The sequence below is a fragment of the Muscardinus avellanarius genome (assembly GCF_963383645.1).
Source record: "Muscardinus avellanarius genome assembly, chromosome: 1".
Classification (NCBI taxonomy): Eukaryota; Metazoa; Chordata; class Mammalia; order Rodentia; family Gliridae; genus Muscardinus; species Muscardinus avellanarius.
The window spans coordinates 184,778,406-184,911,201 of NC_137786.1; the positions used below are offsets into that span (position 1 = coordinate 184,778,406).

General features: G+C 42.9%; 1 protein-coding gene across 2 annotated transcripts; it reads right to left on the reverse strand.

The window, feature by feature from the left end:
- Positions 1 to 17,489: 17,489 nt before the first annotated feature.
- On the reverse strand, positions 17,490 to 119,793 carry DENND5A (DENN domain containing 5A; the record flags this gene model as incomplete). Of its 2 annotated transcripts, XM_080703115.1 has the most annotated exons (23): positions 17,490 to 17,673; positions 20,096 to 20,264; positions 21,287 to 21,410; positions 21,941 to 22,023; positions 22,561 to 22,742; positions 23,129 to 23,247; positions 24,010 to 24,155; positions 25,287 to 25,408; positions 32,931 to 33,059; positions 33,512 to 33,596; positions 36,051 to 36,135; positions 38,303 to 38,455; positions 39,205 to 39,336; positions 42,131 to 42,224; positions 43,215 to 43,365; positions 48,499 to 48,733; positions 50,531 to 50,746; positions 53,391 to 53,708; positions 61,603 to 61,790; positions 68,575 to 69,232; positions 75,162 to 75,271; positions 76,265 to 76,336; positions 119,676 to 119,793. In XM_080703115.1, 23 exons carry the CDS (start codon positions 119,791 to 119,793, stop codon positions 17,490 to 17,492), a joined length of 3,873 nt encoding a protein of 1,290 aa, XP_080559241.1. The 2 variants fall into 2 exon arrangements, with proteins under 2 accessions (XP_080559241.1, XP_080559242.1); XM_080703116.1 differs by lacking the exon at positions 76,265 to 76,336.
- Positions 119,794 to 132,796: the final 13,003 nt, after the last annotated feature.

Sequence of the window (132,796 nt, forward strand, 5' to 3'; positions counted from 1 at the left end):
ATTTTTATATTCTCTCTCTCTCTCTCTCTCTCTCTCTCTCTCTCTCTCTCTCTCTCTCTCTCTCTCTCTTTCAGGCCTGGGAATGGAACCCAGGGGCATTCAACCTCCGAGCCACACCACCCCCTGCCCTATTTTTTATTCTTCTCTCTTTTTTTTTTTTTTTTTTTTTTGGTGGTACTGGGGATGGAACCCTTCTAACTCTGGGCTACACTCCCAAACCCATTTTATATATTTTTTAAATTTGGAAACAGGGTCTCTTAAGCCAGCAAGGCTGACTTCGTGCAATCCTCCTGTCTCTGCCTCCCAAGCGCAGGGATTACAAACGTGCGCCACCACGCCCAGCATTATTCTTTATTTTGAAACAGGGTCTCACTAAGTAGCTGAGGCTGTCTGCAAACCACAATCCTCCAGTCTCAGCCTCCCGAATGCTGGGATTACAAGCGTGTGCCACCACGCCTGACTTATATTTTCTTGGAATATCAAGTGGATGGAGAAATTTAGCCTCAACAAATACTACACATTTAAAAACAGGTAGTGGTAAGGGCTAATTGGGTGATGTGTGCATGTATGCCTCCAACATCTTGTACCCCATTGAGATGTATGACTGCAATGCACCAATAAAAAATTAAAAAAAATAAAAATAAAAACAGGTAGTGCCTCAGACACTGTGGTATTCAGAAATTCTACATTTTCACTCATTTGAACAATGAAGATGAAAACTTTGCATAAGACAGAGGGGTTTTCTTTTATTTCTGGCATACTTTTAGCCCAAATATTGTATAATATATGTATGAAATTATATTGAATAGTTACTTGATGTATATATGAAATAGAGTCACTTTCAAAACAAACACTAGGTATCATTGGAGCAAAAACAGCCCTGCTCTTCTTAGCAGATCAAGGGGTTATTTACCTGAAGCATCTTGTTTTTAAATGTGTATGTGAAATGTTAGTCCAAACCTCTGTACAGGAAGCTTTTGCAGATGTAGCTATACATTAGTATACATGCTACACACACGAAGAATTGTGGTTTTCTCTAGAGGCCTGCATGCAGGCTTCCAAAATGCTGGTTTAAAGGAGCAGAGAAGAGTAGGGAAAACAAACAAATATCCTGTATATGAAATAATTGGGTTTCCTGGAGACTCCTTAATCAAGCCAACCTTCAGATCATCACCAGATCACTTGTGGACATTTTGAAAGCCTCTCACTGAGATAGACAGAACAGTTCAGTGGTAAAACTCCCAGGAAGTCACCTTACATGCAGAACGGTCACAAACCCTCAAGAGTAGAGGATTCCTAAATTAATCTGATTTAACTGCTAACTAATGACTTACTGTTTCTGTGCCATCAACTATTAACCAAAAATAAGGCAAGAAAACAGAAAAAATTAAATACAAAGAAAAAACTCATAAAAATCACTAGTGCCACCTTTGTGAAACAAAATAGAAGTAAAATGGGTGGTCTTGAGATTCTGAAACTGTTGGCTACCCAACAACACAAATGCGCAAGAGAAGAGAGGCCGAGGGAGTCCTGCCGCCACTGATGGCTGGAAGGCAGACTGTGAAGGCGTCAGGACAGGTGGGCCGCCCTGGGGAAATGAGGCTCCACTCTGCCTGGTAAGTGTAAATCTAACATCAAAACTCCCAAATCCCAGCCAGGCGTGGTGGCCCACGCATAATTCCTGCGCCTGGGAGGCAGAGACAGGAGGATCATGCAGGTTTGAAGCCAGCCTTGCTGGCTTAAGAGACCCTGTTTCCAAATAAAATATAAAATAGGTCTGGGATTGTAGCCCGGAAGTAGAAGGGTTCCATCCCCAGTACCACCAAAAAAAAAAAAAAAAAAAAAAAAGCCTGGCGTGGTGGCGCACGCTTGTAATCCCCGCGCTTGGGAGGCTGAGACGAGGAGCGCACGGGTTCGAAGCCAGCCTCAGCTACTCAGTGAGGCTTCCAGCAACTTAGTGAGACCCTGTTTCCAAATAAAATATAAAAAAGTTCTGGGAGTATAGCCCGGAGGTAGAAAGCCTCTGGGTTCCACCCCCAGTACCACCAAAAAAAAAAAAAAACCTCCCAAATCCCGGGGTTAGTTTAATGTCACTGACATTAACTAGCCTTAGCTAATGTCACTTTATTCAAATGGATGCCACTTGATTAGGAAAGTACTGTGCATTATTTTGAAATGCTGGGTTTCGACTTGTCAGGTTCTGCAGTGCAGAGAGCCATACCAGAAGGGCTTGGAAGCCAGTGCTGAGTGTCAACCAAACACCCCACAGAACGTCCACGGCAACCTCAGCCAGTGTCTGTCTGTGCACATACAGCTCCAAGTACACTTGCGGCGGTGAGCTCCTTGTGCTCAATTTGAAGACGTAGTAGACATTTTTTGGTCGCCTTGCAAGCACATCCCTTCTTCCTAACAATTTATAGATTTTCATTTCTTCATTTCACACAGGTATCTCCTCTAAGCAACACATGTGCTTTGGAAAACTGGCCCCGATTCCAAGCTCCAGAAGTGGGCCCTAATCAGATAAATGAGCACATTCCGCCTTCCTGGCCACAGACACTGGTCCAAGGCGGTGTGTTAACAAAGCCAGGAGAGTCACGATAAATCAAAACTCATGCTTGGACTGCAGATGCAGGACCTTGCTCTCTTCTTGATGTGACTGAGGGAAGGAAGGGTCCTGCTTCCAACCTGCTCCCACAGTGGAAGCAGATCTGAGGCCAAAGGCAATGCAGAGGAGGGAGGGGGACCCGCGGAATCGCAGAGGACCAGACCCTCAGCCACCCACATCTGAACTCTAACACACCGAAAATGCGCTGGAAAGAAACCCATCAGTAGGTTCAACAGCACTGACGTGAACTGGAAAACAGGTCACAATGGAGAGGCAGACACATGGAGAGACTAAAAGACTGAAAACACAGACATAAACATAAAGGACATCAACAGCACAGAGATCTAACATCTATAGACGGAATACTAATGGAATGGATTCTAATGGAATTCTAGAAAAGGAGAAAAATGTGAAAAAGCAATATCTGAAGAGAAAAATGGAAGAAAAAATTTCAAAACAGACCAAAGACAAAGCCCCAGATTTTTCTTTTTTTTTTCTTTTTTCTTTTTTTTTTTTTTGCGGGTCTAGGGATGGAACCCAGGGGCATTCGACCTCCAAGCTATACCCTTTGCCCTATTTTTTTTATTCTTTATTTTGAAACAGGGTCTCACTGAGTTGCAGAGGGACTCCCTAAGTCGCTGAAGCTGTCCGCGAACCGTGATCCTCCGGTCTCAGCCTCTCAAATGTTGGGATTACAAATGTGCGCCACCACGCTCGGCTAAAGCCCCAGATTTAAGACACATTATGACACCCAAGCATAATAAATATCACATATAGAAAGAGCAGACGGGCAAGGTGGTACATGATTATAATCCCAGTACTTGGGAGGCTGATACAGGAGGATCACGGATTCACTGCCAGCCTTAGCTACTTAGTGAGGCCCACCACAACTTAGTGAGACCCTATTTCAAAATAAAGAATAAAAATAGGGCTGGGGGAGTAGCTTGGAGGTAAAATGCCCCTCCAGTACTGAAACAAAAAAGCATAGTAAATTGTGAAATACAAGAAGAAGGAAACAACCTTAAAAGGCATCAGAGAATAAAATCAAATTACCTCGAGGAACAACAATAAAGCTACCAGATAATTTCTCAATGGAAAAAGAAGCTAGAGGCAATGGCATATCTAATAGCTCTAAAAGAAAGTAAATAGTATGTACATGGCACATGCCTATAGTCTCAGTACTTGGGGGGCTGAAATAGGAAGATCACAGGTTCAAGGTCAGCCTTAGCAACTTAGACCCTGTTTCAAAATGTCAAAATAAAAAGGGCTGGGGATGTAGCTGGGCAGTAGAATGCCCCTGGGTTCAATTCCCAATTAAAAAAAAAAAAAAAAAAAAGAACATGAGCCTGCATCTAGGCAGTAATGAAGGACACCAGAAACAGCTGTCTTGGGCCATTTTTTTAAATCACTAATGACACGATACTACAGACTGGGTTTTTTTTTAAAAAAAAAAAGGCTTATTTTTGGCTCATGGTTCTAATCTAAAGTGCATCTGATGATGGCTTCAGGCTGTTAGAATCCCAAAGCAGCATAGGACATCTCAGGGTAAGAAATAGGGAGTGACCTATCAAGCTGGCTTTTACAGTAAAACTTCCTCTCAATCCATTAGCATATTAATCCAGAAATCCATTAATGTATTCATGAGAGTAGAGCCCTAATAATTTTTTATTTGTTTTTTGGTACTGGGGATTAAACGAAGGGCCTCTACCTCCAAGTCACACAGCTTTTTTTTTTTTTTTTTTGAAATGGGGCCTTGCTAGGTTGCTGAGAGGCTCACTAAATTGCCAAGGCTGGCCTGAAACCTGCAATCCTCTCATTTCAGTTTCCCAAGTACTAGGATTATAGAGATGTGTGCTTCAACAACTGGTGCTTTGTTTTGCTTTTGGTTTTTATTTTTATTTTTTGTGGTACTGGGGACTGAATCCAGGGGCATGGGGGTATTAACTCTCTCATCTATACCCCAGCCTTATTTATTTTTTTGGTGGTACTGGGGGTGGAACCCAGAGGCCTTCTACCTCTGGGCTATACTCCCAGACCTATTTTATATTTTTATTTGGAAACAGGGTCTCACTAAGTTGCTGAGAGCCTAAGTAGCTGAGGCTGGCTTCGAACCTGTACCATCCTCCTATCTCAGCCTCCCAAGCGCGGGGATTACAAGCGTGCGCCACCACGCCCGGCTACCCCGGCCTTATTTTATTTCTATTTTGAAACAGAGTTTCCCTAGGCTGATGAGAATCTCACTATTTGCTGAGGCTTTCCTCAAACCCAAGATCCTCCTGTCTCAGCCTCCTACCATTCCAGGCTTATTTTTTTATTTAAAATTATTTTTGCTTCTCATTTTTTCTCATCAGTTATGGTGTCTCTACAAAGAAGGCTACACGGTCCTGAGAAATGGCAAATAATGAAATGGAAGAACACTCAGACTATCATGTAAAGTGGAAGAAACAAACTACAAAGTGCTGTGCACATTAAGTCCCACCTTATTGTTTGTTTTTGTGGTGCCGGGGTGAAAGCCAGGGCCTCACTCGGGTTAAGTGAGTGCTTTACCAATGAGCTGCACCACCAGTCCTAAATTCCACTTTAGACACTGAAGTGTGTGTGTGGAGAAGTCTGAATGATAGACCCCCAAATGATAAACTCCAGATGACTGGAGTTTCTCTATGGTGGGCATGGGGGGATTTTGACTTTCTTCCATTTGTGTATGCCTGTAGCTCATTTATCTGCCATCCCTGAAAGTCCTCAAATCTTCCAGCCTCAAAGGATCAGCCTTTCTCTAACATTTAAATAAAAGCAGCTGGGTCTTCATCCCATACGGTGTGCAAATACCAGTGTCTCTCCAACACTGCAGGTGAGCGCTGTGTTCACTCCCGTTTCCTCTTCCTGCTGTTCTCCATTTCCCTGGCATCTGCCTCTCTGCAGTGGTTCCTGTCTTTCTTTCCCTAATTAACCCCAATACAGAACTTTCTCTCTTCAATTTCCCCTAACGAATATCTTAAACGGGGGGGCCACTGAGTGGGCCAGCTCTCACAGGGTGCACCCACAATAGACAGCTTAAAATCCAAAGCCCGTGTGGTGGCGCATGCCTGTAATCCCAGTACCTGGGAGTCTGAGACAGGAGGGTATCAGGTTCAAGGACAGCCTCAGCAAGTAGTGAGACTCTCAGCAACCTAGTGGGACCTTCTTTCAAAATCAAAATAAAATATGGCTGGGGTGTAATGTGGAGATAAAAGCCTGAGGCTGGGCCGGGCGTGGTGGCGCACACTTGTAATCACTGGGTTTGGGAGGCAGAGACAGTAGAATTGCGCTGGTTCAGAGCCAGCCTCGCTGGCTTAAGAGGCCCTGTTTCCAAATAAAAAAATATAAAAAAATAGGTCTGGGAGTGTAGCCCGGAGGTAGAAGGGCTTCCAGGAACCCCAGTACCACCAAAAAAAAAAAAAAAAAAAGCCTGAGGCTGGGCGTGATGGTGCTCACTTGTAATCCCAGCACTGGGGAGGCTGAGGAAGGAGGATTGTGGTTCGTGGACAGCCTCAGTTACTTAGTGAAGCCCTCTGCAACTCAGTGAGACCCTGTTTCAAAATAAAGAATAAAAAACAGGGCTGGGGATATACCTCAGAGGTATGGCTGCTTACCAAGGATGAAGCAGGAGATCAGGAACCAAGAGCTGAAGCCTGGATGCCGAGCCCAGAGTGTGGTCTGGGAATGCCTTGGCCCAACGGCATGGTCAGGGGCAGCCTCAGAATCTGGCCAAGAAACCCAAATAATCAAAAACCAGGTTCTCAGGAATTAATCCTGCAGTTCTGAGGTTACTGCAACTGTCCAGCCTATGCAGCTCGAATTAAAGGTCAGACTCTATAATAAACCATTTGGAAGTTGAGATCATTGCGATCCCAGCCTGAGGGCCAGGGGAGAAGTCAGAATCTGATCCACCCGGAAGGACACTGCAGGTTTTATTTCCAGGGTCAGCAAAAGGCAGGAAGGAACCTTGAGTTCTGAAGCTCCTCATAAACGTGCCAGCTCTTCCCCACCCCTCCTAATAGCATGAGAAAAGGAAGTTCAAACAGCTCAAGGACACGTGTACCCACAGGTGGTAGGACTATGCTATGGACATTACACCACCGCACATATTTAGCTTGGCTAAAAGTACGATTCTGTGAACTGAAGTGTAGATTGTGTACCCCTGCACAGCTTTGAGAGGGCCCTACAGTAGCAAAGAGCAAACAGCCTGGCCTGGGCTCATCTGAGCCAGCAGACCCGAAGGTGCTGGAAGTGTTGCGATGGGTAAAGAACCAGTGAAAGAGTCACAAAGCAGGCCTCTGGGGTTCTGGAGCAAAGCCATGAGGCAGAGAACGACACACATTTTGAGAAATAGCTCCTGGCCCATGACTAGGCCCTTGTTTAGATGAAATGCTTGATCATCATGTGATAATGTGTCCAGAATTATCCATTATGCACTGCGATCTGTCAGACCTACCAAGATGGAAATAATGACACAGCCTAGTTTATTGATGGGTCAGCTTGGTTTTCTGGTGGAAGCCAAACATGGACAGTGACTGGATGACAGCCACATTCAGGGCTGTCTTGAAAGACAGTGACACAGGGAAATCTTCCCAATAAGCAGAGCTGCTGGTGGTGCACCTGCTCACAGAAGAAGAATGATACACAGGAGACTACGCACATCCTTGGGCAGTAGCCACTGATCTACTTGGCAGATAGGGCCTGCAAGGAAGAGGTCTAAAGATGCAAGGAGATCTAGACAGAGGCAAGTGTGTGGGCACTCAAGAGCAGGCACAGGGTGGGAAGATGATTTGCCTCAGACATTAACACCTCTAGAAACATCCAGGACAGAAGAGAACTAAACTACTGAGTAGATTAAATGGCTCAGCCGCTCACCGCCAACCCTTCTGGGACTGGCACAATAGGCACACGTGTGAATTGATCCCAGTGGCAGCGATGGAGGCCAACAGCACGGACTCCCACATACAAAAGCCAGCCCAGCCACAGTGACCTCTGAAGGTCTAGTCTTCCAGGAAAAGAAACCAACAATGGGTGTATCTGCCTCTTGAAAAGCCCACGCTGACAGAAACAGTATGTGACCTGTCAAAGAAAGAAGACAACTTAAACAAACAAAAAAAAAGGCATGGAGATAGCATACCAAAAAAATATTTGACTGTTTCCCATGATCCTAATTGGTGGAGGAAGTATTAATATTGTTATTCTGAGATTGCTATGTTTACAATGTGGGATAAAGCTGTTACTTAGAGGAAATTCTGATTCTACTAATCTGCCCTAGAAAACCATGTACTCATTATGGAAAAAATAAACAAAGACACAATATATAAAAAGTTGAATAAAAACACTACAATAAGTACTCACTTCGGCAGCACATATACTAAAATTGGACTGATACTGAGATCATGCAAAAGGATGACGTGGAAATTCATGAAGCATTCCAAATTAAAAAAGCACTACAATCCTGAATTCGAATTGAAAATCACTATACAATCATATGGTTTAAAAGTTCCTTGAAGATGGCATAGGTCCAACACTGCAACACATAGGCACAGATAAACCTTTCTCAACAAGACCCCAAAGGCACAACAAATTAAAAGGTGAATCAATACGTGGGATTTCATGAAACTGAAGAGCTTCTGTTCAGCAAAGGAAACTGTCAAGAACCTCAATCGAGAGCCAACAGAATGGGAGAAGATTTTTGCCACCTACACCTCCGATAGAGGACTAATATCTAGAATATACAGAGAACTCAAGAAACTCAACACTAAGAAAACAAAGCATCCAATAACAAAATGGGCAAGTGAACTAAATAGACACTTCATGAAAGAAGACATTCAAATGGCCAATAAATGCATGAAAAAAGGCTCAACATCACTGGCAATCAGAGAGATGCAAATCAAAACTACCCCGAGATTTCACCTAATTCCAACTAGAACGGCCATCATTCAAAACACAAACAACAACAGATGCTGGCAAGGATGTGGAGAAGTGGGAACTCTAAAACATTGTTGGTGGGATTGCAAATTAGTGCAACCACTTTGGAAAACAGTATGGAGAATCCTCAGAAGAATGGGAACAAATCTACATTTTGATCCAGCAATATCACTTCTGGGCATCTACCCAAAAGAAAGGAAACCAAACTACCAAACTAATGCATGTGTATCTATGTTCATAGCTGCACAATTCACCATAGCCAAACTATGGAACCAGCCAAGATGTCCATCAACAGATGAATGGATTACAAAACTGTGGGATATGTACACAGTGGAATTTTACTCATCCATTTAAAAAAACTCAGTTACATCATTTTAAGGGAAATCGATGGATCTGGAGGACATTATGCTAAGTGAGATTAGTCAGTCACAAAAAATAAGAAATCAGATGCTTTCCCCAATATGTGAAAACTAAGGAGAAATGGGTCATAGGGGGAACTCTAGATGAAAAAGGAAATCCTATAGAGGAGCAAACAAGACAACCTAAAGGAGGAGAAAGGAGGGGGGGGGAAGGAAATTCTCTAAAACACACAATGTACTTAAACATATCGAAGTCAACCACTAAGCCAAGCAAGGGAAGGAGGGACGGGGATGGAATGGGGTGGGAATTGGGTAGGGGTTAAATCGGTGATGTGTATATGTATGTACACACACGTTTTTTACCCCAATATGATGTGTGAATATAATAAAAAAAATACTCAAAACTGTAAAAAAAAATCATACGGTTTATATATATGTACATATATATACATACACACACCACACACATTTACATATGTATTTAATATATATTTTCTAGATTTTAATATTATACATATTTATATCTGTTCTAAATATTTGTATAACTGTATACAAATGTTTTGTTTATTTATTTATTTGCAGTACAGGGAATTGAACCCAGGGGCATTCTACTTCCAAGCTACACCCCCAGCCCTATTTTTTATTTTTTTTATTTTTTATTTTTTGGTGGTACTGGGGTTCCTGGAAGCCCTTCTACCTCTGGGCTATACTCCCACGGGCTACACTCCCAGACCTATTTTTTAACTTTTTTATATGGAAACAGGGTCTCTTAAGCCTGCGAGGCTGGCTCCGAACCAGCGCGATCCTCCTGTCTCCGCCTCCCAAGCGCGGGGATTACAAGCCTGTGCCACCACGCCCGGCTTATTCTTTATTTTGAAAGAGGGTCTAAGTTGCAGAGGGCCTCACAAGTAGCTGAGGCTGGCCACGAACCTGCGGTCCTCCTGTCTCAGCCTCCCAAATACTGGGATTACAAGGGTGAGCCACCACACCAGGCTCAAATGTACTATTTAAAAATAACGCAAGCTCAGCCCAGCATGGTGGTACTTGGGAGGCTGAGACAAGAGGACTGCAAGTTTGAGGTCAGCAGCAACAATTTAGCAAGACCCTGTTTCAAAATAAAATATAAGGCAGGCATGGTGGTGCACTCTTGTAATTCCAGTCCTTGGGAGGCTGTGATAGGAGAATCAAAGGTTCACAACCAGCCTAACCAATTTAAGTGAGGCCCTTTATAACTTAGACTCTGATTCTAAACAAAAAATAAAATAATGTGGGGTATAGCTCAGGGATAGAATACCCCTGGGTTCAATCCTCAGTAACACACGCACACACAAGCATAAAATAGGGCTAGGGATGTAGTCTGCTAGTAGAATGCCCCTAGGTTCAATCCCTAGTACCAAGATAAGCTGGGCATGGCAGCACATGCCTGTAACCTCAGTACTTGGGAAGCTCAGACAGAAAGATTCCAGGTTTTGGGACAACACAGCAACATAGTGAGACTCTCAGCAACTTAAAAAGATCCTGTTTCAAAACAAAAAATAGCTGTGCATAGTAGCGCATGCCTGTAATCCCAGTACTTGGGAAGCTGAGACAGAAAAATGACACGTTTGAGGACAGCCTCAAGCAAGTAGCGAGACTCTTATCAAACTGGCGACTGGGAGTGTAGATGAGGGTTAGAGTAGAATGCCTCTGGGTTCAATCTGCATACCAAAATTAAATAAATAAATAAAATAAGTAGGGCTGGGGTACAGCTCAGAGGTAGAACGCCCCCCTCTCCAAAATCCAAGTTCTGTATACTGAACACACCTTGGCACGCTGACCTGCTTCAGTAGGAGTGAGTATCCTTGCTGCCTGACTATGGTCTTAAATATCATTTCCTCTTTAAGGAAACTAGGGCTTTTTGAAGAAATAACTGATTCCAAGTTGAGAACAGAAAATGCATAAGATGTACCTAGAAAATCTTGAAATACAAAAAGGCAAAGAAGATCTCAAAGACCACCAGGGTCAAGTCATAACAACTAAGGAGCCGACGGTCAAAGATGAGGCAATAAAGATAATAACTGCAATGGAGTAAAACACATTAAATACACTTAAACCCATGAGTTCATAGTACTTATTTACTTTTGGTAATGAGGATTGAACCCAGGGGCATTCTACCTCTGAGCTATAACCCTAGCTCATTTTAAAATAGGGTCTAAGTTGTCGAGGGCCCCACCATGACACTGAGGCTGGCCTCAAACCTGTGATTCTTCTGTCTCAGCCTCCCAAGTAGTGGGATTGATTATAAGTGTGTACCACTGCACCCTGCTAAGCATAGTTGTTATTTGTGCTATTGGGGATTAAACCCAGAAGCATTCAATCTCCATGCTATACCCCCAGCCCTATTTTTTATTCTTTATTTTGAGACAGGGTCTCACTAAATTATGGTCTCATTAAGTAGTTAAGGCTGGCTGTAAACCCCTGAACCTCTCTAGGCCTCCCAAGTACTGAGATTACAAGCATGTACCACCATGACCGGCTTTTTTTTTTTTTAATAGTCACCTTCTGAGAATGACAAGAAACCACTTTATTCTCTGAAAAGTTGGGTAAATAGTCATGTACAGTAGTACATACCTGTAATCTCAGTCCTGGGGGCTGAGACAGGAGGAATACAGGTTTGAAGGCCAGCCTCAGCAATTTAGCAAGACTGTTTCAAGCCAGGCGTGGTGGTACATGTTTATAATTTCAGCATTCAGGAGGCTGGGACTGAAGAATCACAGTTAGCGGACAGCCTCAGCTACTTAGTGAATACCTCTGTAACTTAGTGAGATCCTGTTTCAAAATAAAGGATAAAAAGCCAGGCGTGGTGGCGCACGCTTATAATCCCCGCGCTTGGGAGGCGGAGACAGGAGGATCGCGCAGGTTTGAAGCCAGCCGCGCGCGCTGGCTTAGGAGACCCTGTTTTCAAACAAAAAGTATAAAAATAGGTCTGGGAGTGTAGCCTGGAGGTAGAAGGGCTTCCAGGAACCCCAGTACCACACACACACACAAAAAAAGATAAAAAACAGGGCAGGCGGTGTAGCTCGGAGGTCAAATGCCCCTGGGTTTGATCCCCAGACCCACCAAAAAAAAAAAAAAAAAGGCCGAGCATGTGGCTCAGAGGTAGAATACCCCTGGGTTCAATCCCCAGTACTAAACAAAGGAAGAAAAGCAGGGAGGTTGGGTGGAATAAATAAAAAGAAAGAATTAAGAATTTATTTGCCTTTGCTACACAGACTCTACTGGGAAATCAAATGGTAAGTGAAGGGAAGTGTCTCTATAAAACCATTCCAGCTAATAAATGAAAACAAAATGATAGAATATTCCCATATGGCAACCTGCAGTGAATTACGCTGGGTGAAGACACTGAACATCAATGGCTGCTAACATAAAAAAATAAAAAACGGAGACCAGATATGATGAGCCTCCTGGTAACTGAACACACCCTCTAGGGCCCTCATGGGACCAAACTGGGACAGATTCACTTTCTGGATTCAGCTGCTGACTTGAAAGTAATTCAGAGGATACAGGAGCACACTGAGCTGTACCAGCTGCATGAAATTAACAAAACCCAGGCTTTAGGAAAGTAACACATCAAACGGCCTAGGCGCTTCAACAAACTGAGAAAAAGGAAGGTGTGGCGGGGACACTTTGCATTAAGTAAGAATTAAAAATGTTTAAAAACAGTAAGATTATTGTGTACAGGGATACACACTTAAAACAATAAAGAAACCCAAGAAAATTATTACTATTAAAGACATTGGAAGGATGGAGGCAGCTGGGGCTGGGATGGGAAGCAGGGAACATGGAGGACTGGGGAGGCAGCAAAGTTCTGTTACATTTATTTGGTACGAGCATTCTCTGAACTGTACCCCAGCACTTTTCATTTTTTATTAATTTGGAACAGGTTCTTGCTAAATTGTAGAGTCTGGCCTTGAATCTGTAATCCTCCTGTTTTATCCTTTCAATTATTGGGATTACAGGCCTGTGCCGAAACACTCAGTGGCAAAGTTCTATTCTTTTTGTGTGGTACTAAAGATTGAACCCAGGGGCATTCTACCTCTGAGCTATACTCCCAGCTTGCTTCCTTTCTTTCTTCATCTATCTATCTATCTATCTATCTATCATTTATTTACTTATTTTTGCAGTACTGGGGATTGATCCCAGGGGGTATTCTACCTCTGAGTTACACTCTCAGTCCTATTTTTTTATTCTTTTTTTTTTTTTTTTTTTTTTTGGTGGTACTGGGGTTCCTGGAAGTCCTTCTACCACTGGGCTACACTCCCAGACCTATTTTTTATATTTTTTTGAGGCAGGGTCTCTTTAACCAGCACGGCTGGCTTCGAACTTGTGCGATCCTCCTGTCTCCGTCTCCCAAATGCAGGGATTACAAGCATGCGCCACCATGCCCGGCTTATTCTTACTTTTGAAACAGAGTCTCGCTAAAGTTGCAGAGGGCCTCACTAAGTAGCTGAGGCTGACCGCAAACCTGTGATCCTCCTATCTCAGCCTCCCAAGTATTGGGATTACAAACGTGTGCCATCACACCCAGCCTTATTTCTTGTTTTTCAAAACAGGGTCTTACTACATTGCTGAGGCGATTCTTGTGCCTGCTATCCTCCTATCTCAGTCTCCCAAGTACTGAGACTATAGGCATGCACCCTCATATCTAAAGTCTATTCTTGATCTGGGTGACTATAAGAGAGCTCACTTTGTAATCATTCACTGAATTTGTTTGCTTGCTTACCAATTCTTCTGACATCTCAGCATCTAGGAAGCACAGAATTAGAGTAGGTGCAGAAGCCTAGGGAGGCAGGGCTGCTTGCTGAGTAAATACACTTGATTTACCCAGAGCTACTGGAGAGGACTGGCTAGGCCCACACCAGGGATACAGCTGATTTAGATGTCCTTCAAATACTGTGCTACTAAATGTGTCTGTTCTCACATCACGTATCATTCCAGAAAGGATTTACAGCATATTACAAACACAATAGAAAGACAGACATGCACAGCAGAAATAGCTATTAGAATTAGAGAAAAATAGATGGTCCCAGGAAAGCCCAAATTTATAAGACACGTTCACACCCACCTCTCAGCAACATCTACTGGAAAGGGTAAAGCTCCTCCCTTGCTTCGGCTGACCCAGCCCCCAACACCTCACTGAAGCACAGAACTGCATGCTGGGTGCTGTGTATCCATCACACATACCCATGTCCCACTGATTATCTGTACAAGTTACACTCTTTGTCAACTGTGGGGAGGGTCACTTAACAAATAATTACTGTGGCCGGGCATGGTAGTGCACGCTTGTAATCCCAGCATTCGAGAGGCTGAGATCAGAGGATTGCGGTTCACAGACAGCCTCAGCTACTTAGTGAGACCCTTCACAACTCAGTGAGATCCTGTTTGAAAAATAAAAAGAGCCAGGCGTGGTGGCGCACGCTTGTAATCCCCGCGCTTGGGAGGTGGAGACAGGAGGATCGCGCAGGTTCGAAGCCATTTGCGCTGGCTTAGGAGACCGTTTCAAAATATAAAATAGGTCTGGGAGTGTAGCCCAGAGGTAGAAGGGCTTCCAGGAACCCCAGTACCACAAAATAAATAAATAAATAAATAAAAAGAAAAAATAAAAAGCCGGGCGTGGTGGCGCATGCTTGTAATCCCCGTGCTTGGGAGGCAGAGACAGGAGGATCGGGCAGGTTCGAAGCCAGCCACGCTGGCTTGAGAGACTGTTTCCAAATAAAAAAAGTATAAAAATGGGTCTGGGAGTATAGCCCGGAGGTAGAAGGGTTTCTAGGAACCCTAGTACCACCAAAAAATAAATTAATTTAAAAAATAAAAAGATTCAAATGTAGGACTGGGGGTGTAGCTTGGAGATATAATGCCCCTGGGTTCTACTCCCAATACTGCAAAAAAGTAAAATAAAAATACTGTGATGTGTGTTGGTATTAGGAAGGAAAATACCAGAATAAGGGAATAAAAGGAGACTGGTTGGGGTAGGGGTGTAGCTCAGTGGTGGAGTACTTATTTAACATACACAAGGCCCTGGAATCAATGCAGGGCACCTGCCGGGCATGGTGGCACACTTGTAATCCCAGGGCTTGGGAGGCTTAGACAGGAGAACCTCCCAAGTTTGAAGCCAGTCTCAGCTACTTAGTGAGGCTCTCAGCAACTTAGTGAGACCCTGTTTCCAAATAAAGTATAAAATAGGTCTTAGAGTATAGCCCGGACATAGAAAAGCCCCTGGATTCCACCCCCAGTACACACACACACACACACACACACACACACACACACACACACACACACACCAATACAGGGCACCTTAAAAAAAAAGTGACTAATGGGATCACTTGGTCTTTTTTTTTTTTTTTCCCAGTACTAGAGATGGAACCCAGGGGCATTCTACCTCCCAGCCCTATTTTTTATTCTGGATTTGGAAACAGGGTCTCACTAAGTCGCAAAGGCCTCACTAAGTAGCTGAGGTTGGCTGAAAACCCACGATCCTCCTCTCTAAGCCTCCCAAGTATTGGGATTACAAGCATGCGCCACCTTGCTCTGCTCTGAGCCTCAATTTCTTTACCTACAAACTTGGGATCATCTATACTTGTTTTATAGAATTGTAAGAAAAGAGAGAAGTGTGTTTTAAAACTCCTGGCTTAAGGTAAGCCCAGGCCTAGGCCCACAACATACACACATACAGCTGAGTTCCTCACTGCCCTCCCTGTCCAGCTAGGAATCCTCTCCTGCTCCAGAGACAAGCCCAACCACCCTTTCTTTCCTCTCCAAAGAACAGAAGACTCTGTAGCTGGCTTGCGCCCCCTGCCTGCAGGACATCACATTGCAGCTCTCCTTCAGCCTCCCTTTTCTCATCTCTTTCAAAAGCCTTCACTGGGCACTTACCACCTGCCAGACATTGGGATGGAAATGGACAAGAGGTCCTCTCTGTCCTGTATGAGCTCAGAGTCTAGGGGGTGGACCCCACATGAATCAGGTAATGACACCCCAAAGAAGAGGTGCTAGCATTTAAGAAACAAGACTATACAATGAAATGACTTACTGCCCATCCACAGGGGCTGCGAATAATTCATTGTAGGGAACTCCTGCTACCAACCTTGAATAACAAACAGAAGTGGGTGAGGGGAAGGCATCCCAGTAGAAAGAACAGTACATGAAAACCAGGGAAGCCTAAAAAAAGGACAGAACTGGTTTTATTAAAGGGATCCAGCTGGTCATGATACATTTCTGAGCCCCCTGCCAAAGCCCTATGGTTGAAGAATATAAATGAAAAGAAGCTGGTTCCTAGGACCCTACCTGCTCTCCCACCTGCCAAACCTAGAAAAGAAAGAAAGGGAGTTTTCTCTCAAGAAAGGGAGTTTTTTTTACCAAGAGGGCAGACACCTTCATCTTATGTTCTACATACAGTTTCCCTTCCTCTCTCAAGAAACGGCACATCTTATCCCAGTGACACTGGACCCTGGCTGGGTCATTTTCTCTCTGTGAGGAAGGAAAATAACTCTTATCCATATCTGTCTCAATTAGCCATGAGTTAACAGCTATGAAGCTCCTGGCACTGCAGGGAGAAGGACCCAGGAAGTGCCAGGCCCTTGGGGGTGTCCTGAGCAGTCCACACCCCAGGCAGCTGGTGGAGAGAGGCGCGTGCAGCCCAGTCTCTCAGGTAGACCAACCTGCACCCTGTCACCCACTGCTCACAAACCACATAAAAGTTAATGACCCAGGAGGTTTTGTTTCAGGTGTTTTATTAAATGGGCCATACTGTAGCTGGTTTCTAAGTTGCAAAACAACATAAATTTAACAGTAATAACATAGCCAGTTAGTGACAAGCGTTTCCTTTCCTTAAGAAAAAAGAAAACAAAATACTTAAAACACAATGGAGGGTTAAATAAATAAAACAAGAATAAAGAACAGAAAAACCTGTTAAAACATGCTCTTGTTTACTTCTGTGCAGCTGTGTGCCAACAGGAAATGTGACTTTCACACTATGACAGCATGAGGACAAGTCCCGGCGTGTCTCCTTCAAATAATACTGACAAAAAAGAGGGGGGGAAAAAAGCTGTGGAGCAGACTTCTCAGTGCCCGCTTACAGGCACCACTGAAAATCCCTTTGATTGGAGTGTGGGGCTTCCCGCTCAGCACACCTACGTGTGGCCCATGAAAGCCAAGTATCTATAGTAATGTTAATATAGAAAACATTAGTTTAAAAACAACGTGGAATGGCCTCAGTAGCGCAACGGGGCAAGGAAGTAGAGCAGCCCCGCATGCGGCGCAGGCTCCCAGCGCATGGCCACGCGAGGGAGGGTGCCAGCTTCAAAATAAGCGGCACCAACCTCGCTCCCTCTCCCTATCACTCTTTCACATGAAAGTGTGTAAAAAGCAAATCAGCAAATAAACTCTAAAATAGATTATTTTTTCCAAAAATCCTCTAGTTTTCTTTTTACAGTGATGTACATCTCTTGTCCCCTCACAGCTCGCTTAGGTCCCTTTGGGAAGAAGGGCAGAGCCACAGGGAGAGTCTGCCCCGTCCTGCTGCTGCTGGCGCTGAGAGGTCAGATGTCGATGCCCTTGACGAGGGATGTCTCCAGCGTGATGTTAAACTCCTGCAGTGTCTGCAGCACACGGATCAAGGAATTGACCAGCGTGTGGTCTTTGATGAGCGCCATGTCCTCGTACATGTGTGCAGTGATGGGGCAGTCGGCCAGCAGGGCAATCCAGTGGTGCAAGAGGTGATCTCTGGGACACGGGAGGACCAGGTCCAGGTGGGACAGAGAGGCAAGGAAAAAGGAGAGACCGTTCAAAGCCGAGGAGACTAGGAGCTGAATCCGAAGCTTGCGGCCCCCACTCCCCCCCTAACAAGGCTTGCCTTCCACTGGGAGCTGCCTAGCCTTGGCTGGGGCCAGAAACACAACCTGACTCAAATTAGCCCTGTCACTTCCCCTCCTCCCAGGCTCCTGCCCGCCCTAGACACCCCCACCACAACCAGAGACCAGGCAGTACTTCTTCCATGTGACAGCCTCTCCCTAAGCTCTCCCACCCGCCACGGCTACCACCACCAGGAATAATAAGCACTAATACAGAGACTACACCTGTACTGTTAGACTACACCTGTGTGCTGTCATGAGCTCTAACCTCATGACAACCCCAGGAGATGAGGTAGGTACTATCACTGTCCCCACTTCAAAGATGAAGAAACTGAGGTACATAGAGGTTAGTTTGTCCAGTGTCACATCGCTAGTAAGTATCTTACTGGAGATGTGAACCTGGTAACTCTGGTACCAGATCTGGCTTTCTTTTGTGTGTTTCTTTGGGTCTTTTGTTCATTTGTTTGTTTTGAGACAAAGTCTTACTGTCAAGGCTGGCCTCAAATTCCTGGGCTCAAGCAGTCAGTCCTCCTGCCTCAGCCTCCCATGTACCTGAGATTACAAATGTGTACCACTACAAATGGCTTAAAATTTTTTTTAATTTTTTTTTTTTTTTTTTTTTTTTTTTTGGTGGTACTGGGGTTCCCGGAAGCCCTTCTACCTTCGGGCTACACTCCCAGACCTATTTTTACATTTTTTTTATTTGGAAACAGGGTCTCCTAAGCCAGCGCGCGCGGCTGGCTTCGAACCTGCGCGATCCTCCTGTCTCTGCCTCCCAAGCGCCGGGATTACAAGCGTGCGCCACCACGCCCGGCCAAAATTTTTTTAAATTTTTTGAGGCCAGGCGTGGTGGCACATGCTTGTAATCCCTGTGCTGGGAGGTGGAGACATTAGGATTGCACATGTTTGAAGCCAGCTGCGCTGGCTTAAGAGACCCTGTTTCCAAATTTTAAAAAAAGTATAAAAATAGGTCTGGGAGTGTAGCCTGGAAGTAGAAGGGCTTCCAGGAACCCCAGTACCACAAAAAAAAAAAAAAAAAAAAAAAAAAAAAATTTGGTGGCCCTGAGGATTGAATCCAGGGTCATTTTATCTCTGAGATATACCCACAGTCCTATTTTATTTCTTATTTGGAAACAGAGTCTCACTAAGTTGTGGAGGGCCTAAGTTGCCACAGCTGGCTTCAAACCTACAATCTTCCTGTCTCAGCCTCCCAAGTAATGGGATTACAGGCATGTGCTATCACACCCAGCTAAAATCTGCTTCTAATTACTATGACAACTTCCTCCTTTATGTGGCCTGAATAAAACCAATGCCTGTGGTTTATTTGGCCTTTGTGCTCTTTACCGAGTGGAACGCCCTTCACAGTCCTGTCCATTCCAATGCATACCACCCATGATGTCGATTCACAGGATTTCAGTCCCCAGATATTCAATACTGCTGTCCTAATACAGGAGGAATCTTTTTGCCACAGGTCCTTGAGGTCATTTGTCTCTTTTCCACTGTGTTTCCTATAACTGCCCTTCCCACATACTACCTTACTATTTCCTTCCACTAAAGGCTCACCTCAAATACCACTCTTCTCTTCTCTGATCTTTCTCCTTCTATATTTTCAACATATCCTACAAACAAGTGGGTACATCTTGGATTCACACAAACTCTGCTTTTTTAGAAAAAATAAACTTCTAAATGGAAAGGGCCTTATTTTATTCAGCTCTCGTCTACCATTTGCCCTAAGGCCTCCAACACTCAAATCTTTACTGAAGGAATAATTATATTTAGCTTCAAATGTCCAAGTGGCCAGGGGCAGTGGGACCTGCCTATAATCACAGAACTTGAGAGGCTAAGAGGAGGATCATAGGTTTGAGGCCAGCCTCAGCAGTTTAGCAAGACCCTGTTTCAAAATAAAAATGGCTGGGTATGCAGCTCAGAGGTAGAATGCCCCTGAGTTTAATTCCCAGTACCAAAAATACATAAATAAATAAGAAAATAAATAGGGTGTAGCTCAGAGGAAGGATGCTCCTGGGTTCAATCTCCAGCATCTCTGTCTGTCTGCCTGTCTCTCTCTCTCTCATATACACTGTCCCCTCTGTCCCCACTTCCCCCAGTTATACACATTCTCTCTTCCACAGACTTCTACACATACACAGAATAGTTTCATAAAAGAAACGAATGGACTCTCAGATGTCCTCCAAGGCCTTCCCTGCCCAAGGGCACCTGGCACCAGGCATCACCCACCCTGCACTGACTCCAAGGCTAGCTGCCGTGCACTCTAGGCCCAGGGCTGCATGCAGTACCTGGCTCCCAAGCACACCAGCATCTGAAACTTGCCGTCCTTGCCGATGTTCCGGGGAGTATTGTTGATTGCAGTGACAAATCGGCAGAAATTCCGGGCCCTTGTGTGCCAGTTTTCCTCAGGGACTACTTCATTCTGCTCTAATGTCTCATAATAGGTTTGTGCTTTTTCTGTGGAGAACAGAAAATCTTGCCAGTGACAAAGGTTCTTAAAACCATCTGTCTTTGACTGTCTTGCAGGCCATCTGCTCTGACCACATTTTAAAATGATCTCTATTTTTAGATGGGTGTGGTGGCACACACTTGTAATCCCAGCATTTGGGAGGCTGAGACAGGAGGATCGCGGTTCAAGGACAACTTCAGCTACTGCTTAGGGAGGCCTTTTGCAACTCAGCGAGAGGCCTTTTAAAACTCAGTGTTTCAAAAAATAAAGAATAAAAAATAGGGTTGGGGGTGTAGCTCAGAGGTAGAATGCCCCTAGGTTTAGCCAGGCGTAGCGGCACACGCTTGTAATCCCCGCGCTTCGGAGGTAGAGACAGGAGGACCACGCAAGTTTGAAGCCAGCCTTGCTGGCTTAAGAGACCCTGTTTCCAAATTTAAAAATATATATAAAATAGATCTGGGAGTGTAGCCCGGAGGTAGAAGGGTTTCCAGGAACCCCAGTACCACCAAAAAAAAAAAAAAAAAAAAAAAAAAAAAAAAAAAAAAAAAGCCCCTAGGTTCCATCCCCAGTACCACAAAAATAAATAAATAAATAAATAAATAAATAAATAAATAAAATTTGTTTATATGGACCCTAGTATTTCCCCTAAAGATACAAAAAAGCTCTGAGAATGGTTTCTTGCATAAAAATTCTCCAAGTGAGCACCACACAGGGCTTGGGCTCTATACTCTCAGCTGGCCTGTTGGAACTATAGGGAGGGCAGTGTGAGGGCTGGGGACCAAGGCCATATTAGATAACAGATGCAGCAAGGTCTTCTCTGCCCAGCTCCCAGGAGGCAAAGGTTCATGAAGAGGAAAACACGGCTCCTGGCATTTCCATCAAGAAAAACCATGGCAAACAAACAACAGATCTGAGAGCTACCTGATTTGGGTTCTGCACCCAGACCACCCCAGTGTTCAGACCCAGGCTGGGCTTGTGAGCCTCCTGTCTCTTCATGCTTCCTCCACCCTCACACCCTAGTCTCACTCACCCAGGAAATCCCAAATGAAGACATTTTTGAAGAGCCGGGGTGATTTAAATCCATGCTGGAAAGCTTGTTCCAGGGCTGAAACAAGGCCACACTCTCCACAAAGCAAGAGTGTCAGACTGCCTCTCTAGGAAAGAAGCAGAAATGAATGGCAGGCTGGTCTCAGCTGAACTTCCCTCTCACCACCACATCACCAAACCCACATCCCAGAAGCCCACAGGATAGTGTCTGTCCCACAGGGCCCAGCATAGTGCCCGGTCAGAGCAGTCCTCAGTGAACAGAGCTGCTCAGGGAAGAGACGAAAGAGCAGATGCGTATGGATCATATACAAGGAGACTCCCACCAGGAAGACAAACCCAGGGTAGCCATTGTCTGGAGAGAAGCAGGCAAATCCAAAAGTGGGCAGAAATAGGAGCTGCTTACTGAGGGACCCCAGAGATTCCACTGGGCCATCAGTGTGAGGGAAAAGAGCAACCAGAGGCAAAGGCCCTAAAGGAAGGGGTCTGTGCCATCCCAAGCTAGCTGAGACACATACTCTACAAGACTCTGGGCCGTCCACAGCAAAGGGGCCTATCAGAGCACCAAGATAATTGCAGTCAGGGTGATACCCTACTCAGCACAAGGTCCTGCATGGGGTTGGGGGGGCAGGAGGCTCACCTCTTTCTCAGGCTTATGGAAGTGCTTCACAATGCCATTGACCGCCTCCCCAATGGACTCCTGGATCTGTCCAGTGTTCAGCTCTGGTAAAAATCAAGCAGACACCATAAGCAATCTCAGAGGCTAACAGTGCTTAGTTGATGGAGCAAGAGACTTGAAGATATAGCAAGGAGGGCCCTTGGGAGAGGGAGGGCAACTGGATTCTTTCTCTAGGAGCAGAGACTCTTGCCCATCCAAATGTTGAGGAAATTGCCAAAGCTAATATTTTGAAACTCTGTCTCTAGTAGATGCTGGTCAAGTTTATTTCTATTTTACCCTGGAATTTTGTCAGCTAAAAAAAGGCCAAAATATGGCTGTAAAACCTAGGAACCATGAAGGAGAAGGCTGGAAAGTAGATCTCACTCCTCACTCCTACTCTAGTACAGAGTACCCAGAGAGGGCTGCATGAGCTCTCCCCTCTCAAGACTTCCAGGCTGCTAAGGAGACCGCAACACACTCGCATAGAGGGTGCTAAGCTCTGAGGGGGGCTGGGGTTGTCAGGAGAACTAGTTCCCGAGGCTCCCAGAGACCTCCCATTCCCAGGCTGGGTGACAAGAGGACCCAGTACCCCTCCCACTTACTGGGCTTATTGTTGGGTGAGATGGTAACAAGCCTCCGGATGACACTAGGGGACTGCTGCAGTGGGGGTGTCCGGCAGGGCCTGTCATCCACCTCAGGTAAGGATGTGAGCAGCTCCCCAACTAGGACCCGTTCCAGGCTTCCATCGTCCATGCCCTTCCCCAGCCACCGGCCGCATGGGAACCTGAAGGTCAACAAGGGCCTGTCAGAGCTGCCAGCTCCTCCACCGTCCTTTCCTTCACAGCTCGGAAGAGCCATCAACAAGGCTGATCCCTAAGGGCAGGCTATGAAAGCAAGCTGGGGCTCCCCAAGGCCCTGTTAGTCCCACCCTGTGTCCTCAGAGACATCTGAGTGACCTGGGTGGCCTATGACCTGTGCATAGCATATAGCATCTTCACTTGGAAACCCTCCTTCTGTTTCAAGTACATGCGGCAGAGCCAACAGGGACTTGCCTCAGCCTACTACAGCCTCATGAGGCTTCCTGAGAATGCACCTGCCCAAGCATCAAAGATAGACCCTGGTGGTGCAACATGCTCCTCCACCTCAGGGCACAGCTGAGGGGACACTCACTTGTAGGTATGTCCTGTGATCTCATTCCTGACCATCACATACTCCACCAGCCATTTGGCATACAGCCCAGAGTTATCATGGCCAATCTGGACAGTAGTGAGCTTCCCCAAATTCTGGTACTGTGAGAGAAGAAGATGATGAGGCAGGTTAGGAAAAGAGGAAAAAGTGGCAATCTCCAGAGGCACAGATACGAGTGGCTGCCCGCCACTTGGCCCGTCAGCCTCTGCAGAGCAGAACTCATGGCTCCACCTACTGCCTGACCTGGCAGTACAGTGCTAGCTTCCCCCGACACTGCAGCACTGGGAAGTGAATCTAGAGATATTCTGCCTCTGGGCTACACCTCAGCCCTGTTTTACTCTTTATTTAGAAACAGGGTCTAAGTTGCAGTGGGCCTTGCTAAGTTGTTGAGGACTGTCACAAACTGGTGATACTCCTGCCTCAGCCTCCCAAATACAGGGATTACAAGTATGTGCCACCATTCCTGGATGTACTATCTCAAGGGGGGCCCACAAATGAGAAAGAAGGTGCTGCTGCTTAGAGGACAGGAAGGGCCTTCAGATAGGAGGCTCTGGACGTTGCTAGGAACACTTGGGCTCAACAGCTAAAAGAACTCTTGGGATTCTCAACACACTAGGCACAGGGAAGTATCCAAGGCCAGACAAGTAAATGTGCTCTAGCTAGAGATGGGGTGGGCGGGACACACTTTCCAACCTCAGGATTGACCCTTGACTCAGATCATCTCAGGACAAGTCAGCTGTGTTGACACATAACACTGTGCAGAGCAGGGCCTCCACAGAACCTTGCAGAAAACTCCCCAACGTAGCTGCTGAAAACTCAAGTCCCTGCAGAGCCTGGTGTTGTGGACCACAGATAACACATACCTCAAAGGTCATCTCTAGCACGTTCCTGGGAATCTGCAGGATCTGTGTCTCACCCAGTTCTCCTGATATACAGATCCATGGGTTGGCGGTGAACATGGAGCCCCCCAGCTTCTTGCTCGGTACGATCAGAATGTGGTACGGGATCACTGTTTAGACAAAGCCACAAAAGCATAGAGGGGGGCCAGGAATCCCTACCATACCTGAGGGAGCCCTGACCTGCCCAGGCTTACTAATGTGATTATAGTCCTGTTAAACCAGCTCTGGTGAGTCCTGGAGCAGCAGGGCCCCAGGATCTGGTGCTTGGTTAGCTTAGAATATTAGCCACACACACCCAATCTCATTCCTCCCAGTTTACCACACAAACATCAAAATTCCAAGCCCATCTACAGGTCAGAGCTAAGTGAATCAATTTTTAAAACAATATCACCAACTCTTGACATTGTACTTAGTTATGTTTCAGAGCACCTCTCAATCTCTCATTGCATCACATGAACCCTAATAACAATCTTAGAAGAAGCCACACACACATATCCCCTTTTTAAGACACAGAGAGGCAAACAGCCTCAAGTGTTCTAAATTCCAACCTAGAGCTACTTCCAAGCCTACAGCCCTGTCTTTTAGAGGAAAGACAGAAACAAGAGTGTGTGCTGCTGAAGCAGTAGAGCAGCTGTCCAAAGAACTAGCCAGGAAGCAAATTCAGAGACTACCCCCACCCAGTAGAGAATCCTAGCACCACATAAAGAGGCTCAAAAGGGCTTAGACCATGTTGAAATCTCTTCCTCACTCTGCAAATAGGGAAACCAAGGCCCAGAGCAAGGGTGGACTCAGCACACAGACACATGAGATAGGGGCAGAGCCAAATCTACCACAGCCATTTGGAATTCTTTCTAATAACTCAGAAAGAGCTCTTTTTTCCATGGGCCTGTTCCAAAATCCCTAATGCTGAGTGACCTCTCAGGCCAAAACAAAGGGAAACTCTGTACAGGTATTCAGGGCCATAGGTGAGCCACCCTCACCACCTACTCGGCCTTCAATGCCTAGATTCCCAGAGCAGTACCTAGAACAACACTAACAACATGATGGCCAAATCACTGTGCTCCTTAATTCAGAACAGGAACAAGCAGCTGCAGAGAAACCCAAGGAAGGAGCTGCTCCTCCTTGCAAAGTCAAGTAGAGAGTACAAGGGAAGTGTCTTAAAAAGGGGACAGCGAGCAAGCCCAGGGCAGGTGTGCCAGCACTGCCTGGAGAAGGCTAGCGGGGAGCAGGGGGCTACTCACAGATTGTTGTGAAGACGTTGGTGAAGCAGAAGTAGTCGACGGCGTTGAAAGAGAGCAGGTGATAGAGGAACTGCTCCTTCTCATCGTCACAGCGCAGGAAGGCATAGCGCTTGTACAGCTTTCTGCGGAGAGGAGGGGGAAGAAACTAGATGACTCAGCTCTAGAAGCAAGCAGTTCAGGAACATATGCGTTGTGAAAAGCCTCAAGTGAGCCTCACTCTATAAAGGTGCAAAGCGAACCACTTTGTGTGGCTGAGGGCTACAGGCAAAGAGGCTTAAGCCACAGCAGGAGGGACAAAACTCTGCCTGTGCCCGAGGCCTGGGGTTACTACCTGTCAAGAATGACAGGTCATACAATCTCCTTTCCTTAACTGAGGGCAGGGATGAAATTCCATCAGGGATGACACAGGTCCTCTCAGACTTCTAGTTAGACTGTTGCCCCGGGGCATGGCACGTGAACAGCAGTATCAAGAGGTCTGTGATCACCACGTTGCCAGGTCTGTCCTCAGTCAACCTGAGAGCCAGCAATCAGAGCACTGCTCTGGGAGCATGAAAGGCCTGGGCAGCTGCAGAGGCGATGGAGGGCACAGTCATGATGAGGAAGAGCTGTGCAGGTCGTGTCCTTCCTGCTTCCCACTGTCATCCCCACTGCCTATTCATCAAAGGCCATCCCCTCTGCCGACATTCTGGGCCCTCACAGCTGCAGAGCAGTATTTCTCCACATAAAGGACACACTGAGAGCCAAACGTGCAGGCCCTCATCAAAGAGCACACACAGAGAGGAGAAGCAGACAACTGTCCTCATTGCCCAGACTGAAATCACCAGAGAGGTATGGAAGGTATGAGATTCAGGAGATCTGTGATGGTCTACCTTGACAGGTTTATAGGTACCTTTAACAGGTAACTCACCAACCAAGGTCTATTATATACACATGCTAGAGAGGGAAGCACCTGCACTCAAATATAAAGTGACAGCCGGGCGTGGTGGCGCACGCTTGTAATCCCCGCGCTTGGGAGGCAGAGACAGGAGGATCGCGCAAGTTCGAAGCCAGCCACGCGCGCTGGCTTAGGAGACCCTGTTTCCAAATATAAAATGTAAAAATAGGTCTGGGAGTGTAGCCCGGAGGTAGAAGGGCTTCCAGGAACCCAGTATCACCAAAAAAAAAAAAAAAGTGACAGACACCATGATATAAAACTACTTGTAATGAATTAGAGTACAGAGGTGTGTGCCTTTAATTCCAGTACCTGGGACACTGGGAGGATTGCAGATTTGAGGATAGCTTCAGCAACTTAGCAAGACCCTTTCCAAATAAGAAATAAAGAAGGCTTAGGAGTATAGCTTGGAGGTAGAAAGCCCCTGAGTTCAATCCTAGTACCACAAAAAGGGGGGAGGGGCTAGGGGTGTGGCTTAGTGGTAGAGCATCACCATGTTCAATTCCCATTGCTTAAAAAAAAGTCAATAGCTGGGTGTGGTGGCGCACGCTTGTAATCCCAGCATTCGGGAGGCTGAGACCTGGAGGATCAAGGTTGGCAGACAGCCTCAGCTACTTAGTGAGGCCCTCTGCAACTCAGTGAGACCCAGTTTCAAAATAAAAAATAGGGCAGGGGGTGTAGCTCGGAGGTCAAATGCCCCTGGATTCCATCCCCAGACCTGCAAAAAAAAAAAAAAAAAAAAAAAAAAAAAAGTCAAGCCTGGCATGGTTGCACACACTTGTAACTCCCAGTACTTGGGAGGCTGAGATAGGAGGATCATAGGTTAGTGGCCAGCTTCAGCTACTTAGTGAGGTGCTCCACAACATAGTGAAACCCTGTCTCAAAGAATAAAAAATAGGGCTGGGGGTGTAGCTCAGAGATAGATTGCCCCTGGGTTCCATCCCTAGTACCACACACACACACACACAAAAAAAAAAAAGTCAAGTGAAAGGTATTTTATTAAAGGATCATGAAGATCAATAGTCCTGGAAAGAATTTCTAGAATAAGAGTGGCCTGAAGGACAGGAACAATTTAGACAGGTGTAATACAGAATGAAGGATAGGTATGGAAACCACTTTGGCTACAGTCAAAAGTCCAGGGATATGATCGGCTAGCAAAAAGACTGAAAAGTTAGGCTATAGTCAAATGAAGAAGGGCCCTAAATTTTTGAGCTAAAGACTCTTTAAATTTTCCCTGTTCAGTAACAGGTTTCTGCAGTTTGCCCTAGGTAATAAGGGAAGAGCCATGACCATCTTCCAGAAGGTTTAATAAAGTTCAAGTGAGCACTGAAAGGCACATGAGGATTAAAGTAAGAGTGTGGTGAGGATGTGAGGAGCCAGGTGGCAGAGGCTAAGGACGCCCACATACAAGGATGAAAACAAACAAACAAAAAATAAGGAGTCAACACTGATCCCAAATGTGGAGTGCAGGTAGAGAAGAGTGAAAGTTCAGAGAGAACAGTGATGACATTAACAAAACTGGAGAGAAAGATAAGTTATGGTGAACATGCCATTAAACTTGCTCTTGTTCTCCCTGAACTCAAGTAAGATATCTGAATGGAGATAAAAGAGGACTGGAGCTCAGAAGATTCATCAGAGCGGAAAGCATCCGATTTTGGAGTCACCTGCTCGGAGGTCATGAGAATGGGTAAGGCCACCGAGTGAGAGGGAGCAAGTGAGACGGTGACAAGGCATGCATGTGGAGGCCGCAGGACCACAGAAGAAGCAGCGACAGGCGGAGACAGGCCATGGCAGTCACACAATGCCAGTTTCAAGGTAAAGGAGCACCACACCGTATTAGTCACTCAAGAGAGGTCAAAAGAAAACAGTGGGCTCCTTACATAGAAGCTAACTAATTGGTTCCTTTAGAATTTTAGTTTAAGTGAAATGAATGGAACTGGAGGACATTATGCTAAGTGAGATTAGTCAGTCACAAAAAATAAGAAATTGGATGCGTTCCCTAATATGTGAAAGCTAAGGAGAAATGGGTCATAGGAGGAACTCTAGATGAAAACGAAAATCCTATAGAGGAACAAACAAGACAACCTAAATGAGGGGATGTGAGAGGGGAAGAAGGAAATTCTCTAAAACACACAATGTGCTTAAACATATCAAAGTCAACCACTAAGCCAAGCAAGGGAAGGAGGGATGGGGAGGGGATGGGATGGGAATTAGGTAGGGGTTAAATCGGTGATGTATACATGTATGTACACACAAGTTTTTTACTCCAATAGGATGTATAAATATAATGCATCAATAAAAAAATAAATTAAAAAAGAATTTTAGTTTATTAAGTCCCACAAATGTATAGCCCCTTTATCCTGCCTCCAACCTGCAAAAAGCAGGCTGCAAAGGGTTAAAAGCTAGCTTGAAATCCTAGAGATTTAGGAACCTTCTATCAGGATATAGGCTGCTCTCCTCCTCCTGTCTGTGCAGCTATGTATTCATTTTATGTGCATTCACTGAATAGCTGGTAGGTGCTAGGAAACATGCTCAGCACTGGGAAAGGTACGTGATCTATGCCCTCAATTAAAATTTAAAAAGCAGCAAGCAAATACATAATGGCAAATACATACAGGATATCAGTGGTAAAGCAGGGATGAATGGTATAACTATAATAAATTTTAACCATGCCTGGAGGAGGAATGGGCCACATCTCTGGGGACACCAGGAAAACTTTGACAAAAAAAACTTCTGGCTAATCTCTGAAGGAATTGACCAGGTAGAGAGAGGTTTATACACATAGAAAAGGAGGGAAGACATTCAGAAAAGAGTGAATGATACGATATAGCTGAAGCTTTAAGCTAACTGAGGAAAAAGATGAAAGAATACAGGACGGAGGATGTTTTGATGTGAATATAGTTTGACAGTGTCCCCTAAAGGATGATTCACATGCTGAAACATGGTCAGGCTGAAGTGGTCGAATCTTTTAAGAGGCAGGGCTTAGAGCCAGGCATGGTGGCGTACATTTGTAATCCCAGCATTTGGAAGGCTGAGACTGGAGGATCGCGGTTTGTGGACAGCCTCAGCTACTTAGGCCCTCCACAACTTAGTGAGACCCTGTTTCAAAGTAAAGAATAAAAAATAGGGCAGGGGGTGTAGCTCAGAGGTCGAATGGCCCTGGGTTACATCCCGACCCCCCCCCCAACACACACACAAAATTATCCAGTGGCATAATCCCAATACTTGGGAGGCTGAGACAGAAGGATCAAGAATAGTCTCAGCTCCAGGCATGGTGGCGCACACTTGTAATTCCAGTACTTGGGAGGCTAAGACAGGAGGATCTGGGTTCGTGGCCAGCCTCAGCTACTTAATGAGGCCTTATGCAGCTTAGTGAGAGCCTGTTTCAAAATAAAGAATAAAATTGGGCTGGTAATATGCCCCTGGGTTCAATCTTCAGTACGAAAAAAAAGTCTCAGCAAGTAGTGTGACTCATCAACCTAGTAAGACCCTGTTTCAAAACAAAAAATAAAATCAGGCTAGGGGTGTAGTTCAGAAGTAGAATGCCCCTCAGTTCAATCCCCAGAACCACACTAGGAAGGAAGGAAGGAAGGAAGGAAGGAAGGAAGGAAGGAAGGAAGGAAGGAAGGGAGGGAGGGGAGGGGAAGAAGAAAAAACGAGGAGACAGGGCTTAGCCAGGAGTGGTAGCATTTGCTTGCAAACCCAGTATTCAGGAGGCTAAGACAGGAATATCACAGGTTTGAAGCCAGCCTCAACAACTTAGTGAAGTTCTCTACAACTTAGTGAGATCCTGTTTCCAAATAAAAAATAAAATTGGTCTGGGGGTGTAGTCCAGAGATAGAGATAGAAGTCCCCTGGGTTCTACTACCAGTAACGCTAACACATACACACACACACACACACACACACACACACACACACACACACACACACACACACCAGAGCTTAATGGAATGCAACCAGGTCACAGAGGGATCACCTTCAGAAAAGGAAAACACTGGCCTCATGAACTGAATTCTCATGAGAGCAGGCTGTCATAAAGTAAGGCACCTCGTGTGCTGTGTCCCTTCTGCATGCAGCCATTTCCTTTCTTGATTCTCTACCATTTGTAATACAGCCAAGGAAGCCTTCAACAAAAGCCAAAGAGATGGACTTTCTGCTTACAAAACTGAACTAAAAAATGTCTTTTTATAAACAGACTAATACAGAGGGACTAGCACTTGATGAAGTGGCGCTTTCTTTCTTCCTGTACCCCATTCAAAATGTAATTTGTGGAAGAAAACAATCCTCATTTTCCACTCACTACAGTAGGAAAGGGGTCAGAATATCAGGTGAGAAAGTACTATGTACTAAGTTCTCAGCTTATCTTCTCTAACAGGGCTACAGTTAAAAAAAAAAAAAAAAAGAAAAAGATAAGATTAACTTCCTCAACAAAGTTTATGCCTTATTTGCTATTGCTAAGGCCCTTAAACTCATATGCCCCAGACTATCCATATTCTGGCCTTCATAAAGTTCTTGTGTGTGACACCCCCACTCACTGCCTCTCTGCTACATCCTCCTGCTGAAAGCAGTCTCCCTAGTATGTGACCCTACTAGGCCCACAGGAATGGCTCCTGCCCCATAGGACCCCAATGCCACACAGCTACAATGACAGATTTTCCCAGGATATAGACTGTCCTCTAGAATCTCATGTAGGTTTCCCTTCTAAACTCTGGGCTTACATGTTCATTTGCTCTCTTTTAGTTGTCCTCCCAATCTTTAAATTTTATTCTTACACCATTTCTGTCCTTTTCAAGAGTCAAAGTTAAGCACAACAGGGCATGGTGGCACATACTTGTAATCCCAGTACTTAGCATGTGGGGATAGGAGGATACAGTTTCAAGGCCAGCCTCAGCAACCTAGTGAGATCCTGTTTCAAAATAAAAAGGGCTTAGGTAAATTGGGCATGGTGGTGCACGCTTGTAATCCTTGCTCTTGGGACGTTGAGACAGGAGGATCGCACAGGTTCGAAGCCAGGCTCAGCTACTTAGTGAGGCTCTCAGCAACTTAGTGAGACCCTGTTTCCAAATAAAATATAAAATAGGTCTGGGAGTATAGCCCGGAGGTAGAAAGCCTCAGGGGTTGAATACCTGGGTTCAATCAATAGAATTCCTCCTACCCCCACACACACAGAATTGGCATTTCCTAACTTCTCAGGTAATTCTTTAACCCATCAAAGTTTTAAACCTGGTTTCTTGCTATGGTTCACATACATATTAAACAGTCTGAAAAATATATTTTGCTTTGCATAAAATCAAATTTTCAGATTTAAACAATTGAGAGCCTTGGTCTACCTCCCTCTTTCTGGAAGCCCTTCTAAGTTCTAGGGGGACTCAGCCTGGGAACAGTGACAAAGAACAAAGAATCAGCTAGGTGTGGTGGCACATACCTGTAATCTCAGTACGTGGGAGGCTGAGACAGGAAGATCACAGGTTTATGGTCAACCTCAGCAACTTAGCGAGATCCTGTTTCAAATTAAAAAATAATAAGGTTGGGAGTGTAGCTAAGAGGTATTCTCCCTGAGTTCAAGCCCCAGTACCTCCCCCACAAAAAAGAATCAATTGCTTTGGGTTGGCCTTGGGCTCAGGAGAGAACAAAAGAGATAAGGAGACAGTCTCAGGAGTTTCTTTTAATTCTCCAATCCTTTGCTAATCAGGATAGGAAAGAGACAGGAAAGCCTTATTCCTAAGAGATATAAATATCACTTGAATGAAGGATGGAAAGAAGGGCTGCATCTTTTTTCATTGTGTGTGTGTGTGTGTGTGTGTGTGTGTGTGTGTGTGTGTGTGTGTGTGTTTTGTGTCACTAGAAATTGAATCCAGGGATGTTCTACCTACGAGCTACACTCCCAACTCCTTTGTTAGTATTTTTTCTTTATTGTGGTAATGGGGGTGGAACCCAGGGGCTTTTCTACCTCCAGGCTATACCCCCTGACCTATTTTTATGCTTTATTTGGAAACAGGGTCTCACTAAGTTCCTGAGAGCCTCACTAAGTAGCTGAGGCTGGCTTCGAACCCGTGCAATCCTCCTGTCTCAGCCTCCCAAGTGCTGGGATTATAAGCATGCACCACCACCTCCAGCTTCTTTGTTAAATTTTTTACTTTTAGTTTATATGCTGCTGAAGCGAATACAAAATTTTTTTATTTTTGATACAGGGGCACACTAGATTGCTGAGAGTCTTGTTACGTTGCTAATGTGGACTTGAACCTACAATCCTCCTGTCTCAGCCTCCCCAATACTGGGATGATAGATATGTGCTATGCCTCTGGGTTCAATTCCCCAGGACCAAAAAAGAAGAAGAAAGAAGAAAGGGAAGGACGAGGAGGAGGAGGAGGAGGAGGAGGAGGAGGAGGAGGAGGAGGAGGAGGAGGAGGAGGACGACAACGACGAGGAGGAGGAGGAGGAGGACGAGGACGAGAGGGAGGAGGAGGAGGAAAGAAAGAAATTTGGTTGCAGGCATGCAGATTGAAAAGAAAGAAAAAACAGATAAAGTATAAGTATTCTTCTACAGATAGGTAGAGAAGATGAAATACTACAAAATTTCATGCATTCTTTTGAGCTCAGCTGAATCAGCAGATATGACATACTGAATACTTCCCTTTCCCACACAGGGGTTTCCAACCTCCCCCACCATTCCTGGGAGCCCAGTTCTACTCCAGGGGGAGTGGCCTTACTTGGTGAGCTCATGGTCTGAGAGAAGCTGCTTCAAGTGTCTGGAAAGTAACTTTTTTTCCATGGACAGACGCACCCAGGCCCTGGCCTTTCCAACATCGGTCTTAATTTCTCCAATGTTCTGGATGTGCCTGAAGGGAAAATAAAAATGGGAAATGGGAGATGGTGTAGGAGACGAACTCACTGCCAATACCTCACCTGCAAAGCCAAGGGACCTAGTAAGGAAGCCCTGTCCCATCCTGGGCAAGCCCATCTCTCATATTTTCCAAAATCTGGGTTTCTATGTAGCTTCACCAGACAGATTCACCATAACTTTTTGGGTCAAAAAAACAGGACAGCCTTCAAAAAGCAAGGCTAGTCCCAAACCTGACATCCTGAGATACTCTCCTATGTTCTTTCACCTGGTATAGTTCTCTAAGATGCCAGGAAATTAAATTGTTTGTACAGCTTTAAAGGCATCATGAAGCACAAGACTTATAATAAGGGCTTCCTGGTTAACTGAGATGCTATAACCACCACTGAGATTTTATTGTCTAAGGTGCACACCTAAGCAATAATTAAAAATATGTGAACTGGGACTGACCTCATATCCTGGATCAGGGAGATCTTCAGGGGAGACATGACTGAGCTGGCATCAGACTTCCTCCGTTCCGAATCGAGAAGTATTCCTAGAACAACAAAGCTGGTCTGTCCAAAGACCTGAATATCCGAATAGCTAACTACACTCTTCCATCTCAAACATAAATTTCGAAAGGGAAATAGTTGATTGTTAACACCTTAAAAATCATTACATAAATATTTATTGAGTTCCCACTAGAGGTAGATTTTATGTATTTATGTATATTATTTTTTTGTTGTGGTGGTACTGGGGGTGGAACTCAGGGGCTTTTCTACCTCTGGTCTATACTCCCAGACCTATTTTATACCTTATTTGGAAACAGGGTCTCACTAAGTTGTTGAGAGCCTCACTAAGTAGCTGAGGCTGGCTTCGAACCTGTATGATCCTTCTGTCTCAGCCTCCCAAGCACAGGGAGTACAAGCATGCGCCTCTATGCCCAGCAACTATGCATATTATTTGATTCATTTACAATGTTTAAGATAGCCAATGGAGGCATCACAATTCCCCATTTAACGGAGGAGGAAAATGAAGTTCAGAGAAGTTAGCTGCTTTGCCTAGGTCACCAAGTGGCCAAATCAGGACTGGAACACAGACTTCCTGGCTTCTGAACCATGATAAGACACAGGAGCAGTGCTTCCATAGGGAGCTACTACTCATGGCTATTCTGGCTTCAAAACAGGTTACAACAAGCTGGGGGTGGTGGCGCATTTGGGAGGCTAAGACAGGACGATCACGGTTCAAGGACAGCCTCAGATACTTAGTAAGGCCCTTTGCAACTCAGTGAGGCCCTGTCTCAAAATAAAGAATAAAAAATAGGGCTGGAGATGTAGCTCAGAAGTAGAATGCCTCTGGGTTCCATCCCTAGTAAAAACAAAAACAAACAAACAAACAAACAAAAAAAAAACAGGTTACAGCAGAGCTAAGAGAATGTGTAAGGAACCTGTTCCAGAATGCTTAGCCCTCTGCAGAAGCAACAACACCTTTATATCTTCATATGTGACTTAGTGTTTTTAGCCAGGCATGATGGCGCACGCCTATAATTCTCATACTTGGGAGGCTCAAACAAGAGGATCACAAGTTTAAAGCTAGCCTCAGCAACTTAGTGAGACTGTTTCAAAATAAAATAAAATATTATACAATAAAATAAAATAGGACTGGGGTATAGCTGGGAAGTAGAATGTTCTTGGATTCAATCCTTAGTACAAAAGAAAACCATATATATATATATTTTTTTTTCCTTTTACTTATGTATTTACTTTTTGGTACTGAAGACCAAGGGCATTCTACCTCTGAACTACATCCCAAGCCCTTTTAATTTTTTACTTTGAAATGGGGTCTTAGTAAGTTCCAGAGGGTCTTCCTAAGCTGCTGAGGCTGGCCTTGAACTTGTGATCCTCCTGCCTCAGCTTCTCAAGTAGCTAAAATTACATATATGTGCCACTGTACCCAACAAAACTTGGTAACCGGTTTCATCACCAAACTTTTCAGAAGTTTTGGCCACTGTTTATCCCTTAACAATAATTTCTATAGCCTTCCTGAGAAGACTTTTCTTTCACATCCAGAGAATGAATGAAAAAATGTCTTATAATGCTACCTAGGGAACTTTTGTCTCCAGTTTTCTGTCAATTATCTGTCCACATTCAGTGCTACTTGAAGTCAACTAGTTCAATGAAAAAAGAATTTATGCTCATCTTTTCACCCCATTTAACTTATCTTCATCATTAGGACAATGCCCAAGAAAAGAAAACTTGGGGAAAACAAAGCATGGGAGATGCAGCCAAAAAGTAAAGAAAGGAGACTGTCCTGGAAGGAACACTGTGGAATGGTATGATGAACACAGGACCGAGAGACAAACCGGGCGTGGTGGAGCATGCCTATAATCCCAGTCCTTGGGACGCTGAGATAGGAGGATCTAAGGTAAGGCCAGTGTCTCAGCAACTTAGTGGGACCCTGTTTCAAGTATAAAAAACAAAATTAAACAGGGGTTAGTGTGGAGGAAGAATGCTCTGGGGTTTAATCCCCAGTACCACACACAAAAATGGCCACTTCCATTAATTTATTGCATAATTTTAAGTAAACTCAATAACCTTCTGGACTCCAAGTTCTTCTCATACAAGGGCTAGACAATGCCTAGAGTCCCTACAAATGACATTTTTATTAAATTAGAAGCAGAAAGGAAAGACAGTGACTTGACTAACAGGATAACCTTAATACCCATGTCTAAAAACAGTTTCCTCCAAGCACAGAACCCCAAGCACCAAAATAAAACCCAAATTCATTCTAAACCTGGCACCTTGCTGTGTAATTTTTCAATCTCACTGATCAAAATGGAATAGAAATATATAAGGAAAGCAAACCCCATGGCTTCGAAATGCTCTGTGGATTAGAGAGCCTAATGGCTCCATATTTAAAAGATAAAACATTCCAGAGCAAAGGCAGTTTACTCCACTGAGGATGGCAAAGTGGATGAAGATATTTCTCTGAAGTACAGAAACCACCTTACCTGAAGTACTGAGGCTTCCTGATGTAAGTTTTCTCTGACGGTTTTCCTGATAATGTAACAGGTGAGACCACAAGGCTGATTTCCCCTAGAACCAAAACAAGGGAGAAATACCTATCATTTTAGATTCAGAAGTCAAGATTTCCAACACACAAATATAGGCTTTTACAAAAAAGTATCTGTATTGTTTCTTGTTTCAACACTGTTTACATTCATGTCAGCAATGTAAGATTGTTCCAATTTCTCCACATCCTTTATAACACTTACTACTGTTTTTTTTTTTATTTTAGGTATTATAGTGGGTTTTAAATTATGATCCATTGGGAAAATATACAACTATATATGGGTGAGCATACATACAAAGAAAACTGTTCCGAAGGACAGACAGGGCAGACTGTTGCCAAACCACTAGGATGGAAACTCTAGGGGGCAGAACTCTTGATCTGTTTTTTTTTCACTGAGGTATCTCATGGGCCTTACCACAGTACCTGGCTTAAATACTTGCTGAATACTAATATGTGTTTTCCAACTTTTCTTTCTTTCTTTCTTTTTTTTTTTTTTTTTGGTGGTACTGGGGTTCCTAGAAGCCCTTCTACCTCCGGGATACACTCCCACAGGCTACACTCCCAGACCCAATTTTTTTACTTTTTATGTGGAAACAGGGTCTCTTAGGCCAGCAAGGCTGGCTTCGAACCAGCGCAATCCTCCTGTCTCCGCCTCCCAAGCACAGGGATTACAAGCATGTGCCACCACGCCCGGCATTTTCCAACTCTTCAATCATAAAAGTGCCCTTCAAAAAATTTGAGCTGGGCATGGTGGCTCACGCTTGTATTCCCAGAATTCGGGAGGCTGAGACTGGAGGATCGCAGTTCGCGAACAGCCTTATCTACTTAGTGAGGCCCTCTGCAACTCAGTGAGAGCCGGTTTCAAAATAAAGAATAAAAAATAGGGCAGGGGGTGTAGCTCGGAGGTAGAAGGCCCCTGGGTTCCATCCCCAGACCTGTAAAAAAAAAAAAAAAAAAAAAAAATAGTTTCTTTCAAATTTAAAAATACATGAAAACAAAAGATGTCTATTGTAACTACCAGTTCAAAGTATAATATTTTGAAATAAGGAGTCTCCAGGTATTAAGTGATAAAAATCAAACACTCACTCCTGGGGTTCCTGGAAACCCTTCTACCTCTGGGCTACACTCCCAGACCTATTTTATAGTTTTTATTTGGAAACAGGGTCTCTTAAGCCAGCAAGGCTGGCTTCGAACCTGCACAATCATCCTGTCTCTACCTCCCAAGCACGGGAATTACAAGCATGCATCACCACACCCGGCTAAACACTCACTTCTTAAAAGGACTTCTCCTAAATCTTTAGATGGCTTAGCCATATGCTTATTTAAAAAAAAAAAAAAATTAAGCCGAGTATGGTGGTGCATGTTTGTAATCTTAGCATTTGGGAGGTTGAGACAAGAGAATTGTGGGTTTGTGGCCAGCCTCAGCTACTTAGTGAAGCCCTCTGCAACTTAGTGAGACCCTGTTTCAAAATAAAGAATAAAAAATAGGACTGGGATATAGCTCCAAGGTAGAATCCCCCTGGGTTCAATCCCCAGTACTGCAAAAAAAAAAAAAAAAAAAAAAAAAAAAAAAAAAAAAATTCATGACACGCTTTCTTTTCTACTGAAAATGTACAATTACTGAAGGGTTTTAAGTATATTTAGTACTTTCTGAACTCCAAGTTCTCTTTCTCTGTTCTATATCCAGACAAGGGGCCAGCTGCCAAACAGGATCTATTAGGTTGGTCTTCAACTTTACTTCTAGGAAGGTAGATGCCATTTTAAACATCTGACAAGCAAACAGATTTATGAAGTTTTTGTTTGTTTGCTTGTTTGTTTGTTGTATGTGAAGGTGATGGTAGTGGTGGTTTTTCAGGCTTTTTGAGGGGATATTGGGGGCTGAACCCACGGACATTCTACCTCCAAGCCACACCCCTAGCCCTTTTCATTTTTTATTTTGAAACAGGGTCTTGCTAAATTGCTCAGCCTCCCAAGTACTGGAATTACAGTTATGCACCACTACACCTAGTTTATGAAGTTTATCTTTTAAATAGTTTGGATCAAATTTATTTGTTTAGCTATTTCATGTCATATTCCACTAGCACTGTGCACCTGTCTTCCGTGCCAGCCAGCTGGAGAAAAAGAGTGTGGGGATGCTATAAGTGAAACCAGGAAGAGCTTGTTCAACAGGAAGAGGCACACATCTACTACCTGTTTCACTTGTAGCCCATGACTCCAGATCCTCTCCAGAAGGTCACAGAGGCTGGCAATCAAGGTGTTCTCTTCCACCCCAGTAATGTTCACTTCCCCGTGTCCGAGCTCCACAGCCTCGCGGCCCATCTTCTCCACCAGCATCCTCTTGGTCTAGGAATCAGTCACAAGGATAGAGAACCACAGTGAGCAGGATCACAAGCAACAGGAGAGGGCTGTGGCAGCCTACATAACACCTCTGCTGCACTGGAAGGGTCAAGATGAGTAAGCCCCAGGGACACAGTCTATTTATATCCATATAGGTCAGCTTATGGGGAGTGCATGCTTCAAAGTCTAGTTTAGGAGACAAGAACACAGCAATAACCATATGAACCTCAGCAAGTGATTTCATCACTCTGGATTCAGCCTTCATATTTATAAGATGAAAAGAGTCAAACAAAACCCCTAGGTCATGCTCCCCACTGACGTCCTCTAATTCTCACTGTTTAAATAGCCTTACTAAACAAAACTTAAAGCATACATAGAACCTAAAAATATATATGAAATAACTGGCAAGGAGATAAAAATTGAGGAAGATAGTTTACTTTCAGGTAAAAGCTTCAAATGCTTACTGTACACTGTAACCAAAACAAAACAAAAAACAAAAAAAAGCCAAGCCGTATAATGTTAATCACAGTTTTCATTAAATTAACACTCTCCCATTATATTAACAGTATTTTTATTCTTTATTTTGAAACAGAGCCTCACTAAGTAGCTGAGGCTGTCTGTGAACCCTCAATCCTCCTGTCTCAGCCTCCCAAATGCTGGGATTATAAGCGTGCACCACCACTCCCAGCTCCAAGAGTATTTTTTAAATCAAGGAGTGATCAGAAACAGCACATATGCAGAGGCCCACAGCTCACCTTGTTGCGGCACTCCTTCAGCAGGCCCTCTACAAACTTCCAGTTGGTTTGGGCAATGACTGATGGAGAAAGGTTGGATAGTTTGGGCTGGCGGATGGTGCTGCCCATATTCCTGGCTTCCTGGATATACTTCTACATCAAACAGAAAAATCAAAACCGCTTTGAATCCATGCATACAAATTATGGACAACTACTACTGATGGATGCCTGAAGAGGGCACTATCAACTCATACTCTCTTTCCTCTTCCTTGACACAGATAAAGTTGAGAGCAGAAACTAAAATGAATTCTTGTACCAAAGGAAAAACTGGAGATATAATTTGTTTTTGCTGACATAGCACACCATGAGTACTGTAATTACCTTTGATTTAAAGATATCAGAGTCAAAAAATAAATAAAACACAGTTACAGCATGCATAGCTCAGTGTACAAACCCAAAGTACCGTTGAGAAAATCGCTTTCTCCAACAAGTTGAGAGGAATTTAACTCTTCTACCCAAATCAAACATATCTACGCTAATTAGAGCCTGAGAAATAAGACCACATATTTAGCTAACAACTACATTTCCTGCTTTTCTACAATATGCTGGTGATTTTTCCATATGTTGTTTTAACATACAAGCCACATCAGTGCACTAAACTGCACACTGAAATCTCTCAGTCACTTCCCAAGTTCATGGCCAACATTTTTACCCCACACTTCTCCCTGCCTCTGTATTTTTCTAGCAGCACAACTCTCCATTCTGTGCTCTGGCCTCTTAATCTTCTCCTAATACAACCACCAAGGTTAGAGTTAAATTACCATTACTTAGACTAGTGCTATTTATCTCCTAACTTGCCAGCCATCTCTTTACCTCTCTCCTCCAAAATATTCTGCCCACAGCCTGCTTTATACAACACACCAAGCTTTCCATCCTGCCATTTGCTCTATTCTTCTTTCTCTCCAACAGTCCTATCAACCTCCAAGACTTAAAGGTTGATTTGTTTACTAGAAATAGATGCTGGCTCTTCCTCCAAGCAATTTTCTGTACTGATTACCCCAAGTAGAGATTATCTCTACTTTCTTTCATCAGTAATAATATGAAGGTTTTGCCTCTCATATGGACACTTCAAAAGATTCTTTACTGAAGTTTTTTGTATACCTAATTTTACTCCCTTAATAACCTGCTAATCCCTGAGGACAAGGCCACCTCTCTGCCACCTTTATATTCCAAAGTGTTTTTATATTTCAAACTCTCTCAACTCATGAGTTTTAAAATAACACCAACACAGCCAGGCATGGTGGCACACACCTGTAATTTCAGTACTTGGGAGACTGAGAAACAAGGGTTGCAGGCTTGAGACCAGCCTTAGAAACTCAGTAAGGCCCTAAGCAAAAGCAAGACCCTGCTTTCAAATTAAAAAATAATATAGTTCAGAGGTAGAATGTCCCCAGGTTCAACCCCAGTATCTATGTCTGTCTGTCTGTCTGTCTGTCTGTCTGTCTGTCTGTCTGTCTCTCTCTCTCTCTCTCTCTCTCTCTCTCTCTCTCTCTCTCTCTCACACACACACACACACACACACACACACACACACACAAAACCACCAAAACCAACACCCCTTTTGCCATACTCAGAAAAAGTCTAACTGTATCTTGTAAATCTGCAGTTAAAAGTTCACAACTCTTACCGTTTTTCTTCCTTTAAAAATGTCAAAGGCAGCCGGGCGTGGTGGCGCATGCTTGTAATCCCCGCGCTTGGGAGGCGGAGACAGGAGGATCGCGCAGGTTCGAAGCCAGCCGCGCTGGCATAAGAGACCCTGTTTCAAAAATATAAAATAGGTCTGGGAGCATAGCCCGGAGGTAGAAGGGCTTCCAGGAACCCCAGTACCACCAAAAAAAAAAAAAAAAAAAAAAATGTCAAAGGCAAAACATCTATGTTCCTACTCACTGAGAAGCCAGACTTTATGAAAACAGTATGGTTTATTGGGTTCTATCAGTATATGATGAAATAAGGTCTTTATAGGGTCTTTTCTCAAAAAGAAGTTCTTTAAAATGGGCTTCTGAAGGTAAAGTCCCATTTTCACAACTTCTATGCAACCTGTAGGCAGGCTCTACAATCTGAAGTTTAGAAATAGAAACTTTATGCAAAACAAATTGCAGTCAGAGGAACTCAGCTTGTAAGCAATGAGGATTCAGGAGGTAAATTCAAGAATCTTCAGTCCCTAAGTTCCTGACAGTATCATTCTTTTCCTTTAGTTGCCTAAGAAAAAAGTCAAGATTCACTGTTCTAAATTAAGACTGAGAAAGACAGGGGGAAAGCCCTCCTGTCTGGTCCTTAGATTCAGAGATTAACCCAAGTAGTTCATTCCCCCCCCCCTTTCAATCTACCAAAGCTCCTTTCCTACCACACCACAAAAACAAAAGGCTCAACAATATTTTAAAATTTTCTCCCCAGGTTTCAGACTCTAATCTTAGGAGTTTTTTATTGTGCCTATCAGGGACTGTGTATCCTGCCAGAATGAGTACCAAGAGAATCTACATGGCTAGTGGTTAGCTGCCACTTTTTTTTTTTTTTTTTTTTGGTGGTACTGGGGTTTCTGGAAGCCCTTCTACCTCCGGGCTATACTCCCAGACCTATTTTATATTTTTATTTGGAAACAGGGTCTCTTAAGCCAGCACGGCTGGCTTTGAACCTGCACGACCCTCCTGTCTCCGCCTCCCAAGCACAGGGATTACAAGCGTGCGCCACCACGCCTGGCGAGCTGCCACTTTTGAAATATCCTATGTCCTGAACTTTCATAACTGAGGACCACATATCAATTATTCACCCTTCTTTATGGAGAGAGGTTCTTACTGCAACATAAGAATCAGACCAGAGATCAAGGAAGTGATGAAAAAACATATATAGCCTAACAGGACAATTCCTTGTCATTCTTAAGGTACCTCACCTCTCTCTGGTCGTTATCCAAACGCAGGTGCTCCGTGTGCTGCTTCTGCCGATCCTTCCGCCTCCACTGGGCGGGTGCATTCCTTTTTGTCCACCTGAAAGAATTAAATCAGGCAATTGACAACATTCTGCTATGCCTGGGAATGTAGCTCAGTGGTAGAGCCCTTGTCTAGCAAGCCCAAAATCCAGGGTTCAATCTCCAGCCCCATAAAACAAAACTATATTAAAAAAAAAAAAAACTCAAAGGTCAACTGGTAGGAGAAAAAATATCTAAGGGGCCAATGTTGGGCACAGGAAACTACCAAAAATTTACCAGGGATATTCAGAGACAAAAACAGTAACTGATACATGGAAATATCACAGTACAACCCACTGATTTATACAATTAATACATGTTAAAAAAATCCAAAAGTTAAAGATATTCTCTCAGACAGGAATGTTGCTGGTTGATGAGTAAACTTGTTACTGAATATCTCTTTAAAGGGAGATATCTTTAGAAACTGACATTTTTGGCTTTCTATAATAGTAATGTGCAGTATTAACTGCACGTGTGACTATTAAAATGAAAGCAACCTTTATTTTTCTGACAATTAAAAAAAGTGACTGAACAATAGATAATTCCCAAAGACACATAGACAAATCCATTTTGAAACATCTACAAAAACTTCACATAACTACAATCTTTCAACTCTGGGCTTTGATAAATTCATCTCCAAAAGTATAGCAATTCCAGTTATCTATTTTCAGTTCAGGCTCCAACTATTTCAACCACCTCTTATCGAAGACAAAGTGACACTTGGCTTCTGTACAGGATCCGAACACGAGGATAATTTTAACCCATCTATGTCCTGGCCTCTTGGGTGTCCTGAGGATGTACAATCATCTCAACTTACACAGTGCTGACAGAGCATCTGTCACTTATTTTCATATTCAAACAGGTGAAAAACCTACATAGTCTGGGTCTTCTCTATATTTGCTTTATAAAACTCTAAGGTCTTCTGGGAATACTGGCTCCAGCTCATTCTGAAGAAACCTAACTGCTGCGGCTTGGAAGCTGGGTCAGAGAATCTCTGAGGTTGACTCACTTGTTGCTGGCTGGCCCGGTGGAAAGTACATCAGACTGCAGCTTAGGGAAAAAGCCTGGTTCATATTTCCCTTGTCCAATCTTCATGTCAAGTAAATGTGGGTGAATCGCAGTATGGTCAATTTTTGCCAAACGCAGTTCAATTGCTTTCTCTAGATGAAAAATTTTTTAAAGAATCAAGTCAAACATTTTTTTCTAGAAGGCTAGTCTTCCACTTTGGTCAAGATGGAGTAAAAGAGACTGATTTTTACCCTCCTGCCTGAAATAACAGGGAAAAACAAAAACAGGCAAAAACACATGCAACAATGAATTTCAAACCCTGGATATCAGGCAACTCTGGATGCTGGGCAAGGCAATGAAGGACAGTGGTCCTTGAGAACAGGAAAGAGATGAAGTATCTCCTAAAAAAGCCTCATCAAACTACATCAAGTGTTTCTAGGCTGTGGCACAGGGAAGGGAAACCTAGGCAGAATCTAATGGACTCTCTGAGTTTAAGACTTAAGTAAAAGATCAGAAAGACCAAGGTGGCTAGAGTTAACAAGAATGGTACCAGAGAAAAGAGAGATTCTAGGAGACTGCAGAGGGTCTCCTTGGAGCATTCAGCAAGGTAACCAATCAGCTCATAGAAGTAAAGCAACTACTCAAGGCTGGAGAAAGAATCACCTGAAAGATTTAAAAGGAAAAATGCACAATTCTCACCCACGGCTGAGAACTGCCAGAATAGAAAACCTCATCATTCACAGGGCTTTGGGTAGAATACTCAAAACAGTCTTGCCTCAGCAGTGGGAAATAATTAGCCAAAGACTAAAGAATTCTGTGGTCTTGCCAAACAAATTTTAAAAGCCCAAAAGAATCCAACTACTTCCAAGTAACTTAATTACATCCCAAACCAAAGATCATGAATATTTATAGGAAAATAAAAGTAATCAGGATTCAAAAATGGTAAAATTCATATAATCAAACACTATCAGGTTTGCAAAGAAGCCAGAAAACATTAACACATGACCAAAAAAAAAAAAAAAAAAAAAAATCACGATTTAAACCAACCAGAACGGACACAATTGTTAGAATTAGAAGATAGGAGCCCTGCCGGGTGTGGTGGAGCACGCTTGTAATCCCCGCGCTTGGGAGGCGGAGACAGGAGGATCGCGCTGGTTCGAAGGCAGCCCCACTGGCTTAAGAGACCCTGTTTCCAAATAAAAAGTATAAAATAGGTCTGGGAGTATAGCCCAGAGGTAGAAGGGCTTCCAGGAACCCCAGTACCATAAGAAAAAGAAGGAGGAGGAGGAGGAGGAGGAGGAGGAGGAGGAGGAGGAGGAGGAGGAGGAGGAGGAGGAGGAGAGAAGGAGGAGGAGGAGGAGGAGAAGAAGAAGAAAGGAGCCTCTGGGTTCAATCCCCAGTACCACACATATATCAGTTTAAAAAAAAAAAAAAAGAGAAGAGCCAGGTATGGTGGCTCACAACTGTAATCCCAATACTTGGGAGGCTGCGACTCGAATAATAGGTTCAAAGTCAGACTCAACAACTTGGTAAAGCTTTCAGCAATTTAGTGAGACCCTGTTCCAAATAAAATAGGGCCAGAGTGTAACTGGGAAGCAGAATGTCCCTGGGTTCAATCCCCAGCACCACAAAAAAAGAAAAGAAGATAAAGAAGTACAGGGCATGGTGGTGCATGCTATGATACCAATACGTGGTAGGGTGAAACAGAGGATCATGCAAGGTCAGCCTCAGCAACCTGGGGAGATCTGTTTTCAAAATAAACAATTAAAAAGGCTGGGGGTATAGTATGGAGGTAGAACATGCCTGAAATCATTTAAAAAAAAAAATGCCAGACATGGTGGCAGTGCTTGCCTGCAATCCCAGTTTTTGTAAGGCTGAGATAGGAGATTGGCAGGTTCAAGGCCAACTTCAGCAACTTAACAAGACCCTCAGCAACCTAGTGAGACACTGTTTCAAAAACAAAAAATAAAAAGGGCTGTGGGTGTATCTTGGAGGTAGAGGATCCCAGGCTCAATCCACAGTACCAGAGGATAAAAAAAAGATAGGAATATTAGGAGTTACTATAACTGTATTTACTATATGTAACATTTATTTAAAAACTAACCATCACAAAGTGACATAAGAAAACTTTTGAGGGTGGGTATATTCACCAGGTCTTGATGGGCATGTAAGCACATGCCAACATTTATAATACATGTAGCTTATTGTATGCCAATTATACTCCGAAATTTTTAGGATATAAATAAAAGGGCTGGTAACTCTCTTGGTTATTTTCTAGTTGTGTAAGAACAACTCAACCTTTGGACCTACTAGGTCAAGTCACCTCCTCCGAGGGCTTCCTCATTTCCCTCTCACCCTTATTTTCATTCAGTTTTACTGAATAAGTGAAACTTATTAGTTGTCCAAAATATGCCTTACTCTAATTTGAGGCCCTGTGAATATAATGATGAACCCAAAGAACATCTTTCTGTGTAAAATTATTTTGTGGGTGAAGCTGATTGCTATCAAGAGCCCTTCAATTTGTAATAAGATGCCATTAGTTATTACCATTTCCCAATCACACTGATTTAGTCCCCTATATCACATAATAAACAAACAAACAAACAAACAAACAAACAGAGCTGGTGCTGGGTGTGATAGCATATGCCTGTAATCCTAGTACTTGGGAGACTGAGACAGGAAGATCACAGGTTTGTGGCCAGCCTCAGCAATTTAGTGAGGCTTTTCCCAATTTAGTGAGACTCTGTTTCAAAAGGAAAAATAAAATAGGGCTTGGGGTGTAGATCAGTGGTAAAATGCCCCTGGGTTCAATCCTCAGTGCCACACACACACACACAAAAAAAAAAAAAACAGGCTGGGCCGGGCATGGTGGTGCATGCCAGTAATCCCAGAGTAATCTCAAGAGTCTGAGACAGGAGGTTCAAGGACAGCCTCAGCAAGTAGTGAGATGCTCATCAACCTAGCAAGAACCTGTTTCAAAATAAAACTAAAGCTGGATGTGGTGGCCCATACTTGTAATTCCAGCATTTGGGAAGCTGAAATAGGAGGATCATGGTTCGCGGACAGCCTCAGTTATTTAGTGAGGCCCTTTGCAACTCAGTGAGACCCTGTTTAAAAATAAAGAATAAAAAGCTGAGAGGTAGAATGCTCCTGGCATTCTAGCCCCAGTACCCCCCCAAAAAAAAGCTAAAAAAAAAAAAATAGGACTGAGAGTATAGTTAAGAGGTAAACAAATACACAGGCTGAGGATATAGCTCATTGATAGAATGATCCAGGAATCAATCCTCAGTGCTGGCAAAAAAAAAAAAAAAAAAAAAAGAAGAAGAAGAAGAAAAGAAAACTGTTCTGAGTTGTATCTTTAACCGCCCCCCCCCCAAAAGCCTTACATATTCATTCACTTGGCAATTTGGTATTTGCTGAGCACGTACCATATGTTGGGGTCACATAGTAGGTAGTTGTAAGCTAAATGAATGAACAAAATTTACAAAAATACTAAATAAGACACTGGATATCCCACAAAGAAGTTAACACAATACTTAATTCAATGTGTCAAGCTGAATCTATCCTCTAGCTGAGCTGATCAGATACAACCTCTGTGAATAGAAAGACATGTTCAACCATTTGTGAAGCCCGTTAACATTTCCTAATCATAGGTGCCTGGCACAATGCTAGAAGATTAGGGCCAAGAAAACAAGAGTAAATACAGTCTCTGCACTTAAGCTGTTCCACTGAGAGCGAGAGAGTGAGAAAGTGAGAGACAGACTGATTGATTGATTGATTGATTGATTGACTGATTATAGAGTGGAAGCAAGAACAAAGTAAACCAGGAGCACAGGGGAAGAATCAACTGACCCACCTGGGGTGTTACAGAAGACTTCATAAAAGGAAGGGATACATGGACTATGTTTGTTTTGTTTTGTTTCTGCAGCACTGGGAATGGAACCTAGGGGCATTTTACATCCAAGTGACACCCCCAACCCTATTTTTTTATTATTTATTTTGAAACAGGGTCTCACTGAGTTGCAAAGGGCCTAAGTAGCTGAGGCTGTCCATGAACTGAGATCCTCCTGTCTCAGCCTCCCAAATGCTGGGATTATAAGCATGTACCACCATACAGGCTTTGGACTATATCTTTTGAAAAATAACATTTCACTCATGCCTCATTCACCCCTTCTTTCTTGATCACAGAACTCCGATACTGATTAGGATAGCACTGGACCCAGTCCAGTGTTCAACTTTCACAGCCTTCCTTGCTCTTAAAGGCAATCATGTAACATGATTCTTGCCTATGAGGCAATAGAAATTAAGGAGAATTCTGCCAGGCATGGTGGCGCACACTTGTAATCCCCGCGCTTGGGAGACGGAGACAGGAGGATCATGTAGGTTCAAAGCCAGCCTTGCTGGCTTAAAATACCCTGTTTCCAAATAAAATATATATATATATATAAATAGGTCTGGTCTGGGAGTGTAGCCCAGAGGGAGAAGGGTTACCAGGAACCCTAGTACCACCAAAAAAAATAATGATAATAATAATTAAGGAGAATTTCTGGGGAAACTTGTGCTTTCTTATAAAAAGAGGGGAATAAATACAGCTGGCATCAACTGTCCCTGTTCTTGTCTTGATTGCAGATATAAAAAGCCTCTTCTAACCATGAAACAACAATATGAACATAAAAGTCAGCATGCTCAGGATATATGAATAAAAAGAATCTCAGTTTCTGATTACACTGTTAAGCAGCTGAGCAATACCAGCATCCATCATTCTGCACTTCTTGCTAATTTGAGAAAATAGCCCCCTCCTTGTTTAATTCACTGTTGATTAGGCTCTCTCTTACTATGACAGGACCTATTCCTGACAGCACCAACGGATGAAGAAAAAACTGGGTAAGGTGACACATACATATAATCCCAGTACTTGAGAGACTGAGACAGGAAGGTTACAGGTTTAAAGGCCAACCTTGGCAATTTAGTGAGGCCCTCAGCAACTTAGACTCTGATTCAAAATAAAATAAAATAAAATAAAATAAATAAAAAAATAGGAAGGGCTGGAGTTGTAACAGATATAGAAGGCCTCTGGGTTCGATCTTTAGTACCACAAAAAAAAAAAAAAAAAAAAAAAAAAGGATGAGAAAGAGATTGTCAAGCAAAAAAGAAGGAAGAGACTTTCAGGCAATGGTAACAACATATGCAAAGGCAGAACAGGGAAAGAGGCCAATATGCTTAGGAATAGAAACATGTGACATAGTCCAAGAGGCTAAAAGTGCACAGCTCCAAAGAGGCCTTACCTGCCTCATCCACAGTGGTACACTTCTGGTACATGGATGTGCGGAGAGTAGGAGTCCGAACATTCAACAGTCTGATCTTGTCTACTCGGGAATCAAATACCCGGAGTATGGGGTCTTTATCATCATCATCATGACACATGATTTTGTTGTCAATGAAAGATGCAAACATCTGGGTCTCCAGGAATCTTGAGAGGAAAGGCAAGTAGGGCTCGGGCTGATCTGACAGAAAAGATGCCTGGTGGAACCAAAAGGAAATGGTTACTGGGTTTGGATGTAGCTCAGTGGTAGAGCACTTGCTTAGCATGCAGTTTGATTCAGAGTGCTGCAAAAAAGGAGAGTTTTTGACAAAGAAAAGAGTATGAAGTATGTCAGCCTTGATGGGCAAATGCAATGTGCCCAAGAAATACAGTAAGTTATTCTTCCTAGTAGGTCTCTATAGAAAGTAATCTGGGCATGGTGGCACACACTTGTAATCCCAGTACTTGGGAGGCTAAGACAGGAGGATCATTAAGTTCGAGTACAGCTTCAACAAATAGTGAGACTATCATGAACCTAGTGAGACCGTTTCAAAATAAAAATAAAATAGGGCTGAGGGTGTAGCTCAGAGGTAGAATACCCCTGGGTTCAATACCACCACCAAAAAAGAAAAAAAGCAAACTTCAAAATACCTTTTTTTCTAATTTTTCCTTTAACACTCATGTAAATTCAGATATCTGGAAACTTTGACAGTGGTGTCAACTTACATAACCTACAGTGGCAACCAATGCATTCAACACACACACCTTTGACTTAAGAGAGTCCTTTCCAGACAGCTGTGGTGGCACACACTTGTAATCCCCACACTTGGGAGGCTGAGACAGGATGATCGTGCAGGTTCGAAGCCAGCCTCAGCAACTTAGTGAGACCCTGTTTCCAAAAAAAATAATAATAAGTCTGGGAGTATAGCCTGGAGATAGAAAGCCCCTGGGTTCTACCCCCAGTACCACCAAAAAAATTTTAAAAAAAGAGTCCTTTCCCCCAGCACTTCACAAAAAAAGAAAAGGAGGAAGAGAAAAAAAGGAGGAAGAAGGGGGGGGGGGGGGAGAGAGAGAGAGAGAGAGAGAGAGAGAGAGAGAGAGAGAGAGAGAGAGAGAGAGAGAGAGAGAAACAGAAACTGTGTGTGAGAGAGAGACAGAGACACCTTTTGGCTGGATATAAATCACCTGATAGAGCCGGGCATGGTGGCGTACGCTTGTAATCCCAGCACTTGGGAGGCTGAGACAGGAGAATCACACAGGTTCGAAGCCAGCCTCAGCAACTTAGTGAGGCTCTCAGCAACTTAGTGAGACCCTGTTTCTAAATAAAAATATAAAATAGGTCTGGGAGTATAGCCCGGAGGTAGAAAGCCTCTGGGTTCCACCCCCAGTACCACCAAAAAAAATAATAATAATAATTTTTTAAAAAATCACCTGATAGTAATAATCAGTACATCTGTTGTGTTTAGCAAGGCGCAGGGGAGGGGGATACTGGGGCTTGAATCCTAGGACACTCTAATTAGCTCTTTTTGTTTTTTATTTTGGAACAAGATCTCACTAAATCACAGTGTGCTGGCCACAAAGTTGCGGATCCTGATATCTCAGCCTCCCAAGCACTGGGATTACTGGTATGTGCCACCATTCCTTGACAGTATAACTATTTTTCTTTTTTTGCAGTACTGGGGGTGGAACCAGGGGCATTCTGCCTCTTGAGCTATAACCCCAGCCCATTTTTTTATTCTTTATTTTGAAACAGGGTCTCACTGAGTTGCAAAGGACCTCACTATGTAGCTGAGGCTGTCCGTGAACCACAATTCTTCTGTCTCAGCCTCCCAAATGCTGGGATTAACATGTGTGTACCATCATACCTGGCTAGTTTATCTGTCTTAAGCAAAAAGATTTTCTATTTTCCCAACATCAGAAGACCATGAAACCTATTCCAGGAAAATTATGAAAGAAAAACCATTTTCAATTACTTCTTCAATTCCTCACCACCACCCCATCAGGATTACACTCACTTTATCAAAGTTTTGCATCTGTTCTCTGTTGGTAAACCAGGATTCCTTATCCTGGCTGGGCTGAATGACAAACACTTCGTAATCTGCAAACATCTGAGTAAAACGATTTGCAAAAACTTCCCGGATCTGAATGTTTAGCTGGTAAATCCTGAGTTCTTCTTCGTCACACTGAACTTTGAGATCCTTGTTGCTGCTGGGGTCTTCACGCACTTCCAGCTATAGGAAAGAAATAAGAGCTGAGTACATAGACATATTTTATTCATAAGAAATCTAATTCATCTGATTTTTTCCAGTAGTTTTTATTTTATTTATTTTATTTATTTTATTTATTTTTTAATTTTTTTATTAGTCATTGAATGATAGAAATGTTTTTGGGGTTTTTTTTGTTTTTTTTTTTTTTTTGTGTGTGTGTGTGTGTGTGTGTGTGTGTGTGTGTGGTACTGGGGGTGGAACCCAGGGGCTTTCTACCTCTGGGCTACACTCCCAGACCTATTTTACATTTTATTTTGAAACAGGGTCTCACTAAGTTGCTGAAAGCCTCACTAAGTAGCTGAGGCTGGCTTTGAACCTGTGTGATCCTCCTGTTTCAGCCTCCCAAGCATGGGGATTACAAGCGTGCACCACCACGCCCAGCATTCCAGTACTTTTTATTAGCATCAAAGATAAGAAGGTAAGAATAAAAGGGGGGAAAAAAAAGAAAAAAGGATTCTGATGTGGAGTTAATATAAAGAGTACCATTTGAAGATATTTAGTGATTCAATGAAAGTGGAGATAAGATGATTATGAGACCAGAGAAGTTCAGTCATGAGAAAAAGGTGCTAATTACCAAGGGTCAAAAAGAAGAAAATCTTGCCAGGCATGGTGATCCTTGGCTAGAATCCCAGTATTGGGAGGCTGAGAAAAGAGGATGGCGGGTTCATGGTCAGCCTCAGTAACTTGGTGAAGACCAACTTAGTAAGACCCTGTTTCAAAATAAAAAATAGAGCACAGAGGTAGAATGCCCCTGGGTTCAATCCCTAATAACACAAAGTAAATAAATAAATAATAAATAAATAAATAAATTTTTTAAAATGGGCTGGGTGTGTAGTTCTGAGGTAGGTGTCCAGGGTTCAGTTCCCAGTATTTAAAAATAAAGGGAGAGGGGAATCTAGAAACCAGTGAGAAATCAATAATGCAGAGAAACAAGGTCAGACTCTGGCTCTCTCTTTGGTTTTGTCCCACATAACACTTCCCTTCTCTTTCTTCCCAGAGATTTCTCTTTAAAACACACACAGCCAGGCATGGAGGTGCACTTGAAATCCCAGTACTTGGAAGGTTGAGACAGGATGATCACAGGTTCAGGGCCAACCTTGGCTACTTAGGCTCTCCTCAATTTAGTAAGACTGTTTTAAAATAAAGAATAAAAATTGGACTGGGAGCCTGGCATGGTGGTGCATGTTTGTAATCCCAGCATTCTGGAGGCTAAGACAGGAAGGATTGTGGTTCACGGACAGCCTCAGCTACTACTTAGTGAGGCCCTTTTTTTATTTTATTTTATTTTTTTGCAGGTCTGGGGATCGAACCCAGGGGCATTCGACCTCCAAGCTATACCCCCTGCCCTATTTTTTATTCTTTATTTTGAAACCGGATCTCACTGAGTTGCAGATGGCCTAAGTAGCTTAGGCTATCTGCGAACTGCGATCCTCTGGTCTCAGCCTCCCGAATGCTGGGATTACAAGCGTGTGCCACCACACCCAGCAATAGTGAGGCCCTTTGCAACTCAGTAAGACCATTTCAAAATAAAGAACAACAAAAAAAATAGGGCTGGGGGGTGTCACTTGGAGGTAGAATGCGCCCAGGTTCCATCCCTAGTACCTAAAAAAAAAGTAAATAAATAGGGCTGGGGGTGTAGCTTGGAGGTAGAATGGCTCTGGGTTCAATCCCCAGCACCAAAAGAATAAAAATAAAAATCACACACACACACACACACACACACACACAGAGTTTTTAATCTCCCTAAATATTTCTCTACTCTTTAGCCATGACATATATCCGCCCTACTAACTAAATAAAGCAGAAAACAATCTAACAAAATTACTATTTATATGTAACTTACAAAAGTAATTTAACAGTGAGAATGGAGAGAATAAAGAGATGGGGCCAGGTGTGGTGGCACATGCTTGTAATCCCAGCGCTTGGGAGGCAAAGACATGAGGATCACACAGGTTCAAAGCCAGCCTCAGCTACTTAGTGAGACCCTGTTTCCAAATAAAGTATAAAATAGGTCTGGGAGTTTAGCCCGGAGGTAGAAAAGGCCCTGGGTTCCACCCTCAGTACCACAAAAGAAAGAGAGAGAGAGAAGGGAGGAGGGGGTAAACATGTACAGAAAGCTTAATTTCATCGAAGTCAGGAAATGAAAAGCTAAATACATCCCCGGAAAGGGCACAGGGCTAGAATTCAAGAGGACCAGTTCTCCATTCACGCTCTCTAAGCTTTGCTTTCTTCAGCTCTGACACAATTAACAATACCTGCCTATGTCCCTTAGGTCACTGTGAAATTCAGAGGGCAATGGATCTGAAAGAGGTCTGAACACAGGGATTACCGCCACCATCTCTCCAAGTCACTATGCTGCAGCATTCACAGAATGGCAGCAGGCCCTCCCTGATATGCACATGAGAAGCTACGCAGATTTAGATTCAAGTAGCATGTGCTAGGATAATATCTGCTAGAGCTGAATCAGAGTCTCCCATACAGAGCATTCTTTCATTGCTCACAAATATGCCTTGTGCTGAGCTGGGTGCTTTATCATTCAATACCTTACTTCACCAGGACAGCATTCTGGCACAGAGCAAGTGTCCCAGGCTCGTATACAGCATCTTACCTTTTCCAAGCTCACCCCAGTCCTCTTGACCAAGGCTTGCAGCCGGGCGATAGTTTCATTCTCCTTGAGGAGCTCATAGGAATGCAGAGGGGAGCCAGCAATGTTCCCATTCCTCTTGTCCGAGACAAACTCAGAGGCCCGAAGCCTCTTCAACTTGGAAGCACTCTCGCTGCAATGAAGGTTTCCTTCAGGGGGAATGCCAAATGCCATAAGAATCTCAGAGACTTCCTGGACAAACTCCAACTTGTTGGGAAACTGAGGCAAGTCCTCTGGCAGCTCAATGAAGTGGTTGTCAACATCCACAAAGCAGAGATTAGCCTGGAAATCAAAAAACAATGAGGAGTGTGATCAACTGCAGAATATTAAATAAGAAGGTTTTAAAAGGATAATAAAAAGCTGGGTGTGGTAGCTCAAACTTGTAATCTCAGTACTTGCCAGGCAGGAGGATCACAGGTTTGCACCCAGCCTCAGCTACTTAGTGAGGCCCTCAACTACTTAGGGAGATCCTGTTTCAAAATAAAGAATAGCAAATAGGGCTGGGAGTGTAGCTCAGAGGTAGAATACCCCTGGATTCAATCCCTAGTACTGCCAAAAAAAAAAAAAAAAAGCAAAAGTAAGGGAAAACCCCTAAAATAGACATATGTGAGACACAATGTAAAAAAGATGGGGCTGAGAAATGAGACACAGCTGAGTTTCAATCTTCCTTGGCACTTTTAAGTTATGCCACCATAGGAAAGTTACTTAACCTCTTTGACTCCTTTTCCTCAACTAATATAGAGAAAAAGAAATAGAAGAGGATATTATAATTCATAGTATCAAACATCTAACACAGAAATCTCAGACATAGCATATGCTTATTAAATGTTTGACAGCTTGATGAATTCTACAATCCGTGAAAAGAACAATTAAGAGTGAGTTAGAAAGCCTAGGTTCGCTGGGCATGGTGATGCATGCTTGTAATCACAGTACTTGGGAGGCTGATAGAGGAGGATCACAGGTTCGTGGCCAGCTTCAGCTACTTACTGAGGGCTTCCACAGCTTAGTGAGACCCTGTTTCAAAATAAAGGATAAGCCCCATGTGGTGGCTCATACTTGTAATCTCAGCACTTGGGAGGCTGAGACAGGAAGATGGCACAGGTTCAAAGCCAGCCTCAGCTACTTAGTGAGGCTCTCAGCAACTTAGGGAGACCCTGTTTCCAAATAAAGTATAAAATAGGTCTGGGAGTATAGCCCAGAGGTAGAAGAGCCTCTGGGTTCCACCCCCAGTACCACAAAAAGTAAATAAATAAGTAAATAAATAAATAAATAAATAAGAGGTAGAATGCCCCTGGGGGGCCATCCCTGGTACCCCACACACACAATAAATAAATAAATAAATAAATAAATAAATAAATAAATAAATAAATAGCCTAGGTTCCAGCCCCGGCTCTGCTACTATCTTCCTGCATGATCCTGAGTGTACTGAGTATAGTAGTATCTCTTTCAGAGCCTCAGTCTTGATCTATAAGATTTGGTGGCAGCTGGCATGGTGGCACAGCACACTTGTAATCCCAGCACTCAGGAGGCAGAGATCGGAGGATTCCGATTTGTGAATAGCAACTTAGCAAGGCCCTTCGCAACTCAGCGAGACCTTGTTTCAAACAAAAGACTAAAAAATAGGGGTGGGGGTGTAGCTCAGAAGTACAATGCCCCTGGGTTCTATCCCCAGTACCGCAAAAAAAAAAAAAAAAAAAAAAAAAAAAAAAGAAAAGAAAAGAAAAGAAAAAGAAAAGAACGAACAAAGATTTGGTGGCTGATACTTTTTTTTTTTTCAGTCGTGGGAATTCTACCTCTGAGCTACACCCCCAGCCCTATTTTTTTCTTTATTTTGAAACAGGATTTCACTAAATTGTGAAAGCTTCACAGGTTGCTAAGGCTGGCCACAAACCTGCCATCTTCCTGTTTCAGCCTTCTAAGTACTGGGATTAGTGCACACCACCAGGCACGGCAACTGATTTTGACAATTTCTTTGCTTCCTTTAGACTTTAAAGCTGCTTCTGAAAGGATTCAGTCAGTATACTCTTAGAGTGCTGATGGGGTGTATAATCTGGATTAACAAAGGATTTAGCAACATCTAGCTATCCCTATTTTTAAAAAAAAAGACAGGTAAGTAACATGTCCAAAGTCACAGCTAGTAAGTAACAGGGCTGGGATCTGAAATTAGGTAGCCTGACTTCAGTCACACCTTTATGCTCATCATCTTTTCTACTGTTTCTCAGAGGTCTTGTATATTTTTTGTTCAATTTAATTACATACTTTATAGTTCTTTTCCCTGTTGAATTGTCTTGCACCTACAAATTAGAAAAGCCAATTATTTTTGTATGTTTATCTTACTGTGAATCTATTCTAGCCAAGATAACTTTCATTTCCTTCATTGCAGGGCATTATTAAATAATTAAGGGTTTTGTTTTGCATTTTATAAGAGGAATTATTAATCTTACCTATGTCATAGACTTGTTCTGAAGATTATAATAAATGTTAAGGATTCTTCAAATTAAAATATATTAATAACCAGCCATGGTGGCTCATGCTTGTAATCCCTGTACTTGGGAGGCTGAGACAAGAGGATCTCCAGTTCAAGGACAGCCTCAGAAAGCACTGAGATTCTCAACAACCTAGTAAGACCTTGTTTCAAAATAAAAATTAAAATAGGGCTAGATTGTAGCTCAAAGGTTGAATGCTCCTGGGCTCAATCCCCAGTGCCACAAAAAAAGATATTAATAAACTCCATATTTATTTGTAAATTTAATGTAAATATTTTCAAAATCCCAATAAGATTTTTGAAGGGTATTACTAATGACATTATTCTGAGTTTTAACATTTGTATATGAATTATAATTTGTCTCAAAAACATATATTGAATAGTTTATCTGCAGTACACAAATCTATTCAAGACTGCTATTTTCTAGTGTATTGTTGTTTTATATATGTTTTAGAATCCAATAAATTTCTAGTATTTTTCTTTTTTTATTAATTAATTAATTAATTAATTAATTATTTTTGGTGGTACTGGGGTTCCTGGAAGCCCTTCTACCTCTAGGCTACACTCCCAGACCTATTTTATACTTTTTTATTTTGGGGAACAGGGTCTCTTAAACCAGCGCGGCTGGCTTCAAACCTGCGCGATTCTCCTGTCTCTGCCTCCCAAGCGCGGGGATTACAAGCGTGTGCCATGACACCCAACTCTAGTATTTTTCTTGATTAATATTTCTAATATTTTCTTGACTAATTTTTCTTGACTATTGCCTAGTATCTCTTAACTAAATTTCTGTGGCTGTTTTTCCTTGTTAATATAAGACTGTACTAAAAAAATAAGTGTGAGATAGACAAAACTTAAATATAAAAAATTAAAGCCATTTTATGCTTCACAAAGAGTCCTTATCTGTTGAGCACAGAGGCACATCCCTGTAATCCCAGCTACTTAGAAGGCTGAGGCAGAAAGTTTGCAAGTTCAAGGCTAACCTGAGCAACTCCCTGCCTTAAAAAATAAATAAATAAAAGCTGGACAGAGTGTTGCATCACTGTAATCCTAATACTTTGGAAGATGAGACAGGAAGATCCCAGGGTCAAGAATAGCTCCCAAAATTATCAACACTCTGTTTCATGATCACAGGCCATGAACCTGCGATCCTCTTGTCTCAGTCTCCCAAATACTGGAATTACAAGTGTGTGCCACTATGCCAGCTTGGTAAAATAAATTTAATTTTCCAGAGTTCCTCCACTGAATAACAACTTCGAGCTGTCCCCAGTTAATGGGAAAACAAATGCTTAACCTAATAGCAGGCTACTTTTTTTTTTTTTTTTTGTGGTGCTAGGCATGCTTTCTACCTCTGAGCTATACTCCTAGACCTATTTTCTATTTTATTTAGAAACAGGGTCTCACTAAATTGCCAAGAGACTCACTAAGCAGCTGAGGCTGGATTCAAACCTATGCAATTCTCCTGTCTCAGCCTCCCAAGTACTGGGGATTACACACGTGCACCACCACGCCTGGCCTTTGTTTATTCTTTTAAGATTTAAAATTATAAATGCTATCAAGCCAAGTCATCACAAAAACATACTAAAAAAAATTAAGACATCTAGTTATGAAGATCACCTGCCTCACAGGCCCTAACAGAACAAGGCACTATAGCCAGCCAGAGGCACACAATGCAATCATTTACTCCCTTGGTCCCTTCTCTTTAGATGAAAACAAGAAGTTTCGCCAATATGAAACAGAGGCAGCTAAAACTTCATCCATTCAGCAATGCTTGGTTGACTTTCTTCCATTGCTGTGAGCCAAATACAGAGTGTCTCTAAAGACTTATAAACTCAAATGCTGTGTCCACATTTGTGGTTAGAGGTGGCTAAAGAGAGAAAGCAGCTCAGACACATTTCAGAAATGAGCAAGATTAAGATGAGATATGAGCCGCCAGTTGACACCAATGTCATTCTTTGTAAAACTGAGCTGAAGGAGAGAGTATAAGGTAAGAAAGCAAAATGAAAATGACTATTCAATTTCTAGGCTCATACAATAATCCTCATATTGTTTCCTCCAGACAGAAGGATATAGCAAACAAGTAACGTATACACCGCTGGGCGTGATGGTGCATGCTTGTAATACCTGCGCTTGGGAGGCTGAGACAGAAGGATTGCACAGGTTCGAAGCCAGCCTCAGCTACTTAGTGAGGCTCTCAGCAACTTAGTGAGACCCTGTTTACAAATAAAGTATAAAATAGGTCTGGGAGTATAGCCCGAAGGTTTAAAAAAAAAAAAAGCCCCTGGGGGGTTCCACCCTCACCCTCAGAACCACAAAAAATAATAATAATAATAATAATTGGGCTGGAGGTATGATTCAGAGGTAGAATACCCCTCGGTTCAATCCCCAGCATCACACACACACAAAAAGTGTCCTAGGAGCCAGGTGTGATGGCACAGTACTTGAAAGGCTGAAACAGGAGGATCTCAGGTTCAAGGCCAGCCTCAGCAATGAAGTGAAACCCTGTTCCAAAATAAAAAATAAGCCAGGCATGGTGGCTCATGTTTATAATACCAGCATTTGAAAGACTGAGACAGGAGGATCGTGGTTCACAGACAGCCTCAGTTATTTAGTGAGGCCCTTTGCAAATCAGTGAGACTCTGTTTCAACATAAAGAATAAAAAATAGGGCTGGGGGTATAGCTCAGAAGTAGGATGTCCATGAGTTCCATCCCCAGTACAACAAAAAAATAATAAATAAAAAATAAAATAGAACTGGGGCTGTAGTTCAGAGATAGAATGCCCTAGGTTCCATCCCCAGTACCACAAAAAACAAACAAGACTATCCTAAGAAAGTAGGCATGGGCACAGTGGCACACACCTATAATCCCAGTACTTGGGAAGCTGAGACAGGAGGATTGTAGGTTTGAGCCCATCCTCAGTAATTTAGCACCACCCTATTTTAATAAGAAATAAAAAAGACTGGAAATATAGCGTGTAGGTAGAATGCCTCTGGGTTTAATCCCCCATAATACACACACACACACACACACACACACACACACACACACACACACTCATTCTCTCTCTCTCTCTCTCTCTCTCTCTCTCTCTCTCTCTGTCCCCCCCTCCCAAGAAAGGGCAGGAAAGATGAAAAAGTGACAACTCTTTCTTACTATCCTCTGCTTTCTCTGACATAGCTGTATTGGAAAGGCCTCCTTCCTGGGTGGACACAATGAAGGCTCAACGAGAAGTAAAGGACAAAGGATGCCTCACAAAAGTGGTTCAGCACTTTCACTAGCTCAAGGCCAGCTGAGCTCATGTGTTGGCAGAAAAACACAAAACAAAGAGCTTTTTACAGACTTCTGATGCCCAAAGATGGGCAACAACTGATGAATTCTGATTTGGGGGGCTAGTTCTCTGTTCTGGAGGAATTCCCTTGTATAAACCAAGCTTGCCCCACCTCACTACCCTGATGATTGCCTCGTGCATAATCCCAGGTGAATAAATGTCCCTAGCTATTCCTCAAAGCAGAGTTTAAAGATATCACATAGTTTAATGATGTCCACCAAAATGCTGAAATTAGTTATTACCACGTAATAAAATCTGAGGTAATTTTTATTAATTTGTGAGTTTTTTTTACTATAAACACCTATATTTCTGAGAAATACCAAACTAGTGTTTTGAAGTTATCATTCTCCATTCATACATGTACTTTCTTTGTGCTTTACTCCTTAAAAAGCCAGCTCTTGCCCAGTGTGGTGGCACACACTTGTAATCCCCACACTTGGGAGGCTGAGACAGGAGGATCGCGCAGGTTCGAAGCCAGACCCTGTTTGCAAATAAAATATAAAATAGGTCTGGGAGTGTAGCCTGGAGGTAGAAGGGTTCCATCCCCAGTACCACAACCAAAAAAAGAAGAAAAAGAAAAAAAAAGAAAGCCAGCTCTTTTGTCCCAACTCTAGGGCTTTCCACAGGAAGTACAAATCCAAGAATCTCAGTGGCTGGTTATCTGCTAAAAATCAAGGCAGGAAGTATCCAACTATTTAACTGCCCTCACAAATATGTCCATCCGAGGAAGACCTTCAGCCTGGGCAAAATGGGCCTTTAAGTCCCTAGAACTGCTTATGAAGCACATACTGGTGTTCTACAGTCCCTTTAAGAAAACTGTTGGTCTCTCAACTGCTTCTTCATCCACTCACATACATGAAGCAAACAGACAATGAAACAGAAAGATCCTAGAGGGAACAGAACTTGCCCAAGTATACAAGTAGATGCCAAATGTAAACAAAACTGAGAAAGTTGCCTTCTTGTTTAGTGACTTATCAGATTATTTATGTAGCATGCCTCTTTGGACTTGTACTTTCAATCATTTCTATTTATTTATTTCTATTTATTTATTTATTTATTTATGTATTTTGGTGAGACTGGGGATGGAACCCTTCCACCTCAGGCTACACTCCCAGACCTATTTTATATTTTATTTGGAAACAGGGTCTCTTAAGCCAGCGAGGCTGGTTTTGAACCTGCTCGATCCTCCTGTCTTTGCCTCCCAAGCGCAGGGATTACAACTGTGTGCCACCACACCCAGCTCCTTTTTATTTTTATCTACAAAATTTAGATACCCAACAGAAATTTGTTTAAATCAAAAAACAAAAAGTCTAAGCCAAGCTTGGTGGCGCACACTTGTAATCCCAGTATTTGGGAGGCTGAGACAGAAGGATCCAGGTTCGCCGACAGCCTCAGCCACTTAGTAAGGCTCTTTGCAACTCAGTGAGACCCTGTTTTAAAATAAAGAATAAAAAATAGGGCTGGGGGTGTAAGGTAGAATGCCCCTGGGTTCCATCCCCAGTACCACACACACACAAAAAAAGTTTCACAAAATAATTTTTTTTCTAATAAATGTCTTTAAAGTATGTAAAATATGCTGGGTATTGTGGCGCACACCTGTAATCCCAGCTACTTGGGAGGCTAATCCAGGAGAGATTTCAAGTTCCAGGTTAGCCTGGGTGAGATCTTGTCTCAAAATAAAAAAAAAAAAAAGGACTACTTTTTTGTTTTTTATTGGTGCATTATATTCATACATCATATTGGGGTAAAAAATTTGTGTGTATATATACATGTACACATCACTGATTTAACCCCTATAAAAAAATTTTTTTAATGGGCTGGGAGATGAGCTCAGTGGTAGAGTGCCCCTCAGTTCCATCCCCAGTACCACAAAAGTATGTAAAATATCATGTTTGAAAAATGTATGAAAAAGGCAACTCATTTAAAAAAAAAAAAAAAAAAGCAGCCAGGCATGATGACACATGCCTGTCATCCCAGCATTTGGAAGGCTGAGACAGGAGGATTGTGGTTTGCTCCAGCCTCAGCTACTTAGTGAGGCCCTTTGCAACTCAGTGAGACCTTATTTCAAAATGAAGAATAAAAAATAGGACTGAGGGTATTACTTGGAGGTAGAATGTCCCTGGGTTCCATCCCCAGTACTGAAAAAAAAAAAAAAAAACCCACAGATATTAAAATGTATGTATGTCAGGAGAAAAAGATAACAAGTGTCTCTTAAATGATACAAATTGAGCTAAATATCAATTGTTTGTACTTTTTCCTGAAAAAGTTATTCATGCTCCCCAAAACAAAACAGGCTTGGTGACACCATACTGAGCTCATCCCAAAGATGAACTGGAGCTAGAGGCACCAACATGCAGGTTCTCACCTCTTGAGGCAGCTCCAGCTGTGACCTGTCATCCAGGCCATTGGAATGCAAGCCCATCAGGTATGGAACAGGAGCATCTAAGAAATGCAGGAGAGAAGCCGGGAGAATAGGGACATAGACATGCTGCCACTGGAATGGAAACATGAGAGCTGTAATCGTCTCTGCCACAGTCATCAGTCTCTGGTAATCTAGGTCAAAGAAAAAAAAGCACATACACACATTAAGTTAAAAATGAAGCACTTGCTTCTCAAATAGTAAATTAAAACTTTTAGTATAATTTCACATTTAGAAAGGACCAGGATAAACTTCAGCAAGGATATGTTCAATGTGACTCCCTTGTAAGTATATATAAGAAAGACAATTCAAAAACTCTGGTGGAGTCCAAGTTGAAAAATAACGCCCCTCGCCATACACAAAGGTCTAGCTAGTAATAAAATTTAATATGGAAATAATAAATAGTACCCCACTCCAAATAATATCCTAGAACATGTTCGGTAGATTCTCTTAAGTAGAAATGGGAGAGGGAAATAGAACAAAAAGAAAAGAATCAGTGGTCTGAGTCTTCAGCATGGAATCCAAAACAAGTTATATTTTCACTCAGATACTTCTGCACGGGAATAAAGCTTTCACAACTATCACCTTGTTCTTGGCTAATCAAAGAACATGTCCTATTATTAACTTTTTAGTTAATGTGATAAATGTATATTTGGTCTTCATCCCCAGTTCCTAACACAGCCCTAGAATCTTTTGTATGCTAATAAGATGTCTGATGGGGGTGGAGGGGCCTGGATAGCTTCAAAATAGGTGCTGGTCACTAGAAAGGCCAAGGCCTTTAGATTAGAGTTGGGACTTTCAGCCTCAAATCCAACCTCATGGGAGAGAGAAGGGGTTAGAAATTTAATAATCACCTGTGAGCAAAGACTCCCATCATTCAGGCCTACGTAGTAATGAATCCTCCATGAAAAATCTCTAAGAAACAGAGTTTCAAAAGCATCTGGGCTGAGGTGCTGGAGGGTGGTACCAGAAAGGGTATGGACGCTTCACACTCCTCCCTCTATACGATGTCACATGCATCTTTGCTATTTGGCTGTTTGTGAGTTGCATCCTTTATAATAAATGGGTAATAGTACTTAAAGCACTTTCCTGGGTTCTGTGAGCCATTCTAGTAAATTATCAAATTCAAAGAGGGGATTGTTGGAATCTTCCAAATGTATAGCCTACAGAAATATAGACAGCCCTGACCTGCCACTGGCATCTGAAGAGGAGTCAGTCTCACAAGACTGGGCCTTTACCAATAGGGTCTGTGGTGACTCCTGATAGCTAGTGTTGGAACTGAATTAAATTGTAAGTCACTCAGTTGGTATCTGGAAAGTTGAAGAATGGATTGGTATGAGGGGGAAAAAAAACTTCACATATTTGGTGTCAGTAGTGTGAGTAGAAACATACCAAATAATCCAAATAAATAGATATTAATGAATTAAAATCCAATGTTTAAAACAATTGGAGTGTGAAGGCATATGTCTGTAATCTCAGATATTTGGGGAGTGCTGAAGCAGAAAAATACCAAAATGCATGCCAACCTAGCCAATTTAGTAAGGCCCTGTCTCAAAATAAAATACAAATGAACTGGGTATAAGCTCAGTTTATTTGTATATACTAGTACAAGTGATAAAACTACACAAGAAGATGGAAAGATCTGGAGAACATTATTTTAAGTGAGATTAGCCAAGCACAGAAAGAGAATGGGCATATGTTTTCTCTAAAATGCTCAAGATAGGGAATATTAGGAATACCAGAGGGACTCCAGATAATGTAGGGGAAACCTCAGCAAAGCTAGAAAGGAGGGTCAGGGGAGGAAGAAGGCTGAGGTTAATCAATGAAAAAGCTGCATCCGAATATGTGCATACATGTGTATACATTGTTAACCTGGACACTCAGTATTGGGAGGGATGGAAAAGAAGAAGTGGGGGGGCACCAAGTACTGTGTGAATATATGCACTGTCAACATGATCCACATTATGATGTGAGACTATAGTGCACCAATAAAATAAAATTTAAAAAATAAAAGCTAAACAAAACAAAAAAAAGTGATAAAAACCAATAGGTCCTTTGCCCCTGCCAGATCCTATGTTCACCAGTCCAGGAAGGTAAAACCAATAAAAAGGAAACAGTTGAAGGTCAGCTGCATCAAGGGTTTCAGCCAATCAAAATCAATAATAGAAGCCGGGCGAGGTGGCGCACACTTGTAATCCCAGCATTTGGGAGGCTGAGACAGAAGGATCCAGGTTCACGGACAGCCTCAGCTACTTAGTGAGGCCCTTTGCAACTCAGGGAGACCTTGTTTCAAAATAAAGAATAAAAAGTTGGGCTGGGAGTGTAGCTTGGAGGTAGAATGCCCCTGGGTTCCATCTTCAGTACCACCAAAAAACAACAACAACAACAAAACAAAAAAAAAAAAAACCCAGTAGATTCGTGAGCTCCAAGCAACCCTATGGGTTCTCTCACAGCTCCCATTAAGTTGTAATGAGAAACTACATTTGGCAAAAGAAGATACTGCAAAGTATACTGGATTACAACCAACACTAAGTGGTAAGCAAGAAGGAAGCAGCACATTTTTGTGAGGTGTGTGTGCTCATACATGTGCATGAACAAAAAGAATGACGTTAGAATCATTCTACTGATAAGCCTCCTAAACAAACTTGAAGGCAGCTCCTGAACATCACAGATGAATTATAAACTGTCCCTGCAGAGCTGGGCATGGTGGCGCACACTTGTAATCCCCGCACTCTGGAGGCAGAGATAGGAGGATTGCAGTTCACGACCAGCCTCATGATATTTTTATCAAACTGCAGCCAAGAAACAGCCAGGAAAGCAAAAGGACTGTACAAGTCAGAGCTTGACTCACTGACGGGCATCCACAACCTCATACCGTACCGGTGTGTGACGTTAATGACAAGGACATGCTCTGAAAGCTGCAGTTGGGCAATTTCCTCCTTGTGAAAAAATGATAGCATGTACTTACACAAACTAGACGGCTCTGGGTAATTTACATAATCTATGGGATGGCCATCATTTCTGCAGTCTGGCACTGACTGAAGTCACCAGGCAGTTTAAGAGTGTACTTTAAGCCAGAGTGGCAAAGTGAAGCCTCAGGGAGCAGTCACTCAGCAGATGCTTTCTGTTTGGCCTGCAGTGTTTAGCAAGAACACTGCTGCCAACATTTAAAAATCACAGATTTCATGTAAAAACAGTCTGGGTTTTCATGACAAACAGAAAGATTTGGTAACATTAGGCTAGTATCCCCACAAGGAATTAACTGAAGTTAATCAGTGGCTATCTACCTGATGGATGTGCGCTCTTTGATTCAACATTGTCTTCACTACTTCCCCTTCAAAGTACATCCAAAACCCCAACCACTTCATACCAATTCAGTTACCCCCTCAGTCACGGCTGGCATCTTCTCTCACCAGGATTATTATGATGCCCTCCTAACTAGATGCTTTACTTTCCCCCATGCATACTTTAAGGATTTACTCATATGATAGTGGCTAGAGATCCTTTCAAAGGTCAAAGTCATTCATTTATTTAACAAATATTTATTGAGCATCCTTATATTCCAGTCACAAAGGCAAAAGCCTTGCCATGGTCCAGGTTAAATGTCATCCCATTGGCCATGGGCCATATCTGGAACAAACTAAGCATCAAAATAAATACTATAGCTGGGCATGGTGATGCACGCTTGTAATCCCCGCACTTGGGAAGCGGAGACAGGAGAATGGCACAGGTTCGAAGCCAGCCTCGCTGGCTTAAGAGACCCTGTTTCCAAATAAAAATATTAAAAAAAAAAATAGGTCTGGGAGTATAGCCCAGAAGGGCTTCCATGAACCCCAGTACCACAATAAATAAATAAATAAATAAATAAATAAATAAATAAATAAATAAATAAATAAAATTGTAGGCCAGGTGTGGTGGCACATAATCCCAGCGCTTGGGAGGCTGAGACAGGAGTATCGCACTGGTTCGAGGCCAGCCTCAGCTACTTAGTGAGGCTCTCAGCAACTTAGTGAGACCCTGTTTCCAAATAAAGTATAACATAGGGCTGGGAGTATAGCCTGGAGGTAGAAAAGCCCTCAGGTTCTACCCCCACTACCACCAAAAAATAAAAAATAAATAAATATTACAGGAACAAATTATAACCTACTAAACAAAATAAAAATCTATATTTTCAAGCTGGGCGTGGTGGCACACACTTGTAATCCCAGTATTTGGGAGGCTGAGAGAGGAGGATAGCAGTTCGAAGACAGCCTCAGCTACTTAGTGAGGCCCTTTGCAATTCAGTGAGATCCTATTTCAAAATAAAGGATAAAAAATAGGGCTGGGGGGTGTAGAATGCCCCTGGGTTCCATCCCCAGTACCACCAAAAAAAATCTATATTTCCATACAATGATAAATAACAAGCAAAAAAGGAAAAATGAAATATTCTTCCTCATAGTAGAATGCCAATTAGTAAATATAAATTGAGTTTGAAAAACACCATTTTTCCATCAACGTATTCAGACCAGAATCATTAATAAATGTTAAAACAAGTCAGGAGTGGTACCAAACGCTTGTAATCCTAGTACTTGGGAGGCTGAGCGAGGATCACAGGTTCGCGCCCAGCCTCAACTACTTATGAGGCCCTCTGCAACTTAATGAAATCTTGTTTCAAAATAAAGAATTTTAAAAAATCAGGCTGGGGGTGTAGCTCAGAAGGTAGCATGCCCCTGGGTTCAATCCTCAGTTCTGCAATAAATAAATAAACAAACAAACAAACAAACAAATAAATAAATGTTAAAACTCCTGGGCAAAATTTTGAGAAGATAGCCAGGTGTGGTAGTAGACACTTGTAATCCCAGTACTTGGGAGGCTGAGGCCAGGAGGATCTCAGTTTGTGGATAGCCTCAACTCCTTAATGAGGCCCTTCAAAACTTAGTGAAGAAATGTAGATAAACCCCAATTCAGGACATTCTACAAAATAACTTACCTTCATTCTTCAAAATGTTAATGTCATGAAAGACAAAAAAAAAAAAAGGCTGAGAGGTGGGCATGGTAACACACACCTGTAATTTCAATACTTGGGAGTCTGAGACAGGAGGCTCGCAGATTCAAGGCCAGCCTCAGCAACTTAGTGAGACTCTATTGCAAAATAAAAAGGACTGGGGGTATAGCTCAGAGGTAATATGCCCCTGGGTTCAATCCCCAATACTAGGGAAGAAAAAAAAGATTTAAAAGCAAAAAAATGTGAAGCCTTTGATTGTCTATCTCTCAGGATAATAGCCAAAGTCTTTATAGTAGCCTACAAGACTCTACATTTAAGTCTCTTACACCACCCCTTCTGTGTCCTTCTCCCACTTTTAGAGATCCCTAACCTACTCATCCTGTTAATAATTGGAACTTCTCTTTCCCTGCTTTTTTTCTTCACATACCTTATTAACTATCTTCCATACTTTATCTTATCACCCCTCTCTTCCCACTAAAAATGAGTTGCACTACAGAAAGAATTTTTATCTGTTTTTTTCCACAATTACCTTTACTCCTTAAAACAATGCCTGGCACACAGTATACTCTCAATGTCAATCCTGAATAAATGAATTTTGTCACTTGTCCAGCATAATTAATAAGGACTTATTTCCTTCTGATCTACTCATTATTTTGTCCAAATAACAATGCTCACATTCAATTTCTCATTTATAAAAACAATTCAGTTAAACAAAAGAAAGAAGCAACACCTGATTTCCTCAAATATGTTTTTCTCAATATATAAAGGACTGCCGGGCGTGGTGGCGCATGTTTGTAATCCCAGCATTCGGGAGGCTGAGACTGGAGAATCGCGGTTCGAGGACAGCCTCAGCTACTTAGTGAGGCCCTCTGCAACTCAGTGAGACCCAGTTTCAAAATAAAGAATAAAAATAAAAATAAAAATAAATAAAAAGACTAAAAAATTAGGGCTGGGGGCGTAGCTCAGAGGTACAATGCCCCTGAGTTCCATCCCTGGTACCACAATAAATAAATAAATGTGTGTATATATATATATATATATATATATATATATATATATATATATATATATATATATATCAATCATCCTTTGTGAATCCTAGGTTCAAGACCAGTCTCTGCAACTTAGCAAAACTCTGCTTCAAAATAAAAAATAAAGCTGGGCATGGTGGCACACACTTGTAATCCCAGCATGTGGGAGTCTGAGACAGGAGGATCTGGGTTCACAGCCAGCCTCAGCTACTTAGTGAGGCCCTTTGCAACTCATTGAGACCCTGTTTCAAAAAAAAATAGGGCTGGGGAGTAGCTCAGAGACAGAATGCTCCTGAGTTCCATCCCAGCACCAAAATAAATAAATAAATAAGAATGAATGAATGAATGAATAAACAAACAAACAAACAAAACACAAAATAAATGCCGGCACGGTGGCAGATGCTTATAATCCCAGGGTTTGAGAGGCTGAGACAGCCGGCCGTGCTCCTTGCAGTTGCTGTGCTGGATGTATATCTACCTGCTCTAAAGCTCTCCCAGTCTAATGCAAGACATACAAATAAATAGCGGTTCGCGAACAGCCTCAGATACTTAGTGAGGCCCTTTGAAACTGAGTGAGACCCTGTCTCAAAATAAAGAATAAAAAATAGGGCTGGGGGTGTAGCTTAGAGGTAGAATGCCACTGGGTTCCAGCCCCAGTACCGCAAAAATAATAAAAATAAATTAGGGCTGGGGGTATGGCCCCTATGTTGAATGCCCCATACCAAAACATAAAACCAACCCACTCATGTACCATCAATTTTTCATTCCTCACCCACCTGCAAAAGATTTGGGTTTTGCTCAAACTGTGAGAGCCCCTGACATTAACAGTCAGACCCACTGTATCTGACTGTGGAAAGCAGGGAGGCCTGGTGCAAGAAGAGAGTTCTATGAGCAGTGACTTACGCTGTGAGTAGAGCAGGATCTGAAACTCCAAAAGGGCACAGGTAAAAAGTTGGAACACATTCTCCACCCCAAGCAGTTCAAAGACCTCTCTGACAGGAAAGTCAAATAAGGGAAGTTCATTGGTGCTTGGTCTCTGGCATATTATTGGCCCATAGACTCCAGAAAACTTCAAGGAGCGGCCAGGAGGTGGGAGTGGCACCTCGTAGAGGACATTGTAGATGTAGCTCTCAAGGGGCAGAGGAGGGGGCTGAGGCGAGGTGACTGCCTGGTGGAGCTGCTCCAGCACACTCCGACAGGCCTTCATGAAGGACATGGGCGTGATGAGGCAGATGCACTTAGAGACGTATAGAGTGTCCCGGCTAATGTCATAGGAGTTGAAGCGCTGCAGCTTGGTCCCAGGAGTGCCTTCACCATCTTCCATGTCACTCTGGTCTCGGCCATCAGGAAAAGGAGCATGTAGGACATCATACTCAGCGTTGTGCATGTGGTAGAGGGTCTGCATTGCACTGCAGATCTGTTTGCTCGTCACCTCTTCATAAAATGTGAGAGCAAACCCAAATGTCCGAGAGCCATCCTCCCTTGTGATGATAAAAGCATGGAACTGGGGTTCCCTGGGATCAGCCTGGGTCTTGAATGCCAGCCCTTTGGGCATGCATAGCTGCAAAAGACAACAGGCAACAAGCAGTGAGAACACTGACTGCTAAACCTCTTCAAACATTATCTATCTATCCAGCCGGCCATGCTCCTTGCAGTTGCTGTGCTGGATGTATATCTACCTGCCCTAAAGCTCCCCCAGTCTAATGCAAGACATACAAATAAATAACTTAGAGTCATCAGGCCTAGGTACTAGGAAAGCCGAGTATGGTGGCACATGCCTGTAATCCCAATACTTGGGAGACTGAGACAGGAGGATCACAGGTTTGAGGAAAGCCTCCACAACTAGTGAGATCCTCAACAACCTAGTGAGACCCTGCTTCAAAATAAAAATTAAAGCCGGGCATGGTGGCGCACGCTTGTAATCCCCGTGCTTGGGAGGCAGAGACAGGAGGATCGCGCAGGTTCGAAGCCAGCCGCGCTGGCTTAAGAAACCCTGTTTCTAAATAAAAAAGTAGAAAATAGGTTTGGGAGTGTAGCATGGAGGTAAAAGGGCTTCCAGGAACCCCAGTACCACCATAAATTAATTAATTAATTAATTAATTAATTAATTTTTAAAAATAGAGCTGGGGATGTAGCTTGGGGAAGGAATATCGCTAGGTTCAATCCCCAGTATAAAAAAAAAAAAAAAAAAAAGACCAGGGGAACACAAAACAATTCATCCTGGAAATATTAGAAAAAGCTTCAGAACAGGCATGGTGGTGTGTGCTTGTAATTCCAGTACTTGGAAGGCTGAAACAGGAGGATTGCAGATTCAAGGACAACCTTAGCAAATCGACTTAGTGAGACTTGTTTCAAAAAAAATAAAATAAAATAGGGCTGGAAGTATAGCTCAGAGGTAGAATGCCAGTGCCACCAAAAGTTATACTGCAATTTACCAGGTAGATAAAGGAGAAAAAGGCATTTCATGGACAGGAAGAAAATACAGAAAGATATGGAAGTAAAAGAAAGCTCAGAGCCAAACGTGGCAGTGCACACTTATAATCCTAGTACTTGGGAGGCTGAGACAGGTGGATCACAGGTTTGCAGTCAGCCTCAGCTACTTAGTGAGACTCTCTGCAACCTGTGAGACCCTGTTTCAAAATAAAGAATAAAAAATAGACTTGGAGATGTAGCTCTGAGGTAGAATGCCCCTGGATTCAATTCCAGTACTGCAAAAAAAAAAAAGAAAAGAAAAGAAAAAAAGAGCTCAGCTGGGCACAGTGGCACAAGCCTCTGATTCCAGCTACTCAGGAGGTTGAGGCAGAAAATCACAAATCCAAGCCAATGTGGGCAACTTAGTAAGACCTGTCTCAAAATAAAAAAGGAGCTTGAAATATAACTCAATGGTAGAATACCCCTGGGTTCAATCCCTAGTGCCAAAAGAAAAAAGCTGGACTTGTGACACATACTTCTAATCCCAGTACTTGAAAGGCTGAGACAGGAGGATTGCAGGTTGGAGACCACCTCAGCAATACAGTGAGATTTGCAACAACATAGCAAGACCCTGTTTCAAAAATAAGAAATAAAAAGGGCTGGGATTAGAGCTTGGAGGTAGAATGCTGCTGGATTCAATAAGAAGGAAGGAAGAAAGGAAGGAGGGAGGGAGGGAGGGAGGGAGGGAGGGAGGGAGGGAGGGAGGGAGGAAGGAAGGAAGGAAGGAAGGAAGGAAGGAAGGAGGGAGGGAGGGAGGGAGGGAGGGAAGGAAGGAAGGAGAAAAAAGAGAAAAGAAGAGAAAGAGGAAGGGAGGGAGGGAGGAAATTCTCTAGCTTAGAGAATTCAGGAAATGGCAGGTGGTCATGCATGACAATGTGATAGTAAGATATGTATTAGGAAATAATGCTACAAATATATCTAAAAACCAGACAGATGCAACTTCGTACCTAAAAATAAAATAAACTAATAAATAGTTTTAGAAACTATCAGGTCACAAAATTCTGTAATTAATAAAACTTTCTCTTTTTACATCAAAAAACCTCTTTTTACATCATTTCATATAAACCAAGGAGATGACATAATCAGGATAAATATGTACTTTTTTTCTCTTTAACTCAAATGAGTTATATTAAAAAAAAAAAAAAAAAAAAAACTTGAATTCTTAATCAAACTGACCTGAATCAATTCCTCATTTTCCAGGGTTTTTCTTGGGGGGGAGGTGGGTTCAGGGATGAAACCCAGGGGCATTCAACCTCCAAGCTACACCCTCTGCTCTATTTTTTATTCTTTATTTTGAAACAGGGTCTCACTAAGTTGTGGAGGGGGCCTCCCTAAGTAGCTGAGGCTGGCCAAGAACCACGATCCTCCTATCTCACCCTCCCGAATGCTGGAATTACAAGCGTGTACCACCAGGCCTTGCTTCTCATTTTCCAGTTCTGCACAAACCTAACGACACAAATGAAATACTGCCAACACAGGTTAACAAATACAAGAAAATACATTAAGTTATATACATTAGTCTTAAACTTAGTTTCCAGAAGCCTTTGTATTTCTAGAATAAAGCATGTAAAAATGAAATAAGCAATGGTCAAAAAACTTGAAGCTAGCTGTGGTAGCATATGCCTGTAATCCCAGTACTTGGAAGGCTGAGACAGGAGGACTGCAGGTTCGAGGACAGTCTCAGAAATGCAGCAAGGCTTTCAGCAACCTACTGAGACTCTGTTTTAAGACAAAAAAAAAAAAAAAAACAGGCTAGAAATATAGCCCAAAGGTTGAATGTCCCTGGGTTCAATCCTCAGTACCACAAACCCAAAAAACCCTTGAGGATCTCTAAGACTCAGTTTTCTTATCTGTAAAATGACAATAAAACAGTTTATCTGTACCTCAGAGGATTACTGTATGCATCAAACAAGATCATCCTCTAAAAACTATAAAATGCTATGAAAAATATAATAAAAAGGCAGTATAAAGATGTGGTTAAACTGGGCATGGTGGCACACGATTGTAATCTCAGCATTTGGGAGGTTGAGACAAGAGGATCACAGTTTGCAGCCAGCCTCCTCAATGTAGTAAGACCCTGTTTCAAAATAAAAGAATAAAAGAGGGCTAGGGGAGCTGGGTGTTACGGCACATGCTTGTAATCCCAGAATTTGGGAGGCTGAGAAAGGAGGATCGTGGTTCAGCTACCAGGTCCTTTGCAACTTAGTGAGACCATTTCAAAATAAAGAATAAAGCCGGGCATGGTGGCGCACGCTTGTAATCCCCGCACTTGGGAGGCTGAGACAGGAGGATGGCACAGGTTCGAAGCCAGCCTTAGCTACTTAGTGAGACCTGTTTCCAAATAAAATATTTAAAAAAAGGTCTGGGAGTATAGCCAGAGGTAGAAAGCCTCTGGATTCCACCCCCAGTACCACCAAAAATAATAAGAAGAAAGAAAGAAAGAAAGAAAGAAAGAAAGAAAGAAAGAAAGAAAGAAAGAAAGAAAGAAAGAAAGAAAGAAAGAAAAGGGCTGGGGTGTTGCTCAAAGGTAAAATGCCCCTGGGTTCCATCTCTAGTACCACAGAAAAAAAAAAAAAGAAGCCGGGCGTAGTGGCTCACACTTGTAATCCCAGCATTCGGGAGGTTGAGACTGGAGAAGTATGGTTCGCAGCCAGCCTCAGCTTAGTGAGGCCCTTTGCAACTCGGTGAGACCCTGATTCAAAATAAAGAATAAAAATAGGGCTGGGGGTATAGCTCAGAGGTAGAATGCCCCCGGGAGCCCCTGGGTTCCATCCCCAGTACCACAAAAATAAATAAAAATAAAATAAAATAGAACAGAGCTGGGGGTATAACTCAGAGGTAGAATTCCATGGGTTCCATCCCCAGTACCACAAAAAATAAAAATAAACAAATGGTTAAAAACGGGGATCTTAAACCAGACTACAGTGTTACAACTCCTGATTGATTATATACTGGCCATTTGACCTTGACACATTACTTAACCTTGCTAGATCTTAGTTTCCTCATCTCTAAAGTGTGTGTGTGTGTGTGTGTGTGTGTGTGTGTGTGTGTGTGTGTGTGTGTGTAGGAGGGGTACTTGAAAGCCAGGAGCATTCTACCTCTGAGCTACACCCTCAGCCCTATTTTATTATTTTATTTTGAAGCAGGGTCTAAGTTGCAGAGGGCTTAAGTTCCTGAGGCTAGCCAAAAAACCTGTGCTCCCCTGTCTCAGCCTCCCAAGTACTGCAATCACAAGCATGCATCTCTATATCCAGCTTGTGTGTATATTACTTAATATTACCTATGTAAGGGGTATTGTGAGGATGAGTTAATGTAAAAATATTTATTAGGGCCAGGTATGGTGGGCACACTTGTAATTCCAGTACTTGGGAGACTGAGATAGGAGGATTGTAGATTTGAAGCCAGCCTCAGCAACTTAGTGAGACTCTGCTTCAAAATAAAGAATAAAATAGGGCTGAAGATATAGCTCAGAGGTAGAATGTCTCTGGGTTCAATTCTTAGTACCACAAAAAATATATATATTAGAGTGCTAGAGTGCCTAGAACAAGATAAACATTCAATAATGGTTAGTTTATTCAGAGTAGTATTCTTCTACATGCAATTTTAAATGCTGTACTAGTTAAAATCACAATGAAACAAAAGGACCCATTTCTGCCATATTATTCTGAAGCATACACTACAGGAGAGACAACTACTTTTTTTTTTTTTTTTTGGTGGTACTGGGGTTCAGGAAGCCCTTCTAACTCCGGGTTACACTCCCAGACCTATTTTTATATTTTTATTTGGAAACAGGGTCTCTTTTTTTGTGTGTGTGTGGTACTGGGGTTCCTGGAAGCCCTTCTACCTCTGGGCTACACTCCCAGACCTATTTTATATTTTTGAAACAGGGTCTCTTACGCCAACGCGGCTGGCTTCAAACCTGCACGATCCTCCTGTCTCTGCCTCCCAAGCGCGGGGATTACAAGCGTGCGCCACCACACTCAGCGAAACAGGGTCTCTTAAGCCAGAGAGGCTGGCTTCGAACCTGTGTGATCTTCCTGTCTCAGCCTCCCAAGCACAGGGATTACAAGCGTGAGACACCATGCCTGGTAAGAGACAACTACTTTAAACTTCACTCATGTAATCTCAACACAATAAACAATCAATAGCTTATTTGTCCTACACAAAGTAAACATACTGTGACTTTTAGTATACATACACTGAATATTTAATATTTCATTTATAAATATATTTTTTTTGGGTGGTACTGGGGTTCCTGGAAGCCCTTTTACCTCCGGGCTACACTCCCAGACCTATTTTTACATTTTTATTTGGAAACAAGGTCTCCTAAGCCAGCGCGCGTAGCTGGCTTCAAACCTGCGCGATCCTCCTGTCTCTGCCTCCCAAGCATGGGGATTACAAGCGTGCGCCACCACGCCCGGCTCATTTGTAAATATTCTGAATACTCGATATGCTGACCAAAACACAGAATCATGAACCATATGCATGATAATCCCTACTTCAAAAGGTACTGGTACTTGGTGAGAGCATTTCTACCACAGCCTGCACACTTGTAATCCCATCATTTGGGAGGCTAAGACCTGAGGATCATGGTTCACAGAGAGCCTCAGCTACTTAGTGAGGGCCTCTGTAACTTAGACCGTGTTTTAAAATAAAGAATAAAAAAATTAAAAAAATAGGGCAGAGGGGGTACCTCGGAGGTCTAATGCCCCGGGTTCCATCCCCAGACACGCAAAAAAATAAAAAATAAATAATTCTGCCGGACATGGTGGCGCACGCTTGTAATCACCACGCTTGGGAGGCAGAAACAGGAGGATTGTGCAGGTTTGAAGCCAGCCGCGCTGGCTTAAGAGACCCTGTTTCCAATAAAAATATAAAAAATAGGTCTGGGAGTGTAGCCCAGAAGTAGAAGGGCTTCCAGGAACCCCAGCACCGCCAATAAATAAATAAATAAATAAATAATTCTACTATAAATTGCTCTGTAAATTATCTCATACTTGAAGCTATCAAATACTAACCATTCCCACTGCATCTTGATCAAAGGGATTCCATTCCACGTTCTCAGGATAACGGGCAAGGACCTTAGACTTGAATGTTCGTCTCAATGGTGTCTGTTCAAAATTTTCTCCTATAAAAAAAAGAACGAAACAGAACGAAACAAGTCATCTCCATGTAGTTCCCTTAAATCACAGGGTATGACTGTCTGATTTTGGTAGTCCAGCATGGTATAGAAATGAAAGCAAGGGAGTTAGTATGCCAACCATCTAAGAATAGGAAAGGTATTAAAGTTACTAGGTCAGTGAGAAGCTGAAAAAGTGTAGCAAGGTTAAGAGTGGAAACCACTAGCTGTCTTGGATTTTCTTTGAAATGAAATTATTATTACAAACCCAACGGTCAATTTTCTTAGAAGAGATGAGAAAAAAACACAAGAAATGATAAAGGAGCTATATTTAATTTGTGTAAAACAAACTGAAAACATCACAGAAGCAGAACATTTTAAATTCAGAATAAAAACCAGGCACCCTGGTGCACGCTTGTAATCCCAGCATTTGAGAGGCTGAGACAGGAGGATCTGAGTTTGTGACCAGTCTCAACTTCTTAGTGAGATCCTTTGCAACTCAGTGAGACCCTCTTTCAAAATAAAGAATAAAATATAGGGCTGGGGGTGTATGTAGCTCAGAGGTAGAATGCCCCTGGGTTCCATACCCAGTACTGCAAAAAAAAAAAAAAAAATTTTTTTTTTCAGAATAAACTATACATTTCTGAAATCACTTTAAAAAAAAAAACAGACTAAAAGACACAAGAACATTAAGAAATCAGATTTCAGGATAAATAAAATTAGTTATTTTATCAGTTCATAATCACATGAAATACCCAAACTTTTCCTTTGTTTCTCTTTTCCCCTCCAAAAAAAACTAGAATATATAAAATAAAAACATTAAAGTAGAAAGGTCAGAGGATGAAAGAACCCACCACCTAGAGGAATATAAATCTGAAATTTTTACTGGTTAAAAAAGGCACAAGAAGGTTAGAAGATCACAGGATACAAAATGCCCCTGGAGAAACATATGTAAGAACCACCGGAGAGCTGTGGATGTTCTCAATCTTGTTTTGTTTTTACCTTCAGTCGTACTTGAAATGAAAGGGCTGGCACCATCCCTGGCTTTAGAAGCCTGTATGTACTGGCATAATGCTATATGATAAATGAAATAACAGAGTATTATAATAAAGCAGTGTTATTCAAACTTCCCTGACCATGACTCCAATACACAATACATTATACATCATGAACCAATAAATACATACCTGAATGCACACATATAAATTTGCCTAAAACAAAAATTTCACAAAACAACTTACCCATATTATGTATGTGATGTCTTCCTATTTTCTACTCTATGTCATTAAAACAAAAAATACTGATTGTATACCTACTAATGGCCACAACTCAAATAATAGTTTGAAAAACATTACAATAGGGTATATAATAAAGAGTTCAACTGATGACAAATTACTATAAAATCATTGTTTTGGTCTAAGTATTGTTTTAAACCAAATATTTACTAAATATTTAGACCAAATACTGTTTTTCCTAAAGGGACAAATTAAATGTGCCTAAATAGCTCCAACAAATACATTTAGTAGATGTCATGAAAAGAATATGTGGGAAATATGATCAAGGTCAATTCAATCGAATTCTATACCTATTTACTGAGTAATCATGTTTTGCAAGATACTGCAAGTGAACCAGACACACCACCTACCCTCAAAGACTTTACTGTGAATGCACAGGAGAACACATCATGGGCTGGTATATAACTCAGTGGAAGAGCACTTGCTTACCATGTATGAAACTCTAGTACCACAACACACACACACACACACACACACACACACACACACACAACCATTTAACAAGGAGGTTTTTATTTGGAAGAATACAAATCTTCTGTCATGTGGTCTAACCATTTAGAGCACCCTTGTATAGGATACTATTTGTGTAATCTAGCCAATAGAAGAAATTCTGTTCCAACTATAGATATTCCTTTTTCTTTTCCTTGTTTCTTTTGTGTGTATGTGTTTGGTACTGAGGATTGAACCTACCTCCAAGCTATATCACTAGCCCTATTTTATTTTTATTTGTAAACAGTGTCACTAGATTGATGAGAGTCTTACTTCTTGCTGAGACTATCCTTGAACCTGCAATCCTCCTGTCTCAGCCTACCAAGTGCTGAGATTACAAGCATAAGCCACCATAACCTGCTCAACTATAGTTTTTCTAAATTGATTTGGAACTCAAAGGAGCTAGTGACTATTAAGAAAGATGCAAGCCAGGCCTTGTGGTGCTTGCTTATAATCCCAGTACTTGGGAGGCTGAGACAAGAGGATTGCTAGGTAGGATTTTCATCTACCTAGCAAGACCTTGTTTCAAAATTAAAATAAAATAGAGCAGGCCAGGTGTGGTGGCGCACGCTTGTAATCCCCATGCTTGGGAGGCGGAGATAGGAGGATCGCACAGGTTCAAAGCCAGCCTCCCTGGCTTAGGAGACTTTGTTTCCAAATAAAAAATATATATATTTTTAAAAAAAATAGGTCTGGGAGAGTGTAGCTGGGGGGGTAGAAGAGTTTCCAGGAACTCCAGAACCACCAAAAAAATAAAAAATAAAATAGGGCTGTTGGTGTAGCTGGGGGGTAGAATGCCCCTGGGTTTCATCTCCACTGCAGAAATAAAGACAAAGAATGGAGGGGGAGAGGGAGAGGTACTTTTTACCAGCACAGGATAAGATGGTTCTAAAGTTAGAAAGCCTCTAACACTAAATCATCCCAGAAGTACCAAACAGGTTGCTTAAAAAGAAGAATTGAAGCCGGGCGTGGTGGCACACGTTTGTAATCCCAACATTTGGGAGGCTGAGATGGGAGGATTACAATTTGAGGACAGCCTCAGCTACTATTTAGTGAAGCCCTTTGCAATTCAGTCAGACCCTGTTTCAAAATAAAGAATAAAAAATAGGGCTAGGGGTGGAGTTTAGAGGTAGAATGCCCCTGGGTTCCATCTCCAGTACCGCAAAAACAAAAAAGAAGAGTTCATAGTAATTCTAAGGCATCTGTTTCAAAAACTAATAACTTCTGAGTTTTTTGTTTTTGTTTTTAGGTACTAGGGATAGGACCCAGGGGCATTTTACCTCTGAGCTACACCCCCAGCCCTATTTTTTTATTCTTTATTTTGAAATAGGGTCTTACTAAGTTGTGGAGGGCCTCACTAAGTAGGGAAAGCTGGCTGAGAACCTGATATCCTCCTGTGTCAGGCTCCCAAATATTAGGATTACAAGCGTGCACCACCATGCCCAGCTAGAATTACTTGAAAAACAAAATCTTCTTTTTTTTTTTCATTTACTCTGAGGCTTTCTCCAACCTGAGAAAGAAGCTGATCTTGTCAGCTTCTGACAAGATCTAACCATCTTTCTGCTAGTAAAGCAAATACAATTTCAGTTCTTCTCATTTCCCAATCCCTTATTCCAAACTGATTCTTCTCAAACTGTCTTTCTGAGCATATTTCATCCCTTAAAATACATCTGGTAATCTTCACTCAGGAAGACTGGCAAAAAATCAGCAGGCAGCTGGCAATAGCTACATCAACAAAGGCCTATGGCTTATGTAGAGTTGGTCTTTGCTTTCAATAACACCTGCTCTAAGCCCACCCATGGCAAGCCCACACTTACTGCATAAAGTAATTAAGCAACAAGCAGCTGACATAATGATCATGTCTACAGTCTGAAATTCTCAGAATGTATTTTTAAACTGACTTCAGTTCTTAGAGAAGATAACAATTTCTTCCTCTTAAGCTTTTTTACTTTTGTCAGTTTGCTCATTTCTTCCTAAGTAGGCAAGAAAATTCCCTCAAGAAAAAAACAAAATATCTGAACATGCACAGGAATCAGGGCAAGCTACCACTGTTCCCCATGAAAGCTTCTGGAGAAAGACAGTTTCCTAAGATGGCTTATGAGGTGAGACAAGAGGATAATTCAAGGATAAGAGGAGAACATAAACAGCCAGTGAGATGAAGTGTGGAGTGTGACTGAAGAGGAGGGAGAGGCTATGAATCACCAGAGAGGATGCCCTTAGGGCCTCTGTTTCCCTTCTACTACTACTACCACCACCACCACCACCACCACCACCACCACCACCACCACCACCACCACCACCACCACCACTCCACCTCCTGCTCCTTCTTTAAACAACCTGAGAGAAGAAAGTCTCATGAAGAAATCAGGGTCTGAGCAAAGGCACCACACAGGGTGCCAATCTTGACAAAAAATCCTCTGGCTTAGACTGCCCCTGCAGCAGTAGCACATAACTATCACTGCATGAACATAAAGGTATGAGGACCCTGAGAACAAATCCCATTCATTTCAGCAGTAATGCAAAAAGGTAAGAGAAGGGGATTCACAAATCTAATGTCTTTTTATTGAAACAGTTCAATTTTTCATCATTTACTGAGAGTTGAGTTTGTTTGTAGTACTAGAGATTGAACCCATTCTATCTCCAAGCTATACCCTCAGCCCTATTTTTATTCTTCCTTTTGACACAGGGTCTGACTAAGTTGAGGAGGGCCTCACTAAGTAGCTGAGGCTGGCCACAAACCTGCAATCCTCCTGTCTCAGCCCAAGTACTGGGATTACAAGCATATACCACCACACCCGGCTGAGGGCTGAATTTTAAAGAAAGAGAAGCAATAAGAAAACAAAGTCTCAAAAACATCTACATAGACCCACTTCCTGAAATCCTGATATCAGAGGTATCTCAAATTTTCAATTTAGACCTCTGAAAATTCAAACAATAATAGGAATATGATATCACAAGTGTCCCATTGTTTTAGAAACAAGTAATTCTTTGCCCAACACATATAACACAAACATCAGAAGGTCTGGATGTAAGAACTAAAGCAAATTAAAAATTAGTTAACTAGAACTGAGTATGGTGGCACATACATATAATCCCAATATTTGAGAGGCTGAGATGAATCACTGGTTCAAGACCACCCTCAAAAACTCAGCAAGGCCCTTTTCCAAAATAAAATAGGGCTAGGGGTATATCTCAAAGGTTGAATGCTCCTGAGTACCATCCCCAGTACCAACTTTTTTTTTAAGCTGGGTGTGGTGGTGCATACCTGTAATCCAAATATTTGGGAGACTGAGACAGAAGGACCACATGTTTGAGGCGAGCCTGAGAAACTTAGTGAGATCCTCAACAACTCAGTGAGACCCTGTTTCAAAACAAAATAAATAAAATAGGGCTGGGGGTATATCTTAGAGGTGGAATGCCCCTGAGTTCAATCCCCAGTACCACACACACAAAAAATAGTTAACTTGCTATTGGTCTTTGTAAATATGCCTCTGGGGAAGTACAGTTTATATCAGTCATAACAGTTTTTTTTTTTAAGCCTACATTATTTACAAGGACTCCTAATGGAGTTTTGGTTTATTGTTCTACTTTGGCCATGGCAGAAACAAACTGATATTTATACTGCTATTTAATCTGTTGGTACTAACTTGATTTGAATAACCCTAAATGAGGGTTGCTTATGTGGGAAATTTCAAAGAAACCCCTGAATTTTCTAAAATTATTTTACATACAGATATGTGCATTTTTCTCAGAAGAAAACCAAAATTTTCATCAGATTCTCATAAAGTTCCATATCTCTCAAAAAGTTAGAAAACACAGCTCCAAATGTTTCTTCTAATTTGGGCAGAAAACATTTAACCATTTACAGACTAACTTAAATGAGCAGGCTAATATATATATATGCATAGCCAATCTATAAAGCAACATTATATTTCTTTCTTTCTCTCTTTCATTTGTACTGATGATTGAATTCAAGGGCATTCTACCTTCAAGCTACACCTCCAGCCCAATTTTATTTATTATTTGGAAGCAGGGTCTCGCATATTGATTCACACTACTACACTACTACAGCCTCAGCAGAGGCTGTCCTAGAACCTGTGATACTTCTATCTCAGCCTCTCAAATTCTGGGATTATAGGTGTGTGCCACTGTGCCTGGGTTAGTTTCTCCCTTCTGATCATGAGACACCTTGTTGGTTGGCTGCACAATTCTTCTTTAAGGCCAGGCATGGTGGTGCATGCTTGTAATCCCTGCGTTCGGGAAGCGGAGACCAGAGGACCACAGTTGGCGGACAACCTCAGCTACTTACTGAGGCCCTCCCAACTTAGTGAGACTCTGTTTCAAAGCAAAAGAATAAAAATAGGGCAGGGGGTGTAGCTCAGAGGTCGAATGCCCCTGGATTCCATCCCCACACCCTTAAAAAAAAAAAAAATTCTTCTTGTAAAACATACAGCCAGGCATGGTGGCACATGCTTGTAATCCCCACGCTTGGGAGGCTGAGACAGGAGGATCGCCAAAGTTCGAAGTCAGCCTCAGCTACTTAGTGAGGCTCTCAACAACGTAGTGAGACCCTGTTTCCAAATAAAGTATAAAATAGGTCTGGGAGTATAGCCCGAAGGTAAATAAAGCCCCTGGGTTCCACCCCCAGTACCACAAAAAAATAAATAAAAAATAAAATAAAGAATAAAAATTAGGGTAGAGGGTGTAGCTCAGAGGTAGAATGCCCCTGGGTTCAATCCCTAGTATCACAAGAAAAGAAGAAGAAAAAAAAAAAAAAAAGCCAGGCATAGTGGGCACAAGCCTATAATCCCTGGTCCTTAGGAGGATGAGACAAAGGGATCACAGGTTTGAGGACAGCCTCAGCAAGTAGTAAGACTCAAATTAACATAGCAAGACACTGTTTCCAAATAAATAAATTGCACAGGGGGAATAGCTTAAAGATAGAATGCCTCTGGGTTCAACCCCAACAACACAAACATACACATACACATACATGCATACATAGATACACAAGTCCTCTTTTTTTTTTTTTTTTTTTTTTTTTTTTTTTTGCGGGTCTGAGGATGGAACCCAGGGGCATTCAACCTCTGAGCTACACCCCCTGCCCTATTTTTTATTCTTTATTTTGAAACTGAGTCTCACTGAGTTGCAGAGGGCCTCACTAAGTAGCTGAGGCTGTCCACGAACCACGATCCTCAGGTCTCAGCCCCCCGAATGCTGGGATTACAAATGTGCGCCACCACGTCCAGCTACAAATCCTCTTTTCTTTATAAATTATCCAGTCTTGGGTATTCTTTTATAGCAACAGAAAACAGACCAAGATACTTAAATTTAAGTAAAATAACCATCATTTCCTAAGAAACTGTTTGTTGGATATATCTGTTATATCTACATCTTAGATTATAATAAAATGGGTGTTTCAATTCCTAAACCTATCAGTAAATGGAATTAAGAGACACTAAGCATTATATAAAATTTAGAATATTGTTTTTTTAAAGGGAGCAAAATGCCTGGTATGGTGGTACATGCTTATAATCCCAGTACTTGGGAGTTTGAGACAGGAGGATCACAGGTTCTCAGCCAGCCTCAGCTATTTAGAGAGGCCCTCTGCAACTTGGACCCTGTTTCAGGGGTGTATGTGTGTTACTGGGGATGAAACTCAGGGGCATTCTACCTCCAAGCTACACCCTCAGGCCCTATATTTTATTCTTTATTTTAAAACAGGGTCTTACGGGGTTGCAAAGGGGCTCACTAAGTAACTGAGGCTGTCTGTGATCTGTGATTCTCCTGTCTCAGCTTCCCAAATGCTGAGATTATAAGCATGTGTCACCCACCATGCCAGATAGACCCTATTTCAAAATAAAAACAAAATAAGGCTGGGAGTGCAGCTCAGAGGTAGAATGTCCCTGGGTTCAATCCCCAGTACCAAAAATAAATAAAAGGGGAGTTAAAGTCTTTTTTATATCTAGAACACCTAAGGGGAAATAGAGAAGAAAACACAAATACCTGTGAAACTACAACTAAAAAAAAAGAAGAAGAAAGAAATTTGACTTTCTCAACAAAATAACTTATATCAACTTGATAAATAGGTTCTGTTTTCAGTCACAGTAGGATTATTCTAACAGATCAACTTTCCTGCAAACAACTCTGAACTTCTGGACAAAATATAAAAAGCTACATAGGGCTGGAAGTGAAGCTCAAGAGCACTTGCTTAACATGTGTGAGGTCCTGGGTTCAGTTCTCAGCACTACAACAAAGGTAAAATAAAAATTACTTGAAGGTACTGGAGAGATTTTGACAGGAGAAGCGTCAACACTTCAAAGATAATGACACAGGGCCATTTTCTCCTTTTTATGCCTTCTAGCCAGACAAGTCCTAGTCTGTGTCGTAAGAGTCTAAACTAAACTAAAACTCTGATAAAAAACCCCATCTTCCCCAGCGTGATGGCTAACACCTGTAGTCCCATTACTAGGGAGGCTGAGACAGGAGGATCACAGTTTTGCGGCTAGCCTCCTCTTGAACATAGTGAGACCCTGGGGTTGTAGCTTGGCAGTAGAATGGCCCTGAATTCCATCCTCAGTAACTCAGTAACACACACACACACACACCACCACCACCACCACCACCACCACACACACAGCCTTAAACCAGGCTTGATTGCACACACTTATAATCCCAATACTTAACCAGGCTCTGAAATTTAGAGATGTAGCTCAGAGGCAGAATGCCCACAGGGTTCAATCCCTAGTACCACTTTAAAAAAAAAAAGAAGAAGAAGAAGAAGAAGCCTAGTCTTACTAAATTGAAAAAACTACAGGAAAAACTTTAAGACAATCATAGCAACTAAGAAGTGGAGGGAATTTTTTGTGGGTGTGGATCTGTGGATGGAACCCAGGGGTATTCGACCTCCGAGCTACACCCCCTGCCCTATTTTTATTCTTTTGTTTTGTTTTGTGGTACTGGGATTCCTGGAAACCCTTCTACCTCCGGGCTACACTCCCAGACCTATTTTTATATTTTTATTTGGAAACAGGGTCTTTTAAGCCAGCAAGGCTGGCTTCGAACCTGCGCGATCCTCCTGTCTCCGCCTCCCAAGCGTGGAGATTACAAAGCATGTGCCACCACACCTGGCCTATTCTTTTATTTTTTTGAATCAGGGTCTCACTGAGATGTGGAGGGCCTCACAAGTAGCTGAGGCTGTCTGTGAACCACAATCCTCTGGTCTCAGCGTCCCAAATGATGGGATTACAAGTGTGCGCCACCACGTCCAGCTTGGAAATTCTTAAAAGATACAGAGAGGGAACCTTCAAAATCTATGCATAAGCTCTGCCTACATACAACTCTAGCCAATCCTGGAACTATGCATGCACACAGGAGACCCCAAACAGCCAAGAACTGAGATTTGCTGAATGCAGTGATACAAGCTTGTAATCACAGTACTTGGAGGGGGAGGCTGAGACGGGAGTATCACCAGTTCGAGGCCAGAATGCTAACTTACACCCCAAATGGGGTCTCTATTTGAAAACAAAAAAACAAGCCAGGTATGGTCCTGCATACCCATAATCCAAGTACTTGGGAGGCTGAGACAGGAGGATCACAGGTTCACAGCCAGCCTCAGCTACTTAGTGAGGCCCTCCGCAACTTAGTGAGATCCTGTTTCAAAAGAAAAGAATAAAATAGGGTTGAGATGTAACTTGGAGGTAGAATGCCCCTGGGTTCCATCCTCAGTACCACAAAAAAAAAATAAAAAGGGTTAGGGGTATAGTTCAAAGGTAGAGCTCCCTGATGTTCCATCCCCATTACATAAGAAAGGAAGGAAAGAACGAACCAAGATTTGAGCTGCCACTTACTATAGGGAATAGTTAACAAAAGAGGAATCAAATGCCAGAGCCTCTACAACATATCACACTCCATGTTAAGAGCACAATCCAAAATTGCTCGGCATGTAAAGAAACAGAAAAACACAACCACTTTCAAAAGAATAGTTAATCAACAGGCTTTGAGTTGACCTAAATATTTCATTAGCTGGGCGTGGTGGTGTACACTTGTAACCCCAGCGCTTGGGAGGCTGAGACAGGAGGATCACACAGGTTCAAAGCCAGCCTCAGGTACTTAGTGAGGCTCTCAGCAATTTAGTGAGACCCTGTTTCCAAATAAAGTCTGGGAGTTTAGCCTGGAGGTAGAAAAGCCCCTGGATTCCACTCCCCTTACCACAAAAAAAAAAAAAAAAGCCAGGTGTGGTGGTGCACTCTTGTAATCCCAGCACTTGGGAGGCTGACAGGAGGATCGTACAGGTTCAAAGCCAGCCTCAGCTACTTAGCAAGGCTCTCAGCAACTTAGTGAGACCTTGTTTTCAAATAAAATATAAAATAGGTCTGGGAGTATAGCCCAGGGAGAGAAAGCCCCTGGAAAATAAAAATAAATAAATAATATTGCAATTAACAAAGACTTTTAAATAGCTACAGTTATAATAAATGAAAAAACTGAGCTCAACAGAGAAATAGATACTATAAATCAGCTGATTGGCTTAACAGCATATTGAAAATGAGAGAAAAGTTAGTAAACTTGAAAACAGACTAATAAAATTATCTAAAGAACAGAGAGAGCTGGGCCTGGTGGCACAAACCTATAATCCCAGTACTTGGGAGACTGAGACAAGAAGATCAAAAATTCAAAGTCAGCCTTGGCAACTTAGATCCTATTTTAAAATAAAAAATTAAAAGGGCTATGGAACAGAGGTAGAAGAATCCTGAGTTCAATCCCTAGTACCACAAGAATGAAGGAAGGAAGGAAGGAAGGAAGGAAGGCAGGCAGGCAGGCAGGCAGGTAGGCAGGGTAAAGAACCTCAGAAATATGTGTGGCAAAAAGTAACAGACAAATAACTGGAATTCCAGAAGAAAAATAGAAAAATGAAGCAGAAAATGCTATTGAAAAACAGGTGTGGTAGCATAGCATGCTTGTAATTCCAGTACTTGGAAGGCTGAAAAAGAAAGATCACAGGTTCAAAGCCAGCCTCAGCAACTTAGTAAGGCTCTTAACAACCTAATGAAATCTTGTTTCCAAATAAGAAATAAAAATGGGCTGGCATGTAGCTTGGAGGTAAAATGTCTCTGGGTTCAATCCCCAGTACCAAAAAAAAAAAAAAAAAAGATAAAGAGCCGGGTGTGATGGTACACACTTGTAATCTCAGCATTTGGGAGGCTGAGACAGGAGGATCACGGTTCGTAGACAGCCTCAGTCACGGCCCTTTGCAACTCAGTGTGACCCTGTTTCCAAATAAAGAATAAAAAATAGGGCTGAGGGTGTTGCTCAGAGGTAGAATGCCCCCTGGGTTTTATCCTCAGTTACACACACACACACACACACACACACACACACACACACAAAGATAAAGAAAATACTATTGGAATAATGATAATTATTACCAAATTTGGTAAAAGACAATAAAGAAGAGATTCAAAAAGCGCAGTGAACCCAATGTAGGATTAATACCAAGAAAATAATACATAGGCATATCACAGTCAAACTTCTGGAAAACTATATAAGAGAAAATCTTGAAAGGAGACAGAGATACATTATATTCTGGAGAAATAACTGAAATGACCACTGTTTTCTCATCAAAAACAATAGAAAGGAAACAAGATATGGAATAACATCTTATAAGCACTGAAAGAAGAAGCAAACATTAATATTAACAACAAACTGTCAACCCCAAACTCTATAAACATTTTTTTTAAAAAAACTTTCAAAAACAAAGTCAAAGTCAAGGGCAGTGATGCACACTAGTAATCCCAGAAACTCAGCAAGCTAAGACAGGAAGATTGAAAATTTGAGGCTAGCCTGAGCAAGTTACTGAGACCCAGTCTCAATATAAAGTTTTAAAAACTGGTCTGGGGATGTAGCTGAATCGTAGAGCACTTGCCTAGCATCCTCAAGGCTGTGGATTCAGTTCTCAGTATCTGGGGGTGGGGGCAAAATAAGAACATTTTGAAGTTGAAAAAAAGTTAAAAAAAAAAAAAGATAATTCACTGTCAGTACACCTGCACTTGCAAGAGTGAAAAAAGTCAATCCCAATGGTTGCATACTATATGATTCCATGTAGTATGTATTATGATTCCATTTGTATGAATATACATATAATTTTGAAGTGACAAAATTATAGATTAGTAGTTGCTAGAGGTCAAGGATCGCCAAGGAAGGGATACGATGGGGGATGGGGATGCGGGGAAAGGAAGGGAGTTGTTGTTTTGTTGTTGTTTGTTTGTTTGTTTGTAGTACTAGGGATAGAACAGGTATTCTACCTCTGAGCTACACCCTACCCCTATTTTTTATTCTTTATTTGGAAAGTCTCACTGAGTTGCAGAGGGCCTCACTAAGTAGCTGAGGCTGTTTGCGAATCACAATCCTCCTGTCTCCGCCTCCCAAATGCTTTTGTGCACTACTACACCCAGCTAAAAAAAGTTTAATTTTTAAAAAGAGTAAAAAATTTTAGCTGGGTGTGGTGGCACACACTTATAACCCTAGTACTTGGGAGGCTGAGAGAGAAGGATTACAGATTTAAACCCAGCCTTGGCAACTTGTTGAAGCTCTTAGCAACCTAGTGAGGCCCTGTTTCCAGTAAGAAATAAAATTGGGCTGGAAGTGTAGCTAGAAGGTAGAATGCTTCTGGGTTCCATCCCTAGTGCCAATAAATAAAAATAAAAAGAGAAAAATTTTTAAATGTTTTGAACATCTATTGAGGTTTTATAAAAGAGGCTCAGACAGTACATTCAGGCATTCAAATTTAAACCATAGAGCTCTTTAAAAGCAGCTGAAATATCCCCTCTAGGCCTAAAGCAGAAACAAGTAGCACATGAACTACTCAGCTCATCATATCCACATAACCCTTCTATCTCCTATTATTTGTAGCCAAAATAATGGCATTATTTCCCTCTGGGAGTAGCAAGATCAGATACATGTGATCCTTTACATACTGGCATTTGGGGATATCTTCAAATTGATCCCCTTGGTCACCATGATCACTAATTCAGTGCCACTCATGCTATAATCAGTTGACTTCCTGCACTAAAAGATGTTACTATAGCTTTCCTAATACAAACACTCCTGAAACAGAATGTCCACCAGAACTGTTTTGCTACATTTCACACTTCTATTTTTGGTATAAGATAAAGAACCAACTTGTTTTTGTCTTCAACTCAGTTGCTGCCCCAGCATTTCAATTCTCCCTGTCTTCCAGGTCATCTGAACCCTTGCACAAATCAGAGCGCATTTCTGGTCATCTTTGACTAAATACACCATGTAGGAAAAGAAGGGAATGCAAGTTTCTAGTTCAATGAGCACTAACTTGGCTACTTCTTTTAGAAAACTACTCATTACTCTCAGTACTTTTTAAGAAGAGATACCTTGAAAACACACTTACGCAATAAGGGTCACAGACTTTTGGAAGCTAAAATGCTCTCTGTGTCTTCCTCATGTAAAACAAAGGATTATTTCCAGTTCCTACAACAGGAAGTGAAGAGGATAACTGCTCCTTAAAAAGGAACATCGCAGGCATTCACCACCATGTAGGACAAGATCATAAAAGAACATTCAGAAAGAAACCCAAGTCTATGGAAATTAAAAGTATTAGAAGAATTGAAACCTCAAAAGAAGACACAGAAAATAGATTTGAGGAAATACCCCTAGAAGTAGAAAAAGAAAATAATACTAAAGATATCAGGCGTGGTGGCACAGGCTTGTAATCCCCGCACTTGGGAGGCTGAGACAGGAAGATTGCAGGTTCAAGGACAGCCTCAGCAAGTAGTGAGACTCTCAACAACCTACAGAGAGAGACCCTGTATCCAAATAAAAATAAAAATAAGGCTGCAAATTCTTGAAGGTAGAATGCTCCTGGGGTTCAATCTCCAGTATCAAAAAATAAAAAATAAAAAATAAAAAATAAAACCTCTCAGGAGGTTGAACGCTAGCTCGGCCAGGGGGAAACCTCTGGTAGCTGCTGGGCAATTCCTCTAATGACAGCCAAGTTCGTGAAGGAGTTTCAACCCTGGTATACCAGTTTTTAATAAACTCTGCGTGTGATTTACATCCTTTGGTGAGTTCTCCATTATTTGGGGAAGGGACGACTCTCACATTCTAACATTATAATCCCAGCATTCAGGAGACTGAGACCAGAGGATTGCAGTTCACGAACAGCCTCAGCTACTTAGTGAAGGAGGCCCTCTGCAACTCAGTGAGACCCGGTTTCAAAATAAAGAATAAAAAATAGGGCAGGGAGTGTAGCTCGGAGGTCAAATGCCCCTGGGTTCCATCCCCAAACCAAAAAAAAAAAAAAAAAAATGGAGCAAAGTCTTCAAAATTCTGAGGAAAAATTATCTCCAACCAGAATTCTATACCCAGCCAAATTATCAATAAAGTGAAATAAGGAAAGACATTTTCAGACATTCAATCTTTAAAAAATGTATTTTCCATGCATACTTTCTCAGGAAAGATACACTCTGCCAAAACTCAAAATAACTAAGAAAGACACTGATATGCAGGAAAGGTGCATCCATCACAAGAGAGTGACAAGTGATAACTTCATGATAAAGTGAAGGGACATTCCAAGATTTTTAGTGCAGTAGGCCTGGCAGGCCAAGAAATCAAACAATTAGACCAATGAGGCTGGAACAAGGACCCAGAGCTAGCATCAGATTGAGACTTGGGCAAGGATCCATAGCTTCCATCAGGTTTTTGGGTTTTTTTGCTGTTGGGATAGAACCCAGAGCCTCATGAATGCTAGGTAAGTGCTCTACTAAATGACATCTCTGGCCCTTTTTATAGTGAGACACTGTCTCACTAAGTTGCCTAGGCTAGGCTTAAACTTGCTAACAATCCTCTTGCATCAACCTCCTGAGAAGTAGCTGAGATAACAGGCATACACTACCATGCTTGCTGTGCATTATATTTTCATAGAGATCTGTGGACTAAACCACTGCTTTAAGGCATCCATTATAGGTCTCACACAGGGATGATCATAACAAACTCTGTAACAAACAAACAAACAAAAAAAACATGCTGCAACTCTCAAAGAAAAAATTACAGAGTAATAAAGTAGATTAATACAACTTTCCTGATTGGATAGTATCATCTAGAAATAAAAGGAGGAAATAAGGGAACAAATGATAAACTTCAGATAAAATGACTTCAGATAAAACTATACATCTTAGGGCCGGGCGTGGTGGCGCACGCTTGTAATCCCCACGCTTGGGAGGCAGAGACAGGAGGATCGCGCAGGTTCGAAGCCAGCCGCGCGCGCTGGCTTATGAGACCCTGTTTCCAAATAAAAAAGTATAAAAAATAGGTCTGGGAGTGTAGCCCGGAGGTAGAAGGGCTTCCAGGAACCCCAGTACCACCAAAAAAAAAAAAAAAAAAAATACTATACATCTTAATCCACATAACGGAAGGCATTTTTTTTGCTTGTGTGTGTGTGTGTGTGTGTGATAGAAGACTGAACCCTGAAGCATTCAACTGTGGAGCCACACCCCCAGTCCTAATTTATTTTTTATCTTAAAACAGGGAGGGTCTCAATAAATTGCTGAAGCTGGCCTTGAACCTACAATCCTATCTCAGCCCCCAGTACTAGGATTATAGATGTGGGCCAACAGGCCGAGCTGAAATGAAGACATTTTGAAGAGATGCAGTGATTTGTTCTTATATATGTGTATGTGTTTATGTGTGTGTTTCAGGATTTTTTCTTTACTTTTTTTTTTTTTTCCAGGTCTGGGAATGGAACCCAGGGGCATTCGACCTCTGAGCTACACCCCCTACCCTAGTTTTTATTCTTTAATTTGAAACAGGGCCTCACTAAGTAGATGAGGCTGTTCGTGAACCTTGATCCTCCGGTCTCAGCCTCCAGAATGCTGGGATTACAAGTGTGTACCACCACGCCCAGCATGGATTTTTCCTTTTTTGTAGTGCATATGTATGTGTTACTGGGGATTGAATCCAGGGGTATTCTACCACTGAGTTATATGTCCAGCCCTTTTATTTTAAAACAACATCATAAGTTGGTGAAGGCTTGGCTAAATTGCTGAGATTGCTTTTTTTTTTTTTTTTTTTTTGCGGTACTGCAGTGAAACCCTGGTGCATTCTACCTCCAAGCTACACCCCAAGTCCTATTTTTTAGTCTTTTTTTTTTTTGGGAAACAAGATCTCACAGAGTTGCGAAAGTCCTCACTAAGTAGCTGAGGCTGTCTGCAAACCACCATCCTCCAGTCTCCTTATCCTGAATGCTTGGATTACAAGTGCGCGTCACCACGACTGGCCTGAGACTGCTCTTGAACCTGCAATCATTCTGTCTCCACCTCCCAAGTATTGGGACTACAGGCATGTGACATCACATCTGGCCTGATTTGTTTTTTAAATTGTGATTTGTTTACTATTTATCTTAGAAATAAGGTGGCATATGGTAAGAAAAATCATACAAGCAAAATTTAAAACACAACAAAAAACAAGAGGCTAAATAAATAAATGTGCTAAGCACTTCTGGCATAACTTTCACAGGGATGGGAAGATTTAAGGCCTTTCTTTATCTAAAATATCTCCCAATCTATTCAGATGGGCTTATTATCTTCCCATAAGATAGGAAGATGTAAAGCCTTTATCTATCTTAACAGTCCTCTAACAAAAAACAGGTAAGAGAAAAATCACTAACATAATCAAATTGTATGTGACAACCAGGCGTGGTGGTGCACGCTTGTAAACTTGTAATCCCAGCATTCAGGAGGCTGAGACCGGAGGATCGCGGTTTGCGGACAGCCTCAACTACTTAGTGAGGCCCTCTGCAACTCAGTAAGACCCAGTTTCAAAATAAAGAATAAAAAATAGGGCAGGGGGTGTAGCTCGGAGGTCAAATGCCGCTAGGTTCAATCCCCAAACCTGTAAAAAAAAAAAAAAAAAAAAAAAATTGTATGTGACAAGGGAGCCTTTGGAAATGAACATTCAAAAAACCAGTATAAACTGTGTATTTCTATGCTGAGGCTCAGTGAAGAATAGACAGTCATGCAGAAATGTGAATGGATAAAAGGATATGCTTTAAGGCTAGGAGATTGAAGGGGAAAACTGACAAGGCCTATCTGTTCAGATTGTTGTTGGACTCTGCGCAGCATTCTTTCCTCCCAGGACAGAGCAGGAGCCCTCTGGAATGCAGGACTAAGTGAAAAAGGAAAAGGAAAAGAGTGCCCTTTCTAGGTTTTCTGGCTTACTTTGAGAAGAAAAGTTCGTTTTTTTATTTGTTTTGTGTGTGTGTGTGAGAGTGAGAGAGAGTAAGAGTGAGAGAAAGAAAGAGAGGTTTTATTTTGTTTTGTGGCACTGGGGATTGAACCCTATATCCAAGCTAAAACCCTAGCCCTATTTTATTTTTATTTTGAAACAGAGTCTCGCTAAATTGATGAGTCTCACTACTTGCTGAGACTATGCTCAAACCTGTAATCCTCCTGGCTCAGCCTCCCAAGTACTGGGATTACAGGTGTGCGACACCATACCTGGAAAAAGTTCTAGTTTTTTTTGTTTTGTTTTTATGGTACTGGGGATGGAACCCAGGGGCATTCTACCTCTGAGCTACATCCTCAGCCCTATTTTTTATTCCTTATTTTTGAAACAGGGTCTCACTGAGTTGCAAGGGGGCTTCACTAAGTAGCTAAGGCTGTCTGCGAACCGTGGTCCTCAGGTCTCCACCTCCCAAAAGCTGGGATTACAAGTGTGTGCCACCACACCCGGCCCTCACTTTCTTATAAATTGAACAAAATGATAGTTTACTTGTAATGTAAGATATTTTAAAATTATAAAAGAAAAGCCGGGTGTGGTGGCACACCCGGCTTTTCTTTTATTTTTTTAAAATATGGCCCTGGGCCGGTGCTGGGGCCAGCGAGGCCGGGATCGGAGCCTGCCGCAAGGCAAGGCCGGTGCTGGGGCCTCCAAGGCTGGGATCAGAGCCTGCTGAGGGGTTAAGCTGGTGCCGGGGCCACTGGCCAGCATCGGAACCTTCCGTGAGGCAAGTCCACTATTGAGGCCTCTGAGGCCGGGATCGGAGCCTGCTGAGGGGTTAGGCCGGTGCTGGGGTCAGTGAGGCCGGGATCAGAAACTGCCGTGAGGCAAGGCCGGTGCTGGGGCCTCTGAGGCCGGGATCGGAGCCTGACGAGGGGTTAGGCCGGTGCCGGGGCCAGCAAGGCCGGGATCAGAGCATGCCATGAGGCAAGGCCAGTGCTGGGGCCTCCGAGGCCGGGATCAGAGCGTGCCAAGGGGTCAGGCCGGTGCCAGGGCCAGCGTGGGCGGGATCGGAGCCTGCTGTGAGGCAAGGCCGGTGCTGGGGCCTCAGAGGCTGGGATCGGAGCCTGCCGAGGGGTTAGGCTGGTGCTGGGGCCAACGGCCAGCATCGGAGCATTCCATGAGGCAAGGCCGTTATTGAGGCCTCCGAGGCCAGGATTGGAGCCTGCCGAGGGGTTAGGCCGGTGCTGGGGCCAGCGAGGCCGGGAACGAAGCTTGCCGTGAGGCAAGGCCAGTGCTGGGGCCTCCGAGGCCAGGATCAGAGCCTGCTGAGGGGTTCGGCCAGTGCCGAGGCCACTAGCCGGCATCGGAGCCTTCTGTGAGGCAAGGCCGCTATTGAGGTCTCTGAGGCTGGGATCGGAGCCTGCCGAAGGGTTAGGCCGGTGCTGGGGCCAGCAAGGCCGGGATCAGAGCCTGCCGCGAGGCAAGGCCGGTGCTGGGGCCTCGGAGGTCGGGATCGGAGCCTGCCAAGGGGTTAGGCCAGTGCTGGGGCCAGCGAGGCCAGGATCGAAGCCTGCCATGAGGCAAGGCCGGTGCTGGGGCCTCCGAGGCCGGGATCAGAGTCTGCCGAGGGGTCAGGCCGGTACCAGAGCCAGCGTGGCCGGGATCGGAGCCTGCCGTGAGGCAAGGCCGGTGCTGGGGCCTCCGAGGCCGGAATCAGAGCCTGCTGAGAGGTTAGGCCAGTGCCGGGACCAGCGGCCAGCATTGGAGCCTTCCATGAACCAAGACCGCTACTGAGGCCTCCGAGGCCTGGACTGGAGCCTGCCGAGGGGTTAGGCCGATGCCAGGGCCATCGGCTAACATAGGAGCCTGCCGTGAGGAAGGCCAGTGCTGGGGCCTCCGAGGCCGGGATCAGAGCCAGCTGAGGGGTTAGGCCAGTGTCGGGGCCAGCAAGGCCAGAACCAGGGCCTCCCATGTGGCAAAGCCGCTGCTTGAGCCAGTGAGGTCTGGATCAGTCCACCGGGTAGCCAGACCACAAATGGGGCCGTCAAGAGTGGGATCGGTATTTGCAACATGGCATGCACAGAGAAATATCGCAGAAAATTAAAACCAGATGCTTCCCCTAATCAGCAATAACTAGGAGGAAAGGGGCAACAGGAAGAGGTGGAGCTATAGAAAGGGCCCTATAGTGAAGCAATTAAGGTGACCAATCAGAGGGTATGGAATAGGGGAGGATGGAGCCTCTTTAAAAAGCAGGAGGTACATAAACATATGTATCAAAGTTAATCACCAAACAAGCATGGGATAGAGGGAGGGGGAGGGAATGGGATGGGGGCTGAATGAGGGCTAATTGGATGATGTGTGCTTGTATATCCTCTCAAGTCTTATATTCCAATGTGATGTATGATTACAATGCACCAATAAAAACAAATTAAAAAAATAAAAATTAAATTAAATTAATTTTCAAAAAAAATATGGCCCTGGGTTTCATCCCCAGACCCACAAAAATAAAATAAAATAAAAAATATGGATTGAAATACATAAACTTTGTTGGCAATGCTAGGGATTCAACCCATGGTCTCACACAAGGCACAAGCCCCAAAATACAAACTATTAAACATCCAGCATGCCTGTAATACCAGTATCTTGGAAAGCTGAGACAGGAAGATTACAAGTCCAAAGCTAGCCTCAACAACTTAGTACGGTCTTCAGTAGCTTGGCAAGACCCTATTTCCAAATAAAAAATAAAATAGGACTGAGGGTATAACTCAGGGTAGAATGCCCCTGAGTTCAATCTTCAGGACAAAATATAATAATAATGTTATATTACCTCTGAAGATGAGAATATAGGTAATTGCTATTTTTTCTTTATACTTTTCTATACTTTGTCCTCTAATGAGCATGTATACCTATGGCAAAGAGGTTATACTAAAATAATATGAATAATAATTTCCCTTGAGCTGGTAAAAAAGATTTTTTAAAGATAGAATTAAAGATAGAATTTAGAATTTTAACTTAATTCCTCATTTAGATATTGCAACAGTTTAGTTGATTTAACACTATTAAAGTGTGTTGAGAAAGCCAGGCATGGTGGTGCGCACTTGTAATCCCAGTACTTGGGAGGCTGAGACAGGAAGATTATAGGTTCAAGGCTATCAATTACTTAGTGAGATCCTCTGCATCTATCCACAACTAAGGGAGACCTTCTTTCAAAATAAGGAATAAAAAATAGGGCTGGCAGCCAGGCATGGTAAAGCAATTTAGTGAAAACCTCAGCAAATTAGGGAGATTCTGTTTCAAAATACAAAGCATTGGGGATGAGCTAAAAGGTAGAATTCCCCTGAGTTCAACCCACAGTAACAAAACAAACCCAAAAGAGAAGATTCAAAGAGCTCCTAGGATGGTGAACACACTGAAGTGCTGAAGGGTGGCATAGCTTGAATGCATGGAGGCTCCATGCCCCCTCTACATTTCTTGCCCTATGCATCTCTTCTGTTCTTAAATGAGTAATATATGAGTTATAAGTAAAGTACTTCCCTGAATTCTGTGAGCCATTCTAGCAAATTACCCTACCTGAAGAAGAGGCTATGGGAACCTCTGTCATAGCCAGATTGGCATCCCGAGACTTCTAACTGGCTCCTGAAGTAGGAGGAAGTCTTCCAGGGCTAAGCCCTTAACCTGTGGACCCTGCACAAACTCCAGGTAGTTCGTGTCAAATACTCAACAAATACTAGTTTCTTTCTTCCCAAGAGGACTGCCACACATGCAAGAGTCATCTGCAGGTCTTTAGCCTTAAAAATGAAACAAAAAAATGCTCTGGAAGTTCCCACCACAGCATGCAAGTGGCAACGTATAGCCACTCCTCAGGATGTACACCAAAGCAAAGTCCATGGCAGCAAGCATGGACAGCCATCTCAAGAATAAGGACACGCCTGAGTCCAAATTTCAAGGCACAGATTGAAAGGACCACCCCCATAGCCTCTTTATCATGCAGCTCAGGTTCTTGGACAGCCTCAGCTACTTAGTGAGGTCCTCCGCAACTTACTGAGACCCTGTTTCAAACTAAAGAATAAAAAATTGTTCTGAGAGTGTAGCTTGGAGGTAGAAAGCCCCTAGGTTCCATCCCCAACACCACACACACAAAAAAAAAAGATTTAAGAATCTGGATGCCAAGCCTGGCGTGGTGGCGCGCACTTGTAATCCCTGCGCTTGGGAGGAGGAGACAGGAGGATCGCGCAGGTTTGAAGCCAGCCGCGCTGGCGTTTCAAAAATATAAAAAAATAGGTCTGGGAGTGTAGCCCGGAGGTAGAAGGGCTTCCAGGAACCCCAGTACCACCAAAAAATAAAAATAAAAATAAAAAAAAGAATCTGGATGCCTTAATTTGCCCTTGATAATAAAAGAAAAAATTTCTTTTACCCTTAGACTTTTTATAGTAATAATTTTTTTAGTTTTCTACTCACTAAAATCTTACAAACTGGTACTATAAACCGGGTATGTTTTTGTTGCCTTTAAGATTCTCTGCTTGGCTTCCACATTGGTCATTTTGACAATTATGTGACGTGGGGATCCTCGTCTCTGATCCTGTCTAAAGGGAGTTCTATAAGTTTCCTGGACCTATGTATCAACCTCTTGCTCTATGTATGGAAAATTTTCTGCTATTACTTCCTTGAAGAGATTGTTGATCCCTTTGGTTTCACCTTCTTTTCCCTCCTCTATTCCAATTATTCTTAGGTTAGCTCTCTTAAAATGGGCCCATATTTCTTCAATGTCAGATTCCTGCTGTTGGATATTTTTTTCTAAATTAGAAACTATGCGTTCATTTTTGGAGTGCTCATCTTCTAAGAGCGAGATTCTATTCTCCATGTGGTCTAATCAGTTGTTTGTACTTTGAATTGAGGCCTTTACTTCATTAATTGCATCCTTTATCTCTTTTTGGCTCTCTCTGAATTCTTTTCAAAACACCTCTATTATTTCTACAGTTATTTTCCTGATTTGATCTTCTAGAAATCTCTGAATTTCTGTTTTATCAGGTTCTGATGTTGTGGGGTTGTGGGCATTCATTGCTCCATTGTTATTCCTCTTTCCCATAATCCTAGTACTTGGGAGGCTGAGACAGGAGGATCCCATGTTTGAGGCAGCCTCAGCTACTTAGGCGAATACCTCTGCAACTTAATAAGATGCTGTTTCAAAATAAAAAATAGTCCGGGTGTGGTGGTGAATGCTTATAATCCCAGCATTTGGGAGGCTGAGACAGGAGGATCACAGTTCACAACCAAGCCTCAGCTACTTAGTGAAGCCCTTTTTAACTCAGTGAGACCCTGTTTCCAAATAAAGAATAAAAAATAGGGCTGGAGGTGTAGCTCGGAGGTAGAATGCCCCTGGGTTCCATACAAAGGAAAAGAAAGGAAAGGAAAGGAAAGGAAAGGAAAGGAAAGGAAGAAAGAAAGAAAGAAAGAAAGAAAGAAAGAAAGAAAGAAAGAAAGAAAGAAAGAAAGAAAGAAGAGAGAAGAGAGAAAGGAAAGAGAGAAGGAAAGAGGGAGGGAGGGGAGGAAGGAAAGGAAGGAAGGAAGGAAGGAAGGAAGGAAGGAAGGAAGGAAGAAAACAAGTGGGATGTAGCTTGGAGGTAGAATGTTCCTGGGTTCAATCCCCAGAACTGGGGGGGGGGGGGGGTGATACTATATCTCAAAGCACAAAGACTAGTATTTGTTTTATAAAATGTGCATTAAAAGCACTGTACTGATCATATCAAAGCCTTGTTGTACTTCAGGCCCAGCTGTGAGCAGTGGAAATGTTTCTCTCACTCTGTAGAATACTGAAAATAGTCAAAAAAAAAAGAAAAGAAAAAAAGAAAAGAAAAGAAATGGGGGAGAGCTGGGCCGAGTACTTAGGAGCCTTAGACAGGAGGATCCCAGGTTCACAGCCTGCCTCAGCTACTTAGTGAGGCCCTCTGAAACTTAGTAAGACCTTGTTTCAAAGTAGAGAATAAGCCAGGCGTGGTGGCAAAAGTTTGTAATCCCAGCATTTGGGAGGCAGAGACAGGAGGATCATGCAGGTTCGAAGCCAGCCGCACTGGCTTGAGAGACCCTGTTTCCAAATTAAAAAAATATAAAATAGGTCTGGGAGTGTAGCCCAGAGGAAGAAGGGTTTCCAGGAATGCCAGTACCACCAAAAAAAAAAAAAAAAAAAGAGAGAGAGAGAATAAAAAATAGGGCTGGGGGTACAGTTTGGAGGTAGAATGCCCCTGGGTTTCATCCCCAGTACTGCAAAAAATTAATCAATTAATTAATTAATCCATTAAAATGTATGACTACAATGCACCAGGAAAAAAGGAAGGAAGGAAGGAAGGAAAAAGGGGAGTTGAGGATGTACCTCAGAGATAGAATCCTTCTGGTTCAATCCCAGGAACCAAAAAAAAAAAAAGAGAGAGAGAGAAATGAATTGAAAAGGGAGCACACAGATTACAAGATATGAGCAATAACTAATAAAAGATTCATACCTTGAACATATAGTATATTCCCATAAAACCAAAATGCAAGCCGGGCGTGGTGGCGCATGCTTGTAATCCCAGCATTCGGGAGGCTGAGACCTGGAGGATCACGGTTCGTGGACAGCCTCAGCTACTTAGTGAGGCCCTCTGCAACTCAGTGAGACCCGGTTTCAAAATAAAGAATAAAAAATAGGGCAGGGGTTGTAGCTCGGAGGTCAAATGTCCCTGGGTTCCATCCCCAAACCCGCAAAAAAAAAAAAAAAAAAAAAAAGCATATTCACAATAAAGTACATATGTGAATGTTCATACCATATTAATATTATAACATTCAAACTATATTTAAGATAGAACAAAATACTTCTAACAAAGTTTTCATAAATCAATTGGAAAGATAAAGTGTAACAGAAATATGAACAAAAGACCTGGACAGGCAATTCATAGAAGAAATATATAAATACACATAAGATACTTGAAAAGGTACTCAACTTCAATAAGAATTGTGTAGATTAAACAAAATATTTTCTTCCTAGCAGATTAAAAATGTTTTAGAAAAATAACATTTTATTACAGGTACAGAGAAACTGAAATCTCAAACACTGCTAGTGAAAGTCTAAATGGGGCCGGGTGTGGTAGTGCACGCTTGGAAATCCCAGAATTCTAGAGGCTGAGACTGAAGGATCATGGTTCACCAACAGCCTCAGCTATAGACTAAGGCCCTTTGAAACTCAGTAAGACCCAGCTTCAAAAAATAAAGAATAAAAAAATAGGGGTGGGGGAGTGTAGCTTAGAGGAAGAATGCCCCTGGGTTCCACCCTCAGTACCGCCAAAAAAAAAAAAAAGTCTAAATTGCTATAACCTTTAAGGAAAATTATCTGTCAGTATCTAGTAAAACTTAAAATGTTCAATTTTTTTTTTTTTTTTTTTTTTTGTGGTACTGGGGGTGGAACCCAGAGGCTTTCTACCTCCGGGCTATACTCCCAGACCTTTTTTATATTTTATTTGGAAACAGGGTCTCACTAAGTTGCTGAGAGCCTCACTAAGTAGCTAAGGCTGGCTTTGAACCTATGTGATCTTCCTGTCTCAACCTCCCAAGCGCAGGGATTACAAGCGTGCGCCACCACGCCCAGCTTAAAATGTTCAATTTTTGGACTTAACAAAATCCTTTTTTAGTAACTGATACTGCAGAAACTCCTAACAGTGTGTAAAAATAAATGTCTAAGAGCTGGGTGTGGTGGTGAATACTTGTAATCCCAGTATTTGGGAGGCTGAGACAGGAGGATCATGGTTAGCAGCCAGCCTCAGCTACTTAGTAAGGCCCTTTGCAACTCAGTGACACCTTGTTTCAAAACAAAGAATAAAAAATAGGGCTGGGGGTGTAGCTCAGAGGTCGAATGCCCCTGCATTCCATCCCCAGACCCGCAAAAAATAAATAAATAAATAAACCTCTCATTGATGTGGAATATCTTTTAAAATGTTAACTTTAAATATATACTATGCTATAATTTAAAATAAACTAGCTGGACTGGGCATGGTGGCGCACACTTGTAATCCCAGTTCTTGGGAGGCTGAGACAGGAGGATTGCAGTGCTTGGGAGGCTGAGACAGGAGGATCATACAGCTTAGAAACCAGACTCAGTTACTTAATGAGGCTCTCAGCAACTTAGTGAAACCCTGTTTCCAAATAAAGTATAAAAAAGGTCTGGGAGCATAGCCCTAAGGTTGAAAAGCTGCTGGTTTTCCACCCTCAGTACCACAAAAAAAGAAAGAGAGAGAGAGAGAGGGAGAGGGAGAGGGAGAGGGAGAGGGAGAGGGGAGAGAGGGGAGAGAGGGGAGAGAGGGGAGAGAGGGGAGAGAGGGGAGAGAGAGGAGAGAAGAGAGAGAAGAGAGAGAAGAGAGAGAAACTAGCTGGGCATGATGACACAGGCCTGTAATCCTGAGAGGCTGAGACAGGAGGATCACGTTCACACCCAGCCTCAGCTACTTAGGCCTTCTGCAACTTAGTGAGACTTTGTTTCAAAATAAATAACAAAAAGTAGGGCTAGGAGTGTAGCTCTGAGGTAGAATGCCCCTGAGTTCAATCCCCAGCTATAAATAAAAATGAATAAAAATATAATAAAACTCCCTTCACATTGATTGGTTGAGAGGACTTCTGCTTCTTGAAACTAGTTCAATATTATTTGAGAAGACTACGTCATGATATTGAGAAATATTCATAATAGAGCATCAAATGAAAAAGTCAAAACAAAATTTTACATTTTACATTATCACTATGTTAAAATACATATACATACACCCACGCACAGTAAAAACTGGAAAGAATTGATCTGGGTGATAGTTACAAGCATATATACATGTATAAAAATAGAGGAAGCTATACACTTAGAATTTGTGCACTTCCCTGTGTTTAAATTATACTGCAGGCCAGCATGGTGGCACACACTTGTAATCCCAACAGGGACCTGAGGATGGGGTTCGCCAACAGCCTCAGCTACTTATCAAGGCACTGAGACACTGTTTCAAACAATAAAAAACTGAAAAATAGGGCTAGGAGTGTAGCTCAGAGGTAGAGAATGCCCCTGGGTGCCATCTTCAGTACTGCAAAAAATAAATAGATGATAAAAGATAGATACATAGATACATAGATGATAGCTATAGATAGATACTGCAGTAAAAAAAAAAAAATTAAATACTGCTGGGCGTGATGGCACACACTTGTAATCCCAATGTTCAGGAAAAGCTGATACAGGAGGATAGCAGTTCCTGGCCAGTCTCAGCTACTTACTGAGGCCCTCCACAACTTAGATCCTGTCTCAAAATAAAGAATAAAAAATATGGCTGGGGGTGTAGCTTGGAGGTAGAATACCCCTAGGTTCCATCTCCAGTACTGCAAAAATAAATAAATAAAAGCCGGGCGTGGTGGCACACGCTTGTAATCCCCGCGCTTGGGAGGCAGAGACAGGAGGATTAAATAAATAAATAAATAAATGCTAAAATGAATTATATATATATATGTATATGTATATATATATATATATATTTTTTTTTTTTTGGTGGTACTGGGGTTCCTGGAAGCCCCTCTACCTCCGGGCTACACTCCCAGACCTATTTTTTATACTTTTTTTATTTGGAAACAGGGTCTCCTAAGCCAGCACGCGCGGCTGGCTTCGAACCTGCGCGATCCTCCTGTCTCTGCCTCCCAAGCGCGGGGATTACAAGCGTGCGCCACCACGCCCGGTGTATATGTATATTTCTAAATATAGGAATTATGATTGACTTATTTCTATGTCCTTAACATAATTTCTAAGTTCCCTAAAAGAATATATATTTTAAACCAATGTTTTGGCTAAAACAGGAGGATCACAAGTTTGAGGCGACCCTCAGCATGTAGTGAGACTCACCAACCTAGCAAGAGCTTGTTTAAAAATAAAAATAAAATATGGCTTGGGATGTAGCTCAGAGATGGAATGCCCCTGGGTTTGATTCCTGGTACCACAAAGAAAAAAGGTTCTATTTTTGAAGAGCAAGAAATACAATTCCACACACAAATGACCTTCATTTATTTTCCAACCCTCAGATTCTATAATTTATGCATAAAATGGGTAGTAAATTAATGAATAAATTCAAAAGACTATGTTTTTGTTCAGGGTCACACACAGAGATAGGCCCTCTAGAATAAATTCTGTAAGACATAAACTGCAAAACAAGAGAACAGTACTCTTAGCTTGGCATGGTGATGCACAACTATAATCCCAGTACTTAAGAAGCTGAAACAGAAGGATCACAGGTTCCAAGCCAGCCTCAGAAACTTAGCAAAACTCTCAGCAATTCAGTGGGACCCTGTTTCAAAACAAAAAGGGCTGGAAGTACAGCTCAAAGGTAGAATGTCCCTAGTTCAATCTCAAGTGGAGAGAGCAAGGGAGAGAAGAGGAGGAGAACATAGTACCCTTTCCTTTTCTTGAATCCAACAACATACCATTCATTAGATGCTCCTCTTAGGGCACTGATTGTTTTGTACTTTGTTTCACAACACACCTTCCAGTCTCTTCCTAGCACTCAGCACAGACCTGATGAGGTAAGGCTCACGAAAGGGGCTGAATGGAGGAAAGAAGGCAGGAAGTAGAAGGTGAATCACCAACCTCAAGCAGAAAAAAAAATAAAATTAGGACGAGTATAGTTCAGTGGTAGAACACTTACCAAGCATGCAAAAGGCCCTGGGTTCCAAACCCAGCAACACACACACACACACACACACACACACACACACACACTCACTCTCTCTCTCTCTCTCTCTCTCTCTCTCTCTCTCTCTCTCTCTTACTTGACTGCTGAACATAGTATACATGTTAGCAATATGCTAATAATTCAGACAGTCCAAATTTGGAACAGTTCTTTCATATGAAGAGCTATCTCAGCAGAGAATTGTTGGTCCCAGTAACTGTGTGTGTGTGTAACTCTTCAATTTTCCCCTTCAATGTAACCTTCAAAATAAGCAGGCCCAAGGACCCACAACTACCAAGGTAGAGAGCCATAATTTGAAATCTGAACTGACCGACTCTAGAGCCGGGCATGGTGGCACACGCTTGTAATACCAGCATTCGGGAGGCTGAGACAAGAGGATCACAGTTTGTGGACAGCCTCAGCTACTTAGTGAAGCCCTCTGCAAATCAGTGAGACCCTATTTCAAAATAAAGAATAAAAAAATAGGGCTAGGGGTGTAGCTCAGAGGTTGAATGCCCCTGGGTTCCATCCCCAGTGCCAAAAAAAAACAACAACAAAAAAAAACTGACCAATTCTAAAGTCAAAATTCTATGATTATTCATGCAGTATCAGTAAACCTAGATCAAAACTAAGAATTTGTAGCTGTGTAGATGTATAACTTTAAAGCTCTTAATATATTCCAAACTGTGGTCCTCTAACTTTAGCAAACTTGTTACTATACAGGTTTCTGGGCCCCATTCCCAGAGTGTCTGATTCAAAAGGACACAATAGAGCCTGAGTGGGCATGGTAGCACATGCCTATATTCCCTGCCACTCAGAAGGCTGATGCAGGATGATCAAGAGTATGACACCATCCAACGCAACACTCTAAGACCCCATCTCAAAGGGGGTGGGGTGGCTAAAATTTACATTTCTCTCTCTCCTTTTCTTTTTTCTTTTGGTAGTGGGGATTGTATCCAGGAATGTTCTATCTCCCAGCTACACTCCCAGCCCTATTTTATTTATTTGCTTTCGGTACTGGGGGTTGAACCCAGAGGCATTCTACCTTCAAACTACACTCCCAGTACTATGTTATTTTTATCTTGAAATAGTTTTTGTAGGGGGGAACTGGGGGGGTGGAACCTAGGGGCTTTCTACCTCGGGCTACACCCTCAGCCCTATTTTATAATTTATTTGGAAATAGGGTCTCACTAAGTTGCTGAGAGCCTCACTAAGTAGCTGAGGCTGGCTTCGAACCCATGCAATCCTCCTGTCTCAACCTCCCAAGCGCAGGGATTACAAGTGTGTGCCACCACGCTCAGCTCAACATGATGTACTTTAACAAACAGATCAAAGTCAATCACCAAGCCAAGCATGAGAAGGAGGGAGGAGGAGGGAATGAGATGGGAATTGAATAAGGGCTAATTGGGTGGTGTGTGCATATATGTCTCCAACATCTTGTATTCTGTTAAGATGTATGATTACAATGCACCAATAAAAAAATTTTAAAAAAAGAACAGGGTCTCACTAAGTTGCTCAAGTTGGCCTTGAAACTTCTATTTTCCTGTCTCAAGTACTGGGTTACAGGTGTGTACCATCAAGTCCAGCTAAAAATATATAATTGTGTGTGTGTGTCTGTGTGTGTGTGTGTGTGTGTGTGTGTGTGTGTGTGTGTGTGTTGCTAGGGATTAAACCCAGGGTCTAAGTTGCTGAGAGCCTCACTTAAGTACCTGAGGCTGGCTTCGAACCTGCGCGATCCTCCTATCTCAGCCTCCCAAGTGCTAGGATTACAAGCATGTGCCACCATGCTTGGCTAAAATTTCTGGTTTTAACAATACATGCCATATTAATCTCTATCTTCATGACTAGATTAAAACATTGCAAAGAAAAAAAAACATTGCTAGAGAGCCATCATTTAATTTTTCTTTTTTTTTTTTTTTTTTTTTTGGTGGTACTGGTGATGGAACCCAGGGGCATTCTATCCCCGAGCTACACTCTCAACCCTATTTTTTTTATTCTTAATTGTGAAACAAGGTCTGAGTTGCAAACGGCCTCACTAAGTAGCTGAGGCTGTCCGCGAACTGCCATCCTCCTGTCTCAGCCTCCCATATGCTGTATTACAAACATGCACCACCACGCCCAGCTAGAGGGCCATAATTTAAAAAATACAGCTAGCTGGGCGTGGTGGCGCACGCTTGTAATCCCAGAGCTTTGGGAGGCTGAGACAGGTGGATCCCACAGGTTCAAAGCCAGCCTCAGCTACTTAGGAAGGCTCTCAGCAACTTAGTGAGACCTCATTTCTAAATAAAGTATAAAATAGATCTGGGAGTATAGATCAAGAAGCAGAAAAGCCCCTGGGTTCCACTCCCAGTACCACCAAAAAATAAATAAAATAAAATAAAATAAAAACTACAGCTAAAGCCGGGAGTGGTTGCGCACGCTTGTAATCCCAGCATTCGGGAGGCTGAGAAAGGAGGATCGCGGTTCGCGGGCAGCCTCAGCTACTTAGTGAGGCCCTCTGCAACTCAGTGAGACCCGGTTTCAAAATAAAAGAATAAAAAATAGGGCAGGAGATGTAGCTCAGAGGTTCAATGCCCCTAGGTTCCATCCCCAGACCCGCAAAAAAAAAAAAAAAAAACCTACAGCTAGCCAGACATGGTGGCACATGCTTGTAATCCCAGCATTTGGGAGGCTGAGACAGGAGGATGGAGGTTCACGGACAGCCTCAGCTACTTAATGAGGCCCTTTGCAACTCAACGAGACCCTGTTTCAAAGTAAAGAATAAAAAATAGGACTGGGGGTGCTGTTTGGAGGTAGAATGCCCCTGGATTCTATCCCCAGTACCAAAAAAAAAAAAGAAAGAAAGAAAAAGAAAAAAAACTACAGCTGGGCATGGTGGCGTATGCTAGTAATCCCAGCATTCGGGAAGCTGAGACAGGAGGCTTGCGGTTCATGGACAGCCTCATCTACTTAGTGAGGCCCTCTGTAATTTAGTAAGACCCTGTTACAAAATGAAAAATGAAAAATAAGAAATAAAGTTGGGCGTGGGGGCGCACACTTGTAATCCCAGCATTTGGGAGGCCAAAACAGGAGGATTGCGGTTCGTGGACAGCCTCAGCTACTTAGTGAGACCCTTTGCAACTCAGTGAGACCCTGTTTCAAAATAAAGTATAAAAAAATAGGGCTAAGGTGTAGCTCAGAGGCAGAATGTCCCTGGGTTCCATCCCCAGGATCACACACAAAATAATTTTTTTTTTGGGGGGGTGGTACTGGGGTTCCTGGAAGCCCTTCTACCTCCAGGCTACACTCCCAGACCTATTTTTACATTTTTATTTGGAAACAGGGTCTCCTAAGCCAGTGCGCGCGGCTGGCTTCGAACCTGCAGGATCCTCCTATCTCAGCCTCCCAAGTTCTAGGATTACAGGTGTGTCTCACCACACCTGACCTATTAAAAAAAAAAAAAAAAAAAAACAGGATCTCACTAAGTTGCAGAGGGCTTAAATTGCTGGGGCTGGATGCAACTGTGATTCTCCCATCTCGGCCTTCCAAGTATAAGAATTACAGGCATGTGTCACCAGGTACTATTATGACCTTTAACTATTATTTCTAAGTTGTTTTCGTTTTTCTTTTCCCTTTCTTTTTTCCTTTTGCAATACTGGGGATTGAACCCAGGGGCATTTTACATCCGAACTATACCCCCAGTCCTATTTTTTATTCTTTTTTTGTGTGTGTGTGTGTGTGTGGTACTGGGGGTGGAACCGAGAGGCTTTCCTACCTCCGGATTATACTCCCAGACCTATTTTTTATATATTTTATTTGGAAACAGGGTCTCACTAAGTTGCTAAGAGCCTAAGTAGCTGAGGCTGGCTTCGAGCCTAAGTAGCTGAGGCTGGCTTCGAACCTGTGCAATCCTCCTGTCTCAGCCTCCCAAACGCTGGGATTACAAACTTTTGCCACCACGCTTGGATCTTATTCTTTATTTTGAAACAGGGTTTCACTAAATTGCAGAGGGCCTCACTAAAGTAGCTAAGGCTGGCCTGGTCTCAGCCTCCCAAGTACTAGGATTACAAGCATGCACCACACTGCCCAGCTCTAAAATGTTTTCTTCTGTCTTTATGCCTTTAAAAATCCTAAAAGTTAGCTGGATGCGGTGGCACACACTTGTACTCCCCGCACACTTGTAATCCCCGCACTTGGGAGGATTGCACAGGTTCGAAGCCGGCCTCAGCTACTTAGTGAGGCTCTCAGCAACTTAGTGAGACCCTATTTCCAAATAAAATATAAAATAGGTCTGGGAGTATAGCCCAGAGGTATTAAAGCCCCTGAATTCCACCCCCAGTACTACACACACACACACACACACACACACACCTTAAACGTTTCTTTAGAGATCCTATTTCTAAATAAAAAAAATAAAATAGGCCTCGTCGGGGTGTAGCTCAAAGGAAGATTGGCCCTGCACAACAAAAAGAAAAAAAAAAAGTAACAGGCACAAACTACAAGGCTACACAGAGAGATTTTTGAGGTTAGCAGATGCAAATCTTTCTCTTCTTCAAAGAAAACAGACCTCAAACAAAGTGCAATGCATCCTGAAACCACTATCAAAATTTAAAAAGGAAAGAGCGCGCGCACACAAGCATACACTTCTTAGAAACAAAGCCCTACTATTTGATCTAAGAAAACCATTTCCAGAACTGATTAAAAAAAAAAAAAGTGGGGAGAGAGGGGGAAATCAGTCTGCCTTAACTACAATTTAAAAAACAAGTGATGGCCTTCTCTCCTAGCACAGCTCCTCTATTGCAATATAGGTTGAGGACCAAACCACAAAGAGGCCACTATATACCACACTAAGCCACACTACGCCCCAGAGAGTCAATTACTAAGCCACTGCTTCAGTTCCTCCACATCTACAGTAAAAAAAAATTTAATTAAAAAAAATGTGCTGGCACACTCCTATAATCCCAGTACTTGGGACACTGAGATAGTAAAATCAAAGATTTGAGGTCAGCCTCAGCAACATGAGACCCTCCAAAATTTAGCAAAACTCTATTTCAAAATAAAAATAAAATAGGGCTGGGGGTGTAATTCTGAGGTAGAATGCCCTGGGTTCTAAGTGCACTATCCAAAAAAAAAAAAAAAAAAGAGAGAGAGAGAGAGAGAGAGAGAGAGAGAGAGAGAGAGAGAGAGAGAGAGAGACAGACACAGCAGACAGAAGACTTGGATTCTCACAGTTCTCCACTGACCCCTTACTGGGGATTGAACCCAGAGGCATTCTGCTTCTGAGCTAAACCCCAGCCCTTTTTTTATTTTTATTTTATTTTATTTTGCAGTACTGGGGACGGAACCCAGGGGTATTCTACCTCCGAGCTACACCACCAGTCCTATTTTTTATTCTTTATTTGGAAATAGGGTCTCACTGAGTTGCAAAGAGCCTCACTAAAGTAACTGAGGCTGTCCACGAACTGTGATCCTCTAGTCTCAGCCGCCCAAATGCTGGGATTACTAGCATGTGCCACCATCCCCAGCTATTTTTTATTTTTTAACAGGGTCTCACTAAGTTGCTGATGCTGTCCTCAAACCTGCAATCCTACTGTCTCAGCTTTCCAAGTACTGGAATTACAGGTATTACAGTACTGGGATTCTAACTAATTTGCTAGGTAACACTAGAGAGAAATTTTATTTCAAGTGGGGCTTAAAAATTAAAAATGGTTTAAAAGTATATTGCAAGCCGGACATGGTGGTGCACGCTTGTAATCCCGGTGCTTGGGAGGCTGAGACAGGAGGATCCCACAGGTTCGAAGCCAGCCTCAGCTACTTAGTGAGGCTCTCAACAACTTAGTGAGACCCTGTTTCCAAATAAAATATTAAAAAATAGGTCTGGGAGTATGGCCCAGAGGTAGAAAGCCCCTGGGTTCCACCCCCAGTACCACAAAAAAAATAATAAATAAAAAGTATATTGCAAAATTATCAGGTCATTTACAAATATTAATCCTTACCATCTGTTAAAGTGGTGACTAAACTATCTCTGATTTCTAGCTCTAACATTTTTGATTTTGTGACCAATACAAATGAATGCACACTCACATTCTGTTTTGCCAACTAAGAATAGCTTAGAAACCAAGGAATGCCACACTCACAAAGAGGCTGAATGAGAGGAACTGCTCAAGCTTCTCAGCATTCCAGGAAAGCATTCAGACTAATCCAACCAGTTTAGTCTGCACAGGCGATAGAACACAGAAAGCCTAGCAAAATTTTAATCTGACTTATCCATCATACTAATGAACAACGATAATGAAAGACTAACCTTTCACAGAAAGAACCTATGAGATACCATGGATGGCAACTGAGCAAACATCCTAAGAATAATATTTGAGAAATGTAATCACCTAAACTACATCTGTTGCCGTCTTATTTCCTGAAGTTATATCTGATCCCCTGGGATTGTACTGAAAACACCAAAGAGAGCTACACCCCAGCCCTATTTTTTTTATTTTTATTTTGAAATAGGGTCTCACTCAGTTGTGAAGGGGCTTGCCAAGTAGCTGAAGCTGGCCATGAACCTTGACCCTCTGGTCTCAGCCTCCTGAATGCTGGGACTACAAGCATGTGCCAATCACGCCTGGCCATACTGTCACTTTTGACCACTAAAGAACCCTGTCACTCACAGACTCAGCCCAGTGATTTTAAATACTCCAAAATGAAATCAACAATCACAGAATATCTGAAATGGGCATTTGATGTACTGTCATACTTAAAAACTTTTAAAAATTAAACCTAGCCAGACGTGGTAGTGTACACTAGTAATCCCAGTACTTGAGAGGCTGAGATTGAAGGATTGCAGGTTCGCAGCCAGCCTCAGCTTCTTAGTGAGGCCCTCCACAATTTAGTGAGACCCTGTTTCAAAATAAAGAATAAGCCAGGTATGGTGGCGCATGCTTGTAATCTCAGCATTCGAGAGGCTGAGACTTGGAGGATCATGGTTCCCGGACAGCCTCAGCTACTACTACTTAGTGAGGCCCTCTGCAATTCAGTGAGACCCTGTTTCAAAAAAAAGAATTTAAAACAAAGGGCAGGGGGTGTAGTTCGGAGGTCAAATGCCCCTTGGTTCCATCCCCAGACACACACAAAAAAAAAAAAAAAAAAAAAAAAAAGAAGAAGAAGAAGGTGGGCCTAGTGTGGTGGCGCACATTTGAAATCCCGGCATTAGGGAGGCGGAGACCAGAGATCACGGTTCGGTTAGGTTCGCAGACAGTGTCAGCTACTTAGCAAGGCCCTTTGCAACTCATTGAGACTCTTTCAAAAAATAAACCGGGCAAGGTGCCACATGCTTGTAATCCCAGCATTCGGGAGGCTGAGACCAGAGGATCATGATTTGTAGACAGCCTCAGCTACTTAGTAAGGCCCCCTGTAACTTAGTGAGACCCTGCTTCAAATAAAGAATAAAAAACAGGGCAGGGAGTATAGTTCGGAGGTCGAATGCCCCTGGGTAATCCTCCCACCAAAAAAATAAAAAGTAAAAAATAGGGCTGGGGGTATAGCTTGGAGGTAGAATGCCCCTGGGTTCCATCCCCAGTACTGCAAAAAAAAAAAAAAAAAAAAAAAAAAAAGAGAATAAACTGGGCATGGTGGCCCACACTTGTAATCCCAATACTTGGGAAGCTGAGACAGAAGGATAACAGGTTCGAAGAAAGCCTCAACAACTTAGTGAGGCCCTCCACAACTTAATGAGACCCTGTTTTCAAATAAGAAATAAAATCTGGGCTGGGGGTTTGGACTCCCTGTGTCAGGAGAGGAGAGAGACAGAGAGACAGAGAGAGAGAAGGGGAGAGAGAGAGTGAGAGAGGGAGGAAGAGGGAGACGAGAGATGGAGAGGGAGAGAGGGAGGGAGAGGGAGAGGGAGAGGGAGAGAGGGAGAAAGGAAGAGAGAGGGAGAGAGAGGGAGAAAGAGGGAGAGGGAGGTAGGGAGGGAGGAAGGGAGGGAGGGCGGGCGAGCGAGCGAGAGAGAGAGAGAGAGAGAGAGAGAGAGAGAGAGAGAGAGAGAGAGAGAGAATGAATGAGAATTAAAAAATCTTGCGGGGGTGTAGCTCACAGGTAGAATGCCCCTGGGTTAAGGATTGAAGGGGGAAAAAACTAAACCTAGCCAGGCATCATCGTGGAGCATACTTGTAATCCCAGTATTTGGGAGGCTGAGACAGGAGGATCACAGGTTCAAAGCCAGCCTCAGCAATTTAGTGAGACATTGTTTCCAATTAAGAAATAAAATCCATCTGGGTAGAATGCCTCTGGGTTCAATCCCCAGTACTACAAAAAAAAAAAAAAAAAAAAAAAGTAAAACCTAAAGTTAAAAATTGGCGGTCACTGCCTGTGCTTGATCACTAAATCCTAAAAGAAGTCACCAGCTTCTGAAAGATAAGCCTTTTTCTCTCAATGGATCCCCTGCCATATTCAGCAGGAACCTACAACAAAATATAGGTACCCTCATGTGAATCCAGGTTCCTGAGAAACTTCTAAGACCATCTAACACGAATTCCAACCCAGCAACAAGAAAACAGGAATTGAGAAGCCAAGCTAACCTAAGTACACCTTCCATCAGACCTGGCCAAAAAACAGCTTCTAAAAGGATATATGCCTGGAAAAGGGTGTTGCCAAAAGAGTCTTTAGGCAAAGAAACTTTATTTTTAACTTAGGAAGGAAGGAAGGGCTGAGCAGAATCTAAAATAATTTCGTTTAAGCACCAAACGCTGACACAGGATTTCCTCCTAAGAGAGGAGCAGAGCCCATGTCATTCAAGTAAAACCTACTATTTTCAACATGATCTCCTTACCTACAGAAGTCCAGTGGGATTTTTCATGTTCTAGGAATATGAGATCTCCCCCACATAAACTTACATGTGCTTTAAACTGCCTTGGGCTACTGTGTTTCTTGTGTGTTGTTCTCTTCTCCTGATTTCTTCCTTGTTCTATCTTGCAAAAGAATACACATGACCAAACTTAGGAAATTTCCCCCTTGCTAGAGCAGTCTTAATTCCTAGCAGTATCCACAGAAGCCTGAGGTAAGCCATTAGGATTTGAGTTTTGCTCCAGCTATTAATCTGGGATTCAGAGCAGAGGCCATTATTAAATAACTTTGAAAGAATCTGCCTAGAAGTGACCAGACTGATAGATAAAAATTAAGTTTAACTCATACTGGCTTCCATTTTGAAACTGGCTCATACAACTTTTTTTCTTTTTTGTAGTACTAGGGATCAAACCAGGGCCTTGCATGTTAGCAAAGCACTCTAGCATTGAGCCACATCCCCAGTCCTTCATCAAGCTTTTTATAGCCACTTCATCTGCATAAAATGAAGGAGATAGCCTTTATTTTAAAAAGGTATCTGGCTGGACATGGTGACACAGATCTAATCCCAGATGCCTGGGAGGCTGAGGCAGGAGAATCACCTAGGCAACATAGCTAGACCCTGTCTCAAAATAAAACGTAAAGAGTACTGGAGCCAAACTGGGTAACACACTCCTATAATCCCAGTCCTTTAAGGATGAGACAAGAAAATCACAGGCTGGTGGCTATCCTCAGCAACTTAGTGAGGCCCTCCACAAATTAGTGAGGCTCTGTTTTAACATAAAAAAAAAAAACCCAGGTGTGCTGGCACATACTTGTAATCCCAGTACTTGGGAGGATGAGACAGGAGGATGGCAGGTTCACAGCCAGTCTCAGCAACTTAGTGAGGCCCTTTGCAACTTAGTGAGACCCTGTTTTAAATAAACACTTAAAAATAAGAGAACAGGGTGTATCTTGGAGAAAGAAGGTCCCTGAGTTCAATCCTCTGTACCACAAAATATAATAGCTCAGAGGCAGAATGCATCTGGGTTCAATCCATAGTACACATACACACACACACACACACACACACACACACACACACACAGCCATTCTACCTTATAGCTACACCCTCAACCCTTTTTTATTTTTTGTTTTGAAACAGGGTCTCAGTACTTGCTGAGGCTGTCCTTGACTCTGCAATCTTCCTGTCTCAGCCTCCCAAGTACTGGGATTACAGGCATGTACTGCAGTACTAGGAATGGAACCCAGGGGCATTCTACCTCCAAGCTATACCACCAGCCCTATTTTTTATTCTTTATTTGGAAACAGGGTCTCACTGAGTTAAAAAGGGCCTCACTAAGTAGCTGAGACTGTCCACGAACCGTGATCCTCCTGTCTCAGCCTCCCAAATGCTGGGATTACAAGTGTGCACCACCATGCCCTGCTTACAGTATTCTTTCTTAACATGAACATAAATATGTTAACATTAACATAAACCTGGACTAGAAAAAAAAATCCATAACATCTGCTCCCACCCTTCAGACAAATAGCTTTGACCCCCATCCCCATAAGATTACTGGAAAGCATGCTATCATTTAAGTACCAGAAAAAAAATGAAATGTGGCAAGAGAGACAAATATTCTCCGATTTTCTTGGGGCCCCCGTTTCTTCATTTGTAAAATCAAGTTATATGATGCTCTCTAAGCATGTGTCTATGTTTGATACTTCATGATTTTAAAGTTCTAATTGTATTACTTAATACATTTAAGGAGTATGATCTGACTTTCCCAGACAGTATTTTCCTCTTCTAAGGGTAACACTAAGAGTATTTCAGTGTATTCTCAGTGTTTTAAGTAAATTCATACAGGACACTGACGAGTTTTCCATCTATCCTTATCCCTTGCCTCTTCAATTCTTGGCAAGGCCCTCTGCCCAAAGTTTAGGAAAACTGGAGTAATGGATGAAAGAAAGAATATATTTCTATCTCAATGCTGAATGTGAGTCAATTCAGAGAAACGTGTAGATTTCAAGGTAAGAAATAGGTCGCAAGCATTCTGGAATGTAATTCTCTGGCAGAAGCCAGGAAAATAAATATAGGAATCCCCCATCTGATAAAGCCTTCTGCTGCAGTGGTGACCATAAAAACAAAAGTGAGGATCCACAGTACACTCACCTATCAAACAGGTCGAAAAAAGGGACTGGACTCTTCTACCATCTGCCTCCCTACTTAGGATACACCAATAATAATAGAAAATGCAATCAGAAGCAATTCTTCCAAATTTGCTTATCTAAAAGCCAACAAGCAAGTACCATTTCCTAAAGCTGTTAGAGTTGTGCTTCACCCATAGATTACCTTCCTATCTTTCAAACCCAAATCCTCAACTAGCCCGAAAAGAAAACAAAATGTTCACACCTTCCTCACTTCCTTACACATTAAAGAGCTTCATGACTTGTTTAAATGCTTGAGACTACACAAAGGAAGTAACAGCAGAAAGCTCCTAAAAAATCCAGTGATCTAAGTCTATATTCAACACAGCAGGCACCATGCCTATTGTTGTAAACAAAGAGGAATGAATTGTAATCCTTCACAACACCAGAGGGAACACTAAGCATCTTTGATTTGCTTGTCCTGGTCATACTTTTTATTTCTTGTGCCACTGGGGATGAACCCAGGGGCATAAACTACATCCCCAGCTCTATTTTATTTTTTATTTTGAAACAGAGTCTCATTAAGTTTGGAAGGGCCTCACTAAATTGCTGAAGCTGGCTGCAAACTATGATGCTCCTGTCTCAGCCTCCTAGGTACTGGGATCACAAGCATGATCTACCATGCCCAACTGCTAGTATACTTCTTCAGAGTTCAGAAACTACCTGAGGTATTAATTTCATTTGCTTGGAAGAAACAAGACTCCTTAGTACCTCCCCAGAGAAACAGGGTAAAATTCACAACTTCCTATACTTTCACTGACTATGACATCATCAGTTGGGGATAAGGCAGGCTGAGGAGAAAAAAATGCACCCTGGAGAGTCTCAGCATAGACTACACAGAGCTATTTGTATTGTTTTGTTTTATTCAAAGATTCCCCCAGAGTAGTCCAGATTTCCCTTATCAATTCATCAGAAAAGAAATGAAGAGAGGAGGCCTTGAATCAGTATCTATTCTAACAAAAGACACCACCTACTGGATAAATGATCTTGGCTGGCATTCCAGTACTGCAACTTTTTTTTTTTTTTTCTCAGTACTGGGGATGGAACCCAGGGGCATCGTACCTCCAAGCTACACCCCAGCCCTATTTTTTAGTCCTTTTTATTTTTGAAACAGGGTCTCACTGAATTGCGAAGGGCCTCGCTAAGTAGTTGAGGCTGTCCTGTACAAACAGCGATATCCTCCAGTCCAGTCTCAGCCTACGGAATGCTGGGATTATAAACTTGCACCACAACACCGGGCTGTAACCACTTTTTTTTTTTTTTTTTTTTTTTTGGTGGTACTGGGGTTCCTGGAAACCCTTCTACCTCCGGGCTACACTCCCAGACCTTTTTTTTTTTTTTATACTTTTTTATTTGGAAACAGGGTCTCTTAAACCAGCGCAGCTGGCTTCTAACTTGCATGATCCTCCTGTCTCCGCCTCCCAAATGCAGGGATTACAAGCGCACACTGCCATGCCCGGCCTGTAACCACATTTTTAAAGATGAAAAATACCCTTCTTTACATATTTATACAACTCATCTCCCTTTCTTTCTTTTTTTTTTTTTTTTTTGTGGTAGTGGGGATGGAACCCAGTACCATTCTACCTCTGAGCTACACCCTCAGCCCTATTCTTTATTTTGAAACAGGGTCTCACTGAGTTGCCATTTATTTAATTAATTTCGAAACAAGGTCTCACTAAATTGCCTAGGCTGGTCTCCAATTTAGAATTCTTCTGCATCAACTCCCAAGTAGCTGCAATTACAGAGATACACCACTACGCCCAGATTAAGTTTCTTTGAGAATACTGTTTTTAATCTTTCTCAACATTAGTGTTTTCTAAAGCCAAACCCAGGCACAGTGTAATCCAGGGACCTATAATCTCAGGTACTCAGAATGGTAAAGCCTTAAGAGTTCAAGGCCAGACTGGATAACTTAATAAAACACAATCAAAAAAATTTAAGGTGGATGTGGTGGCACACATTTATAATCCCAGTACTTGGAAGGCTGAGACAGGAAGGATCACAGGTTTGTGGCCAGCCTCAGTTACTTAGTGAGAACTTCCTCAATTTAGTGAGCCCCTGTTTCAAAATAAAGAATGGCCAGGCATGGTGGCACACACTTGAAATCCCAGTACTTGGGAGGCTGAGACAGAAGGCAGGTTCACAGACAGCCTCAGCTATTTAGAGAGGCCCTTTGCAACTCAGTGAGACCCTGGTTTTAAAATAAAAATAAGCCGGGTGTGGTGGTGTACGTTTTAATCTCAGCGCTTGGGAGGCTGAGACAGGAGGTTCGCACGGGTTCGAAACCAACCTCAGCTACTTAGTGAGGCTCTCAGCAAAAACTCAGTGAGACCCTGTTTCCAAATAAAGTATAAAAAATAGGTCTGGGAGTATAGCCTGGAGGTAGAAAAGCCCCTGGGTTCCATCCCCAGGACTACAAAAAATAAAAAATAAAAATAAAGAAAATAAAGAATAAAAAATAGAGCCGGGGCATAGCTTGGAGGTAGAATACCTCTGGGTTCCAACTCCAGTACTGAAAAAAAAAAAAAAGAAAAGAAAGAAAGAAAGAAAGAAAGAAAGAAAGAGAAAAGAAAAAAGAGGAAAGAATTAAAAAACAGGACTAGGGGTGTAGCTCAGAGGTAGAATTCCCCTGGGTTCAATTTTCAGTACTGCAAAAGAAAATTTTAATTTTCTTGAAAGGTCTGAGGGTACAGCTCAGTGATAGAACTTCATAGAGTTCAATCCTAAGTATGGATCAGTAGGGGAATGGACTTCTACAAAACCAAAAAGATTCAGTTTAATGTCATAAGAAGAGCACTGAACCAACATTGTCCTCTCTCAAGTCCCTTATGGCACCAACACCTTGAACTGAATTCCAGCATCTACATCATCCCAAAGTCATAAACTTAATATATATAAAACAGATAATCAATTAACATCTGTATCATAAGAATTTGAAGACCTAAAACAGTGAACTTAAAACAATAAAGATACCCCAACAAAAGATTTAGTATTAATTACATTACTTTTCATGATTTTTCCTCTCCACCTGTTATTAATCTCAGGAAATAGCATAATTTTGACCTTTATAAAACATCAATTTGCCAGACGTGGTGGCACATACTTGTAATCCCAGCATTTGGGAGGCTGAGACAAGAGGACCAAGGTTCAAGGACAACCTCAGCTACTTAGTGAGGACCTTTGCAACTCAGTGAGACTCTGTTTCAAAATAAAGAATAAAAAATAAAACTAGGAGCCAAGCGTGGTGAAGCATACTTGTAAGCCCAGCGCTTGGGAGGCTGAGACATGAGGATTGCAAAGTTCGAAGCCAGCCTCAGCTACTTAGTGAGGCTCTCAGCAACTAAGTGAGACCCTATTTCCAAATAAAGTATAAAATAGGTCTAGGAGTATAGCCTGGAGGTAGAAAAGCCTCTGGGTTCCACCCCTAGTACCACAAAAAAAAAAAAAAAAAAAAAAAATAGGACTGGGGATGTAGCTGAGAATTCCCCTGGGTTCCATCCCCAGTACTGCAATAAATAAATAAATAAATAAATAAATAAATAAATAAATAAATAAATCATCAATTTAAGCCGGGTATGGTGACACAAGCTTGTAATCCCAGTACCTGAGAAACAGACAAGAGGATAGCAGGTTCAACACCAGCCTCAGCAACTCAGTGAAGCCCTTTGCAACTTAGTGAGCCCCTGTTTCAAAATAAAAAGTAAAATAGGGCGGAGGTGTAGCTTAGAGGTAGAAAGCCAAGGAGTTCAATCCGCAGTTCTGGGCAGGGGAACCATCAATTTAAAATTTTTAAAGACAAATCTAGAGCCGGGCGTGGTGGCGCACACTTGTAATCCCCACGCGTGGGAGGCTGAGACCAAAGGATCGCACAGGTTCGAAGCCAGCCTCAGCTACTTAGTGAGGCTCTCAGCAACTTAGTAAGACCCTGTTTCCAAATTAAAAAAAAAAAAAAGGTCTGGGAGTATAGCCCAGAGGTAGAAAGCCTCTGGGTTCCACCCCCAGTACCACAAAAATAAAATAAAATAAAATAAAATAAAGACAAATCTATTTTTGTCATTTGAAGTATGCACCTAATTCATAAGAAACACTGGGAGTCAGGCGTGGTGGCACACACCTGTAATCCTAGTACTTGGGAGCCTGCGACAAGAGGATCATAGGTTCAAGACCAGCCACAGCAACTTAGCAACTTTCAGCAGGCTGAGGGTATAGCTCGGAGGTAGACTGCCCCTGGGTTCAATCCCCAGTACCAAAAAGAAAAAAAAATTGAAATTTTTCTGATGAGAAAAAACTATCCTGTCATCTCTGAAGAAAAGTAATATTAGTCAACAGGATGGTCATCTCAGAATTGAAACGTTATAGTGAACTGTGACATCATGAGAGAAATGTGGAAAGAAGCCAGGTGTGGTGGCCCATACCTGTAATCCTAGTACTTAGGAGGCTAAGTCAGGAGACTCACAGGTTCGAGGCCAGCCTCAGCAATTTGGTGAGGCCCCAGACCCTAGTTAAGACTTTTAAAAATAAGTCTGGGCCGGGTGTGGTGGCACACACTTGTAATCCCAGCATTTGGAGGCTGAGACCCAAGGATCGGAGTTCGAGGACAGCCTCAGCTACTTAGTGAGGCCCTCCACAACTTAGTGAGATCGTGTTTCAAATTAAAAAGAATAAAAAACAGGGGAGGGCGTGTAACTCGAAGGTAAAATACCCCTAGGTTCCATTCCCAGACCCGCAAAAATAAATAAATAAATAAATAAATAAATAAATAAAAATAAGCCTGGGCATGTGGTTCAGAGGTAGAAACCCATGAATGGGAGGGAAGGAAGGGAGATGTAGCTCAGTGGTAGAGTACTTGCCTAGCATGTGCAAGGCCCTGGGTTTCAAACTCTTATACTGACAAAAAAAAAAAAAAAGGAATTTCCTCCATCAATTCAGGATGACATAACTTTAAAGCACAGTACAACAAACCTCCACTCACTTGAAACCCGCTATTCCGATACTCCAGACAAGAACTTTCCAAAACTACAGCAATTCTGAGACTTCAAGGACGGTGCAGTAGATTTCATGGGGATTTTATAATTCTGATAGATTGCGCCAAGTCTGGTCAGGATCCCAAAGCCACTCCCCCCGCCATTTCCTCTCTGAAAGACTTGAGAAGCATCCCAACATCACCGGGCCCCTCCAACGAGGCTGCTGTCCTTTTACTCACAAATGACTCTGGACTAAAAAAGGACCCAAGTTACTTAAAAAAAAAAAAAAAAAAGGCACGGCCCCAGCGCCAGCCCTTTGTAGGGCCAAGGGAGCCCCCACCCTCGGCGCGGCCAAGTTCCCCCGGCGACTCCGTGTCCGCGGGCCGGGCAGGGCTGGGTGGGCGTCCGCGGGGCCGGCGCGGCTGTTATAACGGTTTGGAGGCGCCGGTCTTGGGAAGCGGCCAGCTGGACTCACCAAGTTTTTGTTTTGCTTTTTTTCCCCAAGTCTGGGTGGAACTTACTTTCACTAGGACAGGGGCTGCCTGCTCCCCTCCCAGACGGGAGCGCGCGCTTCCCCGGTTCGCACCGAGTCTCGACGCGGCCCCTCCCGGGCGCACGGCCTCCCTCCGGCCGGGCCGCCGACCTCCGCGGGCAGCGCCGCCCGGCCCGCGCGACCCTCGCCCCGGACAAAGCGGCGGAGGCTCCGACTCACCCGACAGCTCGTCCGGCTCCAGCCCGGTGTCGGTGTCCAGCCCGCAGATGACAAAGTAGTCGGCGAAGCGGCTGGGCGCCGAGCCCCCCCCGCCGCCGCCGCCGCCGCCGCCGCTCATGGCGCCGGGGCCGAGCCGGGCCGTGCGGAGCGAGCGGAGCCCCCGCGCCCGGGCGCCCGCCGCCCTCAGGCCGCCCTCCCGCCGCCGCCGCCGCTACCGCGGCTCGGGCCGCCGCCCCCGGCCCTGGCCCGGTCCCCGCGGCCGCCGCGGCCCTGAAGGGGCAGGGGGGCACCGGGCCGCCCCGCGCCGCATCCTGGACCCGCGCTCCCGCCGCCGCCGCCCGCCGAGAGCGCCGCGGCCCGAGCGAGCCTGGGAAGGGCGGAGAGCCCGAGCCCGCCGCGGCCGCTCCGCGCCCTGCGCATGCGCCGCCGGGGGCGGGGCCCCGGGGAGGGTGACGTCATGCCCGGGCCGCCGCAGCCTCCCCGCCGCCCGCCGCGCGCCGCCCGCCGCCCGGGACTGCGACGCCCGCGGGAGGGCTGAGCGGCTGCGGGCAGAGCGCGCCCCGCCCTCTGCCTACCTAGCGGTCCCCAGAGCTCCGTGCCTGGGCCCTGTCACTGGGACCGGGTCGCAGGACGGAGCTCCAGAGCCTCCCGATCCTGACTCCAGGCTGTCCTCCTAGACTCCGCACAATGCCCATTGCCAGCCTCCCCGCTCCTGGGCGGTGGGCCTTTTCCCCGATTTCAATGAGGATGTTCTTTCTTATGACCACAGTGGGTCACAGATGTCTTATACTTGCCCTTAATTAACAAATAGGGAAAGTGAGCCAGGCATGATGGCACACACCTGTAATCCCAGTCCTTGGGAGGCTGAGACAGGAAGATCAGAGGTTCGAAGACAGGTTCAGCAAGTAGTGAAACTCTCAGCAACCTAGTGAGACCCTGTTTCAAAACAAAACAAGAGCCAGGCATGGTGGCACAGGAGGATCGCAGGTTCCAGGCCAGCCTTACTACTTTTTTTTTTTTTTTTTTTTTTGTGGGTCTGGGGGTGGAACCCAGGGGCATTTGACTTCCGAGCTACACCCCCTGCCCTATTTTTTATTCTTTATTTTGAAACCGGGTCTCACTGAGTTGCGGAGGGCCTCACTAAGTAGCTGAGGCTGTCCCCGAACCGCGATCCTCTGGTCTCAGCCTCCCGAATGCTGGGATTACAAGCGTGCGCCACCACGCCCGGCTTCAGCCTTACTACTTAGTGAGGCCTTCTGCAATTTACAGAGACCTTATTTCCAAAAATAAAGAATAAAGAACTGGGTGTGGTGGCACACACTTGTAATCCCAGTACTTGGGAGGCTGAGACAGGAGGATCACAGGTTTGAAGCCAGCCTCAGATACTTACGCCCTCTGCAATTTAGTGAGACCCTGTTTCAAAATTTAAAAAACAGCCGGGCGTGGTGGCGCACGCTTGTAATCCCAGCATTCGGGAGGCTGAGACTGGAGGATCGCGGTTCGCAGACAGCCTCAGCTAATTAGTGAGGCCCTCTGCAACTCAGTGAGACCCAGTTTCAAAATAAAGAATAAAAAATAGGGCAGGGGGTATAGCTCGGAGGTTGAATGCCCTTGGGTTCCATTCCCAGACCCGCAAAAAAAAAAAAAAAATTTAAAAAACAGGGCTGGGGATGTAGCTCAGAGGTAGAATGCCCCTGGGCTCATTCCTCAGTACCACACAAAATAAAGGAAGGAAGGAAGGAAGGAAGGAAGGAAGGAAGGAAGGAAGGAAGGAAGGAAGGAAGGAAGGAAGGAAGGAAAAAAGAAAGAAAATAGGGCTAGGAGTGTAGCTCAAAGGTAGAACGACCCTAGGCTCAATCACCAGTACCACCAAAAAGAAAATAAAAAAGCAAAATAAAATAGGCCTGGGTGTGTAGCTCTGGGATAGAATGCCTCTGAGTTCAATCCATAGTACACACACAAAAAGAAAATAGGGAAACTGAGACTTAGACTTCATCAGGATTACATTGAGTTTAAAAAAACAAAACCTGAACTAGGGTCCTGCCTTCCACACCCTAGCCAGATGGTGTGTGTGTGTGTGTGTGTGTGTGTGTGTGTGTGTGTGTGTGTGTTTCTGGGGATTGAACCCAGGGGCATTCTACTCCCAGCTACACCCCTAGCCCTATTTTTTTTTTTTTTTTTTTTTTTTTTTTTTGGTGGTGATACTGGGGCTCCTGGAAGCCCTTCTACCTCTGGGCTACACTCCCAGACCTATTTTATATTTTTGAAACAGGGTCTTTTACACCAGCGCTGCTGGCTTCGAACCTACACGATCCTCCTGTCTCCTCTTTCCAAGTGCGGGGATTACAAGCGTGTGCCACCATGCCCGAACCCTAGCCTTATTTTTTATTCTTTATATTGAAACAGGGTCTCACTAAGTTGTCGAGGGCCTAAGTAGCTGAAGCTCACTGTAAACCCAGATCCTCTTGTCTCAGCCATGATGAGTACTGGGATTACAAGCTTGTGCCACCATGCCCTGTACTCAGCAACATCTTTTTCCACCCACCAACCTCTCCCCACTTTCTCCCTACAAGTCTTCAGAGGGCTCTGCCATTTGTAAGCTCTCCTTTCTCTTCATTCTGGGAGAACTCTCCATGCATCCCTGAGCCAGTCTTCCTGTGTGTGGGAAGGGAGTAGATAAGGCAGCCGAAAACTTACCTCCTGGTTCTGTCCTGGACCTTCCAATTTGTTTCCCGTGGAAGCTAGGCAAATAATGCCTTTATTGGAAATGAAATCAGAGGCCAAGAAGTCAATACAGTATAGTGGGTACTAGTGTGGGCTCTAGAAACAAGCCGCCTCTTGAATCCTGACTTTATCCCTTGTTGTGTTACCTTGGGCAAGTTATTCGATCTCCAGGTGCCAGCATTCATGGTTTTTGTGAAGATGATATAAGACAAATACATGTGTGTGAGTAAAGTGGTGAGAATAGTACTTGCAACATAGAAGGAACTCAGTTAATAGTACAGGCTATTGTCACCTGTACTATTAAAAGAGGTGTGCTTCACGTCTGCTCCAGGCTGCCACTAACAGCAGTAGAAGGCAGTTAGCTTTCCTTAGCCTGGGCTGTCTCTTGGGTTCTCTCCCTGGTACTTCACCCAAGTACTGGGTCCCTTGGGGAGGATGGCAGAGAGGTCACAGGCAACATCACTGGAAACCATAGCACCTGCTCCTCCCTGGATGTAGCCTGCCTGAACTAGTGGGAGAAAAGTGGGAGGAGAGAGTAGCTTCACCACAGCAACTTAGCAAGACCCTGTTTCAAAATAAAATTGGCGCCAGGCGTGGTGGTGCACGCTTGTAATCCCTGCGTTTGGGAGGCAGAGACAGGAGGATCTCGCAGGTTCGAAACCAGCCGTGCTGGCTTAAGAGACCCTGTTTTAAAAAAAAAAATAGGTCTGGGAGTGTAGTCCAGAGGTAGAAGGGCTTCCAGGAGCCCCAGTACCACCAAAAAAATAATAAACAAATAAAATTGGCTGGGTGGCTGAGAGAGGAGGAACCGGGTTGGCTGCCAGCTTCAGCTACTTAGTGAGGCACTCTGCAACTTAGTGAAACCCTGGTTTAAAATAAAGAATAAAGCCAGGCATGGTGGCACACAGGTTTGTAATCCCAGCATTCAGGAGACTGAGTCCAGAGGATTACGGTTCACAGCCAGCTTCGGCTACTTAGTGAGTTCCTCCACAACTTAGACCCTGTTTCAAAATAAAGAATAAAAAATAGGGCAGGGGGTGTAGCTCAGAGGTAGAATGCCCCAGGGTTCCATCCCCAGACCCACAAAAAATAAATTAATTAATTAATTAATTAAATAAAGAATAAAAATCAGGCTGAGGGTGTAGCTTGGAGGCAGATTACCCCTGGGTTCAATCCCCAGCACCACAAATAAATGCATAAATACATAAATATATAAATGAATGGATGAATTAATGAATTGGGCTGGGGTATAGCTCAGAGGTGGAATGCCCTTGGGTTCAATTCATATTACCACAATTGAAGTGGGGAAGGGAGAAGATGTAGCACACGCAACAATGGGTGACAAATAAAATGGCATGTTTACACAACAGCAAGTAGTATGTCAACATGGGAGATGGATGGTGGCACAAGCCTGGAATCCCAGGAGCGGGAGGCTGAGACAGGAGGATCGCAACGTTAGCATAAGCCTCAGCAACCAAGTGAGACCTTCTTAGAATTTCCCTGGGTTCAATCCCCAGGACTCCCCCTAACACACACACACACACACACACACACACACACACACACACAGATAGGAGATGGGGAGCTAAAAAGGGATAAACATAGCCAGATGTGGAATCACAGGTCCATAGCCAACCTCAGCAAACCGGGGTTCGATCTTCAGTCCAAAAAAAAAAAAAAATTTTTTTAAATTATATATATATATATATATATATATATATATATATGTATGTATGTATATGGAAGGAGAAGAGGGACAGGGCAAGAGAGGCTTCAAATGTCATGCTAAAGATTTTAGTATGTTCCCCGTTTGTGGAAGTCTGAAACAGGAGGTTTGCAGGTTCAAGGTCAGCCTCAGCAATTTAGCAAGACCCTGTTTCAAAATAAAAGGGCTGGGGGTGTAGTTTGGAGGTAAAATGGCCCTTGGGTCAATCTCCAATATAAAAAATAAGTAAAATTTAGAAAAGACTTAAAAGCAGAGCATAGTGGCACATGCTTATATTCCCAGTATTTGGGAGGCTGAGACGGGAAGATTGTGGTTCATAGACAGCCTCAGCTACTTAGTGAGACCCTGTTTCAAAATAAATAATAATAATAATAATAATAATAATAATAATAAGCCAGGTGTGGTGGCGCACACTTGTAATCCCAGCATTTGGGAGACTGAGACAGGAGTATCGCAGTTCGCAACCAGCCTCAGCTACTACTTAGTGAGGCCCTTTGCAACTCAGTGAGACCCTGTTTCAAAATAAAGAATCAAAAATATGGCTGGGGGTGTTGCTCGGAGGTAGAATGCCCCTTCCATCCCCAGTAACACAAAAAAGAAAGGAAGGAAGGAAGGAAGGAAGGGAGGGAAATTAAGAACTGGATGGGGAAAAAACGGCAGAACAGTCTTGCAGGCAGTGGGGACCCTGGAATTTGGCAGCTGCCTTCTGGACACTACTTGAGAGAAGCCCAAGTCACACGCCATCAATTGCAAACTGCTTTCTCCCAAAATCCATGTGATCTGCCAGAAGAGAGGTGCAGGTCACCCCTACGATTGGCCTTCATGTCCAGGAGATGCCTTCTGGTAACTACTGCCCAGGGTGAGTGCAGTCAATCACGCACTGCTTTTCCTCAAAGCCAATGGAATCTGCAAGAGAGAGGAAAGTTCCCAAAAGGGAGGGGCTACCGAGTGAGAAAAACCGACTAGAGTGTCTGGTCTAGGGGTTTATACACTTCTGCGACTCCTTTCCAGTTGCGGTCTCGGAGGCCGCTTCCTGGCTTTGCCTAATGTAGTTGCATAGTGTCCTTCTTTGAGTCTCCTCTGGTTGGAGTTCCAGACACTGCTTCCTGCACCCTCCGGGGAATCTCCTGGGATTGCTTATGAGCAGGAACAACTGGGATTTTGTGAATCTCTGTTCACTCTAAGGAGGCATTTCATCTCATTATTACTTGACCTTTGGGAGTCTGGTCTCTTTAGGAGTTTTGAAAGTTAGTTAACATCTGTTGCCTCTCAGGAAATGAAATTTTTCCACTCTAACCCTCCGGCCCTATCTGCCTACTTCTTTCTGCCGCCTCACAAATAGCCACCACCCTGCTTAGGACCAAAGTGACCATGACTTTGAAATCTCAACTTATTTTCTTCCTCTGCTCCTCCTTTCTCACTTTCTCACTTCATTTTCTTTCTTTCTTTCTTTCTATTTATTTTTTATTTATTTATTTATTTTTTGCGGGTCTGGAACCCAGGGGCATTTGACCTCCAAGCCCTCTTTTTTATTCTTTATTTTGAAACAGGGTCTCACTAAGTTGCAGAGGGCCTCACTAAGTAGCTGGGGCTGTCCACAAACCACAATCCTCTAGTCTCAGAATCCCGATTCTTCTTCCTCTTCTCCTTCTCCTTCTCCTTCTTCTTCTTTTTCTTCTTTTTCTTCTGATACTGGGGATGGAACCCAGGGGCATTCTACCTCCAAGCTATACCTCCAGCCCTATTTTTTCTTCTTTATTTTGAAACAGGGTCTTACTGAATTCACCTCATTTCTCTATCAACATGCAAAGCCTTCTCCTTTACACACCTGAGCCTGATCAACAGCCGAGCAGTTCAGGCTTCCAGTCGGGGTGTCCTGTCACCCCAGCATAGACCTGTACCTCTTATGAGGAAGAAGAGCCATGGGATCCAAAAACCCTTGGGCCAGTGACCTTTTACCAGAGCAAACTAAACACCTCAGGAAAGCAGGAACTTCCCCATTTTCTTCTTCCATGCTGGACCCGCCCTCAGCCCAAGGAGAAAAGCAGTTACAGGGATACTGTGTTGGGGATATGAGACAATCCCTTGCTGGATTGACATATCATACAGGCAACAAGACTGGAACCAACTCCCCTTCCCATTTATACCTTCTACCTCCAAGGTGTATGTGTATGTTTAACAGGGTCTCACTAAGTTGCTGAGGGCTTCAAAAAGTTGCTGGCTGGGCGTGGTGGCACACGCTTGTAACCCCAGCATTCGGGAGGCTGAGACAAGAGGATTGCACGTTGGCAGACACCCTCCACTACTTAGTGAGGCCCTTCGCAACTCAGTGGGACCCTGTTTCAAAATAATGAATAAAAAATAGGGCTGAGATGTAGCTCAGAGGTAGAATGTCCCTGGTTCCATCCCCGGTACTACATACACACACACAAAAAGTTGCTGAGACTAGCTTCAAACCTTCAATCCTCCTGTCTCAGCCTCCAAGTACAGGGATAACAGGCTCCATATAAATTCTTACCTTGGTCCCAAGTAGAAGAAAGATTAAAAAAAAAAATCAAGGCCAAATGCTAAGCTAAGAACAAATTAATTCCTTCCTTCACCTGTTGATACCCTTTGACCTCAGCTCAAACCCCACTTCTAAGAATTCTCCAATGGGAACTCCTAGATCCCTCTACATCTCTTTGCACAGATCCTCGATTCCAGCCACTTCATTCCCTACCTCCAAAGCAATGAAGGTTAACAAGGCCGTGTTACAGCCAGGCATGGTGGCACATGCATTTGGGAGGCTGAGACAGGAGGATCTCGTTCGTGGACAGCCTCAGCTACTACTTAGCGAGGCCCTTTGCAACTCAGTGAGACCCTGTTTCAAAATAAAAGAATAAAAAATAGTGCTGGAGATGTAGTTCGTAGGTAGAATGCCCCTGGGTTCCATCCCTGGTACTGAAAAAAAAAAAAAAAAAAAAAAAAAACAGGCCATGTTAAAACCCCCTCAGGTAATCTACACCATCTAACACCTCCTCTAGCACAAAACCTGTTTGCTTCCTGATTCATGGTACAGTCTTTAAGAAAGATCAACCACTGACAGGCTAGGAATGTAGCTAAGTGGTAAAGTGTTTACATAGTATACATAAGGGTTCAATTCCCAGCACCTCCTCTGAAAAGGGGAAAATAAAAAGAAATGAAATATTTGTCAATGAATCCACAGGTGCTCAAACCCTTCCTCTCCAATGCATACTAAAGAGTCCAGCTTGTGAAAAATGAAACGAATCCCAAACAAATCTCACTGATCCTTGATCCTACACAAAACTGTAAGCTTCACAAATATGGGAAGAAGCCAGACTTGGTGGCACATGCTTGTAATACCAGTACTTGGGAGGCTGAGACAGGAAGATCACAGATTCAAAACCAGCCTTAGCCGGGCGTGGTGGCGTAAGCTTGTAATCCCCGCGCTTGGGAGGCGGAGACAGGAAGATCGCGCAGGTTCGAAGCCAGCCGCGCGAGCTGGCTTAGGAGACCCTGTTTCCAAATAAAATTGTAAAAAATAGGTCTGGAAGTGTAGCCCGGAGGTAAAAGGGCTTCCAGGAACCCCAGTACCACCAAAAAACAAACAAACAAACCAGCCTTAGCAACTTAGTGAGGTTCTCAGCAACTTAGCGAGACCATTTTCAAATAAAAAATAAAATAGGGTTGGGGGTTTAGCTCAGAGGTAGAATACTCCTGAGTTCAATCTCTAGCACCACAAAAAAAGGAGGTGGGGAGAAATATTTTATTTTTTTCTTTTTTGTTTTTGGTACTGGATATAAAACCCAGAGGCATTCTACCTCTGAGCTATATACACCTGACCCTTTTTATTTTTATTTCTTATTTTGAAACAGGGTCTCTCAAGGTTGAGAATCTCACTACTTGCTGAGACTGTCCTCAAACTTGCAATTCTCCTGTCTTAGACTCTCAAATACTAAAATTACAGGCATGTGTTGCTGCACTAGGAAGGACTTTCCTAATACTAAAAGCATCAATACAGCTCCATAAGCAGTGATAAACTCACAGCCATCTCTGATCCATCCCTATAAGCCCCTTCCCATTTCCTACTGTCCCACTAGCCTCCAAGACCTTGCTCATAACCAGCATCAAGCTTCTTCTTCTTTTTCTTTTTCTCTTTACTCCCCCCCCCCTTTCTTGTGGTACTAAAGATTGAACCCAGGGAGGGCCATTCATTCTGCCTCCAAGCTACACCTCCAGTCCTATTCTTTTATTTTTATTTTTATTTTTATTTTATTGTATTTATTTATTTATTTATGTGGGTCTAGGGATGAAACCCAGAGGCATTTGACCTCCAAGCCACACCCCCTGCCCTGTTTTTATTATTATTTATTTATTTATTTATTCATTTATTTTGGTGGCACTAGGGGTGGAACCCAGGGGCTTTCTACCTCCAGGCTATAGTCTCAGATCTATTTTATATTTTATCTGAAAACAGAGTCTCACTAAGTAGCTGAGACTGGCTTCGAACCTGTGCGATCCTCCTGTCTCAACCTCCCAACCGCGGGGATTACAAGCATGCACCACCACACCTGGCTTTTTATTCTTTATTTTGAAACAGAGTCTCACTAAATTACAGATTGCCTCACTAAGTAGCTGAGGCTGTCGGTGAACAAACGCTGGGATTACAAGTGTGCGCCACCACGCCTGGCTTTTAGTTTTTGTTTTGAAACTGATTCTCACTAGGTTGCTAAATCTTGCTACCTTGCTGAGACTATCCTCCAACCTTCAATCCTCCTGTCTACTGAGTACTGGGATTAACAGGTGTGTGCGATCACTTCCAGCTACCAGGTTCGTCATGTCTCTGAATGACCCAAGCTAACCCACAATAACAAAGAAGCCCCAAAGAAGAGTCAGCCTCAGGGCACACCTGATGCCTCACAAGGGGAGGAAGTATAAAGTTGAGCAAGAGGAGGAAGTACCATGTTGCCAATAATGTTCCGATGTGATACAACTTTCCCTCTAGTACTGTGAGAGCATGTGCGTGTGTGTTATCTGTCTGTATGTCTGAGTTTATTTCCATGTGAGTGAGCTTTTGGGTATAGAGATGATTATGTATGCTATGCGCATGCTTATGTATAGTAGCTATGTGTTTGTGTATTTGCATGTATAAACAATTTTATATATAAATGTCTGTCTGTCTGAGTCTATAGCTGAGGATGTTAAGGGGAGGTGGGGTAGTCAGACTCAGAAGCAAGAGTATCTCTGGCTCTCCAAGCCCAGAAATGACTCAGCTGGTGCTTCCTCAGCCCCTCTCCCCTGCGTCTCCTGGCCTGTCTGTCCCCCTGGATTGAAAGCCTTTAGTATCTGGGTAGACGGCCTTCTGTGTGCTGCATCCAGCCCTCTCCCTTAGACTGTGAACACAGTGGCCTCGACATTCCCATCAGCATGAAGCCAAGAGCTTCCTGGGAAAGGCTGGATGGTCTAGTGAGAGGACATGAAAGGCCCTTGGACCAGATCCCAAAGGGAAGATATTTTTTGCTCAGGCTCTTGGGGGAAGTGATGAAATGGATTTTTTGTTTTGTTTTGTTTTGTTTTTGTGGTACTGGGGTTTGAACTTGAGGCTTGGTGCATGTTAGACGAGGGCTTCACCACTGAGCCACATGCCTATCCCCGAACTGTTATTTATCTCGATTGCAGTGGTGGTTGCACAATTGTTTTTGTTTGTCAGAACTCAGAGAAGTGTACAATAAAAATTATGAGTTGTGTGTGTGGTACTGGAGATTATCCCAGGGTGCTCTACCACCAAGCTATACCCCTAGCCCTTGTTATTTTTATTATTTATTTATTTATTTATTTACTTATTTATTTTTTAGTACGAGGAATTGAACCCAGAGAGATTCTTGCTAGGTTGATGAGTCTCACTACCTGCTGAGGCTGTCTTTGAACCTGTGATCCCTTCTGTCTCAGCCTTCCAAGTACTGGGATTATAGGTGTGTGCCACCACGCTCAGCTCATTTTATTTTTTGAGTACTGGGGAATTGAATCCAGGGACATTCTACCTCTGAGCTACACCCAGCCCTATTTTACTTTTTATTTGGAAACAAGTTTCTGCTAAATTGCCGAGAGTCTCTCTAAATTGCTGAGGCTAGCTTCAAACCTGCAATCCTCCTCTCTCAGCCATCCAAGGACTGGGATTCCAGTTATATATTACTATGCCTGGCTCTTTTTTGCTTCTTCTTTTTTTTTTTTTTTTGGTGGTACTGGAGATGGAACCCAGGGGCTTTCTACCCTCCAGGCCACATTCCCAGACCTATTTTTTCATATTTTATTTGAAAACAGGGTCTCACTAAGTTGCTGAGCACATCACTAAGTAGCTGAGTCTGGCTTCGAACCTGCACGATCCTCCTGTCTCAGCCTCCCAAAGGCTGAGATTACAAGCGTGAGCCACCAGGTCCAGTTTCTTTTTGCTTTTAAAATAAGGTCTCATTAAGTTATCATGCATTGGCCTCAAACATGTAATCCTCCTGTCTCAGCCTCCCTGGGTTCAATCCCCAGTACTCCAAAGGGGGGAACAAAATATATATATACATATATATAATTGATAATTAGATATTTTAGTATTTTTCCTGCTGACTATAAATTAAAACATAATTACAGCATCACTTTTGTAGATTTCCTTGATCTGCCTATGGTGTGATAGAAAAAGTACATGCAATAATTATTATTAGAAAGCCGAGTGTGGTGGCACACACTTGTTATCCCAGCATTTGGGAGGCTGAGACAGGAGGATCACGGTTTGCAGACAGCCTCAGCTACTTAGGCCTTTGCAACTCAGTGAGACCGGGTTTCAAAATAAAGAATAAAAAATAGGGCAGGGGATGTAGCTCAGAGGTCGAATCCCCTGGTTTCCATCCCCAGACCCGGAAGAAGAAAAAAAATAACATTATTCCCATGTAATAGGTTTTATTTTCTATTTTTATTTTATTTATTTATTTTGGGGTGGAACTCAGGGGCTTTTCTACCTCTGGGCTAAACTTACAGACCTAATTTTATACTTTATTTTGAAATAGGGTCTCACTAAGTTGCCGAGAGCCTCACTAAGTAGCTGAGGCTGGCTTCGAACCTGTGACATCCTCCTGTCTCAGCCTCCCAAGTGCTGGGATTACAAGTGTGCACTACCTCGCCTGGCTCATGTAATAGGTTTTATAAAATGTTGGACCTGGTCAAGGGTCCTTGCAAAACAATGTTCATGAGCTGCCAAGGAAAAGACAACACAAAGTGAGGAATTAATAGTTCTGATACTCAACTGCCTCTGTGGCTGGGCCATCTTTGGCCTGCAAACTCCTACTGGCCACCCACTAAGTTTGCTAAACTCGGTTGGCAGTTATCAGCATTTTGTGCCTCTGGCCCCTGGGGATCCTGAGGGTGACAGACAGGGCGGCTACTCATATTTGTACAGATTGTACCATGAGACACCACTTATCCTAGTTATTATTGGCTTACGTAGGTATGAATTTTCCAACAGATGGCAGTAAAGGATCTTAAGAAAGGGCCAACTGTTTCTAGTTCTCTCCAAGTCACCATAAGAGGTAGCAGCCGGGATACACATTCAACATTCTTTTGTGTGTGTGTGTGGGCTGGTGGGGGGCACACCTGTATTCCCAGTACTTGGAAGGCTAAGACAGGAGGATCACAGGTTCAAAGCCAGTTTCAGCAACTTAGTGAGACACTGTTCCAAATAAAAATAGAATAAAATAGAACTGAAGGTGTAGCTCGGAAGAATACCTCTGGGTTCAACCCCCAGCACCACATGCACACACACAGAGAGAACTAATACAAGTTCTGTCACCACAAGGAATCTCTTATGTTGCCCTTTTATAGCCACATCTTTTTCTCTCCTATACTCACCTCTTCTGAGCCTCACTACAAGTAATCTGCTCTGTGTCTATAATGTTGTCATTTCTAGAATTTTATATAAAGAGGGGCAGACAATATATAATTGCTATGGCTTGGATATAGGGTATCTCCTGGAAGAGTTTATGTATTGGTAAAAATGTTGAGAGATGATATAATTGAATCATGAGGAGTCTAATCTTGCCTTGGATAAATCCATTGATTGATTGATTGGGCGGTAACGGGGCAGTGGCTCACCTCCCTGCCCTGTGCTCTCAGCTCCCCTCACATGGCCTGAGCTCCACGCCATAGACATGACACAGACATACTATGGACTGAAGCCTCCAGAACTTCGAGTAAATAAATCTTCCTTCCTCTAAGCTATGGTCATCAGGCATCGTGGTCTCTGCAGTGAGGACACAGCAATAACCCACCGTGACTGGCTTTTCTCACTCAGCATAATCATCTGGAGATTTACGTAGGTTGTTGTATACATCAGTAGTTAATTACTTTTATTGCTGAGCAGTTCTCTAGTGCTGATAATACCACAGTTTAACTCATCCACTGAAGGACATAAGGGTTGTTTCAAGTTTTAGGCTAAAACAAATTAAGCTACTATAAACAGAGAAACTGGATCACTCATTTATACATTGTTGGTGGGAATGTTACATGATATAACTAGTCTGGTACACAGCTTGACAGTTTCTTTCTCTCTTTCTTTCTTTCTTTCTTTCTTTTCTTTTTCTTGTGGTACTAGGGATTGAAGCAAGGAACATTCTACCTCTGGGCTACATTC